This window comes from Carassius auratus, chromosome 31 (genome assembly GCF_003368295.1).
Source record: "Carassius auratus strain Wakin chromosome 31, ASM336829v1, whole genome shotgun sequence".
In the NCBI taxonomy this organism is placed as follows: Eukaryota; Metazoa; Chordata; class Actinopteri; order Cypriniformes; family Cyprinidae; genus Carassius; species Carassius auratus.
In genome coordinates, this window is record NC_039273.1 from 19,514,489 (window position 1) to 19,656,005 (window position 141,517).

The window sequence follows — 141,517 nt, forward strand, 5'->3', positions numbered from 1 at the left end:
AAACAAGATAACCAACCAACCAACTTGTTCACACAACAGCTTTCAACATTAACACCAATAGAACAATTATTGACAATTTTAATTCAAAGAAGAGATTGTCAAATTTATTGTTCGTGATTGGAATGCAACGCTGGACATCACATGTAAACCCAGGAGATCAAGTTAAATACTTGCATTGACTTCCCCCCCCAGCCAGTGAAACCAGACTGAAATTCCTAAGGGGGAAGGGCTTTAAACCTTTGTCTTCACAGAAAAGTCCTTTGCCAGAGAATGGCAAAGAAACCCTTTTTATACATTATATATGGACCAGAATGAACTCAAAAAAGACTTATGAATGAATCATTCTATTGCTTAACTCCATATTCATTTACGTGTAACCCACACATTTGACTATCATGTTATAATCACTTATCGTGTATGTTTTCTTTAAATGACTATGGTATAGCTGAAGGGTACATAGTCGTGTTTGATATGTGTGTGATTGAATTTTCTTGCTTGATATTGCCCTGACAATCATTTATTTGTAAAATATATCATAATCATGTTATAGGAATCATGTCCAAAATTAGACCCTGTGAGGCAAGAACCACATGCTTGGTAAGATAAACAAATGATTTATGATACCCAAGACTCAAGAACATATCTGATTGGTCAAGGCAACATTTGAGGGGTGGCCAACAGGAAGTTTTAAATACTTTGGACACGATGTAATTTCGCTTTTAGTCATGCCTTGCTTTTAGTCTGCTTTTAGTTCTAGTCTAGCTGCTGCTATTAGCCATGTCGGCTTTTAGTTCTAGCATTGCTCGTGCTATCAGTCATGCCTGCTCTTAGCTTTTAGCTTGTAGCTTTGCTACCTAGCTTTAGCTTGTAGCATCTAGCCATGCGGTAGTCATCATTGTTCTTTGAGCGCGGTTCCAGCGTGCCTGCCTGCTGCTACTATGAGAAGGAACACAACCTAGTCTCGCCAAACTTTATTTCTTTTCTTTTCCGTTTGAGAGTTTCGTGTTCTGAGTTAAGTTTTGTAACGTCCATTCAACTTCAACCAGCGAACACGACTCTGCACTTTCAGCCAACGCCCAACAACCACGGGCTTCCCAAGACGTCACTTCAGAGACTGAACTTCCAGCCAATCAACGACCTCGGGATAGCCCTTTCACCGAGGCTCCTTCTTCACAGGAGATGCAAGTAACTTTACCTCCAGACTGTGACCTTTACTGGTGTATCTGATATAATTTTAACCTCATTGAGGAACTCAATGCGAGCGCTAATTACGTGATTGATGGTTGTTCATGTTTATGCAATTTAACGTATTGCTGTTAACTTGGGATTCCATATTTCCATTCTCTTAAACTCATCTTTCCCTAACTTTCGACCTTCCTGCAACTTGTGTGAATGTGTGTGTGCGTGCGTTTATGTGTTAGATTAGTTTATATGTCTTAGATTTATCTAATAAAGCCTTATTCATATTGAAAAGAGAAGTATCTTGTGTTTTGTGCTTACAAGTTAATGTCTTAAGCTGCCGATCTTGTTACTGTGCTAATTGATAGTGTTTTCACTATAGTTTGGATATTAGTATCCAGCGCAGATTTGATGTTAAACGGCTCGTTCACTGAACCACAGGCGCGTCTCCGTGAACAGCCGTGAAACAGTGATTCTGTTCAAATTCCCTTTAAAATCTTAAATGATTCCCTTTGAGCTAAATTGACCTGTTTCCCTTACACTGATGTACAGTACAGCCATATTCCATGGCTACAAAAAAAATAAATAAAAAATACCTCTGACCCTAGGTGTAAATAAAGTCTCTTTCCTTGGATTTGTCAGAAAGTAACATATTTGAAGAGTGTCTGTAGATAAGAAGGTATCTGTAAGAGTGTCAACATATGCAATCCTAGAACAGAGCTGCACTGAAAAGGTCTGAATTGAGGCCTAGACACACCACAAAATCTATTATCTGAAAATCCTTCTCTGTTTACTGACTTCTCTGTACAATTATCGTATTTCACCCTGCAGTCAGATGTATGGTATGCTTGACACTATTACTAAGGGAAACTGGTTAAATAGACAGAACGGCCTAGACCCTAGAGGGCATTTTTATAGGTGGCCTGTAATATAAGAGCAAATGGAGCCTTTGAGAAGAAGACAATGAGACTTGTTTATTCAGTAGAGTCTTTTCAGGAGGCCACATATGGTTGTAAAGCCGGAGGATGAGATGTAGGAGTGCTCTCATCACCTGCTGCAGAGTTACATTGTGGACAAACTCAGAGAAAATAATCAGAACATTTAAATGAATTATGTATGTGAGATACAGAATATAAGAAAGAAAGGGAGGAAAACCCAGGTAAAAAAGAAGTACACTTAAGATGCTTTAATATAGATGCACTTATAATATTTTTATTATACTATACTAAGTGCATAATTAATGTGTTATTTTGGAAAAATTATGTTAAGTGCTCTTTAATATATGCTTAAGATGAACTTTAAGATAATTCCTATATATTTTAACTAGTAGTGGGCCGTTATCTGCGTTAACATGCTGAGTTAACGTGAGACTCTTATCGGGCGATAAAAAAATATCACCGTTAATCTATTCTCAAAGTTGGGTTAGGAGTCTATACTAAGCAAGCTATGATGACTTTCACCTTGATATTTTAGTGCGGATGTAATACCTAGCCAAATCTGTAGGGGGTGGGAACGAGTCTTTAAACCTGTTTGTATGCCTACTATGAAATTACCACATCAAAGGTGACGTGCTAACATGGATGCAGCTAAGATGCCGCCGGGTTTGCTTCACAGGGTTTTTTTTTTAAAAGAAGCTTCCCAATGGAAACCTCGACAAGATTTACACCTGTTTCACACATACTGGGTCTGTGGTATGTGGTGCAGCTTTCAAACAGGACGAGTTTGCAGTCCGCAGCTCGGTACGTAAACGATTGCTGCAACTGCAGAAGCACCACTACTGGAACGCAACAGGAATCCGTTAACATGGGTGCGTAAAAAACAAGCACTTTGTGATGCATTTTGGAAACAGGAGATGAGCCCCTGGTCTAGTGCGTTACCTAGCTTGAGAAACCCCTTCTCAAAGACTTACTTTTAGTCAATATTTTATTTGGGTAGCATACATATTCTGAATGCCTTCGGCAGAATTCAAATGAGCCATTTTAATCTAGATTAATCTAGATTAATTCCAAGATTACAGTGAAATTAATCTAAATTTAAAAAAATTACTCAATGCCCACCACTAATTTTAATATATTTAGTTGTGTTAAAATGGAACAACTTAAAGTATCTTTATTGTAATTTAATTCCACTTTATTACATTAAAGTATACTTTTATTCTTTTTGAAGTAGTTAGAATATATTTTAATCTTTACTTTAATGTACTTCTAGTACATTTTCAATAGCATTTGAGCTCATTAGAAATGCATTACCAGAACACTCAGTACCACCGCTCCCTATGCAGAGTACGTAGTTTGCATAGGGCACCAACTCCCAAGGGGGCACCATCCCAGCTGCTCAAAAAAACGAACAACAAACCCTTTGCTTTATAACGTAATAACATATACGTATACGGAAATAAACATGTTAACATAAAAATATATACATAATTATAAAAAATGTGGTTTATGGTGAAGACAGTAGACAGGTGAAACACACGTGATGTGCCATTCCCGAATCTGCACCACACTGCACCTCAGGCAGATTCAGGTCGAGTCCTTAAGATGAGCACTCCCTCAGATGGAGTCAGGCTTTTACAGCTGATATTTTGTTGTGCCCAAAAAAGATGGTGGTTTATGTCTGTTTTGGACTTGTGTCATCTAAATCTTGCGTTCGGAGTGAGCAGGTTCAAGATGCTAACAATGAAGTCCATTCTGTCTCAGATCCAATCCGAGGATTGGTTTGTAACCATCGAGCTAAAGTATGCCTACTTTTACATCCACTTGGCCGATGGACTAATATTAGCTCAATCTCAGGATCAGGCACTGTCACATCGAGATTTAGATTCAGTACAGATTTAGTACCATCTGAGGAGCCTTGGGTTACGGACGAACCTACAAAAGAGTGTCTAAACCACCTTTTTAGGGGTGGACTTGGATTTGTGCACGATGCGGGACGTCTGTCTCCCACACGTGTACAGTTAATACAGGCTTGTCTAAGACAGTTCAAGACAGGGCGCCTAGTGCACGTAGGCTTATGTCTCATACTGTTGTGTGTGATGGCGGCAGCATCCCCTGTAGTTCAGTTGGGCCTGCTCAACATGCAACCGCTTCACAGAATTACAGTGAAAAGCAAGGGCTTTTTATGCTCTAAGCCCGTTGGTGAGACCCCAGCTCCTTCAGAAAGAAGTCCACCTGGAGATGTTGTGTTGTCGCCGTCCATCAAGTTCGTCCAGTCAGTGGTGTTTGGATGGAGGTGCACCGTGGTTGGCACATAAATCATTTTGAGATGCTAGCAGTCTTTCTGGCTCTCAACCAGTTTTTACTTCAACTGAGGGGTTGTCACGTGTTAGTCGGGATGGGCAACAAGCACTTCTTTGGGCTCAGACAAAGTTTCTGTCGATCAGGGCAGTCTATGTCCCAGGTCGCCTGAACTCAGTCTCATATGGTGGATCTCATATGGCAGAAGTTCGGCCGAGTGGAAGTGGATTCGTTTGCTTTGACCATGACTACGCACTGCCCGCTCTGGTTTTCCCTGTCTCCCCCATCGCCTGTAGGCCTAGATGCTTTGGCCCATGAATGACCCAGGACCAATTCTTATGCTTTTCACCCTGTCCGGTTGCTCCCAGTAATTCTGTTCAGAGTACAACCAGACAGAGTGGAGTGCTTGCTGCTGGTAGCCACGTGGTGGCCCACTCACATTTGGTTCTCGGACCTGGTCAGTCTGCTAGCTGGCCTTCCATGGGAGGTTCCCCTCAGACACGATCTGTTGACAAGCTCGGGGCATGATTTGGCATTCTCGACCAGAATTATGGAGGTTATGGGTGTGGCCCCTGAGTTGAGTACGCTAATATGTTCACGTGTCTTGACCAAGATCACTGAACCTATCAGAAGTTCTAGGGCTCCTTCCATGTGACACTTATATGCTCTCAAGTGGAAACTTTTTGCCTCTTGGTGAAGACAATGCTCTCTAGATCCAGTCTAGTGCCCCATTGGTTCAGTGCTGTACATCAGGCATTATGGTATAGTTACTATACTATACTATTCAGGGAACCAAGTTTACATACATAACAGAGATGTTAATAACGTGTTTTAATGTTGGTGATAATATAACCGCTGCTTCTGCCTTAATATTCTCTTAGAGTTGCATGTTCCCTTTCGAAAATGAACCATAATTGAAATTAAAAACATGGTTCTTGTAGCATGATAACTACAAATTAACCATGGCTTTGATACTTCAAATCACTTCAAATAATAATTTACAGTTAAGTAGTGAAATAATATTTTTGTGCTAATAAAAACAGCCATAAAATGCCATAAAATGCATTATATAAAGAAAATGAGGCAATAATTATTGTTTTTTTTAATAATAATCGTATGGTTTCATTGAATAACACTGTTAAAATACATAATGTTATACAGAATAAACAATTTATGTATATTACATAGCCTATTATTACAAATGCCTGCAAAGGGCGCCAAAGGCCTGATAATTGCTGTTGTAACAGGATGATCAAATCCTTGTTAAATATCGACCAAACATTTAATTAAAATAGCCACTTAATCATTAATTTTTTGCCACCTTTTTTTAATAATAATGCTAGCCTCTATAATTTCTTCAACAAAAACATGTGGACATTACAACTCTTACAAAAACTAATCATTGGTTTTATTGAAGGAAATTTTTTTTTTGTGTCATTTCTGAATGTTTGAGACTGCTATATTAGTAGTGGAACTGTATTAGTAAAATCATAGCCACACTATTACTTTTTAATAAAGGTATTTTTCAGCATTCTAAAATAGTAGATTAAAGAGTAAATTTTTTTTTTTTTTAAATGGATAAACCAAAATGATAGAACATTTCAAATGTAACCATTGTCATCTTCAAGTGGATTATCACTTTTCTTTAAGTACAACTTTGCATTTTATGAATCTGAGGGATTGTGGTCCAGACACTGTTGTCTTTGAAAACTGCATCACAAGGTCTGTGAAAGAAAAAATAATTAATCAGTGGTTTTTAGTGGTGTTTTCAATATTACATGAGTTGTATCTTGCATAGATTTGCAATAGAATTTATTTAGCCTGTTTACACCTGATCACTTCATATGTTTTCTATGGTGTATACAGTACAGGCCCTTTGAATCCTCATGAAGCTGGGTATGAGCATCCGTTTTTATCCTGCCACCATAAAATACTCTGTTACATTGAACATAAGTTTAAAAGAGGCCCAACATCTCTACAACATAACTGCTGAAACCAAAGTTAGCATGACACTCACAGACTTAATAGTTCCTTTATTAGGAAATATGTCAGCCAGCGTTGAACATGTGAGATTCACTGATATGTGAGTTTCACTCTCTTAATCTGATTTCAATTTGTTTTCTAGTGCAACAGCAGCTGATCTGAAAACAACCAAATTTAACTTAATATTTAATAATGAAATACTCATATATTTAACATTTACACAATTGTTAAATAACAAATTGTTGATTGAAAAAAACACACAATTGCTATAATGAAAAATTATTATTATACAATGTTTTTACAGTTGTTATACAGTATGACAGACAAAAGCCACTAGACTTTAAGCAACCAAATACCCAGTGTATATAGTTGCTGTAAGTATGTGTCAGTGTCATGTTACGTTAACATTCCACGTGTGAGCTAACATTCTCAAATGCACACCAGCACTATCCACTTTATGCACTTCAAGTAAGCTTGTTAGGGGTACAATTGTAATATAAATATACTATTTGAAAACTTTTAAGAGTAGTTATTTTTCACCTGGGAAAGGGAAATGAAATTAAGAAAAAATTAAATGTGTCGATCAAAACAGCTTGTGAATTGAGAAAAGGTGCAAGACACAGAAAAACAGAAACACTGAGATAAAGAAAGCAGAAGAAAGAAAGAGAGAGAGCGGGGGAAAAATGTGTTACAGAAAGAGAGTGATGTACTGTATGTGGGTCTGAAACATGTCACTCCACACTCCTCTTGTTCGGGGAAGCTCAGTACATCAGGATTTAACCCCAGGCCTCCCCCTTTTGTGGGCTGCTGTCAAATAGAGACAAATACGCAAACATGATATGAGCCCACTGGTACTGTCACCGCCTAACAAATAAGTCTTTCACCATGTTGACAGAGCACTTTTGAGATGTTCACATTTCCTGCAGAATAATACAGGGGTCTGGGGATACGACAAATTCTTTTGTATCTCAAAATCTTCTTTACTCTGCTAAATTAAATCTGCTCTGTTCCAATAAAAAACTGCAGTGCAAATACAGACAGTACAATGCCTATTTATTTATTTATTGGATTCCCCCCCCCCCCCTTATACAGCAGTGTTTTGGATTTTTATTTCTAAAGAACCACACTCAAAAGCAGATGCAGTCTAGCAGGATCCCCCCCCCCCCAAATGAACGTTTTCTATACCCTTACCCTAACCCAGTGGTTCTCAACCTTTTTTTCAGTGGGGCGCACTATGTCCAAGTTCAAGTTTCACGGGCCACATATCATTTACATTTGGCATCACCAGTGCAAACTTACCAGATATTAAGGTATCTAAATGCTTACAATTTGTCAGGGTTTGGCAAGGAGGAACTCAGGTGCAGAGAGGAAGTAACTAAACAAAGGATTTATTTGTACAAAAAGGGAAAAACAAAACCCACGAGGGGGAAAACACTGAATAGGGTAAAGACTAAATAACTAAACAGGTCTGGGCTGACCAGATAACAAGGACTCTAAACACTAACTACAAACAAACACTCACGGTAATACAAAGACTTCTCAAAGGGGGTTACAAGGATAAACTTCTCACAAGACTGACCAGTAGGAACACATATGTGGAACAATGAACCGACGAAAGACAGAGCACACTAGGAGATCTAAATAGGGGAACTAATTAAGACACGACAGGTGTGACAAGGCCATGTGCTTGTACACAAAACAAGGGTCTGTCATGATCCTGCCTCAAGACTAGGGAAAAATCAAGGACACGAGGGCAGAATCATGACACAATTAGGTTTATAATTATTATTAGAGAGTAATTCTACTTACCATTAATGGGACACCTGATGTTGTCAGGAGCAGACCAATTTGGTGAAAATTGACTCAAAAGGTGACCTAATACGCGTCATTGCAGAAAATGTGCATTCGCAAATGTATGTCGACCCAAATATGTAAAGCACTTTTGAACTTAATGATCTGAAGTTTTGTCCAGAGATGTTTCACCACATTTCTGCAAATGAGAATGACTGTTGCGCGGTATGGCTGTGTCCTCTGGCCTGAACTTCATCTTCGAGTGCGTGGCAGGACAAACCGGAAGTTGCAGCCAAGTCCTTGATTTTTTCCACAGGGAAAGTAAATGGCTCTCTGATGAAATATCCTGCAGATTTTATTCTCTCAAAATCAGAAAAACGAGAGATGAATTTTTCCTGTATTTAACTGCCAGTTTTAACAAATCATTCTCTCTGTTTTATGTCCAGTACACCCTCACATACGTCATTCAGAAGTGGAAAGTGAGTTAAATCATCATCTTTGAGTTGTGCAGTGTACAGCCCTAGCTTCATTTTGAAACTCTCAACACATCCCAACAGTCATCAACATGTCCCGTTGAAGTTGTAGGTTCAGCTTGTTTAGGTGAGCAACGTTTGTTTTCCACTCATTGTCTCTCAAGACTGGAAATCTTTCTCCCTCGCCAATGTCATTAAGAAAGTTTACTATCCCGGGGAGTACAGCCAGAAAGCGATGCAAGACTTTTCCATCTCACTTCACTGTGCAGAATGAGGTCTCCGTAAGCACTGTCCAGTTCGCCCAACAACGTAATAAAACGGCGATGCATTAGAGGTCACGCTCGAATGAAATTGACCACCTTGACCATGGTTTTCATAACCTCCACAAAGTATCCTTCAACTAACTTACTGCATTGTACTTGCTGGTGCACAATACAGTGAAATGCCAGGGGGGATTTTTTGCAATTCAGCTACGAGACTCTTGTGTTTTCCGGTCAATGAGGGCACACCGTCAGTAGTGATGGAGACAACTGAGGATTCTGGTAAGTTCATGTCTTTGCATGCTTCACTAAGTGTTCTATAAATGTCCTCGCCCCATGTTCGTTCATGTAGTGATTTCAATGCCAATAAATCTTCTGTAACCTCAAATGTCTCTGAATTCACACATCGCATCCAAATGCAAAGCTGAGCAACATCTTCGATATCTGTCGATTCATCCGCAGCCAAACTTTTTTTTTGTTGTTCTGTCAAATTCTCAGACATTTCAGAAATTCGAGTAGTAACTGTGTCATTGTTGAGCTGTAAACTTTTTATCCTGTGAATTATCTCGCTCTTGTTCCTGATTATCAAACAGACATCGTGATTCCAGAAAACAGTTCTTAACTAGCTCCCCATCACTGAATGGTATGCCGTGTTTGGCAAGTAGCCAGGACATTTTGAATACTGCAAATGTCACGTCCTGAGAGACTTTTAAGCTAACTCACAATGTATTCTGTTTTTTTTTTTTTCTAGTCTTGAATTATAATTTTTTATCTTGAAAGCTCTTTCCTGAGATCCAGGTGGATTTTTTGTGTCAAAAGTTGAATGGGTGGCATCGAAATGCCTAATGAGATTTTAAATTTTGCATACACCCTGTATTTTACCTTTATTAGTATTTTCCTCTCATCTTTTTTATCCTCTTATAACAAATTTGTCCATTTTGAATGATGAGTTTTAAATCTGCCAGAGAGCACGTTTGTAATTGTGTGCGTTAACTGTGTAATTGTCAGTTCATAGTTGCATCAGTGCTGCGCATATCTGAAACTAGTGCATGATCACCAAAATTATTTTATGATAAAAAATAAATATTGCTAATACTTTTATTTGTTTAATACATAAAAAATAAAAAGAATAAAATATGAATTGTAAAACTATAAGTTATTTTATTTTTTTTTCATGGTCAGCATCATGGGCCGCGTCTGCATTTGTGACAGGCCACGGGTTGAGAACCACTGTCCTAACCCTATCCCTAAACCTACCCCTCACACAAAACTACTACCATTTTTAGCAATAGAATTTTAAAAATAGATTTAAAAATTTATTAATTTTTTTTATATATATTAAATAAATCCATGCTGAATAAAAGCTGGGGGGAAAAATCATACTGACCCCAAATTATTTTTGAATTGAATTTTTTTTTCTGGGTGAAGCACATACAGACATGCAGGATTTTCCATTTTTTTTTCCACCTCCACACCAACCATAAGAATCCACTTAATCTTAATCTAATTTTCAAATGAGTGAGCAATACTTCACTGAATTCCTTCACTGTTGAAGCCCTGCCAAAACATCTAACGCTTGATTAACTTTTTTCCTTAATTCTCCATCATACCCCACAGCACAAATTCATTACTTATGTTCACAGTCTAAATACATCACTCCATCTCTGCTGTTAGATGGGGCTAGATTAGATTTGATTATAATAACCTTCCATGCCCCTCTGTTGGCGGCAATCTGCAGTCCATTGAGAGGGAAATCAAAGGCGCATGGTAGCCAGAGCCAAAAAAGTGCCAGATAGTGAGGAGAGGGAGGCCCCATACTTAATCTCATACACTGAGGGAAAGTGACCTGTATTCGGCTTTCCTCTGAACTTTCCATACATGTTCCCCTTTGGTTTGCCACAGGGATATTGTTGAGCATTGTGGCTTGACTTGAGAGCTCCATCACCACTCTGCTTCAAGTCATCGCAATCCACTCTAATCAATTCTGAAAAATGAACTGTGAGGCACCCGGCCTCCGTTTCCATTCAAATGCTCTGAGAGAGACAAGAAAAAAGATCAAACATCTGATCCTCTGAAATTACCACTGCTGTAACCACAATGAATGTACAGCTGTCTCTTTACCACACAATCATTTGAAGGACAGGCACTCTCAAGAGGCTCTTGAGCATGTGGGCAAAGTGGTTGTTTCATGACATATGACTTAAACCATGAAAACGCTGTTACTCATTGGAACAGCCCTAAATGTGATGAACTGAGACATGACATGTAAACTTAAGGGAAAATCATTAAAGGTCAAAAGCTTCTGGATCAAATGGCTGTGATTCTGATGCTTAATGTGTTAATGCAAATTAAATATTTTCTGCAGCAAGAATGATTTCTGTGCATTATGTTACAGTTATACATTTAACACACATCTCTCTGCAGAATCCTGACCCAGGGTAACCTAAAGAAATTTAACATGCAGTCAGGCAAAAGACACGTGTTATAGGTGAACTGAGATGCATTTAATGAAATTTAAGACCATGTTTTGATTGCAGTAGAACTGCACACACCACAACATATATTGACCGTGGCAAACTATTTAAAGTTTTACAGAGAAAATTGCTTCTAAGTTTTTGCTCAAATTGCTTGGAGGTCGTGATAGAGCTGGTCCCTCCAGCCGACATGAAGTCTGGCTTTTACAGCCCCTACTTCATAGTACCCAAGAAAGAGTTAGAGTTACAGCCAATCCTGGAATTGCATGCCTTGAACTGAGCTCTTCACAGACTTCCATTCAAGATGCTAACGCCGAAGCACATTTTTGAATGCATTCCTCCATTGGATTGGTTTGCAGCAATCGACCTGAAGGATGCGTACTTTCCTGTCTCCATTCTTCCTTGACACAGACCATTTTTTTGGTTTGCTTTCGAGGGGCAGGCATTTCAGTACAAGGTTCTCCCATTCGGGTTGGCCCTGTCTCCCTGTGTCTTTACGTGAGTCATGGAGGGAGCCCTGGCTCCTCTCAAGGGGCGAGGAGTCCATATCCTCAACTACTTCGACGACTGGCTGATTCTAGCTCACTCTCGAGCGCGGTTGTGCGAGCAGAGGGATCTGGTGCTCAGACACCTTTTCCCAGTTGACCTGAAGACAGAGAGCAGACTCTCCCCTGTGCAGAGGATATCTTTTCTCAAATAGACTCGGTCGCCATGTTCGTGCGGCTTACGAACAAGCGCGCGCAGTCACTGCTGAATTGAGCTCCTGGACAGGACACCGACTTCAGTGGCAAGTCAATTGCCTCAAGTTGCTTGCAGTATGCATTGCTCTGCACCGCTTCAGGGACGTTCTGGTCCGTACAGACAACACTGCGACCGTAGCGTACATCAATCGTCAGGGCGGTCTACACTCCCGCTGCATGTCGCAAATCGCTCGCTATCTCCTCTTGTACAGTCAGAAGTATCTGAGGTCGCTTGTGCCATTCACATTCCAGGCAGGCTCAATCGTGCAGCCGACAAGCTCTCACGACAGCAGTCTCGTCCCGGGGAGTGGAGACTCCACTCTCAGATGGTTCAGCTGATTTGGGAATGCTTCGGAGATGCTCAGGTAGACCTGTTTGCCTCTACAGAAAATTCCCACTGACAGCTGTTTTACTCCATGACCGAGGGCACCCTTGGCAAGGACGTAATGGCACACAGCTGGCCGCTGGGCCTGCACAAGTATGCGTTTCCCCCAGTGAGTCTTCTGGCACAGACATTGTGCAAGATCAGGGAGGATGAGGAGCAGGTCCTCATGGTTGCGCCTTTTTGGCCCAGCCGGACCTGGTTCCCCGAACTTCCTCATACTCCTCACGACAGCCCCTCCCTGGCCAATTCCTCTGAGGAAAGGCCTTCTTTCTCAGAGACAGGGAACCCTCTGGCACCCGCATCCCGATATTTGGAACCTACATGTGTGGGTTCTTGACATGTCATGGAATGTTTAAGTACCTTGCCACCTCAGGTGGTAGCTACCATCACTTCAGCTAGAGCTGTGTCCACCGGACATTCCTATGCTTTGAAGTGTAATCTCTTTATCACTTGATGTTCTTCACGTCGTGAGGACCCCTGGAAATGCCAGTTTGGGTCAGTGCTTTCCTTTCTTCAGGAAGGGTTGGAACAAAGGCTATTTCCTTCCACCCTGAAGGTCTATGTGGCTCACCATTACCCTGTTGAAGGTAATTCTCTTAGGAAGCATGATCCGATCATCAGGTTCCTGAGAGGGGCCAGGAGGCTCAATCTGCCTTGCCCTCAGCAAGTTCCCTCTTGGGACCTCACAGTGGTTCTGTTTGCACTGCAGAGGGCTCCCTTCGAACCCATGCTCTCAGTAGAGCTATAGTTTCTATCATTGAAAATTGCACTCCTGACGGCTTTGGCTTTGGTGAAGAGGGTCAGGGACCTACAGACATTTTCTGTTGATGAAGCATGCCTGGAATTCGGGCTGGCCAACTCTCAGGTAATCTTAAGACCCCGGCCTGGGTACGTGCCCAAAGGTCCCACCACATCTTTTAGGGATCAGGTGGTGAACTTGCAATAGCTGCCCCTGGAGGAGGCAGACCCAGCCCTGGCGCTGCTCTATCCAGTACATGCGCTCCGCACTTAGGTGGACAGAACTCAGTGCCTTAGGACCTCAGACCAGCTCTTTGTTTGTTACAGAGGCCAGCAGAAGGGAAAGGCTGTCTCCAAGCAGAGGTTATCCCACTGGATAGTGGATGCTATTGTCCTGGCTTATCATGCTCAAGATCTGCCATGCCCCCTAGGGGTGAGAGCTCACTCAACTAGGAATGTAGCTTCCTCCTGGGCGCTGGTGCATGGCGCCTCACTAACAGACATTTATAGAGCTGTGGGCTGTGCGACACCTAACACATTTGCAAGATTTTATAATCTCTGTGTAGAGCCTGTGTCCTCACGGGTACTCATCTCTTCAGGCCAGTAAGGACCTGCTCGGTGTCAATCCACTTGCTGTGCCATTCCATTCCATGGAGTGGATGCGTGCGCTATTCCCCTCAGGTGAGTTCCTCAGTTCAGAACCCTGGGTTCCTCCAGCACTGTTGATGTCAGGCACTTGCATGCATGCTCTTTCCGTCAGCCCTGTGTGGGCAATCCCACGTGTGTATTTCCACTGTAAGTCTCTTCGTAGCATGTGTCTTTCCCTTGGCAAGCACCTTGCCAGCTCTGTCGTTGAAATTTCCACCCTGCGGGTTGGTAACCTCAGAGTTCATGTGTATCTCCACCTTTTGGTTGATACCAGCCTTTGTAAGTCCTCCTACGAGCAGGCAGCCTGCTAACATACATCCAGTTGGAATATGCTACCCAGTGTATTCTGTGTTAGCTATAGGCCCTCACTCATGCTGGCCTCCCGACAGGGTGCTATCACTCACACGAGTCACTGGAAGACAGTCATGTGGCGTTTTGTAAGGGACCCCATTCATCAGTCTCTTTCTGACCTAATGTAAAACGTGACAGATTGAAAGGGAACGTCTCGGTTTATGTAACCCTCATTCCCTGAAGGAGGGAACGGAGAGATTACGTCTCCTTGCCACATTGCTTTTCTGCTGAATAGCCGGGTCTCTGGGCTCGGCTCCTCAGCAAAGACTTGAATGCGAGTTGCCCACGCTGCTCCTTATATATCCACCCTGTGGGGCGGAGCTCGCGATGCAAATTCCGCAGACAATTGTACTCTCTTTACCATTGGCTCGGGCGAGATCCCATTTGTATGTATCTTTCTGACGAAACGAAACCCTGATCGAGGGAATGGACACATCAAATCGGTGACTGATGAATTGGGATCTCACTTCGAGAGACTAATCTACTTTGTGTTTAAACATGATGCTCCACAACCTGAGCAGGCAGGGCACATCTTGTGCCTGATAAGCCAGGGTGATGGTATCCATAATCCAGTGGGTCATCCTCTGCTTAAAGATGGCCTTCCCCTTCTGCCAGTCTCCATAAAAGACAAAGAGCTGGTCTGAGGTCCTAAAGCTTTGTGTCCGGTCTACGTAGCACCTCATGGCTTGGACAGGACAGAGCAAAGCTAGAGCTGGGCCTCACAATTACCTGGGAGACAGTCGGCCCAAACTCTAGGCACGAATTGTCGACCAAAAATGCATACAGGTCCCCTACCCTCTTGATGGAGGCCAATGCAAGCAGGAGCAGAGTTTTCAATGAAAGAAACTTCAGCTTGACTAAGTGCAAAGGCTAAAATGGGCCGTGCTGTAATGTTTTAAGCACCAGAGACAGGTCCAAAGAAAGTATGGAGGGGTGCCAGGGAGGATTTAACCTTCTGGCCCCTCTGAGGAACCTGATGACCAGGTCATGCTTGCCTACCAACTTCCCTTCTATGGTGTCACAGTTTGCAGCAATTGTGGCAACCTGGACTTTGAGGGTGGAGGGAGATTGCCTTCACTCCACCTCTTTTCTGCAAAAAGGAAAGCATGACCACTTGACAAACAGGTTCCACTTCAAGGCATAAGCATGTCTCCTAGACGATGCTCTTGGCGAAGTGATGCTGTCCACTACCTCTTGGGTTATGTCACTAAGAACCTCCACATCCCACCCAGCGACAAGACATGAAGTTTCCAGAGGTCTGGATGCGGGTGCCACAGGGTGCTCCATCTCTGAGTCAGTAGATCCTTCCTCAGAGGAATCCGCAAAGGAGGGGCTGTTGCAAGGACCACTAGTTCAAGAAACCAGGTCCTAGTGGATGCAAGGGGGCTGTGTCGCCCAAGAAGCTGGTCTGGGACACAGGGGTATTAAGGAACTGAACTTGTCGGCATCCCTTATATTGACCTGGACCACAAATGTGGACATTGCATGACCCAGAGAACTCGCGGTCGCTCGGAGTGTGCGGTGAGTAGTGGTTCAGAGCTCTTTCAGAACTTCCGGATCATAACCACCCTCATGCAGGTCCTTCAGTGCCTTAGTCTGATGAACCTGCAGTAACGGCGTAGCATGTAAGGTGGAGGTAGCTTCTCCACAAACAACATGGGGCACTAAGAACCAGAGCGATTCTCCCCGAGAAACCAAACATCCAGCCTCGAGCGGTCAACGGCTCTACCTCCAATGCAATCCGAGACGTGTATGTTGTGTTCTTTAAAGTTCCATCTGGAAGGAAAGATACCATGGCGCCAAACCTCCTCATGAAAGAAGAAAGTGTAGTGTTTACAACTGTTACAACGAGTGCTTATCAGGATCAATTAAACCCTGGATTTTCAAAAGTATGTGAAATATTTCATGTGTCCAATAAGTTCTTGGCACAGAATCTTTAAAATGTGTCCAAGAGGTTTACACACCAGTCTGTTATTGTGGCAACATTTCCACGCATCAAAACGCGATGATTAACAAAACGAAATATGATTGGTTGCTTGACATGTCGGTCAAACAGCCTCATGGGCAGGCTTTGGCCAATAAAAGCTGCACTCTAAAAAACACTGGGTTAAAAACATTGTTATTAACCTAAGGGCTGGGTAAATATAGGACAGAAACCATCTTGGGGTTAATTTTACCCAGTAAATTAGATTGTTTATTTAACCCAGCATAATGGATTGATTTAACCCAGACAAAGTTTATTCATTTTTACTATATTACTATCTTATTTTTTACTTCATACATTAAATAATGTTTATAGATTAACGTAAATCCTCTAAACTTTTCTAAAATAATCCACACAACCACTGGTTTGCATGTTAACTTCCTTTATTTTCCTTTAATTATCATTTACATCATTTTTTAAAATCATTTTTAAGAGGCTATACATATTGCCCATATTTAAAATCATTTAACAAACAGTTAAACTAAAAATTAAACGTTAAACAGAAGTAATTAACGTGTTATTAACCAATCTCTGTTGTTCTGTTTCCACCATAACTGCGGTTTGTCGTGCTGGTTCTTGAGCCCTAGCTGGAGTCGTGTTCGGTGGTGAACTGCTCATGCTTGAGCCCCCCCTTCTGTATCTTTATTAAAATCTTTTATTTTATGCAAAGCATCAGGCTTTTCCACCACTCGAAAAGACCACGACACTCGTTAAAGGTGATTCATACCGTGCGCCTGTATGTTGCTCTGCATAAAATTGAATGATATTGAGCAAGGATTGATGATTGATGATTTTATAGATAAAATAAAATGTACACAAACCTGTATTTTACCGACGAATTCGTCAATTCGATGGCGCTAAGAACTACTCTCTCCAGAAGAGAATTAAATCCCAGCAATAAATAACTTAACCACTGGGTTAAGTCTGACCCAGGATCTGAGTAATACACAAACTACCCAAACATTGTGTTGTTACATTTGTCCCAGGAGCTGTAAAACTACCCAAACACTGAAAAAATACCCCCAAAAATTACCCAAAAGGATCAACCCAGCATTTGGGTTAAAAAAAATAACCATAGATTTCTTAGAGTGTGGCATAGATTCCAGACCTTCAGTTTGAAGTTCTGGCTATGCGAGACTAGCCCTTGCTTGGCAGCTGCCAGGACAAACACTAGATTGCTACATTTTTAAAAATACATCTTTACAAAGACACACCCGTATAAGCTCTTTCAGAGAAATTTATCTTTTAGGGAAATGCTCTTTTAGTGCTGAAGTGCACAGGGAATGGCCACTTGCAGCACAACAGGGGGTAGTACAGCCTGAACCCAGCTCCGAAGCCTCTTTATGCTCACTCTGTGATCAGCTGTAGCTGGATGCAATAATTGCATGCCAATGTGCATTGGCTCGTATAGTTTACACTCGAAGTAGCTTGGTCTCTCGAAGCGAGATCTCAGTTCGTCTGAAAGGAAACTATAATTTCTTATACATCTTATATGTTGATTGTTTTCAAAAATAAGTATAACCAACCACAGTCATACCTCTAAAGTGTCACGGTGCAGGGTGCCGTCTCAGCTTCCCCTGTGATCTGTGTATGATTCTGAGTCCTCTGTCTAGTACGCACCCTGACATAAAGATTATAATGCATTATACCACATGATCAACAACAACGTTTACCGCAAAAGTTATAAAATATTATTGGTGTCTTAATTTGTCGACATTGCAAAATGTAAAAAATCTGAACCACAAGATTAAGGATTTATGATGTGATAATTATCATTCTACATGTTTTATCAGCATCTTATGGCTGTACATTATATATTGACAAAATTAGTCAAACGTGTAAAATAGAGGTTGCTTGTGCAGCTAATATGTTGTTGATAATTTATATAAAATGTTATTGATTGAATGAAACCTCAGATGCTCTGAAACTGATATGCACATTAAACATAGACACTTAATTTAACAGTAGTTTAACATTTTTCAGAACACAATCACATACAGCATAATTTCGTGAATTTTTTAATCTCACATATCCACGTAAGTCTGATTTGCATAAGGTTGTGTATATAGTATATGATACCTAATATATGTTAAACATTATAACTTCTGTGGGGAAAATGCTGTTTTTAATTTTTTCCATTCTTATATCTTCCATTCTCATATCTTAAATCTCTAAAGAACAGTTTTCTGTCCTGTTCTGGTAAGAAAAAGATGGTGGATCAAATAACAGCTATAGCAAAGATTGATGCTACCCTAATAACTACATTCCTCAATGACAAATTCAATTAATTTATCTCTCATGTTCATTTGTTAGGTCCAAAGTTCAAATCTACTGGGAAAGTGGTCCCATCAGCTCTGAGTTTGAGATAGAAAGAAGTCTAGAATATCTTATGGTTCAGTTAATGTATTGCTTTCCCTGCACTTCATCACATCTGTTTGTGTGTGTGTGTGTGTGTGTGTGTGTATATATATATATATATATATATATATATTTGTGACATTTCAAGAGTTTTTGTAATTTTCCCTTTCTGATTTTAGAACCTGTAAATCAAAGAAAACGGATTGTACAAATGATGAAGATTAAACAAGGTTATTTTTCCTAGCACAATATTCAATAAGTTTACCTCATTCATCTGTTATCATGAGCTGTAATTAATAACTCTTTGCTAATGGGGTCTTAGTCAGACCCATTCATAACTGTCTGCTTTACTCAGCAGCCCTTGCAGCACTCTGTATCTATAAAAAGCCCTTGACTCCAGGTCATGTAAACCCTATTGATCTTCACACCCATACTGGCTTACGTATTCTATGGCATAACCTGTCCATCCCTCATCAGAAAGGAACCTGATAAAGCATAGTATTTACTGAAACAACATCCCTTCCTGCTGCTCTGGGTCCAATTGCACGTGTCAAAGATGATTCTGGACCACACTGCCATTCACGTAACCAAAAACACTTTTCCTAATAGCGCTGCAGAACAAACCCACTCTGTGTTGGTTTCAGTCAAACTGACCTGTCAGTTACAGCCAAACACATCTGGCTGTATGTATGTATTTGTGTCAGGTATAATATGGGTTTACAGCCTGCGAATGTCTCTCAACAGTTACAATGTTTGAAGTTTTCCTCAAGGTTCCTACCATGGCATTCCTCCCTTTGGTGAAGTTCCAAAATTGGGTAAATATTTGGCCAAGGAGACGAAGGCCACTGGGAACACACAAAAAGAGGCTGGGTGCTGATATAAAGGCAGCTTAGCTGTTAGTGTGCTGTATTTAGTCCTGACCTCTATTCTCTCCGTTGTCATCTACTACATAGTCTTCAGGCAGCAAGGATCTGGAGGGGTCCATTTCAGATAAAACCTGTGGGTGCTTTCTTATTTTTGACAGTCATAGGCATGGAAAAAAATGTTAATCAAGGATGGTTTATCTACTTTGCAAAACAAAAGGATGAACTAAAAAAAACTTAAGCAGGCCAGGTAATTTTTCTTCTCCTCTTTTAGTAGTGTGGATCATAGTATTCAGTTGTTAAAAAATACCATAAAATAAATTATAATAGTTTAGTGTTAAATGAATAAATACATTTAGTCATATTTCCTTGATCTCACCATGACTGGTTTCCAACACACAAAAGCACTATAAATGTGTCTCAATCCTTAGAGGATCGGGCCAAAAGTTTCCATTTACACCTAATTCACAACTATTTGGTTGATCCAAGCCAATGCTATAACTGAGATTCAGTATAGCACATTTGATATATATATATATATATATATATATATATATATATATATATATATATATATATATATATATATATATATATATATACATATATATACAAAAAAATTGAAAACAAAATGAAAACAGAAAATATAAAATATAAAAAAGACGTAAAATGTAAAATATGAACAAAAACCATAATAGTATATCAATTATTTTAGTATAATTTATATACTATTATGGCTTTTGTTCATATTGTTAATATAAAAAATTCTGGTAAAACAAAGGCTTTAGAATATTTTATTTAGTAAAATAAACAAATATGTTTTTATAGACCCAAGACATTAAAACCTGAGACTTTGTATCGCATTTGTAATTTTCCAATACAATGAAAAGTCAAAAAGTCAGAAAGTCATGTTACCAACCATGATAGAATTCACAGCATTGTAAATCACTGAGAAGAGTCACAAGAGTTTTGAGAATCTTAATTTGTACTGTTGGCTAACCAGTTTGTGCAAGCTGGGTTTTACCATGACAGCTAATTCATATATAAAGTGAGGGAGGGATATTATTCTAATAAAATTTAATGCTGTTGAAACATCAGCCAAGTGGTTGCAGTTTGTAGTTTGGATGATGTTACTCTGCCTTTATGCTTTCCTCTGGTGTGCAATATTCAATTGAAGTCAAGCAATGATTTTATGGTACATGGAACAAAATAGCACAGAAATCCATGTTGAAGATATTTTGATATGCACACCTGTTTTTTGGCATTAAATCTCCTGTGGCTTCAAGATGGAATGTTAGTTTTAGAGCATTTGTGGATCACTGCTTCTGCTACCCTCTCAATCAGTAGTTTCACAAGAGAGCCCAAATCCCTTTTAATATTTGCTGCCAAATAGCTACATTCTGATAGGAGCCACATTAGGGAGAAGGAAGGGTCAAAGGTCTAATTTCCCTCCATTCATTTATAGTTTGATTATGTGCTTAGGTGGATACTTAAATGTGTGTGCATACATTTTTATTAATTGACCTGGCTTTGTTTTACAGAGCCATAAAGAGAGTCCTGTCTGCTGACTGCATGAACATAATAAATACTACACGTTTGTGTAATGATTGCTTACAAGAAAGCTGAGGCAAATATATATATATATATATATATATATATATATATATATATATATATATATATATATATATATATATATATTTGCTTGAACTAATGTTTTAAATTAAATAAATGTCTATGTAGGTCATTGTTTTAAAATCTGAGCGATAGTGGCAAAAGTTTCTTTGTGAAACTTGCATGGATCTCCTCTTTCGGGTCTTTGGTTAGAAAACTATTTGGTTCAAGGATAAACAAATAAAAAAAAGTAAAAGGAAGATTTGTTCCACTCTATATTCTTAATCCTAATATCGTATGAAGCTTGTGTAATCAAAAATAAACAAATATTCAGCTATTGTGTTTGGGATAAATCATGATTACAACCAGGGATAATAGAGCATCTTCTAAGGAATTAAGCCAGTGCCTTAGTGCAGATGGCCTTGATTCCCCTCTGTTTAGAAAACCACAGACCGATAATAGCAAACAAGTCCAGGCCTCTATAAACAAGGTCGTAATGAAGATTCAGATCTCCTGCCTTTCAGACTAATGTGAGGGAGATAAACAAGGTGAAAATTGTGTGCTTCACTCTGTGGCACTGTGTACTGGAAAGAGCAGTGTGTCTCAAACCTGAGGAAGGGATGTGGAGGCTTAAATACTCTCCTGTCCTTCTCCCCCACTGACCAGACGACCATTGCCACATCTCTGAGGAGATAAGAATCAGCAAACATATGAGCTCAGACTCTATCAGTGAGATCATAAAGCACTTGCTCACCATTATATCCAGAGTCTGGCTGCGTCCTCCCCTGACTAGTTCAAAGACGCTTGGATGGAGAAAAGACACTTCACATAATGCACTTGAGGAGCATTTGCTTGTGGTGCATACCAGCAATACACCTTTGAACTATGGTTTTGGTCCACCGTCTGTGCGCTGACCTACAGAAAATTGTTTAATTGCAGCACTGTTGACCCTGCAATGACCCACTTCCTTCTCAGATACAAAAAAATCACAATTAGAAGAGCTACAACCTTGGAATTATCTGGGGAGGCTTTTGGAGAATAATTAAACCTCAAGCACTGTGGAGTGGTTCAGATGTTTTCAATGAAAAGATGAATAAGACTGGCACCATTAACTATGTTTTAGTCGAAAGCTTGATTTATTTATCTCATGAATATCCCAGCTTAGTAAAGATGTAATTTCAAGTTCATGCAGTGTTGTTTTTTTATTTTATTTATTAATAAATACATGAAGACAAGCTGAGGAATAGCTAAAGTTATATTTAGTTATTTGGGAAAGGGAAATACGGTCCAGCACCCTCTTTTTGATCTTGTGATTTAACAAATGAAAACCATTTATGATAGAGACTTGGTAAACAGAGAGTAAATTTTACCACCTGAAAGAGGTTATCTTTGGTATGGACTTTTCTAAAAACAACATCTCACCGACACTCCATCTGAGATGGGAGCACTTGGATAAGAAGAGGCTTAAAGACAAAAGAAAAGCAAATAAATGTGAAGTACAGATATCCCATACCTGTTTTGACCTGTATTGTGGATTGCTGGACATGTTCCAGATTGAATTAAAGACTAGTTGGGTCGCTAAGCTTCTGCCTGGGGTCCCAGAATCCATCTGAGGGAGCTGACCAGGGTAAAGCAACACAGAGGTCAAGCTACACTCTAAGTAATTTTATGGCTATTTGGGGAAAATCAAACTCTACAGCTGTCCTTCAGAGCAGTGTATGTTCCTTTGGACAGCCATGGGAAAAGCAGGCTGGCGGATAATCTGAACCATGCTTTGACAAATCTCAAGATCTACAGTATATATATATATATATATATATATATATATATATATATATATATATATATATATATATATATATATATATATATATATATATATATGTTGCAATTTCCAGTTTCCTTTAAGCAGTACCAAAAATAAAACAGATACTTATCATCTAAAAGCTTTCACTGCAGAAGAAGCATAGCAAATAAAAAATACTATGCATACTTATGCAACAGTTCCGGTCCTTGAATTGTATCACACCCCATTAGTCTGTCAGTTCTAGACTATGTGTGGCAACAAGTTACTGTCTTTATAAGTGAGTCAATGAATAATTCACACAACCATTTAATTCAGAAACCATTTAATTGACTCATTGAATGTTTGCTATGGCATTCACATTTTATTGAGTTGTGATGTGTCTGGTAGGGTGTGAAAAGAAATGTGCTGTGCCAAAGCAATGCCACAGATCCCACAAGGCTGTGTGACACATCTATAACTTTAACGTTTCCAGTGGCATCATAGACCAATAATGTTTGTCACACAATAACCCCTCTTTTAATCAGTAAAAGCACAAACCACGATAAAGGTAATGTCTCACCACCACCAACATAAATGTCAAAGAGAATTGATTAAGGCCGCAAATTAAACTGAGAAAAAGAAAAGAAGCCCACTATAGGACCCCTTAATCTACCTAGCAAATACTTCTAAGAACAATTGCAAAGTCCATAGCTAAGAAGATACTGTTAGAGTGTACCGCTAAAGCGTTGTGTACACTATTATGTCAATGGATACCTCTATCCTGGACCTTAAATATGGTGAGGGACCCTGAGAATTTTCATTAGGTCTGACAGATAGATAAACAGTGCTTTTATTTAAAATCTAGTGGTGTTCAGTGAATAATGCCTTTAATCTAAGATACTGTATGCTAAGGTAATCTCTTGTTTACGGTGGTGTACCTTTCTCTCTTTTGCCGAGGAGGTGCAGAGACTTCAGGAATTTCCATTTAATCTGACCACCTCTTCCTGTTTAGAGTGACAGTGTTCCACTCTTGCATTCTGTGGTGAATGATATTGATGGATATGATCTCTTTCTCTCTTTCTTGTGCTGCCTTACCATCCTCTTCATTCAACCCATTTCCTTTCCCTCAAATTCCTTTCATTCTTTTGGCCAATTTTCTGCTGTTATCTTATAATCATATTAAAAAGTCAGGCACCAGTCCTGGTCTGTGGGAACAAAACTATTCTCAAACTAAAATATCACAACCTGGCCTGTTATAGTGGCCGTGCTGCTTTACTAGTGCCAGACTAAAATACAGCAGCCTATATGTGACTTAACGATTTGAATGAAGCAATATAACCAGATTTTTAGTCATTGTGTCCTTCTGTTTTTACTGTAAATGAGAACCTTCCAGAGACTATTTTGGAATTTTAAAAGTCATGAGTGAAGAAATTACTGGCGCTTCATTGAAACCACTATACACTCCACCCATGACCTCAAAAAAGTCTCTATTTTAGGTGCATATTGGGTGAATATGTTGAAAGTGGCCACATCTGTATGAATTCAGATAAAGCCATGAGCACATGGTCATTCCTAATGCTGGTGTTAGAATGGCCAGAGGGCTCCTAAAACAGAGGTGAGGGATCAAAAACGGAAATTATGGCAACAATACCACCCAGCTCCTTCATTTTCTCATGCACTCCCACTGGGTGCAATGCAGCTAAACAGAGACACAGCACAATTGAGAATTCCTGCCTCATTGTCCTTGGCAATCTTTTCACTTCAGAAACCCTTCAGTTGAACACATAAACATGGGGAAAAGTCAGAGATCAAAGTTTCTGATATGATGGCTTGACCATAAGGTACTGAGTTTATACTTGATCTGAAATTAGACTTTTTTTTGTCAAGGATAATACAATAAAGTTACAAGACTTATTTCCAATGTGGTCCTTGAATGGTGTGATTTGATGGTTTTAAACTTTTCAATACCCGGGACCCCAAAATATGAGGATCCCCTTGCAAGGAACCTCTTTCTTAAAGATGTAAAATCTGCTATAGATCTGTCAATAATACTGTGTGAGAAAAACAGTATGTGTGATGAAATAAATTATTTGCAAAAAGCAACATTAAATATTCCACTTTTATGTTGTCATTGTACTAAACCCAAAATAAATTATTACAATTATATCTGGAAAATATTTACTTTGTAGTGAGTTAATGGCATATAATTCTCTACCAAATATGATTTAATAACGTTAGACGTGTAAACCCAAAGAGAAACATTTTCAACTCAGTTCAATGTGTTTACATAACACTTTTCACATTAAATATTGTTCCTAAACAGCTGTAGAGATAATTCTGCCTAACAAATCTCCATTATAAAAGCTAAAGGTGACAGTGGCAAGGTGAAACTCCCTAGAAGGATACAGCACAAGGAAATATTATTCTTGACAGTAAATTGCAAGTAATAAGATATTATACCCCCCCCCCAAAAAAAAAAAAAACTATATGCAGATTTGTTTTTATTTTTTACTGTTGAAAACTATAGCTGTAAATAGAAAAAGTGATTTGTCTGATGTTTTAACCCATGTTTTTACAAAACTTTTTATTGAAGTTTTCATTGAACCAAGTTTTATTCCCTGGACGACAAGTATAAACCCATACCTCAGATTTTTATTTGACTCACATGGAGTCCTTTGCTTTTAACTTTATCTGGATGAAACCTAACAGTTATAATAGTCCCAGAAGGTTCCCATTAGTCTATATTCCAGCGGGATGATTTAAGTATATAGGTGATGAGAGAAGCCTGCATGGGTTGCGTCTGGCTGTGGAAACCGCAAGAACATGATTAATCCAGACAGAGATTTATAGATGGTAAAACCACGGTCCTCGTCTGGACATCTTCCCTCACACATTCCTCCATTCTGTGACTCCCGACACATGTGTCTTTTCTCAGAAGCACAAAAAAGTGCTGCTTTAATTATTTTTTACCTCTGAAAAATTTGTGGTCTTTCAGAGTGGAGGCGGACAGAGACATAGTCTCATGCACCACAGTAGTGTGATTGAACACAAAAGCATGTGTACCGTTTTCACAGAACAGTTTTGAGGACTTTCTTTTTAAGTTTATAAGATTCAATTGCAACTGACACTTTAGCTAAATGCTCACTGTTCAACAGCTTTCAGGAGATGAAAAAAAATCTCCTCTGACCTGGTCTGATAGTAAAATAACACTTAACACTCTTCTTGCCAAAAAGAGTAGATCAGTAGTTTTGAGAACCTCGAAGATTTGAATAACACAATTTTAGATTTTTATTTCATGAATGCTGTGAAAAGTGTATGTTTTGTATCTATAAATGATCCAAAATAATATGTTAAGAAAAGTGAAGTGATGTGTAGAGTATGGTGTCCCATACTCAGAATTGCACACGGTGAATAGTGAACACACACACACACACACACACACACACCGTGGAGCAGTGGGCAGAACCTTTTTGCCGCAGTGCCGCAGTGCCTGGGGAGCAGTTGGGGGTACAATTCTGCTGGTACTGAGACTTCAATTCTGACTCTCCAACCATTAGGGCATGACTGCCCCCAAAAGAAAAAACGAAAGATTTCATTAGAATACCTTCTTGTTTCAGAATCTTTTATTTCTTGCCAGTTATGAGCAGAAATGAGAAGGATCATTACACATTACATTGTATAAGTGCACTTGTAGTTCATACTGTTTTTGCTGGAATTCCACTTTCTTGAAGCGTGGGAAAAGATATCATTATAATCGCTATCAGTGTTGTTGTTGTTGACTGTGCCTTTGTACTAAACACTCTGCTGTATTTATGGCCATCTGACATCCTCTGAGTGGTGGAAGCTAAACACACTGTCAAGTACAGGAACCTTGTGTGCACACCATGTCATAGCTGTCACCTTTGATGAATAACAGTCTTACAGTGAGGTCACATCATTGGTTTGCTATAAGAAATTCAAATCATTGTGTCTCTTGTACACACAGCAACAATGGACTCATACTGTAGACTTATGGGACACAAAGATGGTTCTGTTGATAGGAGCCAAACTGGCTCCAGTCAGGAAATGTACATTCATCAGTTATCTTTGATTGCTGCCCCAACATTCATCAGTTATCTTTGATTGCTGCCCCAAAACAAACAATGTGTCTCCAAACACATTTGTTCGAGTGACAACACATATTCACAGACATAAGAACTGTTTTGTATGCATTACGATACTGACATTTAGCCTGCCCTATAGACAGAACAGGGGAGGGTAGTATAAAAATCATAGATAGACATTTATTTTTTAAATTAATGTCCATTCACTTTTTGACTCTCACATCCTAAACACATTCAGTCTATAGCAGCTGTGAAATAAACCAATAACTAAAAAAAAAAAAAAACTATTAACTACAGCAAACCTAAAAAGGGCGCTTGAGACAAAAAATTGGTATATTGTTCCACCTAGTGGACACTTCTTGGTCATACAGCGCACTATTGACCTGTGGACACTCTTGATACATTAATTAAATTTTTACTAGTTTTGTCACATTACAGTGTTTTTATTTCTATTTTTTTTTTATGGATATTAATTTAAATTAAATTAAAATATATTTCAAAACAAGTATTTTTCTTCTGAAAGTCATGAACAGTTTCACTACATTGCCAGTCCCAAGACACATCTGACTATAAGTTTCATGGAAGTTAACCACTGGAAGTTACATTACATCTTAATGTGCGGGGATGCTAGGTTTGAATAATATGCTATTTTTTTATCATGACAAAAATTTATTGTACAATATTATATATAATTATTCAATAAAATATATATATATTTATAAAAAAAAAAAAGAAGCTTTGTGTGTAAAATAAATAAATGCACTATACAGCTACTTGAAAACATCTCTCTGGTATTTTTCGTTGATGATAAATTTTGCTCCAACCTGCGATGGGCACATACTGGTCTGAACATGTTGTTTCAGCTCTCATGTGAGTGAGATGATTATGTAACAGACATGACTGATGACTGTTTGTTTACAAATTCACTGTGCTAAAATTGTGAAACACCCAGTCATGGGAAGATGAGGGGCTTCCAGGAGGGGGGAGGTCTGACGTACCTTTCCCTGATCTCTCTTCTAGAACCATACAGACAGATGATGATGGCAGGTGGCCATCAGGACAAACAGGTGAGGGACAATAGAAGCTAAAACAGTTTTTGTGTTGCAAAATTAACCCCTTGCTCAATTGACCTAAAAATCCTTCTGAATTTCTCACATACTGTACCTTACAACAACTGATTCAAATGCTCTTAGGAAACAATAAAATGGTAGTGTAAAATTGACCTGCCATGTTGTTGTGCAGTCAGGGAAGTTCTGGATGTTTACATGCCAACAGCTGTCACATGGGTGTTGTTTGACTGTGTGACTATGTGAATCACCTACACATTTCTCCCACAGACGGAGAGCTTGGAAAGGGAGGGGGTTGGTGTTGCTAAGTTTGGCATGTGACTTCTTCTTTAGTGGGTTGTGTTGGAGGGCTGCAAGTTTCTCCGAATCAAGCCGCACAAACAAGTGGTGGGAGCAATCCTATCCAAGCCTCCTCACGGATCAAGTGTCACAGACAGTCAGCCGACAGCCAGCTGGTATATAAACCCTGAGTGCGTCCTTCCCCAACAGATCAAATTAACCTCACTAAAGGCAGAAGCAACCAGAAAAGCTCAAGCTCAACCAAAAGGCAAAGCGGTCAAGGTTATAAGGACTCTACCTCAAACGACAGCAATGGACATCCAAAGGGGACAAATAGTCCGGGCTCCGAGTCCCATGGAGAGTCTGGAGAAGCAGCTGAGCTGCCCCATCTGCCTGGACATGTTCACAAAGCCGGTTGTCATTCTACCATGCCAGCACAATCTGTGCCGTGGCTGCGCCAGTGACCTCTATGACTCCAAAAACCCATATCACTTCTCTGGAGGCATCTTCCGATGCCCTACCTGCCGATTTGAGGTGGTGCTGGACCGCCATGGTGTCTACGGTCTGCAGAGGAACCTTCTGGTGGAGAACATCATCGACATCTACAAGCAACAGTTGGAGAAAGGAGGTAATGCCCTTGAACCCCCTTTGAAATCTAAAGAAACAAAAGAGTCTGTGTGTGAGGTACACGAAGATGAAAAAATTAACATCTACTGCATAACCTGCCAGACACCCACTTGCTCCATGTGCAAAGTATTCGGTCAGCACAAGGACTGTGAAGTTTCCACTCTAAAAGGTGTTTATGAAGCCAAGAAGTCTGAACTCAAAAATTCAATCGACCTGCTAGGCACAAGCAACAGCTGCTTACAGGCAATGTTAACGCAATTGGAGGAAACCTGCAAAACAGTTGAAGAAAACAGCCAAACACAGAAGCAGAAGTTGGGGGAGAAGTTAGATCTACTCTATGCCATCCTAGAAGACCGCAAGACCCAACTGCTAGAGCAGATTACTCAAGAACAGGATGAGAAGGTGGCTCTGGTGCGATCACTAATCCAGCAGTACAATGAACAGTTGCAGACCAGCATCAAGCTGATGGACAAAGCCTCCCAGACTATGGACAACAGCAATACGGCTGAGTTCCTCATCGCTGCCAAGAAGCTGATCACAGAAGCCAAAGATGCATCAAAGAACTCCCATCTACAGAGGCCAGAGCCCGGCTTTGAGAGTATGGACCACTTCACGCTCTTCACAGAAGACGCAGAGGCTATGCTTGCAAAAATGGACTTTGGAGTCCCTGGAGGTAATGATAATGATGAGGAAGAAGAAGAAGAAGAAGAAGAGGAAGAGGAAGAATAAGCAATGATAGACTTTTGAAAAAGGACTTGGTAGGGAAAAAGGGACAACAGTTGATAAAAAAACCTTCATGGTTCATGACAAGGACAATATTCTATCTGCTTTTGATAACTGTGAGACAAGGGAAGTGCAATCTTAAAGCAGTTTTAGTACAAATTGTACAAATTGCACCATTTGTAATGTCTTTTCCACTTGACTTTTGTACTTTTTTATCAATATTAATATGTTTTTTCATATTTTTGTAGAACATAGAAGTTTATGTTTTGTTTGCTAAATTTAAGCTAGATTTATAAGCTGTAGAATACACCTCTGCTAACTAACTTTAGAGTGTCATGTGAGAGACAAATGTTTGAATACTTGAAATATTAAATAATGCACTTGACTGTATTGTAATGTTCATTTTCATTGGATAATTCAGTGAAAATAAAGGACTTACAAAAAAAAAAAAACATTGCCACTTATTTAAATTACACTATTCATTTTTTTTAATTGCACAAACCTTCAGATGACCTTAAAGTTCTTGGCATTTTACCGCTTTCAACTGGGTTGCTATATCTGCATTCTCTCCAATCTATCCTTGTGGGGTGTTGCGCTACACAGTTGAAGTGAGTGGCTTTTTTAGCATGGTGAGAATGACAGAAGCCACAGAACTCCAGGAATAGACTCACAGTGAGCTGCAGGCCTCATGTTTCCAACCCTGACAATTACAGCTGCTTACAGGCGTGTTTGACAAAGTTATGGGACAGAGGTTAACAACGAATCTGATATCAGCTATAGACATAGTTGCTATGGCCCTAAAACAAACCCTAACGCTTGTCACTGGATTTAAATAACAATCCTGTACTTCAAGTAATCGAGTGCAATTGTACGTCTAAAGATTTAAAAAAAAATGTATATAGATTGAGCATAGAGACTGAACAATTTCTTATTTTTAAAAACTGTATTTTATACCAGTAACGCTGGTCCTGTAAAGTGTGTATATTATACATTCTATTTATTTAAATAAAACCACTGACACTGAGACAAAGGCTTGAGAGATAAAAGGCTAATGTTTAATGTTTACTGTAATGGCACCTTTAGTCATGTCAAACCCTGTTAGCAAAACTATCAAGCATTAAGATGTTCAATGTAACGATATTCCCTTTGTAATCATCGGGAAGAAGGAGGCGGGAACCGGCGCAAAATTAAAAAGCATTTTAATAATCAAAAATAAATAGTACAAAACGGCGCGTCAGCCCCTCACGGCGACTGACGCGCACAAATAAAAAGCAAACATAAAATAATGTCCCAGGCCTGGTCCTCTCTCGTCCTTCACGGTCGTCGCTCCAGTTTTATATCCTTCCATCTCCTACGTGGGACTCGATACTGGCGGTGGGGCGCAGGTGTAGCTCATCTCCAATCGCTACACCTGGCCTCACTCCTCGTTCCCACGCCTCTCGGCCCCGCCCCACTCGCCACATTCAACTTTCACCCTTTTAGGCTTTTAGTGGACTGACTTGTCAGGTTTCTTCCCATGACTGCCCATGAACCCAGTGCCCTATGGGCAAGATCCAACATGCAATATGAAATCTGGGCATCCAGAGAATTGAACTTTACTTTAATTTTAATATTTCTGTCAACTTTCAAATTTACCTCACTTAATGTCCTTGATAAAATGTATAATTTTTACTCTGATTCATTTCCCCAAAGCATATTCGTTCCTTACTACAAAATAAAATCAGAAGAAAACAGACTGCAAGTGAGCAGGTTTGACAACTAGTGTTCTGGCACTTGCAAGTTGACTACAAAAAAAAAAAGACTAGGGTGTGTGACACTGTATCATCTGCGCTAATATCTTAAGTGCTGTTTTAAAGATGTGTGATCTAAGATTAAGGAGTAGCCAAACAAACAAACCAACAAACAAGATTAAGAAAAAAATATTAAAATGCATTCAGAATGCCCATTCAAGATAACAAGCAAAATGCCTCTGTATGTCTTTTTTTATTTAGGCCTGTGCATTCCAAACGAGATATATCACCCTCTGAAGGGGACTTCAGAGTGAAAACAATCATGGTTGCCTTACTGAAGGGTAGTTCCAAACCAACGTGCTCAAAACTGGCCACTTCAAAGGGCCCTTCGGAGTGAAGGATTTAAAAGGGTACAACTGATGGACACCTCAGGCTCCCATGGTCCTTTGCGCAGATTCTTTGAGTTATGATGGTGCCTCCGTGTGGGCACATGATGATGAAGGGCAAAGAAGGGCACTTCAAGAAACAGTTGTTTGCTTCCCTTCACCATTTCAAGCTCTCACTCCGAAGGATAGGGCATAGGGATAGTGAGCCCTTCTGAATGAAATGCAGTTTCATGTTTCATTCTCATTCCTGAATGAATCATTTTTTTTAATAAATCAATTTAATCTCAATGACTTGCTCATTATCAGTGACTTGCTGCCACCTACTAGCGGCTTTCATTTCACATTTCATGTAGGCTATCTTTTCATTTATTAAAGGGGTCACATGATGCAATTTCAAGTTTTCCTTTCTCATTGGAGTTTTATAAGCTGTTCGTGAATAGATAAGATCCCTAAAGTTGCAAAGACTAAAGCCTTAAACCCAGGGCCATCACTAGGATTTTGGGGCCCTGTGCACTGGTTTCCGTATGCCAGTTTTTAACAGTTTTTCACCCCTGGCTTTTAATTTAAGTAAATAAATTAATGCATAAAACAGGACAGAAACAAATACTGATAGATATTACGGAATTCACCACAAATACAACAAACTTAGTAATGCTTTTTGGTCACATATGAAAGAATTGATTTTGAGCTAGACTGCTGGAAAGTTACTGCTAATAAATTCTGTTATCATTACTCATCCTCATGTCATTCCAATCAACTTTCTTCTGTTGAACACAAAAGAAGATTTTTAAATGTTACCAAACCATTTTTGGTTACCCTTGATTTCTACTGTAGTTTTGTGTATTTCTCAAATTATATTCCACAGAAGAAAGAAATCCATACAGATTTGGAACTGGATAATTTTGAGTAAATGATGACAATGTACATTTTAGGGTGAATCTCCCTTTAAGAGCTTTATAATCTGTAAATAATAATAAACACCTAATTTATATAAGACACTGATATTTATCTTTAATCATGCCCTTATTAAATTAAAATTTTGCCTCCACTGAAATTCATTACAACTAAACATCTAAAAGAAAGATGTTGTTGCATCATGGTACCATGTTTATATGGTTTAAAAAATAATAATTAGTAATAATAAACTATAAAATTTGTATTAGAAAAGTAAATAAAATAAACATGGAGAAAAGTCTCGGTTACGTATGGTAACCCTCGTTCCCTGCAAAATGGGATATCGCTTCTATAGACCAATCCACTTTGAGTGTAAATTAAACGAGCCAATGCACATTGGCATGCAGTTATTGCATCCATCTGCCGCTGATCACTGCATGAGTATAAGAAGGCAGCAGTACAATGCATACCAGGTTTTCGCTGAGGAGCCGAGCTTGAGACCCAGCAGCTCAGCCGCGGTACAGCCACCGTGGTGACGGGACGTGGCATCTCTGTTCCCTCCTTTAGGGAACGAGGGTTACTATACGTAACCGAGACGTTCCCTTTCAGTTGGTCACTCTCGATGCCACATCTTGACTGATGCAAAAAGGGATCCCTACCAAAGCGCCATGGGTGCTGCCCCTTCCAGTGCCCTGTGCGAGCCGCCTGTGCCCCTATTAGGTGTAGGCCGGGGCTTGGAACAAGTAGTTCCTTTCACCATTGTCAAAGCACTACCTTACTGTGTGAGATTGGATAACACTGGGAAAACGTACCTGTTCTGCTTGGAACAGGGATGCTGCGGAAGCCCCATCCTTCCTAAAGGAGGTCTTGGGAGCAAATACACATATAGCATCTGTTTAGGTGTATGTGGGGAAATTTGAGGTGATTAAAACCCTCTTGGGAAGGCAGAAGTCTTCCAGGGAAACACGGGCTCTAAGGCTATACCGTGGATTATACACATACGAGTAGCGATTAGGTGTCAATATGGAACCCAGCCTTATATGGTTCTCACGGATTCATCATGAAAGGGGGGGTGAAATGCTCGTTTTCACTCAATATCCTGTTAATCTTGAGTACCTATAGAGTAGTACTGCATCCTTCATAACTCCAAAAAGTCTTTAGTTTTATTATATTCATAAGATAAAGATAGTCTGTACCGATTTTTCTCAGAAAAACACGACCGGCTGGAGGCGTGACGTGTGGGCGGAGCTAAAGAATAAAAACCGCCAGTAGGCTTTTGCGTTGAGAGCGTTTGGAAGCTGTGAGTGACATTACCGTGTGGACAAAACCAACCAAAACAAACCATGGCTAACAGTCAGATTCAGCGTATATTTATGATCCAGAATCAGATCCAGAGGCTGAAATTTAATAAGAGCAGCATCAGCAACGACGTCTCTATGTGGTATGTACTGAAACTGTATATATTTGCTTAGCGGTTTTGGAAAATGACTAAGTTCCACTTTGTCGTCTTTTTTTTTTTTTTTTTTTTTTAAGCTGTACATGTGGAAAGTGCAGTTTGATGACAACATCGCATGTTGTTTACTTGATGTGCTTACGCGCCGATAGCTAAGTTAACAACACAGAGATATTTGAAGCAGTTTTAGTCACCGCATGCAGTTCCAACACACGATCGTGACCCTTTTTCATTGGGACTGCATTATCCTTAAGAAATAAATGATGTGCAAATCCGGTGTCAAACTGGGCCTTGTTTGTAAAATAAGCATCTTAGAAATGCAGGGGAACAAACACAAACACTTGCACAACTCCGTTGATGCTCTGTAAAAATAAACTCCATCCACTGGTCCCTTAATGCTGTTTCTCTTTTGGTAATCTGTGCAGGGTTGTCTTGCCCTGGCAACCAAAAACACACTCCTTTTGTGACATTTCGCGACGCTCTCGCTCTGATCAGTGAATATCTGTTGTGCTCTCAGTGCTCTGCTATACAGGAGCGCACGCTCTTCCGGCAGAATTGAAATTCCGTTCCATCTAACGTCACACAGAGCCATACTCGAAATTCCGAAACTTGTGACAAACCGGAAGGAGTATTTTTGGAACAGAAATACTCCTTCAAATGTACAACTTAATTTTTGAAACGTTGTCCTTGTTTAGCATGGGAATCCAACTCTTTAACAGTGTAAAAAACTCAGTATGCATGAAATAGCATTTCACCCCCACTTGAAGGCCTGGCGCCGGACGTTCCGCCGCGTCCAGCTGCCTAGGGTGATGGAGGATCTTAACAGGGTCTACAGTGCGGACACTCTGGAGCAGTTTAAGCAAGCCGACACTAACCAGGGCCTCTCAGTGCCACTACCTGTTTCAGGTGAGAACACAGGAGGATACCGGCTCTACACGAAAGCTATAGAACCTAGTGAACGTGTTAGGGGTCGCCCAGCCCGCAGCTCTACAAATATCTGTCAGCGATGCATCATGAGCCAACGCCCAGGAGGATGCAACACTTCTAGTTGAATGAGTTCGCAACCTGAACGGGCAGGGCACACCCTGAGCCTAATAAGTCAGGGTTATGGTATCCACAATCCAGTAACAGACAAAGAATTGGTCTGAGGTCCTGAAGCTTTGTGTCCGGTCTACGTAGCATCTCAATGCTCGGACAGGACAAAGCAAAGCCAGGGCTGGGTCTGCCTCCTCCAGGGGCAGCGCTTGCAGGTTCACCACTTGGTCTTTGAAGGGTGTAGTGGGAACCTTGGGCACCTTCCCTCTAAGGAACCTGAAGATGAGGTCATGCTTACCCAAAGACTTCCCATTCATGGGGTCATGGTATGCAGCAATAGCAGCAACCTGGACTTTGAGAGTGGAGGGAGACAGCCTTCCCTCCAGCCCTTGCTGCAGAAAGGAAAGCATGACCACAATCGGGCATTTTCGGGGGTCTTCTCAGAGAGAAGAACACCACTCGATGAACAGGTTCCCCTTCAAGGCGTAAGCGTGTCTCGTAGACGGTGCTCTTGCCGAAGTGATGGTGTTCACTACCTCTTGGGGTAGGTCATCTAGAACCTCCGCGTCCCGCTGTGTGCCAGTGTGTCCGTTCCGAGAGTTCCCTCGCTCAGGGAGTAGAACACTGGCAGTGACCAGTCTCTGGAGAAGCAAACAGGTCTACCTGAGTGGCTCCGAACCATCTCCAAATCAGCTAGACCATCAAGGGATGGAGTCGCCATTTATCTTGAGAGCACTGCTCGAGACAGCTCCTCAGCTGTACGGTTGAGCAGGCTCGGAATGTGAATGGTACGAAGTGACCTCAGAACCTTCTGACTCCAGTGAAACTTGGAGACTCGGCCATAAAGCTAGTGCTGGAGTGGTCTCAAAGAGTAGCGCTTGTTGTTTGTCATTTCTCTGATCACAAATGCAGATATGGTTTTATGGTTATGCGGCGTGATGAAATGCAATGCATAAAAAGACAGTATATGTCATTATGATCTGTAATTATGTCCCTATGCCGCAAATACCTCGTTTGTAACTGGTTTTATTGCTTTTGTCTCATCGTGACGGTGTTCTGATGATTTGTGCTTCCCTGTCAGATTTTACTACCTCCCATTAAAACAGATGGTAGCATAATTCAGAAGCAAAAGCCTTTATTAAACCTTCCCCAATGCTAAACCTACCCTTACTGCAGGATAAATCCAGTGTTGGTAGCATACTGTAATCAGATAGATAGCATTATTTGTGAGAACACCGGGACATGGCATCACAGTATGGTAAGGGGCGTTACATTTTTGTCACACGCTTTAGGTATTTGGCAAATCACGATGCACTGGATAGCTGGCCAATTAGAGCACACCTCACTTTTCAGAATGATGAGCTTTGTAAAAATCGACGCCTTTCAGAAAGGCGGAGCAGAGAGGAGAAACAATAATGTACAGTATGTGGAAAATAATGTTTTTTTAACCTTAAACAGCATAAACACGTCATTACACCAAATGCACAAATAATGTTATTTTTAGCAACAACATATGACCCCTTTAAACAATCTGTGTAAATTAATCTAAATGCTACTTCAGATGCAGATTCCAAGTGGCTCTTAAACAATATGGAAGAGTTAAAACTGAACACAATCTTGTAGCTTAAACTGCGTATAGACAATATAAAGTAGCTCTTTTTATATTTTGAATTTACTTGTAATTTTTCTTGTAGAAAACACTTTTCTAATCATGTGCATGATTTAGCAAATCGAGCGAACACAATAGTAAATCAAGGGAACGCAATGTGCAGGGATCCGTACTTTTCATACTTAAAGCTGCAGTAGGTAACTTTTGTAAAAATATATTTTTTACATATTTGTTAAACCTGTCATTATGTCCTGACAGTAGAATATGAGACAGATAATCTTTGAAAAAATCAAGCTCCTCTGGCTCCTCCCAGTGGTCCTATTGCCATTTGCAGAAATACATCGCTCCCATTAAAGGGGGGGGGGTGAAATGCTATTTCATGCATACTGAGTTTTTTACACTGTTAAAGAGTTGGATTCCCATGCTAAACATGGAAAAAAGTTTCAAAAATTAAGTTGTACGTTTGAAGGAGTATTTCTGTCCCAAAAATACTCCTTCCGGTTTGTCACAAGTTTTGGAAAGTTTTTTTCGAGTATGGCTCTGTGTGAGGTTAGATTGAGCGGAATTCTCTTATATGGGTCCTAAGGGCACGTCTGCTGGAAGAGCGTGCGCTCCCGTATAGCAGAGCACTGAGAGCACAACAGACGTTCACTGATCAGAGCGAGAGCGTAGTGAAATGTCACAAAAGGAGTGTGTTTTTGGTTGCCAGGGCAAGACAACCCTGCACAGATTACCAAAAGAGAAACAGCATTAAGGGACCAGTGGATGGAGTTTATTTTTACAGAGCATCAACGGAGTTGTGCAAGTGTTTGTTCCCCTGCATTTTGAAGATGCTTGTTTTACAAACAATGCCCAGTTTGACGACGGATTTGCACATCGTTTATTTCTTAAGGATAATGCAGTCCCAATGAAAAAGGGAACCGCATGCCGTGAGTAAAACTGCTTCAAATATCTCTGTGTTGTTAACTTAGCTATCGGCGCATAAGCACATCAAGTAAACAACATGCGATGTTGTCATCAAACTGCATTTTCAACATGTACAGTCTAAAAAAAAAAAAAAAAAAAAGACAACAAAGTGGAACTTAGTCATTTTCCAAAACCGCTAAGCAAATATATACAGTTTCAGTACATACCACATAAAGACGTTGTTGCTGATGCTGCTCTCGTTAAATCTCAGCCTCTGGATCTGATTCTGGATCATAAATATACGGCTGAATCTGACTGTTAGCCATGGTTTGTTTTGGTTGGTTTTGTCCACACGGTAATGTCACTCACAGCTTCCAAACGCTCTCAACGCAAAAGCCTACTGGTGGTTGTTATTCTTTAGCTCCGCCAACACGTCACTCCTCCAGCCGGTCGTGTTTTTCCGGGAAAAATCGGTACAGACTATCTTTCTCTTATGAATATAATAAAACTAAAGACTTTTTGGAGTTATGAAGGATGCAGTACTACTCTATAGGTACTCAAGATTAACAGGACATTGAGTGAAAACGAGCATTTCACCCCCCCTTTAAGAAACAACCAATCAGAGCTGCAGTCCGTAACTTTGTTTTTGTTCAAAATGTAGATAAATTTATATAATAAGCGAGTACACCATGAATCCATTTTCCAAACCGTTTTTAGCTTGTCCTGAATCACTAGGGTGCACCTATAATAAGTGTTTATATTCGGACTATTTTAGATTGCTTCGTGGGTACTGCGGTGGAGTAACCCAGTACCTTTGTGATTCTTCATAGACATAAACAGAGAGAAGTAGTTCCGGCTACGATGTTCTTCCGCAAGACGCAAGCAGTTCTGTTTATTAACCGCTAGAGCGTCAAAAGTTACCGACTGCAGCTTTAAGTAAAATAATTATCACATACTTTAGAACTTTCACTCATGTAATATTTTAAACAAAAGAAAACAAACTAGTGATTTTAACTTCTACCAAAGTCATTTTCTTGTAAGATATCTATACTTTTACTTAAGTATGGCTTTAAAGTACTTTATCCACTACTGGTCAAAATAACAGCTGTTTGCAGGGTTGACCTCTTGATTTAAAACTTTCCAAGTATGTTAGCCTGAGTTGCTGTGAATAGTGTTGTTCACGTCTGTCATGTATATTTATCTGTTTAGTTTGAGGCTCAGCTGTCATGTTTCTAACACACTGGAGGCCACTGGCACGAGATGAAGTGTGTGCATGTGCAGGTCAAAACCTTCTTCTAGAAACAAATTATTTAAAGGTGTTCTTCCATGATTTTCCATAAAACAAATGATTCATGTACACAACTTGCACATTAATAATCATAATTTTAAGTACAATAACATTATACAAATATTAGAAGTGTAACAAACAAACAACCAAGTTTGATACTGACCTAACCAAAATAGACTATATATATATATATATATATATATATATATATATATATATATATATATATATATATATATATATATATATATATATATATATATATAGTTATATATTTATTTGAAGACGTATGATAATCAGTCAACTAAAGGTGCTGTTTAACAAAATTCAGGCCTTGAGAAGGTTTGGATCATTATCCTAAGAGTAATTCAATGTTGGAACCTTTTCTAACCTGGACATGCGACAGGGGTCCTTCTTGCCCATGTACGGTGGCACAAAAATAGAAATATTCATAATAATCTTGGCTAAAGAGTACAGTATCATGTTAGACACAAATGCTTGCACTCTGTCCCTGATTACATTTAAAACGTTTTAGATATTGTATTTTATTTAATAATGTATTTTATTTTTGATTCATTAATAATAATTAGCATGGAAGCTCAAATGTAACATTTTGGGTTTACCATATTTTATGCTAAATGTATATTTTAAACTTTTGTTTTGGCTGAACTATACACAATACAAATGGTCAATATCCACAATACATATTGTTAATTTTTTTCCTGCAATATATTGTGACATGATATTGTATATTTTTTTTCACTCCTAATAGAGATATCTTATTTTCCATAAGTAAATTTACTTCAAACTCAAAATAATATTGTTTAAACAACACCTTGGTTACAGCATGAAATAATTTTGCCCACACTAGGTGCTTTCTTTCTGGCTCTGGTTACAGCTAACCCCTTAATCTGTCTGTTTCATTCTTCCCTATTTAACCATATTTACTTTTAAGAAACTCATACTTTACAGCTCAACATACTCAACAAGTGTGTGCAAAGATCCATTTGGTACATTAGAAAAGTCACTGAAAGATCAGCAATGCTTCTTTAAATAAAAACAGGACTTCCCCTAGCCAGCACCTAAGGCCAGAGCAATACATGGGGGCTAATTTTAGAGTAATGAATCAGCTTGCCCATATTCTAGCCCCAGTGCACTAAAGGGCACCCTCTCATCCAACCTCCTAACCTACAACATGAGTAAAACAGTATTTTTTTTAATTATTTGTGCCTGAACCACAGCTCTGGAGATGGACTTTTCTGATAACAGAAACACCAATGCAGGTGTTTTGTTTATCTACTAAACACAAGGATAGTAACTGCTGCGTCACTTTGAAAACAACAAAAGGTATGAAACCTTACTGAGGTATTGCAGGGTGCACATCGAAGACTGCACTATGATGTGTAAAACTATCCCACATTCATTTTTAGCCACCACAGACATTGCCTATAGATGGGCGTACAGTAAATAGAATCTTTCACACTGTCATCTTGCCATATGCCTCATAGGCACTGTAGAGTCCACCAACATTACTTACTAAAGTCACATAAATGTAAAACTAGTTATTATAAAACACAAAAGTTCCAGGAATATTAAAAGCGTAGGGAAAACAAGCTACTATTGATTTTGATTTTGGATTTCAAATGGTTGAACATGGCAATACAAATTATCTTAATTTTTTCTAAATTTAAGCATGAGGATGAGTGTCACACTAAATGTCATCACGTCTGCCATTAAGCTTTATTATACATGTAATTAATACCCATGCATTATATTCCATGCGTTTATACACTTTTGAAAAATCTACTCCAGGCAAACTCTGTTCCTTGCTCTGCTTCCACTCCACACTACACAGCTTGATCTGTTCCACAGAAACTAATTGTTGTACACATAAAGGTATAGTTTAACCACACATTTTTTATATTTTATTTTATGTTATGTTGTTCTGAAATTATTTAGTTAAACACAAATTAAGATATTTTTAATGAAACCTGAGATTTTTGTTCCTCCAACTGAAAGTCCATAACACAAATTCTTCGATGCTTCACAAAGTTCATAAAAAGATCATAAAAGAAAATCATATAAATCAAGCACACTGTAAAACTGAACAGTTAAATTAATCAAATGAAATTAGTTAATTGCACTCAAATAATAATGAAAGTTCATTGGACTTAATTTAAATAAGTTCTGTAAACTCAAAATTGTTGTAGTAAGGTGAACTTAAAATTATTGCGTTTTCAAGTTCCCAGCATGCTTTGCATCAGAAATTAAGTGTTATTTTGTGTGTTTTTACTATGTTTTAGATTAACATAGAGGGACATAAGTTAGTACTTAAGTTAGTACTTAAATGTTGTGTTATCAGAACTTACAAATGTTTCTATTATGTTGTTTTTGTAGTGTTACCGTTGTGGTGAAGAGTAGAGCCTTTGGTTAGGTGTAGGATGGACAACAAAAGACTATATATGAGGGTATTTCCCACATTATGAGTTACAAATACAGAAAATTTGAGTGAAGTACTCTCTAATTATAAGTTGAGAAATATTTATAAGATAACTGAGATAATTTAAGGCAACTGGAAATGTAATTTTTAATGTAATGTAATTTTTAAACTTATGTGTTCTGTGAACTTATTAGGGTTTACAGTGATATGGTAACAGACTCTTAAAAATATATATTTTATTGAACTAAAAATATTAAGTTAATTTGACTTAAAATTTTAGATGTAATCTGTTTAAAAAAATAAAATAAAAAATTGAGTTAAGTGAACTTGTCGGGTTTTACAGTTTAAACTCTTCTGAAGAGACACAATCACTTAATGTAATGGACAGATTTTATTTAGGCTTTTATTCCCAAATGTCTATTAATTGATGCACATGCATGGAGCAAATCAAATATAGTAAACAGAAGATCGAAGGTGACGGCTTGATGTGCAAGAACCAATGAAGTTTACTTACAATACAACTTATAGAAGAATATTATGTCATACCTCTATCTCCTCTAATAAGAATGCCTACTGACAACAAAGAAAAAAAATCATACTATATACACAGAAAGCAACAGCAATAGTCCCAGTGCTGCTGGACTATCTGTTATATAAAACATAAAAACATATATATATATAGATATATAAATAATTAAATAAATAAATATAATTTTTTTTTTTTTACTACATTAACATTGAACAGAAGTCACATAGTAAAACAGGCTAATGTTCAACCAACTGTTTACTGTTCAATAAAATACGTTTTAAAAAAAGGATCAATACGACAAAAACAAAGAATAAAATACAAATACTAATAATCTCTCCTCAGATACCAGATTTTAATGCATTCATTATTCTGTTTATTTCAAGCAAGGAAAGGGTGGAGCTTTTCCTCCTCCACAATTCATTTGAAAAACTAGACATGTGATTATGATTGCCATACCTCTGACTATCCTCACATTATCTGCCTCATCCCGAGAGACTTGGGAAGAGCAGTTACTTGTCTGCAAGCAAGGTAAACAAAATCTTCATTATCATTTAAGAAACTTTTTCTGTAAGCATAAAGCCTGCTTTTGTTTTAATGTTTTAATAAGTAAATTATTTCAATTATATTATATCAATTATTCTTACTGCATTAAAGTTATGAATGTGAAGAGTGCATGCATGCTATCACACTGCAATTTTCTATTGATCGCAGCAGGTATCTGTCAGACTCTGATTCATTTCCTGGGTTCAGTTACTCATAGCACTGACTGAAATTATTACATGATCACATCATGAATGTTGTTTCTATGAGGAACCATGACAATCAGTGCACTATTAGAATGAGAGCAGTACCACATTTACACACAGCAGTGGTCTCATTGATATTTAAAGAAAATCATTCAGCATGTTATTTATGTATTCATGAATGATATTGCCGTTATTGTGCTCTAATTTATTTTAATAAGTTAATACTTATTTCCAAAACTTCATTTGAATTAGTGATACAGGTGATTACAGAATAAAAATATTTTGTAGACATGTTGAGAGTAGTTAAATGTATTTTTATCTAAAGGAACAGCTGAGACTGGACTGAAAACAGTCAAACTCAACGAATGAACTTTTGATTATGATTATGACTCCAGTGATTCATACTGTATATGATCATATTGCATATTCTGGTAGCTCATAATGGAAACCTGTTATGAATGATAAGACTCGCATTATCCATAGACTTCTTATATATGTCATGTTTACTGTTTATTTTGTTTAAAAAAAGATCAACTAACCTCTGAATATGGACAATAAGTTGGACCTGTCCAGACTAACAGAAGAGGAGGCCAAACATGTGTGGGAGGTCATTCAAAGAGATTTTGACCTCAGGAAGAAGGAAGAGGAGAGGCTCAGGTAAGGACTTTAAATTACATGATTAATCTATGTTACCATAGAAACAAATCGGACATGATTTAACACTGGTTCATTGGTTAATATATGTCATTGGAGCCAGCCAGCACTGACTCCAAAATATACAAATGGTTTAGTGAACTGAGAGGTACAATTGCATTATTTCTTCTATATTTATCTATATATTATACTCTGTCTTTAGTAAACGCTAGCGGAGCAAGGTTATGAGAAAGGCCACAATGCGTGAAAGGCTGCTGTTGTAAAGACATCATGATGATCATGGTACAGTCACAAGGCCTGATCACACCATTCTCCACTGGCTGGGAAAACATGATGCCCCAGAGCTCTATTCTTTTTGGACAAGGAGGTCTCTGTGTGGCTATTGAATTGTTATTTGGAATATGTTCGTTTCTATCTGTTGGGAAGGACAGTTTTTATATGTCTTCAGTTCAAGTTGAATTATTGATCATGCTCTTTTACAACACCCATTATGTGTTGTAATGCAAATTTAATGCATTATGGTGAATATACTGGAAAATTTACTTTGTGTGACTTACTAAGGTTTTGAAAACATTGCATTCACAAACGGACTCTTTGAGTCTTGATATAAAAATCAGAGAGGCACTGATATTAAAATCCTGGCAGAGTTGATAATCATATAAATTATGTTTTATTTTACGGATTATATTAAATAATTCTGTAAAGTTTTGTTTAAATAAATCAAACATGGAAAACCAAAAACTAAAATTAGTCATTTTAAATATCACCAGTGAATTCAGGCATCATAAGGTTATAATGTACATCATCTAACATTCCTAATCACCTTGCACCTTTCTAAAGATGATATTTAACATGGTTTGTAAATTATAAGTGTTATTAAGGATTAACGTAAATGAACACAAATGAAGGCAGAGGTAATTTAAATGTTAAAACAGAAGCAATATCCACGGTTAATCATATACCCTTCAGTACAGATAAATTAAAACATCTCTAATATTGGGTGTCAAGATATGGTACAGATATACTGTGTGTCCATAATAGGGAATGGTATCAGTTTATTAGTTTAGGGCTAAGCCAAGCCTGCCTTCAGAAAGTAACCACAAAGCTTTTTCAGTGACTTAATCATGTATGTAATTTGTTTTTCTGTTTGTTTGTATTACACCACAGTGAGATTAAATCTAAGATCGAGAGGGAAGAAACAAAGAGGGAACTCCTGGGGTCTCAGACAAACCTGACTGACTCTCACTGTATCCGCTGCCTGCAGCCCTTTAAGTTCCTGGTGAACAGCAAACGGCAGTGTATGGACTGTAAACTCTACACCTGCAAGACCTGCAGCCGCTACAACAAGAAGGAGCACGGCTGGGTATGCGACCCCTGCCGCATGTCCAGGTTAGAAAAGGTTCCAACATTGGATTACAAATGTAATGGAAACATTTTACAGCTTATTCTCTTAGGTAAACTATAAAGTTATGTATATAATTAATCCCTGATATTAAGTCTTCGCACAAAATCTTTTTCTATATGCAGGGTCCTGAAAATTGGAACCTTGGGGTGGTACCATGACAATATACACTCTCGCTTCAAGCGTTTTGGCAGCGCAAAAGTGATGAGGTCACTGTACAAGAGATTAAATGAAGAGGGTGAGTGCTATTAAAAGCTTCCCGATAACCTTTATTGTGTCGAAATGAGCTGCCACATCATCACCCTGTTTCAGTATCCCCAGTCATTTTAAGTGGTTAAGCAAGCAAGTGAGTGCTAAGAAGAGATAATGTACAGTCAGCCGGTCATTAATGCAAAATAAACCCTGGCATGATGATTAGCCTTGGATTAGAGGGGTCTTATATCACCCTGCAATCATGACCGCCTAGCTGTACATTATCCATGACATATTACTAACTTGTATTTCAATTGAACTTATTTGATAATTTTAGCACCTGCTAAATTAATGTAAATATATTATCTTTAAGCTTCTGCTAATATAAAACTATGGCAGTAATTACAGCATAATACAAAAAAATATATATTTTAATTTTAAAATAATTTCACCTTCAACACATTTCAACAAACATTCCTCTCATTAGTAAATATGTAAATATATATAGTAAATATGTAAAGCCTGTATACACTGCCTTTCAGATGAAGAACAGCAAGAGACAGCAATGGTGCAACGCATGTGTTATCGTTAGATGCCTGTGTGTATTTAGTTACCAAGTGGATTTGTTTATCACTCAGTTGAATTTAAAGAACTCTGTCTATTGGCTGTGTCCCAAGTGCTTAGGCCATAACTGGGTCACATGCTGTGTCTGGGGCACTGACTTGCTGATGTTGTTTATAGACTTGCATGACAGGACATGTTAAAGAGAAAAATGAGAAACCTTGGTTGAATGCACAAATGGAGGTGTAGATTTTCCACCCCAAGGATAAAGCTGACAACTGTAAAACTGTTAATGTTCTATGTTTACCATTTTGTAGGTTCAATATATTTGCTATTATTAGTTTTGCTGTGGTATTATGTGCAACAACTAATTACTCAATTATTTGTTCAAAATGCCTGATAAATGAGTTAAATACTCTCATTTGCACAAGACTGAAGTCATTGTCCGTTGTTTCTTTAGGGCACCGTGATGATGACACACAGAGCATGACTGATGTGCGCAGTGAGTACACAAATACATTCATGCTGTGAAGGAAACAACAGGAGCATAGCTGGTGCTGTCACAGAGCAAAGCTTAAGAGCACTTGGCCAAGCCTTATTTACATTTATCAGTACTGAAACTATGCATTCTCTTTTGAATAATATATAATTTATGCTTTATTCTTAGATGTATATAATGGTCATGATGAACATTTGGATGCATCTGAAGCTCAACATTATAAGCAGGTAGACTCAATTTTATAATGCTTTTGAATTTATTTTTCAATATGCATTTCAAGGGCTTTGTTTAGGCTTTCCCCTTGGTGAATTAACTTAATGGCTTATTATTTTAAAAAAATATAACTGGTAAATCATAACTAATAATGAGATAAAAAGTCAAAATAAAATCAAATTATGAAATACAGTGTACTACGTCATGATTATGAAATAAAAAGTCAAAATTATGACATACTAAATCATTATGACTTAAAGTTGGAAATTATGAGATAAAGCCATAACTATGATTTAAAAATTACGATTTACCAAAATAAACAGAAATGAGCTATATTGACTTAGCCTACAGGTGTTTTCCCCCCTCTCCATAAATCTACAGTTTAAAGCAAATTATCTGTGCAAGGGATTTCTGCCACAACAATTAGACAAACACTGCAATTGAATTATTAAAGATACAAAAGTTACATTCAAAATCCACTTGGCTGAAGTGGCTCATTGAAAGGCATGGTACTTATGTTGCAGTTAAATGCTATACATCATATCATAAATCACTGTGAATAAGTTTAAAATTGTCTATAAGCAGAGTGGTAATATTTTAAAGTGTGCAATTATGATAAAAGAGCTCTCTTAAACCAGTATTTTGTAAGTCTTTGTCACTCATGTTTTATATAAGCTAAATTGTCCTGACTTCTTCACAGAAACGAAAGACCAAGCGTCTTCTCTCTGTCCACCCCATGGATCTTGACATGGAGGACTATACCACTCATTCTCGCAGACAGTCTATCCAGGTATTGAGAAAGCTGATATTGTTAAACATCCACTCTGTGGAACAGGGCACTCAGGCATCATAGACACTTTCAATCTTCTCCAGAACATGCACGAAGACAGAGGTCAGCGGAATGATGTAGAATACAACTCTGAGATGTACCATCACCATCATCATCGCATGAACCGGAGGAAAAGTCTCGATAGGTTCTCACGCCCAGGTGAAGCAAACATATTCTGTCTGTATTCTGTCATTTTTCTCTTCTTTCTTTCTTTCTTTCTTTCTTTCTTTCTTTCTTTCTTTCTTTCTTTCTTTCTTTCTTTCTGTTTCTTCCTCACATCTTTTTCAAATGTTACACATTCACACAAACATTTACTGATCTCATTTCAAAGGCTTCATGTAAAACTGGGATTTAAGATTTCAGTCCAAACAAAGTCCAAACACACACACACAGACACACACACACACACACACACACACACACACTATATATATATATATATATATATATATATGTGAAAACCAGAACAGTCTGGAAACTCAGCAGGGGATCTTTGATTGATTTTCATCCTTAAATGCCATTAAACTGATAGCTAATTTGTCCCCTTGATTTCTGTTTTAGATGATGGCATGTACTCTGAAAACAGAATGGTACGCGCTCGCTCGCTCTCTAAAATCAACTCCTCTTTGGCTCCACGCCAGATTTATCTGGATACTTCAGAGGAGGAAGATATGTTACGATACCCTGTCTACCAGCTGCCCCCAAGACGCCGCAGTCGAGCATCATCTCAAGAAAACGTTCATCAGAGTGCACCACCGGTATCAGAGATCAAGGGACTTTCTTCACATTGGAAATTGAATAATACATAAAAGTGCAAAATATTTTGTTTGTTGAGCTACCATTGAAGAAATGCTCTGTTCACAGTTAGAGGAGATATTTAAGGATAGGGAGGTTTCTGAATTTAAACAAGGCCACTCCTTGACTGGTACTGATATGACTTGATTCTTTGGCTCATGTGGATGTGCAAGATTTTAAACATACTCTGTCAATCAAAAGTTTGGGGGTCAGTAAGATTATTTTTTAAAGAAATTAAGATTTTCATTCAGCATGGAATAAAGTAACAGTAAAGACTTAGAAACTGAATAATTTATGCTGCTCTTTTGAACTTTCTATTCATTGAATAATTTAGAAATAAAAATGCATCAAATATTCTACAGTAGTATTAAGCAATGCAACCATTTATAACCTGCTGTGTAATAAAAAAAATGTTAATTAGCACCACATCAGCATATTAAAATCATTTCTGGAGAATCATGTGACACTGAAGACTGTTTTGCCAACACAGAAATAAACTACATTTTGTATTATATTTAAAAAAGAGATAAACACATGTTTTAAATGTCACAATATTACTGTACATAATATTACAAATAAATGTATCCTTGGTGAGCATAAGAAACTCACTTTTAAAAATCTTACCGATTCCAGAAACAGTAATGCATCTTTTAAAAGTACAGTTGTTTTTTAATTGCACCTTTTAATAAATAATTATGGGTTAGATTAGTTTTAGTCACCTCATGTTTTGACTGTTATTATAGTATGATTGATTATGATGAATGATTTCCACTTTTTTGACTTAGACAAATGTCTGACCTTGTGTTAAATTCATCATTTGACCACTCTGCAATTGTGCTTTTTTCTGTTTCTGTGAGGTAGATCAATAACCTGAATAAGAGAATGTCTGCCATTGAGAGTCTCTTAAATCGACTGGAAGAGAAAATGACTTTGCCTCATGATCAGGTATGAGTAAAGTCTCTAAGTAGAACATAGCAGATATGCTCTTCACACTGAAAAAGTTTCATGTAGGTCCATCTCATGAATTTAATATTAAGTACTTATTGTGTATGTCTGTAGCCTGTCCAGCCCACAGCAGGGCAGATGGAGGAGGAGAAGCTGAGGAGAAAACTAGATGAGCTGATGAGTGACAAGGCACTGTCCTCTGACGAGGATGAGCCGAGAATACCTCCTCATTCCAAAGGGCCCGCTGTGAGGGGGGACCACGCACCAATGGCCCCTATATCCCAAGAACCTTTGAGCTCCTCCAGTGATGAAATGCCCACTGAAGCACAAAAGGTGAGGACTCGGATAACACAAACATCCACAGATGCTGTCTTTGTCCAAGGTAAGGTTTTCCTGATAAAATATATTTTATGCAGATTCAGGTATCACATTATCAGGCTACCAGTGGAATACAAGTGGGTTTTAAAAGTCACACAACTTATTACAAGCTTGCCATATTGTCGCTAAAATATTTTTTTTTTTAGAATACCAGAGCACAAATACTTTATTAATAATTGTAAAAAGCTTAATTTTATCAATAGCATCTTTATAAGCATAGGTAAAGAAACAGCGGAAAGAAGTTTGTAGTCCCCCTGGGCTATTTTCATAACTAATCAGTGTCTTATCTAAAGACCATGAAGCATTAGCAACACTTATGCCTCGTTTAGCTATAACCTTAGCAACACTAATACCTGACTACAGTCATTTTTAGGATTTTAATGCTGATGAGGCTTCTCTCCTCTCGGTTAATTGCTTTCAGAGATCCACCGCGGCGGCCCTATGCGACATCACAACTGAGATTCTAAGAACAATTAATGCCACTGAAAGCGCTATGAACGAGTTGGCCCCCTCAAATCCTAATGACAGACCTCAGTTAGCGGTCACAGATCTTAAGCAGGCTGATGATGCTTTCAGGGAACTTGAGGAAAATGTAAGCTGATCCCACTAATAGATACTTTTATATTTGTTTGAAGGAGCGAGTTTACACACTTGGAATGTCATTGGCATAACCAAGCGAGTTTATATCACTAAAGTATATAAGCTATTTGTTCAGAACTCTGTATTTTCTTTTACCTTTTTTACTGCAGGTGTACATGAGTGCAGGGACATCCTTCGAAATGGCAAAAAAGTTGCACATGATTGAGCAGAATGCTAAGAATCAATACAGCGGCCCGTTAACTGATTCAGAGCTCTCTGAACTGGAGGACCAGGTTGCTTTGGCAGCTGCTAAGGTTCAGAGCACAGAGAGTGAGGTGAGCTTCTATCTATCTATCTATTTTTAAAAAAGTGACATGACATTCACCCAAGTATGGTGACCCATATTCAGAATTCGTGCTCTGCATTTAACCCATCCGAAGTGCACACACACAGAGCAGTGAACACACACACACACACACTGTGAACACACACCCGGAGCAGTGGGCAGCCATTTATGCTGCAGCGCCCGGAGAGCAGTTGGGGGTTCGATGCCTTGCTCATGGTATTGAAGGTGGAGAGGGAACTGTACATGCACTCCCCCCACCCACAATTCCTGCCGGCCCGAGACTCAAACTCACAACCCTTCGATTGGGAGTCCGACTCTCTAACCATTAGGCCACGACTTCCCTTACTGTACTTCCCTCTATTGTATGTATCTGTCTATCTGTCTATCTGTCTGTATGTGTTTATTTTATATTTATTCATTTATTTATCAGGTCTCAGACATTGAGAGCAAGATTTCTGCTCTAAGTGCTAAAGGATTATCATTTGATCAAGCCAAGAAAAAGGTGATCTAAACAAACAGCCTTAGTAAAATAAAATGTATTGACTCATGTTTCTTGCAGATTTGAACTAATTATGCGTTTTTGGTCATATTTTCTTTCAGGCACTGAGTATACAACAAAAAAGGAAGTTTTCCCAAGACAGAGTACACTTTTAAGTGTATCCAGGACATTACGTTTACTTCTTCAGCATTGTCTTACATATTCCTTATATCAAGATATCTGTGCCTATATTACTTGACAATGTGCTTTATCGTATGTTCAAGATTTTTGACACAGATCTTGACTTAGCACCAGTAAACTTTTGTCAAGGTACTTTTGACTTTTGTACCTTGGCAACTTAGAGATTTTAATAATAAAGTTGGTATGTCAATTTTTTTTTCTTCAGTGCATAGATAGTATTTTTGGAGATACACTAAAGATGTCACTTTATTAAGCAATACATTTCAAATTATTTAATATCTAACACTTACCCATCTCTGGTAGTGATGAGAAGTTCAGATCATTTTACCGACTCGGACCTTTGAGTCTCATTCAGTAAAATGAACAAATCTTTTTTTTTTTTGCGTCATTTAAATTAATTTTATCAAATATAATTAAAATGTTACGTGTTACTTCCCTGATGTCTACTAGTACTTATGCAACCGTTGATCTACAAACAATACAAAACTATAATGCAATACAGAAAAGATTAATTCATTGATTAGCTCACCTCACCTTATCTGACCTCTTATCTTATCTAAGCCAATGCAGTCTGAGCCGGAAAGAGGACTGATTAGTTCATCTCATGGGTCTTTCAGGTTTGAGTCATTCCTTTATCATGTGATAGACCCATCAGCGTTATACTAATGCATTGTCTAATACAAAGAGAATTGTCATTATTATTATCACCATCATTATTATAAGTATTATTTTCTCTTACAGTTACTGCATTTCCTGTCTCAAACTGTAGCTTTTTACTTCTAACAGTTTATAAATGCATGATTTTCTGTCATGATTATTATTTTTTATACCCTTAATGTTGAAACAAAGGTAATAAAGAGTTGGTTATTATGATTAAGTCTCTTTCCGGCTCAGACTGCACAGGTTAAAGCTTATGGGTCTGTCACATGATGGATAAATGACTCGAAAAACCTGATGACTCGATAGATGAACTAATCAATTATTTTTGGACCCAGTTTTAATAAAAGCTCAAAGAAGATTCAATGCATGGTTGCAGAGAGACTTGACCTTGAGAGTCAGAATACTGCTTGCTAATGCTTCCATACACGCACTCTCTCTGTATGTGGACAACAAAATCTCTAATTCAGTTTCATGTTTAATTTTGTTTGGAAAAACAATATCCATTATGTTAAGAAGTCTGTATTAATGAACACATGATTATGGTGGGTTGAATTTCCTTGATTTATTTTGCTAGAATCCCTTACAATTTATCTAAATTTCATAAACAGGCATTACTTGCATGGTCATTAATTTTTAAGCACAATTTCTCCCCTCACCAGTACTTCATTTGGAACAATCAAGACATTTTATAACAGAAAATAATAACTGGTTTTAGAATTATTTTGGTTGTTTCCCAGTTATTTAACTCGGAAGGTCTTATTTAAAGTTACAAAGAATTCTTAAGTAAATGTAATTTTCCAGTAACTCGCTAAGAATTCTCCATTGTCATGGGCGCTATTCCTAAAGGAGCCATTATGCTTTTATGCTTTTAACTTACCATGTATATATTGGACTCTGTTAGATCATCGAGCACTATTTCTAGACTCATTTGAAATCCCAGTAGGAAAATGAAGCTTTTTTGTCACATCCTTCATCATGTAACTATAAGATTAGATCTCTTTTTCAAAAAGAGCTTGAAACAACTTTATATCTGGTGTCTTATTTGAGGTATGTGACTGATCATATTGATTGGAAAAAAAGTATGGACTCTGTCTTTGGAATACATAATAACAAGGTTAGAGAAATCTCATTCAAACTGTTAGTTTACAACTGCTAAAGTGTAAAGGTTTAAGTCAGACATAGATACAAACTGTTCTATTTGTGGATCTTTTGGGATTGTCCTCACACAACTATTTTGGATTGAATTCTCTAATTTTATCCATCGCAGTGTGCTCCAGGGTTTCTCTTTGCTTTTTAAGAATGTGCTGTTTGGCTTCTTTAATATTCAAAAAGACAAAATTAACGAATGTTTTATTTTTAACCTATTATGACTTCTTGGAAAATGTCATATTCACCGCAGTAAATTCACTCATCAAAATCCTTTATATATATATATATATATATGTATATATATATATTTTTTTTTTTTTTTTTAAGAGGCTCAACAGTATATCCAAACTATTTAATCTTCCAAAAATCTTAAGGCTGTTTTTAATTTATTTTGTTATAGCTTTCATTTAATATTATTTATTTTATGTTTACATACGTTTGTAAATGGTGCTTTGCATGTGATGCCACTTCTTTATATGCAATATTGACATTCTCTGTACTTTATCTTTGGTACCTTTAATAAAATAAATAAAAAGAGCTAATAAATTTTCTTTCCAGCTCAGACTGCATTGGTTACGCTTATGGGTTTGTCACGTGATAAAGGAACAACTCGAAAACCCGAATCATGAGATGAACTAAACAATTCTCTTTCCGGCTCAGACATTGATTGAAACAGGTGAACTACTAATTCCATTACAAAACCTATACAATTTTGTGCATGCGCGACTGAACGAATCAGAAAGTATCCTGGAAGTGCACTAAATTAGGCCTACTAAAGTTGTCTGAACGTGATGGATCATCCCATGAGGTTGTCAGGTGAGAGGTTATCACGTGGATCGTTTTACTTACGCCTAAATTATTATTCATTAATTGTATTAATAGTTAGATTGGGCTGGCTTTCACAAAAGGGAGTTTTATTACAAAAAAAAATATTTCATTCTCCTTGTGGTCAATTGTCTAGGATTGTGCTGCCCTCTAGACTGCAGTATGTATAAAAAGACTAACGCGTTTAATCTTATACACATGAACCTTGCCATTGTAGTTGCATTTATTTAATTATCTCTGTAATTCAATTTATTATAGGCCTAGTTAGAATTTTGAAAATACATTATTTGAAATAATAAAGTATTAAAACATAGGAAATAAGATAATGACATTGATATATTTGAGGTTAAAAAATAACACATACAAGTCAGATATATAAACGGTTTATATAAAGTTTTAGGGGCTGTTTTTACAACGACCATGAAAATTATGACATGAAACGATGCACCAGTAGCACATCAACTTTAATTGTCTAATAAAGCCTCTTGGTGGAGCTAATGCACTAGCCCAGACCACTCTTTGATATGTCCTTCAATCTATTCAAAAAGGAACAAGGTTCAGACACAGACAGACAGACAGACAGACAGATGAAATGACCCATGAATCATATTTATGAACTTGCCCTAATATGCTAGAAGACGGAAATAATTACAATTCAAACGTCAGGTAACGCCCACAAGTGCCGCCCACTTTTCGCGCAGAGTCCCGCACATTGGGCTGCTGTATATTCTCATCCGAGAGCCGCTCATCTTCATACTGGTTCGATTTGACCTAGAAACAAATGCAGCTTTGGACAGATGGCTTTATTCCTCATTTGGTTTGTACCGAACTAACGTAGAAAGAAATGTTAAGGGATGACTCGGGAATGCCTATCGTAGCCTACTCATGGCGTATCAGCAAACTGTCATCTTCCAATCTTCCATCCTATCCGTGATGTTTTGACATATCGATGTGTGGTTTGAATGTGCAACAGGCTCCCGCCATATATTCATGCGGTTTATGGAGACGACGGGGCATCAAAGGGAGGATGTGTCCTAGTGCTCTACACATATTTGCTTGTAGTCGTTACAAATATAACCATTTATTAACGTTGCTCATGACACACTGAATGGTGCTCTTTGATCTATACACAACTGGACAGCACTTGAATTTGGCGAAGTCATTTTTTTGTAGAAGTTTGTGTCAGATTATAAGGGAATTTAAAATGGCAACGCAAGTAACGGGGAGGAAAAGAATTTCCAACCGGGAGAAACTATCGGCGGAGGATGATACTCTCAGTCAAATAGCTCGAGAGGTAAGACAACCAACATTTCACGTGCTCCTATAGACTCTTATCATACTGCACAAAATGTCGCCCTTTTACTCCAAATACTGTAGTATTTAAAGTCTTAAAGGGAATCTCCAATGATCTTACTGAATAATTAAAGGGTTTTGGCGGTTGTGCTGTCCTCACTCACCGTTTCCATGCAGTAGGGATAAATGAACATGAAAATGGTGACGCTCGTGTCCTTTAAAATGTGAATGGGAAATATTGTACCTCCTCTCCTCCCAATTACTAAGCGCTAATGAATGACAAAAACACAGTTTGAATTGTTGCTAGCATGAATGAAAGACTTCAGCTAGGTTAGGCTTAATTGTTGTGGTAAACAAACATTTGCTTCTATACAAAAAGCGTTAGTGCAGTTGAGCAACGGCATCCTTATGTTTGGATAACTGCACAGCGGCGTGACGTCACTAAGCAAGGATCAAACGAAAAAGCTAAGAGAACGTCCCAGACTGCTGACGTCAGAACCTGCTCTGATGCGGCACATCACACCCAGTAAATGGCCCGAAAAGCCTCAGGGATGTATCTTCGGTTTTCAGTTCTTAATGAAAAACAGACACAGATAGCTAGGTTTCTTTTTGAAAGTATAGTGCAGGGCTTTAGTCATTCTTGCTATTTTTATTTATACTAATCTATTATTATTAAACAATTAACTGATATTGTAATTGAAGTCATCTTATTGCTTATGTTCCAAAAGATGTTCCATATTAAGGGTAAAAGGTTTGTGTTTAGTTCTTTGCAACAATATTCAGGTTTTCAGGTTCACTTAAAGACCTCTGTGACCTTTTGGATAAGCTGACCACATATGGAAAGAATTTCCTTACTGAAGAATCCCCACATGGGCATTTTTTTTTTTTTACCAACAGACTTATTTTTTTCTGTTTGACCGTGACCTTATCTTGATGATTGGTGCCCTTAATAGGTAAACTCTTTGGGTGTGGTGTGGAAATGTATCTTGGACATTTCGTTTCCAGCTCTAGCAAAGGGATGGAAAAGTAATGATGCTTTGCATGATTTGCCCTCTAGTCCTTGTGTTCTTGTAAAACTCTGTACCCACCCACTATTAAACTCACCACCCCTCTTACAGGATGAATCAGTCCCTGAAGAGTAGAATAAACTCTACATCCTCTAATGTTTTTCCTTTCTTTTTGTTCTGCATTCTCACAGATACTTCACAATCAGACATAATGCCAAAGTCAGAGAGAAATTGAGTGAAAGTCAAAGTAATAGTTTAACCAAAAATAAACTTTTTGTCATTATTTTCTTATCTTTGTGTCATTCCAAAGTCATATAACAGTTATTCTTCTATTTTTAAACAGAAGGCAAGCTTTTGGAATATACAGGTGCTGGTCATATAATTAGAATATCATAAAAAAGTTGATTTATTTCACTAATTCCATTCAAAAAGTGAAACGTGTATATTGTATTCATTCATTACACACAGACTGATATATTTCAAATGTTTATTTCTTTTAATGTTGATGATTATAACTGACAACTAATGAAAATCCCAAATTCTGTATCTCTGAAAATTTGAATATTACTTAAGACCAACACAAAGAAAGGATTTTTAGAAATCTTGGCCAACTGAAAAGTATGAACATGAAAAGTATGAGCATGTACAGCACTCAATACTTAGTTGGGGCTCCTTTTGCCTGAATTACTGCACCAATGTGGCATGGCATGGAGTTGAACAGTCTGTGACACTGCTCAGGTGTTATGAGAGCACAGGTTGCTCTGATAGTGGCCTTCAGCTCTTCTGCATTGTTGGGTCTGGCATATCGCATCTTCCTCTTCACAATACCCCATAGATTTTCTATGGGGTTAAGGTCAGGTGAGTTTGCTGGCCAATTAAGAACAGGAATATCATGGTCCTTAAACCAGGTACTGGTATTTCCAAAGGAAATGCAAAATTTACTTTAATCAGAGAACATAACTTTGGACCACTCAACAGCAGTCCAGTCCTTTTTGAAGCGAGATGCTTCTGACGCTGTCTGTTGTTCAAGTGTAGCTTGACACAAGGAATGCAACAGATGAAACCCATGTCTTGCATATGTGTAGTGGTTCTTGAAGCACTGACTCCAGCTGCAGTCCACTCTTTGTGAGTCTCCCCCACATTTTTGAAAGGGTTTTGTTTGACAATTATCTCCAGGGTGCGGTTATCCCTATTGCTTTTTCTACTACATCTTTTCCTTCCCTTCGCCTCTCTATTAATGTGCTTGGACACAGGGCTCTGTGAACAGCCAGACTCTTATAACTGTAATTAACTTTTGTGTCTTGCCCTCCTTGTGCTAGGTGTCAATGGTCATCTTTTTTTTCATTGTAATGAAAGCTAAACAAGCTCCAAAAAAGTACCATAAAAGTCATATGATGCTGTCCATACAATGTGTGAACTATTATCCAAGAACAGGCAGACAGTTCTCATTCATCGAAAATCATTATTCCATCTGTCCTGCCTGTTTGATTCGTGAACAACTGAATCATTTATGCACTTTGATTCAAGCTTTCTGGCACAAAAATGATTTAAGAATGCTCTGAAGGCTGATCATTTCAGTGATTTACCTGATCCAGTTTGCAAAACCTGAATGGTTCACAGAAATCCAAATGTTTATTTCACTATGATCTGTGCTGCATAACCCACCTGCCTAGGCTTATGATGCTTTCGGGACATGCAGCCCTGGACTCAATGATCCAGTTGCAACAGCACACTTGAGACTGAGATTATCATGGGTTTGCATTTGAATTTTGACACTTAAAAGCACCTGTCTACAGTCATTATATTGATGACAAAAAGTATGTCATTCAAAATGTATTCTTTTGTGTTACATTTCTACAGATTTGGAAATAATGTTTGGGTGAACTAATCTTTTAAACATATGCCTAAACTTTGTATTTGGAAAAAGCCTAGCCACATAGCAACCCATTAGACAGCTCTCTCAGGCATGAATTAGGTGTGCAGTGTGAAATGGAGTCATTAAGATGCTGGGCCAGTGAGACAGCTTTAGCACTTGCATGTTTGATCTGTAATGAATACTGTATTATCAACACCTCTGTTGGCTGAGCTGGTTTTATACACCGTGCATTAGAGAACAGCCATGCCAAGGAAAAGCATTACAGAACAATCATTCTCTATAAGAACTTGACCACCTTTCTTTCCTCTGTTTGTTTGCAGCAGTAGTGGAGTTTTAATGTAGTCAGAATTAAGTTTTAGTTTTTGCCTTGACAATTATTGGAAGTCTTCCCATAGTCTTTTCCATGCATTTTATAATTGAGTTCATGTTTTTTTATTTATTTAGCTTAAACACTGTTATAATGTGCTCATAGACTTTTGGGCTTTTGCAGCATGTGTCTCAGCTGTTCACTCTTTGTTTTAATGTGCAGTGGTGGTTTGGTCTGTTCATCACATTACAGTCAGTAAAATGGTACAAACTAGCATGGGGAGGTTGGTTGACTCTGAGGTCCTTTACTGGGACCAGGGGAGAGGGGTCTACCCATATTTGGGCACTGTAAATTTGAGCAAATTATGCCTGGAGCTATTGCTACAGCCAGTGCTGAATCAAAACAAGAACAATGTGCATGCATTTTCAAATTGTAACATTATCATAATAAGTTTAGTATGTGCAGGATGATGATGCATTAGCCAATGTGCTATTAAGGGAAAAATTAAAACATTTGTTAAATCAGAACAAAGAACATTGCGTAAAAATATTCAGAGAGGCCATTTCACTTCACTGTGTTTTAGTTGCACAGAAGCACAAATCACATCTCATGATCCAAATTTAACATCTACTTCAGTCACAACATGTGGATTCCATTGGAACTTTGGACTTCGTTCACATTCGTCTCTTTTTCCACTTACTGCCCCTGTATTTTCCGACTCCTGAGACACGAAGCAGAAAGCCTTTAAGGGTGTAAACGTCTATATTTCAAATGGTGCTCTTGATATGGTTTTGCAGACCTGCCATGGCTCATGTGCCTGTGAGACCATGGAACGTCCAATTGGATATTTTAAGGATCTCTAGCAGAAGCACTGATGCAGGCTCAAGCAAACTTTTGACAGACAGCTGATGCAACATTACATCAGCAATGTGTGGATTTGGAGGTAGACCGCAAAGGTTTAGGATCACATTCGGGAACTTGTGAATATTATTGAGTTATTGTTGCAGAAAAGTTGGGTTTGTGGAGGAAAAGGTGTGTTTTTTTGGCTCATTGGGGGGAGGGAATTAGCTGACCTAGTAGAAAAAGTGTATTTAGCCCTTGCTCCACTGCAGCAACAGACTGGCCAGCCATCACCCACTGACCTGCATCCTTTAAGCCTCTCCACAACATCCTGTGTTAATCGCCCCTCTAGGAACCTCACTACTGTTCATCATTTTAGCTGCTTTCATTGGGACTCCACAGCCATCTGAAATGTATTCCCTTTCAGGGGTACTGATGTCAGTTTAACAGAGAAAGAACTCCAGCATGAAGTGCCAGGAATGCAGAGGCAGTTTTAGTCATGCAGGGTCATACAGTATATCAGTCTATTCTGCTCTCTGTGGTGCAGTGGGAGGCAAAGTCGATGTTTTAGGACATTGAATGCTGCCAGATTGGGTTGTTTTGAATTTGATTGTGCGGGTAAAAATCTATTTGGGTGGATGGACAAAATTTGGGCTGGTTTGGGATCAGTTTAGTGTTTTTCAGACATCTAAATTGTATAGACTAATTGGCTAACAAACAAAACTCAAGTGTGCATGTACTGCATCCAGTCAGTATTCATGACGTTACCTAACATACAGTACACACACAACCACTGCAGATTTGGCTGATGCTGATGTTGCCTGCCACACTTCAGTCAGCCATGATGATGCATGAGTTGATGGGTTTTTAGGACGAAAGGGGATCAGATTTCTAATGTATAACTGTATATTCAAGTGATCACAATGCCAAAGTGGCCTAAATATAAGTTAAATCGTAAATCAGAGCACAGTTGAATAATTTAATCAAAATCTAATCTGAATTTGGGATTGTGCCAAGATCTGTGTTATGTTCTGCAATATGTACTTCATGAAATACTTCCTTTAGTTCTGTCTGAAGTTGAAGTGCAACACAAAGGAAAACGTATTACTGTTGTTGTTAATTTTTTATGGTTGGATTATCATACAGTATGTATCAATGAATTACACATGAATTACCTGATTATTACTGTGCTTATTCTGATCTCTTATATTGGGCACTTTTTGCATTTAAACTTTCTGACTGCTGACATTGAAAAAGATCCACGTTTTTTTTTTTTTTAAGGGTATCGTTAAATTTCTTGATTGTCATTTTGACATAGTCCCTGAATGCATATTTTAGTCATATTTTATAATTCTCTTTAATGTATTTGCCCTGATTATTATTATTATTATTTTTTTTGTGAAATGTATACTTTTTGTATTATTTTGTCATCATCATTAAGTTAAAAATGGTCCTTATCAACGCCTTGATTGACATGGCAGTAACATTCTATCACATTCTTTTGACAGTTAACTTTTTTCCTATCTGGCAACACTGAGGCCATTGTGAGCGTGTGTGTGTGTGGAGTGGGGGTTGTTGCAGTAAGCCTGCAATTAAGTAGACTGAGGTGAGGAGCAGGCAGGAAGTGATGCGTTATGGGCAGATTAGTCTGGAGGTACTCTCCATGACGTCTAATCTTATGCACTGTCACCTGGAAAACAAAAACAACTCGTTCCCTATAACTGTGTATTACATTTACTCAGAATTACTGTCAAAGCAGTTTATATAACCACATCGTTTAAGGATAGTTTATTTGCTAACTGTGTTATTTTATTGTCTGATTTACCAACATAATTATGCAAATCATGTACTGCCACAAATAAAATGACAACTTTAGAGCTGAACGCAAATTGGTCAGTGCAATTTCCCATTTTGCAGGCCAGTTCGGAGTGCTTAGTTGCAGAGGAACTTGACAACTGGGATCCAGGCACCTTAGTAAGCTCTTTAAAATGCTAAAAGTGTACACAATTAATGCATTTCTAGATGACACACATACTCATCTCCAACAATAATCAGTAGTAAATTTAAACAAACGTTCATTTTATAAATGTGAAAATATTTACTGGCTGTTTTCCACAAGCAATAATCGTGTTAATGACATGACACTTATTTTTACTGTTCATTTATTCAAAAATGTGTTTAATACAATTTAAATTTGAATTCAGTTTTTCTGTGATGAGCTTGTCTTTAATTTATAATAATAAAGAATATATAAATTCTGCACTGCATTGAAGAAAAATAAATGTGTTGAAAGAATAACTATTTGAAAAGAAAACCGTATAAGGAAGTTTGCCAAATTAATCTTTATTATCATCTCTTATAAACACATTTTAACGCAACTTGTTTATTATTAATTTTATTATTATATATTATTAATTTATTGTTAATTTTCTGTCCTGTTGACTCTCTCCATTTTCAGTCCATGCTAACGCACACACACATTTGTGATCTGGGTGTAGTGTAAGTCAGCATACTTGATATTCAAATGAACCTCTCCGCAAGACTGTGGAGGAGGAGGAACTTATTGTTTCTTATTGTTTGTTCCATCAGTCCCTATGCAAAGTTAATTTGGCATTCTTGCTCCGAGCCACATATGTTAAATATGCTTGTGAGGTGCAGGCTTGTTTGCTTTGGAGCCTAATGCTAGATGTGCTCATGGTCTCCAAAGACATCAAGAGTGTAAGTTAAAATGGCCTGAACAACAACTGCCTACTTCATTTCTGCCATGTGGACTTCATATCAAAGTGACTCAGTGTTGCCGTGCTAGGAGTTCTCTACAAATAGATTAAGGGTGTATCAAGGCTTTGTGATTTTGTTACTGGATTGCCTAATAGAAAAAGTGCGAGTTAAAGTTAATTCACATGGGGTTGCCATTCATGAGTTTGATCTCAGATATTCATTAGTTCCACTGTGGCAATTTGAATCAATTATACATCTCTTCCTTCTTGGACCTTTGTGAAAGGTTGGAAGAGATTTGCAAATGCAAACATATGCACAAACAATTAAAGTCTGAAAACATTACATTCTAAAGTCTTTTCTCTTCTTAACTACAAGCACTTGATTAATGATTATTCTTTAATATATGAATATTAAATTCGTCCTAATACTGTTTATGTGGCTTGTTGGATTATGACAGACATCTTGCTTCACATAGCAAAATATGATAAGCACCAATGTGTCTGTTGTAGAACCTCAGCTCCAAAAACAATTTACAAGGTAAAATAAGTTTTAGTTACATAACTGTTTGATGGGGCAGCTGTGGCCTAATGGTTAGAGAGCTGGACTAGTTACCAGAAGGTCGCTGGTTCGATTCTTGGTGCTGGCAGGAGTTGTACAGGTGGGGGGGGGGGAGTGAACGAACAATGCTCTCTTCCTCCCTCAATACTCTTGGCTGAAGTGCCCTAGTTGCTCCCTGGGCTCTGGATCTATAGCTTCCCAATGCTCTGGGTGTGTGTCCACTTCTCACTGCTTTGTGGGTGCACTTGGATGGGTTAAATGTAGAGCACCAATTCTGAGTATGGGCTACCGTCATGGCTGTAGCCAACTATGAGGTCACTGAGGTCTGGAACTCGGTAAAACATTTTCATGTTTGAAAATAAAATTTGTTCTCTGATTGACTCATTTGCTGCTAAACTCCACATATGAATGTCTGCATGTATAATTCAGAATGTTTATTGTCCGTGGTATGAAAATAATCGCTGCCAGACGCTGCCGAAGTGAACGAGTCTTCAGACTGTTGTGAGCGAGAACGCAAGATGCAGCCTCTGTTTTGCCAGATCCAGCTATTATATGCATTTGACTTGTTTTTCCACAAAATTTTACACTTTAGAAAGTTAATAAACTAGTAAGTTGCGGTTTAGGGTCAGCAATAACTTTATCTTTTCTAATTTCCAAAATATTTGGAATAATATTGGTTTATTTTATTTATTTAAAGGTTTTTGTTTATTTTAATATCAACATCTTGCAACATTGCATCGCTGGCATTAATTTGGCAGTTATCCAAAAAGGCAAAATAGCAGCATTTATTTTGTGATATGCTTATTTACACTAAGTGCTAATATATATAGATTCTACTTATATTCTACTTATATGTTAAAATAGCATGATTTTCTGCTATTTATACTACTTTCTGCAAATAGTGGCAAGTATTTGCACCTCAGTATTGTAGTACATTATATTAGAGTATGCAATAATAACTCGTTGAGCCTAATTTAATGGATGCCACCTTATTGTGACAATAAAGCCCTCCCTACACCAACCCTACACTAACTTTTTGCTTATTTACTTAATTTTCGTTGAAAATACTGTAAATTATTTTCTGATGTGATTTTAAATTTGAAAAGGGAGGAAATTCTTTGGCAAAAGGTAGATTCAAACCTGGGTCGATCACGTCACAGTATGTATAACACATGCTTTACCATCTGCGCCACTGGAGTTGACTGACAGGTATTGTCTTTTGTAATCTTGACTATCTGAAAATAACACGGGAAATATGTATGGTTGCATGAATAAAAATTATATAATTATATAATAAATATAGTATTAAAGGTTCAGGTTGTAGGACCTGCCACGAGAGGGCGCACTACCAAAACAATAACAATCGCGTGGTTTGAGTTTCTACATCAGTAAAGTCGGTAACAAAGGGTAACTAACGTCATTGACAGGCGACTGCAATGCCCCGTGTCACTGTTTAGAATAGGAATTTTCTCATGATTTACAAGTAGTTGAAAACAGAGCTATTGTTAGTAATCAGCTGGACAAAATATAACACTAGCCTAGTGGTTTTTGGATATTTTACTACAAAAAATCTTACAAATTGTACCATTAACAAACTTTGATTGACTTTCGCTTTCTCTTTTGTATTTGTGCCATATAAATATAGCGGTTATCAAAGAATATTTCGGCCCATTTGGGGAAAAAAGTGTCAGGTTACAATTTTCATTTAGAATCAAAATAACTGTAAAATGTCTTGGTTCATTGAGGGAGTCAGTTGTAAACTCATTAATGGTTCTGAATGATTCACTTACTGTGCGAGTTTATTTAGTTAAAAATAATTAGTTATTAAGAATCACTTGACCTTGAATTATAGACAAAAGCGCGCTGCATTTCTCACTTTACACATTGTAATAAACTTATGTATAAATAAATGATCCTTTACTGTAACTGCATGTGGATGCACACACACACACAGTAAAAATTCCCAAACAGAAATTTCCTATACAGAAATATATTGAAGAGTAATTTTGTGGAAGATTATTAACAACTGTCTTATATTTCAATATATTTGAGGTTTTATTTATTCCTTTGGTAGTAAAGTTGAATTTTCAGCAGACATCATCATCTTTTTTCAGCATTATTAGATTTTTTTAAACTGATTTTCTTTGTATTAATGTCTTTACTTCCATGTCCTTGTTGAAAAAAAATCTTCTTTAATACCCCGAACTTTTGAATTGTAGTGTTTGCACTATAGCACTGAACTGTCCCTTTGCTCTTATGTGAGTTCGCAGAGTTGATCTTTTTCCTGGCACAGAAAGAATCTAGTTCCTTTTGGTTCCATAGGGAGGCCTGTGGGGTCCTGACACAGCTGAGGAGGAAAGCAACATCTGTCAGATTCTGCCACACTCTTTCTTGATCTAGGACAGGCACTCTGTTTTCTCCTCACAGAACCTCAAATCCCTCTAATAGCAGTGACTTATAGTCTGTTTTTACGCAATGTTTAACGAAACCAGAAACTAAACATTAAAGCTCAAAATATAGCTTCCCCAGTGAGGGAATCGGGCCAATAAAGAAAACAAAGATTGATTGCACTTGATTGACTGCTTTCTTTTTTCTTTTTAGTAGAGTATGTCTGAGAGCAGATTTAGTGCATTAGAAATCACTTATGTGAGACAGCTGCGACAATCAGTGAAGCCAAAGCCTTTCATAATTAAAAAAGCTGACTATTGCAATAGCAGTAATAATGTTTTTTTCTCTGCCGTTTAGTTTTCCACTAACACACAAAACCAACAAAAAGCACTGGTCTAAAGTGGAGAATGTACACAAGTCTGGGATGACCGATAAGGCACCAGTTTATCACATACACATGTGTCTCATGCTGAATTACTGATCAAAGGGTTTTGACCTGTGGAGTCCACTGGCATGTGGATGTGTTTAGACTGACCATTCTTTATTGGTGCAGTATTTCAGCAGACATTCTGGAAACTTTTGGGTTTATATTTCTCAAGCTGTGGTTGGGATCTCTTGTCTTTTCTAATTGACTGGCTGGGTTATTCATTTTCTGTTAATTTTCTTTTACAAAATATTCCCATAATAATCATGGTGTCACCTGGAATATTAACATGATTTTAGTATACTAAAAGCAAAGATTTCCTGTTGTCTTTATCAACATTCCCATCATTTGTTTGTTACTATGGACATGAATTTAATCATCATTGCTGTACATATTTGAGTATGTTATATATTTAAGTTTCTTTGTTTAAACAGTTCTTTGTCGGTTGTTGTCTGTACACACTAGATATGTTTGGGTCATTTTATGTTTATTTAAACATTAAAGGGTCACGATCGTGTGTTGGAACCGCAGGGGGTGAGTAAAACTGCTTCAAATATCTCTGTGTTGTTAACTTAGCTATCGGCGCGTAAGCACATCAAGTAAACAACATGCGATGTTGGCATCAAACTGCACTTTCCACATGTAACGTTACAGCTTAAAAAAAAAAAATAGACGACATAAAGTGGAACTTAGTCATTTTCCAAAATGCTAAGCAAATATATACAGTTTCAGTACATACCACATAGAGACGTCCTGCTGTAGTCATTGCTGATGCTGCTCTTGTTAAATTTCAGCCTCTGGATCTGGTTCTGGATCATAAATATACGCTGAATCTGACTGTTAGCCATGGTTTGTTTTGGATGTTTTTTTCCTCACGGTATTGTCACAGCTTCCAAACGCTCTCAACGCAAAAGCTTACTCATGCTCGTGATTCTTTAGCTCCGCCCACACGTCACGCTTCCAGCGGATCGTGTTTTTCCGGGAAAAATCTGTACAGACTAGAGACTATCTTTCTCGGTAACACTTTACAATAACAGTACATGAATCATCAAATACTAATACCTGAATTAATAATTACTTGACTATGAACTAATGATGAGTTAAGACATGTATTAATCAAGAGCTAATGAAGAACTAACTTAACTATGACATGAGTCATATGAAATACTGCATGAATAACACTACCTTAATTACATGTTAGTTCCTGCATAATAGTTAATGTATTAATTAACACTTTGAGATAAACTACAGTAAACCACACGTTCTAGAAGCAAGATGTATGAAAATGACACAATTTATAAATTTGCCACCAGCTCTGTCACAAACATCAGTGAAAGACAGTGGATTTATTGCAATATTTGCGTTTAACCTAACTCATCCAACGCACAATGATGCATTCATAATTAAAAACGACTTTATCATTCGGTTTTGAGTGATTCCACTGCTGTCCTACAATAACATTAAGCAGACGCAATTTTCCAAATTGAAATCAGTTAGCATAGAGATGCTGATTATCACTTTTGTTACGTTATGGTTTGGCTTACTGTCTTTATATCAGACGTTTGTCTGGCTCTTCTTTTGGGCCACTATCGCTACTTCAAATGATCAACTTTGCTCTTACCGTTCAGTTCCTTCTCCATCCAAATGCAGCCACAGGTCCTCTTCTCTTCAACTTATTTACAAACCACAGAAAAGGACCAAATACCTGACTTAGATAAGTTGAATATGTATAGAACATGTGTAATTGATAACTTTTTAAAGATGTGCCCCACAAAGACAAATCGTGACATAATGATACATCAACAAGTCATGAATTAATGTTACTTTATGAGTAATAAATGATGAGTTAGTAATAATGTGCCCCCCCAAGTAAAGTCATGACATAATGATACATCAACAAGTCATGAATTAATGTTACTTTATGAGTAATAAATGATGAGTTAGTAATAATGTGCCCCCCCAAGTAAAGTCATGACATAATGATACATCAACAAGTCATGAATTAATGTTACTTTATAAGTAATTAATCATGAGTTAGTAATAATGTGCCCCCCCAAGTAAAGTCATGACATAATGATACATCAACAAGTCATGAATTAATGTTACTTTATGAGTAATAAATGATGAGTTAGTAATAATGTGCCCCCCCAAGTAAAGTCATGACATAATGATACATCAACAAGTCATGAATTAATGTTACTTTATAAGTAATTAATCATGAGTTAGTAATAATGTGCCCCCCCAAGTAAAGTCATGACATAATGATACATCAACAAGTCATGAATTAATGTTACTTTATAAGTAATTAATGAGGAGTTAGTAATAACGTGAAATAATCTTATGTTGCACCAAAATATCCAAGATGATAATGATGCATAATGACCAGCACTTAAAAAAATAAAAAAATAAAAGCACAGAAATGAAAAGGGTAAAACACACCTTTTATTTAACAAAGCTTTTAAATAGTGCACCTTAAATCAAGAGGCATAAGTTGTGTATTACTTGTATGTTACTTTACAAAAAACTCAACATAAAATTTGAAGAGGTTACATACCAATGTTAAAATAAAATCAGGATTTAAAATTGTGTTTGAAGAAATGTTCACTAACCAACAGTAACATTATAAACTTTTTTTTTTTTTGATGTTTTGCATTAACATACATTTTTTTAACAATATTAAAGGGATGCCACACCCAAAAATAAAAATTGTCATTTACTCGCACTCAAGTAGTTCCAAACCTGTAGGAGTTTCTTTCCCCTTCTGTACACAAAGGAAACTATTTGGAAGAATGTTTGCAACCAAGCAGATCTCGTCCCCCATTTACGATCATAGTTTTATTTTCCTACTACGGCAGTAAGTGTTGCCCAAGATCTGCTTGGTTGCAAACATTCTTCCAAATAGTTTCCTTTGTGTACAGAAGGGGAAAGAAACTCCTACAGGTTTGGAACTACTTGAGTGCGAGTAAATGACATTTTTCATTTTTGGGTGAACTATCCCTTTAGGCAACAATATATACCTCACTTCTTTGAGATGTCAAGAATGGCACTGCTCTCTTTCAATTTTTTTATCATGTCTACATTAGGCTGAGCAAGGCACCGTGCAAGACAGCTACCAGCAAATTTTTGGATGCTTTCTCCCTTTTTAAAGGTTGCTCTCATAGCTTTGTACTCCTCAGGATTTGCAATTGCCAACTCAGCAATGGGTGCTTGCATCACAATCGTATTTCTGTCAACATTCATTTTGTTGTAGGCTTCAGCTTTACTTAAACCACCATTTACCAGTTGTAACACTTTGTGGTAGCGTTTGATGGAGTCTTCAGGGGTTCTTACTAGGAAGAAGAAAGAAGAATGTTTTAAGAGTTTGATACAACATGAAGGTGAGTAAATTATATTAATAATGATAATTATTTTGGTTTGTGCTATTGCTTTAAGAAAAGACAAAAAAGAACAAAATGTGGTTATGATAAACTTAACTCTCTTGTAAAACAGGTTGGATCGCTTTCTGTTAAGATCATTTGTGTGTGCTTTATTAAACAGAGTTATTAAAATGAGGATAAACAATGATCACCTTATAGCAGATTACCTTTAAGGTACACAATGTGGCACTTTTTTTGTAAAAAAAAAAAAAAAAATGTACCTACTGTATTAAATCAGCAACTACATCATGAATCCATCTTCCAAACTATGTTTTTTGTCTTATCACTACGGTACATTTATCACTAAAGTTGAGTACTTGTGTTCTGACTACTATAGACAGAGCAGGATGCCAACCTCTGTGGAGGAGCCCAGTACCTGCATGACTCGTCACTGACAAACACAGAACTATCTCTGGTTACAATGTTATTCTACGAGATGCATGCAGTTTTATGAACTGCTAGAGCACCAAAAGTGACATGGTGTACCTTTAAATACCCATAGAGATCACGTTCAGTCCATATTGCCATCATGCTTGCCTACAAGGCCTTACATGGTTCAGCACCAAAATACCTGTCTGAACTTTTAACGGTCTACACCCCTAGACGAAATCTCCACTCTTCTGATTCAGGTTTTTTTTTTACTCTTTACGTTCTGTGAGTGATCAGGCTGTTTCTTCTGTGGCTCAAAAACTAATTCTCTTCCCACTGAGATCAGTCATGTGGACTCTTGGTGTTTTTAAATCTTCACTTAAAACTTATTTTTTCAGGCTGGCATACAAGTGAATATTCCGTTTGTTTGTTATTAAATACTTTCTCTTAAATTTGTTTTGCTGTTTCTATTTTGTTAAAAGATATTAAAAGATAAAAAAGATATTATTTGTTTGTCTTTAGATGCAACCTTTAAAAGGTGCAATATAAAGTTTAACACTTTCTCCAAAAAGCAGATGCGATGAGATATTCTCTGGTTATTCACTTAAAACCTTGACAATTTTCACTTCTGGATGAACTTTACCTTTTAATACTTTTGATAGAATAAACATACCTCTCCTAAAATCAAACTTCAGTTTCTTGGATTTCTTCTTGTTTTTTCGCTTTTTATCCTTTTTCTTCCTCTTTGCTCTTGGTTCAGATTCTGATGAATCTGAAGATTCTGAGGAGTCTGAAGATTCATCACTGGACTCATTCTCCTGTGATGCAGCAGTAGTGGATGAAGATGCAGTCAGTGCCTGTCTAGGCGAGATAACTGCTTCATGCCTCAGAAGGGCTATGACAAAGAACAAATAAAAAAGGTGTAGAACAAAACCACAGGTAAAGAATACATTTTTTTTTAAACCACAGTTAATTTAGAAAGAGATTTTTAATGTCTCAAATGCAAAAAAAGAGGGATGACCTTATCAATAACCTTTAGCAACCAGTCTTTGATAGGGCATTTGTTACTCTAATATCACACTGATTACAGTTTGGCATTGGGGAATAGGGGCTTTCGCACTAGAAGAACCTTTTATAGTTCCTATGACTATTGGCAGGAGTACCCACTTTTTGGCGTGTTCGCACTGCAGGAACGTGGAATGACCCTACTTAAGTGTAGGGTCTAACCCAGCACAACAGGAACTACCAGTGACATAAGTGTAAGCTGATTGGCTGAACTAACTACAAACATGAAAAACAGTGATAGATGGACTTCTCAACCTTGGCTTCAGGATAAAATCCAACGCAAGTTTGAGGTGACCGAGTGAAACATGATTATCTATTTCTGCTCAGCTAGCAACACTGGACATCAAACACACGGTAAACACATACTTTTTCATATACTGACTACTTTATTTGTATATGAGTTCTATCTAATAACATATTAGACAGGACTGTTAAACTGATAGTAAACTAATGAAGAGAATGGGAGTGCCATGTGCTCAGGCTCTGGCTTTCATAGTGCTGTCAAGTGTCACAACAATTACGGCTTGGGTCACTTTGGAGCGCAACTAAGAATACAACTAAGCAAAATGGCCCTTGGGCAGTGGTTCTCAAACCTGTCCTGGATTACCTCCAGCCCTGTACAATTTATATGTCTCTCTCGTCTATCATACCTGATTCAACTCATCAGCTCAAAGTGGAGTCTGCAAGACCTGAAGTGGATGTGTCACATATAGGGAGAGATACAAAATGTGCGGTGCTAGGGGTACTCCATGGAGAGGTTCGAGAACCACTGCCCTAGACTAGAGGAACATTTAGTTCTAAATAGTGAACATAGTCTGATGAATTCTAGTCCTCCCTGGTGGCTAGCTCCTAAAACCAAATTCCTATAACTACCAAGTGCAAAAGGGGCTAATATCACCCTAAGGGTCCACAGATTTTCCTGTCTGAAAGCATTTCTAATTAAACACTGCAACATACTGACTGGCAGAATTGTTTTTAAAGCAAGTTCATGACCCTATTACGTACCATCCTCCAATCTTGATCTGAGAAAGTTTTTGTCATCGGTCAGAGAGTCAACTTTTTCCTGAAGATGAAGAATCTTCTGCTTTTGTATCTCGATTGTCTGTTTTGCTTTGTCAAGAGAAATCTGTAAAGTGGGTGCACCTAATAAAAGAGAAATAAAAAATTAGGCCAAATTCAAGATACATAATTTACATTACACATTAACAGACACATTTATGTGAACCAAGTGAAAAAGTATATATCTAAATGAGAAATTTAAATTCATCAATTATAATTTTTTCCCCTGTAATGTTCACATTTTTAAAATCGCATGTCAATGTAGAAAAGGCTAAAAACAAACCTCCAGTTTCACTGGTTTGCTGTACTGCAGGCTGAAGTCCTAAAATGAAAAAAATAAAATAAAAAATAAACACCAACTTAAAATGCAGCATTTGACCAAACAGGCAGTTTAAAGGGGTCATATGATGCGATTAAAATGTTCCTTTCTTTTTGGAGTGTTACAAGCTCTTGGTTAGTTTCAAAGACTAAAGTCTCAAATATGAAATTATATTCTTTATAAAAGTTAGGTCAATTACTCCTACCTAAAACGGCTCGTTCTTACATGCCCCCACATGTTTGTGTCACAATGGGAAGATTTGCATACTGCCACCAAAACGTTCATGCAAAAAAAGGCAGAACTTTATTCTCTGTTGCAGCTGCTGTCATGTCTTGGAGATGTGCGTTTTGTTGTGAAAGCGAAACTACTTCGTTTGGTCTTCAAAAAATGGACACAACTAGAAATCATTGGTTAAGTTGTATTTCAACTCTGTTCCAAAACAGTCCAACCCAAATATTCAGATGTGTGCTGTGCATATTGTGGAGGACAAAGAACGTTTCCTGTGAGATTAGCCTACTATGCTGTTGTCTGGTTCTATAAAGTGTGGCAATTACAACTTTGCAAGGACAGTCTGCATGTACGTTTACATATTTAAAGACTGTGCCACTGATGATTCAAACGTGACTTTTGAGCAGTGAAGAGTAGAGCTGGTTTGTTGTTTCTCTGATCACTAAGGCAGACAAGGTTTTGTTTTTACGCAGCGCGATACGCAACATGCAAAAATACAGTAAAAGTCATTATAATCAGTAATTATGTCCCCACTGCATGCATGCCTGCCCTTGCAAGGGGTTTATTGTTTTTGTGTTGTCGTGCAGGGACATGGTATCACTGTATGGTGAGGGGCATAACAATTCCATCACACGCTTGAGGTATTCAGCCAATCACATCACACTGAATAGCTGGCCAATCAGAGCACACCTCACTTTTCAGGCCAATGAGCTTTTTAAAAAAAAAAAAAAAAAAAAAAAAAGACTTGTTTCAGAAAGGCGGGGCATATAGGAGCAACAATAATGTACATTGTGGAAAATAATGTTTTTAACCTTAAACTGCATAAACGCATTGCATTACACCAAATACACAAAATGATGTTCTTTTTAGCAACATCATATGACCCCTTTAAACGGTTTTAACTGTGGCATAAAACAAACATTTCGATCATTCTCAGGAATACTTGAATGGACGCTATGAGATAAAAAAATAAAAAATAAATAGATGGGTTTTATGTAGTGTATAACATTATAGGTAGTTGGATGGGTAAACTTCAGTGAGCAAGCCAATTACATTTTTATGAAAGCCACATTATTATTTTGTATTTTGCATAAACATAAATGTATTTTTAAAAGCCCTTAAATTTTACTTTGTCTTTATGAAATTGACATGGGTATTTACACATTCACGTATATTTTTTCATGCTAATATTTGTAATGGAAAATAGCTACACATACCACAGTTATTAGGGTAAATCTACTTGTTATTTTAGTTTTACAAAAAAACAGAAACATTTAGAAAATGTGCAAACACTTTATGCATACGTGGAGTATACTTTTTATACCAAAATACTGTTTGATATATCTGTTTGAATTAACTTCCCACTTCACACATGTACAGTATCAGCAATTGTATTGAATTACTTGCCTTCTGATGAGTTTGATGTATTTTCAGTCTGAACATTCTTGCGTGCAGATACAACTATGGGAGAAGCAAGCATAGTTCAGCATTAAAAAAAAAAAAAAAAAAAAAAAAACACCTGAAAACAGGGTTGCCAACTCAAACATTTGGCTTTATCTCACATTATTAGGCTAGCCAACTAAATCTCAAAACCGAAGACAACAACAAAAAAAATCTACTGGTAGGATTTTTTCCACCAGCATTTGACATTTTTAAACAAGTGGTTCATTCATAAATCTGCAAGATCTTATTTTTTGATCATCATTCTTAATCCGGTCTGGATGTACTCTGACAACAGTGCCATTTTCTCAATTTTTGTTCAAAATTGTTATTTTTTAATGAAACTTGCATTCAGTGTTGATAGAGAATGCACCATTCAGTAGTAGGCCTATCTGTGCTGACTTTTCAATCCCTGTTATGGGCAAAGATTTTATTAAGCTCCTATTTGAAGCTTTTTGAAATGTGTGAAGGCCACTACGAATTAGAAATAGAAACTGTAGACAGACGAGGTTTATGCCGTTTATAGCGTAAATTCTATTTGCCACACTGTGCAGAATTTTGCCGCACCTTGCATAATTCAACCAGTAAAATACGTTATTCAATTAGTAAATAACATCAGATGTAATATCAGGTAGTTATCTAAATAGCAGGAAACATTAATAAAGTTTCTTTAAAAGTGCATCTAGTAAGTTACAACAAAGTATATTTGAAATTAACAGCATTAGGTTTAAATACATAAAAAAGAAAGGCATTGTTTCACAAACATGGCTTAGATTAAGCCATTAGGCCTCATTTAAATCAGGATTTTTAACTACCTTTTATAAACGTGCCTTAGAAATAAAAACATTACTGGTAAGAGAAACAATTGCCCTGAAATATTTAAGATATGTCAGTGCAAGATGTTTTCATTTAAAACAGGTCACACATGCATTTTAGACTGGGTTTAGGCTCAAAACCTTGTCTGTGAAACCGGGACAATGAGTTAAGTTACCAAAATCTCACTCCACCCAGGCAGCCCAAGTTTGCAAGCCTTACAAAAATAACGTTACACCAAACAAAAGACTCTGTTACAAGTAACGTTACTTACCATATTCATCTGAGCTGTATTTGTTGGTAACTTTCCTCCCACAGCGCGTTGCTTTTCTTTTCTCATCCATCTTGCTCACATGATCTGCTGGTTGGCGCGAAGCGGTGGTTAATGGCTCGATTAGCGCCACCCCATCGTCCTCGTCGATTAGGGACATGGTTTGGATTGTAATTACTGTAATTCCCCCTCTAAACCCTACGTGAAGTTCTGGTGCGTCTTGGATATCTTTACAGTTATCCCAGTTTGTATATACTTCCAAAGACGGTGCAATACCATCAAGTTTTACCTGGGTTAAAATTTTTATTATGTTTAAGCCCCCCTGCATGATTGAAGCAGGTTCTGATATTGCACCGGAAATGGGCGGGGCAATCTCTGGTGTTTTTCGTGCCACCTGACCCGAGATTAATTTATTATTAGCGCCAAGTGTGGTTCTTCCTGGTTAGGAGCACGCTCATGGACGTGAATGAAGTCAAGTGTGTTTTGGTAAAGAATAACAGCAATGTTGCATTCAAAATTTTTACTTTTTTCGATTCAGAAGCCCACAACTAACAGGAAACTCAAACTCATTAAATGGCTACAAAGCAAAAAGTTACTAGCAAGGAGAGTAAAGTGCTCAAGATGTGGCCATAATATGAGAATGAAGAGAGCTACATCTCGAAATCTCGACGGTTTTCATTGGTGAGTTTAACCGATTTGTTGTTCACATATTGCTGAAATAATTTCTAGGGATGTTATAGGTTAACAAAGAGGAAACAATATTTTCTCTAAATAAACAACTTAACATTAACGTTATTCTATCAAGCTACGTAGTTAGAATGGTGTAAAGGCTTGAGATTGATCTGGGGAGATATATATATATATATATATATATATATATCTCGAACAAGCCTATCAACAGACTCGCGCATTAAGTTACTTATTGACATGAGGTTGTTGTGCTGCATGGTAACGAAAGCATATTGGTTTAATTAGGGGTGTGACGACGAGACAGCCAATGTGAAACTGTCGAAATAGACCTTGCTGAATCGTTGTTATACAGGGATACGATTGCGTGGGTGTTTGAATCTAGATCGCCAATCGCCATCTTTAAGTGATTTAAAGCAGCACTATTTAACTTTTATGCGCTCTAACGGTTAACAAACAGAACTCCACGTGTCCCGCGGAAGAACATTCTAACCGGAGCAACTTCTCTAAGTTTGTCTATGGTGGTCCACGCAGGTATGTGTTAATGTTACTCCGCAGCGGTGACGACCGAACAGGCTACAATAGTCCAAACATTAAGTGTACCGTAGTGATTTGGGATGAGACAAAACGTTGTTTGGAAGATGAATATAAGTGGCCAGATAAAATAAAAATACTAAAGTAAATTAAGACTAAATAATTTTTATGCTCCATTTACACCATTCAGGCTTAATATTAAATTAATAATTGTTAAAAAGTAAAAGTGAAAGTAGTAAGCTTTGCACTTGAAACAAAGACCGCATTAAAGAAAAGACTGCACAAAAGCTTCTTCCTGCTTTGGCAATGGGCTTTACTTCTGCAGAAGTAGTAAACGCATTGGCTTTTCATTTCTGGGGAATTTTTTATCTTTTTACCACTATTTATTCATTCTTAGTCCAGGTAAAATACTGTTGTCTGCATAACCATGTTTTGACATTTATCACCATCACAGGATGTGCAGACATAAAAGTCATCGAGGCAAGAAAACCAGCCGATCAGTGCGAGTCGGGTCTCTCTTCGAGAGATCAAAACTCAGCTTGTCATCTTGGCTAATATTCATTTACAGGTGAGTCTGTTGTCGGACAGCAGAGATGGAATAGTAAAATGTTGCAATGTTCCAAGTTTGATTGTTTTAATTTCAACAACTCTGCTTTTCCCATTCTGAGTCAGCATTGTGTACTTCACAGGTTTGCTCAGGGATTGCGGATTAGACAAATTGATATGATGCAAGATGGCATTGCAAAAAGTTCCAGAACCCTCTCTAAGATGGCTCGTATCATGAGGAAAGTTTGCCACTGTGCTATAAAACGATACAGACGAAGACATGGACAAATGATTGGAAGTGCTCGAGAATTTGCTGTTCTTGATGAAAGTAACTTCCGTCATAAACGAAAGGTAAATTTAGAACCTGTTATGCAAATTCACACTGCAGTTGCCCACCACTGTTGTCGTTTGAACGCTTCTATATAATATATATGAATTCTGCTAATAAGAACAGTGTAAAACACACTGATGATTAATGAGCTGCTGGATTCATGAATATTAATCAGGTTGTGTGCATTCTTTCAAACTGATTAGCTGAAATCAAATCAGTGACCATAATAGGTGAGCGCCAGCCAATGAGATTGTCGTTTGCACATTTAGTTCCGCTCAATAATGGAAAACCTGTCAGTTCTTTAAAGCAGGAAAAATCCAAAGGAACTCCGTTATTTTAACAGTAAAATAAACACAAAATATCATTTACATGTAATGTGTCAATTCTTCATGTGTACATATGACTTTCGTGCTCTCTGCTTTGTGATGATGACTCGTGCGCCTTTACACTAAAGTTTACGGTACATCAAATACAGGTGTGCTGTGCATCCATTGAGATGACTTGAAAATAGAACCGATCCTGAAACTCTGAAGTGCTCCATCTGAGTGTTCGGCAAGTGAAAATATATTTGTGATAAACCTATACTTGGCCTTCAACTTACTCACTGGCGAGTAAAATCTGAGAGTTTATTAGCCTATTGGCTAATATTATATATCATTTAGTCGCCCAGAGTGAAGATCAGTGGGTGATTTACTCACAATGTAGAGAGTTGTTCAAATGAAAAGCCCCCAATGTTTATGATGGATGGATGGGGATAGATGTACTTTCTTCATCTTCATACTTCTTGGTCTGCCATTTATAAAGCTCCTGCAGATTTTCCTTTAATTTCTCACCTTTTTGTATGTTTAAACATGTTAAATGAACATAATTACATAATATTGTAGTATTTCTCTTTTTAATTAAATATTTAACTTTTTACAGTATGGACGAGGGAGAGCATCAACAACATGGAGGCGAAAAAAATGGGTCTTTGGCATGCTAGGTGTGAGGGATAAATGCAGACACCCAATCTTGCGGCTTGTGAAAAGAAGATCAAGACCTCACCTAATCCCCATAGTTGTAAAACATGTGCGTCCAGGCACTACCATTATTTCAGATGAGTGGAGAGCCTACCGGGGGGCTTTGGCCAATATGGGCTACAAACATTTTACAGTGAACCATTCCCAGTGGTTTGTAGACCCACACAGTGGAGCTCATTCACAACACCTTGAAAGAGCTTGGTTGACATACAAAACAAGTGTATGGAGACTAAGGGGGAACAGGACAGAGAAAATGCTAAAAGAGCACCTCTCTCTCATAGAGTGGACTCATTGGCTTGGTGAAAAAAATAAACGGGGGCCACTTGGGCGCCTAATAAAAGATATTCACCATCAATTTCCTGTTTAGAGGACAACACACTGAACTTTTGATTGTGTTTTATGTAATATTTAAGTAAAATACAAGTTAACTTGTCCTCTTGATTTAAGGTGCACTGATATTTAAAAGCTTTGTTTAATAAAATGTGTATTTTACCTTTTTAATTTCTGTGCTTTAAGTGCTGGGTAATATTTATCTTGAAATAATCATCTTGAATATACTGTTGCAAAATAAGAGTCACCTTTGTAGATGTTAATTGAGATTATTTAGATAATGACTTCACATTACGTAATCATTAACAACTCATAAACTAACATTAATTCATGACTTGTTGATGTATCATTATGTCATGACTTTACTTGGGGGGGCACATTATTACTAACTCATGATTAATTACTTATAAAGTAACATTAATTCATGACTTGTTGATGTATCATTATGTCATGACTTTACTTGGGGGGGCACATTATTACTAACTCATGATTAATTACTTATAAAGTAACATTAATTCATGACTTGTTGATGTATCATTATGTCATGACTTTACTTGGGGGGGCACATTATTACTAACTCATCATTTATTACTCATAAAGTAACATTAATTCATGACTTGTTGATGTATCATTATGTCATGACTTTACTTGGGGGGCACATTATTACTAACTCATCATTTATTACTCATAAAGTAACATTAATTCATGACTTGTTGATGTATCATTATGTCACGATTTGTCTTTGTGGGGCACATCTTTAAAAAGTTATCAATTACACATGTTCTATACATATTCAACTTATCTAAGTCAGGTATTTGGTCCTTTTCTGTGGTTTGTAAATAAGTTGAAGAGAAGAGGACCTGTGGCTGCATTTGGATGGAGAAGGAACTGAACGGTAAGAGCAAAGTTGATCATTTGAAGTAGCGATAGTGGCCCAAAAGAAGAGCCAGACAAACGTCTGATATAAAGACAGTAAGCCAAACCATAACGTAACAAAAGTGATAATCAGCATCTCTATGCTAACTGATTTCAATTTGGAAAATTGCGTCTGCTTAATGTTATTGTAGGACAGCAGTGGAATCACTCAAAACCGAATGATAAAGTCGTTTTTAATTATGAATGCATCATTGTGCGTTGGATGAGTTAGGTTAAACGCAAATATTGCAATAAATCCACTGTCTTTCACTGATGTTTGTGACAGAGCTGGTGGCAAATTTATAAATTGTGTCATTTTCATACATCTTGCTTCTAGAACGTGTGGTTTACTGTAGTTTATCTCAAAGTGTTAATTAATACATTAACTATTATGCAGGAACTAACATGTAATTAAGGTAGTGTTATTCATGCAGTATTTCATATGACTCATGTCATAGTTAAGTTAGTTCTTCATTAGCTCTTGATTAATACATGTCTTAACTCATCATTAGTTCATAGTCAAGTAATTATTAATTCAGGTATTAGTATTTGATGATTCATGTACTGTTATTGTAAAGTGTTACCTCTTTCTCTTATGAATATAATAAAACTAAAGACTTTTTGGAGTTATGAAGGATGCAGTACTACTCTTTAGGTACTCAAGATTAGGATATTGAGTGAAAACGAGCATTTCACCACCCCCCGAAATTACATGTTGTTAGCATGTTTTTAACATTATTAGCAAGATAACAGCATGTTGTTAGCATGATTAACATGTTACTAGCATGTTGCTATCATGATTATCAAGTGACAAGCATGTTGCTAGAATGACAGGCAAGTGACCAGCATGTCGTTAGCATGATTAACAAGTGACTAACATGTTGTTAGAATGATTAGCAAGTGACTAGCATGATTAACTAGTAAATAACATGTCGTTAGCATGTTGTTAGCATTATTAACAAGATAATAGCATGTTGTTAGCATTATTAACATGTTACTAGCATGTTGCTATCATGATTATCAAGTGACAAGCATGTTGCTAGAATGACAGGCAAGTGACCAGCATGTCGTTAGCATGATTAACAAGTGACTAACATGTTGTTAGAATGATTAACAAGTTACTAGCATGCCGCTAGCATGATTAGCAAGTGACTAGCATGTCATTAGCAGGTAACCATGATTAGCATGTTAGCAAGTGACTAACATGTTGCTAACATTATTAGCAAATGACTAGTATGTGTTATAAACTGAGGTAGTGCTAAACGTAAAATAAGGTAGAAGAGGAGGATCGGGAACAAATGAGGAGTTTACTGAAGATGAAGGGGAACACAGACAATATACAAGATTATGTTAAGCATTTACACATATAGGTTAGAACATCTAAAAATACAAACGATCACGGACGAGGGAGAACTAAACAGGACGGGTATTTAAACAAACAGGAGGTGATGAGGGAACTGGAAACAGGTGGGAAGAATCAATCACTTAACAAAAACAAGAACAGGAAGACCAAAAAAGGAAACAAAGTTCATAAACGCGACTGTCCGCCCCCTCCCGGAACGGTGAGTCCTCGCACTGCAAGAGGAATACCAGCGGAGGTAGGGTGGAGGTTCTGGAGGCGGGCGAGGAGCAGGCCAAGAGCAGGTGATGAGGGAGCATGGAAGTAGGGACCAGGGCGGAGTGGATGGAGGGTGGAGCCAGAGAGGAGCCCGGAGCAGGAGGAGCCAGATGGTCCACCATGGTGAAGGAGGGGTCGACGACACCAGGGGGCCGACAGGCGGAGACTGCACCAGTGGGTGAGGAGCCCAAGATGGAGCAGCACAGCCGCAGAGCCAGGGTGACGTCGAGGATCTGGAGGGCCTAGGTGGAGCAGAAGGCTCAGGCGACCAAGGCGGAGGTGGGGTTCTGGCAGACCGCTGTGGAGGCGGAGCGACCGAGGATGGAGGTGGAACCGGAGGGAAGGAGGAGCCTGACAGAGCTGGAGGGATGGAGTGACGAGGTGGAACCAGAGGAGAGGAGTCCCGAGGCGGCGGATGGTTGACGACTGACCAAGGTGGAGCCGGAGGGACGAGGGAGCCCGGTGGAGCAGGTGGGATGCCAGGCCACGGTGGAGACGAGGGAGCTAAGAGCCAAGGCGGACCCGCTGGGTCGAAGGACCGAGGAAGAGTCCAGGGCTCGGAGGCTTGAGGCGGAGACAGGGCTTTAATGCGCCAAGGCAGAGCTGGAGACTGGCAGTCCAGCGGCGAACCATCGCGCCCCGATGGCGCAGACTGGGGGTGAGCTGCGGGACTGACTGGCACCAGCAGGGATGACGAGGAACTGGCTGGTCTAGGAGGAGTAGAGACAGGAAGGATGGGAGGAAGGACAGGAGGATCAGGGCTGGACGGAACCAGCGGAAGTGGAGCAGAGGGACCGGCAGGTCCAGGAGGAGGTGGGAGAGGGAGGCCGGGAGGGAACACAGGAGACACAGAAGATTCAGGGCTGGGCGGAACCAGCGGAGACACAGGAAACTCAGGGCTGGGCGGAACCTTCGGAGACACAGAAGATTCAGAGCTGGGCGGAACCAGTGGAGAAACAGAAACCTCAGGGCTGGGCGGAACCAGTGGAGAAACAGAAAACTCAGGGCTGGGCGGAACCAGCGGAGAAACAAAAAACTCAGGGCTGGGCGGATCCAGTGGAGAAACAGAAAATTCATGGCTGGGCGGAACAAGCGGAGAAACAGAAAATTCAGGGCTGGGCGGAACCAGCGGAGAAACCGAAAACTCAGGGCTGGGGGGAACCAGCGGAGAAACAGAAAACTCAGGGCTGGGCGGAACCAGCAGAGAAACAGAAAATTCATGAATGGACTGAACCAGCGGAAATACAGAAAATTCATAGCTGGATGGAACCAGCGGAGAAACCGAAAACTCAGGGCTGGGGGGAACCAGCGGATAAACAGAAAATTCAGGGCTGGGCGGAACCAGCGGAGAAACCGAAAACTCAGGGCTGGGGGGAACCAGCGGATAAACAGAAAATTCAGGGCTGGGCGGAACCAGCGGAGAAACCGAAAACTCAGGGCTGGGGGGAACCAGCAGAGAAACAGAAAATTCATGGCTGGACGGAACCAGCGGGGAAACAGGAAAATTAGGGATTACCTCCATAGACCAGTCCATCAGATCCAGAACTTGCTCCATATGACCTTCAGAGACTGCATACAGCTCACCCTCAGTCGCAGGAGTGTGGGCAGGGCTTTCCTCCACGCCCTCAATCTCCACGAGGACTTCCACGATGCACGGTGTTGCCGGCTCACACACCTGGTCAGTCGCGCTCTCGAGATCCTGTTCCCTGTCAGTGGATGGCTCGGGCTCTGCGGCTGCTGTGGGCTCTGGCTCCGTGCGGCGTGCTGGTGGCTGGCTGGTCTCTGGGTCGGGAGTGGGGCTGGAGATATCGTCTTCGGCTGTGCTGACGGTCCATGAAGATCCGTTTTTTCTCCAGCACCCACTCCACAAAAGCGGCTAAATCCTCTCCGGGACCGTTTGCTGGTAGGCGTGCCTTACTCTTACTAGGCCGGTATAGTAAAAGTTAGAGAGCGAGCGGTCGGGGAAGTGAGTAAGGCACGCCAGATCTAAAAAGTCCCTGGTGTGGTCCTCCAGCGAACGGTCAAGTTGCTCCAGGCATAGGAGACGGACTGCTGGGATGGCCATTCCGGGAGAGGAGAAAAAATATATAAAAAACCAAAAAGAAAGAAAAACGCCGCTAAATGAATTACACTTTTGTGGGTCTGTGATTCTGTTATAAACTAAATGTAAAATAAGGTACAAGAGGAGGATTGGGAACAAATGAGGAGTTTACTGAAGATGAAGGGGAACACAGACAATATACAAGATTACGTTAAGCATTTACACATATAGGTTGAAAATCTAAACATACAAACGATCACGGACGAGGGAGAACTAAACAGGACGGGTATTTAAACAAACAGGAGGTGATGAGGGAACTGGAAACAGGTGGGAAGAATCAATCACTTAACAAAAACAAGAACAGGAAGACCAAAAAAGGAAACAAAGTTCATAAACGTGACAGTATGTTGCTAGCATGACTAGCAAGTGACTAGCATGCCATTAGCATTATTAGCAAGTGTCAAGCATGTTGCTAGCATTAGTAGCATGTGACTAGCTCTTGTTATCATTATTAACGAATGACTAGGGCTGGGCGATATGGCTTAAAAAAAAATCTCAGATTTTTTCACACCAAACCCGATTTTCGATTTTAATAGATTTTTTTTTCTATTTAAAAACAAACTACAACCGACAAAGCAATTGCTCAAAACAAATGTACTCTTTATTTTGTTCTGATTTTCACTTATGCAGTTTAATCTAAATTTCCCCTTTGTGCATAAATGTAACAGGAAACGAGCCTCAAAACATGCTTGTAAACGAGATGGCAGGCACAGCCATTGTAAACAGTGAAAATGTAGCTTATCAGTTTTCTAATAACTTCAAACTTACAGTGACACAATGCACCTTCAAAATAAAGTAAAATATATATATAAAAAAAAAAAATTGTGTGTCCCTCTTTGATAAAACACTTTTGGTTAAATAAATGTACCAAAAATGACAAAATTAGATTTATTACAAAAATACATATTTGTCACAGTGGTATTCATAAAGTGCTAACAAAACTTTAAACTCGTTAGCGTTAGCATTACAGAAAGGTCTGATTTACGCACTGTTACAACAGTCATTGTTTGTTTTCTTTTTTTTTTCTTTTTACATTGACATTTGAGTTCATGATTTTAATGTTGTTGTTTTTTGTGGCACACTAAAGACTAATGACAGACTGTTGATCTTTGAATAATCTCATCTAGTCACCCTAACGTTTTGCTCTCTCCGCCATAGTCACTCTTTATTATTAAGCGTGAGTTTTCGTTCTGTTATTCGTGTGTGTGCGCCGCGCTCGTTCTTGTTGTGTGTGTGTGACTGACAGACAGCCTCCTCGCATGAGAGATGTCGCAGATCTCACAGACAAACTTCTTAATAATACCGCAAATTAGAAATGTTTGGTAAGATAAAATGTGCACGATAACATTATTAAGCAAATCTTTTCGCCATCGTCACTCTTTATTATTTAGCGGGAGTTTTCGTTCTGTTATTCGTGTGTGTGCACCACGCTCGTTCTTGTTGTGTGTGTGTGTTTGTGTGTGACTGACAGACAGCCTCCGCAGCGCGGATGACAGATTTTGCAGATCTCACAGACAAATGACTTAATATGATCGCACATTAGAAATGTTTGGTGAGATAAAATGTGCACGATAACATTATTAAGGAAAAATACATAGTACATAAATTGTTTTCCTCCAGTATCGAAAGCAGAACCGGTAGCGTCAGATCTTACTGATACTACGGTCTTTCAGAATTTAGCCAGTTTGATACGGGGTTTCGGTACCCATCCCTACTGTTTAAGATGCTGGAATAAATTTGTTGTGCTGCTACCTTTTGTAGCAACGGCTTTTAAACACACTTTGCAATGTGGCGTTATTTGTTCTGTGTCTGACACTAAAATAGCAAACCAATTCCAAACAACGGATGAAACGGTGCCTTTCTTTGGAACGAGCTCTGCGCTGTTAACTGTCATGTTGTCTGTGTGTGGCTGTAAGCGGGGGGAGGGCGAGCCCACTCTGAACTACGGTAGCCTAAGGGGAGAGCCGGTGGTGAAAGTTAAAGAGAGAACCGATTTTCATTAAAAACAAATCGCCCTTAACGTCAAATTCGAGTTAACATCGATAAAATCGATTTATCGCCCAGCCCTACGAATGACTAGCATGTTGTTAGAGTGACATTTTGCAAGGGTGATTAGCATGTGACTAGCATGTCTGCTAGCATGACAATCAAGTGACTAGCATGCCATTAGCATGATTAGCAAGTGTGAAGGATGTTGCTATCGTGTTGCTAACATTAGTAGCAAGTGACTAGCTCGTTGTTATCATTATTAACGAATGACTAGCATGTTGTTAGAATGACTAACATTTTGCAAGGGTGATTGGCATGTGACTAGCATGTCTGCTAGCATGACAACCAAGTGACTAGCATGTTGTTAGCATGATTAGCAAAGTAACTAGCATGTCGTTAACATTATTAACAAGTGACTAGCATGTTGTTAGCATTATTAGTGATTGACTAGCATGTTGTAAATGTGACTAGCATGTTGGTAGCATGATTAACAAGTGACAAAACATTTTGCTAGTATGATTAGCAAGTTACTAGCATTTCTCTAGCCTTAGCAGGTTACTAGTATGTTGTTAGCATGCTCAAAACCAGCTAAGACCAGCCTGGCCTGTGTCGAAAACCACTTTAAAAACAGCTTGGGAGACCAGTCAAAGCAGTCAGTCAGTTAGACAGCTTAAATACACCATATGTCTTATTGAATGAAAGTTTTCACCACCTCAATGAAAATCTATGGGATTTTAGGTGGTTTTTTTTTGATAGTCTGGTTTATGAAAAATGTAAGCCAGATCAGTTAGAAAAAATAGCAACCCAAGTCAGACCAGTCTGAAGGTCTTACCCGAGTTTTTTTTGGTTGTAGCTTTAAAAGTCTAGGAGGAGATACATTTAAAAATTTAGTATCAGAAGAACATGAAGAAGAAGAAGTTTAAATCAGATTTTAGTAAGTTGTCTTTCTCAAGCCAACTTAATTATTAGACAAAGCTGTTAAACAAAGAAAGTAAATGGCATATGAAAGTAAAATAGCATTTGCTATTATTAATAATAAAAATGCTATAATAAGACTATAATACTTAATCATCTACCATCAGAAGTCAGTGAATAGGCATTTATATAATTTAAACAATTTAATTTGAATATCTAATAATGTGAAATGTGCATTTGTAGACTGCATAAAAATTTGCACAATGGTTGGTTTGTGCAAATTGGATGCAGACAGGATAGTTCAGCTGCCACTGGACATGCACAATCACACTTTAAATAGTTGATTTCAAAGTAAGCTGTGCTATATACAGTTGGCTTCTACAGTATGTTGTATTCATGTCATATTCACTCAGTTTTTAAAATTAGCATTACCTTGTCTTTATACAAAAGCTCTCACACCTTGGCATAAAACTGTGTGAAAATTAGTTTGCTCACCACTCACCAGCCTATATATACTGTATATATATATATATATATATATATATATATATATATATATATATTAGTGCTGTCAAAATTAGCGCGTTAACGCATTCGATTAATTTGAAATATTTAACGCGTTAAAAAAAAATAACGCAATTAACGCGGTTGCAGTTTTTTTTTTTTTTTTCCAGTTGTGGCATATGTGTGTTCAACGTGCAAAGAAATATGGATAAGACCAAGGAAGGACTTTTAGACAGAAAGTTTCAGTATAAAACTCTGCCGGTGTGGTGAGAAGAGACCTTTCTGTAACGCTAACGTTAATAAGCTTAAACGAAAATAACGAAATAATTGTGTAGTGGAGTATTTTTTGTACACAGTGCCGCGAACTGTCAATTACTCCTGTACGCGTGCATCACTGTCCTCCTCAGCTGCAGCAACTTGCGCTCTCTCTCTTCATCAAGCTTTAAAACAAAAAGGGGACAAAAAGATCATATTGTCTTTGTGCATAGGCTATAGATTAATTAGATAAATGAATATCTAAATTTGTGCCTTGCCGTCTACGCTATTTTTTTAGAACTTAGAAAAAAGATGCTGCAGCCAATGAACAGCCGGCGGGGGCTGAAGGACGACTCAACCTCCGCAGACAGTTTTTAATGTTTATCAGACAATAAATACTCAAGATTTTGCTTTAGTATAACTCACAACGAGTTTCACACACCTTCTCCGGCCACGTTGAGTTGTTGACACTTAACAGTGGGAAAAGCCACACATGCGCTATTCACTTGTATAACTTAAGGGTGAATGGGTAATGTAGTTTCTGCTCTGGGTGGGATGAATTAGGAAGCTTGCCTTGTGAAGGGCGCTCTGAAAATCGGCAGTGCAGGTAAAAGATTAAAACCTCTATTAAAACAGATGTCCAAATGAGCGTACCGGTACGCTAAAAGCACGTTCTGGGCGCACGGAGAGTTGGCGGTACGTTCAAGAGCTATATTTGGAAGTGGCGGTACTGAGTACTGGTGCATACCAGCCCACTTAAAGCACTGGCAATGATTATACTTTGGAATTTTTTTGCAGTCCACTTAGAATTCAACATGGAAATCATTTTTGTTTTTTATTGGCATTGATTGTTTTGAAATTCAAATGGTACTTACATGCCTGTGTTTTTATTTCTGTAATAAATATGGCTTTCAAGCCAACAGTTAATTTGGAGGATATTGATGGTTTATTGCAGGTATGTTGTTTACATGAGAAAATCTGTGTTACAAGTTAAATAAAAATTCCAATAAACAATCATATTTTGAATTTAAATAGTTTCTTTGTCTTGAGTTTACATTAATTATTTACATTTTACATTTACATATCCAAAAAGTTTCAGTCTTTTAATTGCGATTAATCGCGATTAATTTAAAAAAATTGTGCGATTAATTAGTTAATTTTTTTTAATCGATTGACAGCACTAATATATATATATATATATATATATATATATATATATATATATATATATATATAGTGAAGGGCTGAAGGAGCACATGACACGAGGATCAAGGTGAGTTCCAACGTGAGGGGAAAATAGCCAACGTGAGGGGTTTCCAGTGCTTGGTGCTCGGCCTTCTCTCCAATTCTCTCTCTCTTGGTGAGCAATGCTGTGTGGGTCTGTGTAGTCTGTGTCTGTCGAGGGCTGGCGGTCACATGCTGCTTAATTAAATTAAATTTATTACTTAACCCCTTAACTGTCACTCATATTTTTGAACATTGACTTTGTAGTGCACGATCCAAACTTAAATTTGTATTATTTATGAATGAAAACATTTTGTAACATGATATTGATGTACCATTTACATGGTAATGCAATGACTGATTTTAAAATGAGTTTTAAAGGATGAATTTTGAGAGTTTAAGTTTTCAGTTGATATATAATATCTCATGATTTCTAAAATGTGATAGAGAAAAAGGCAACAAAGACGTCTTGTTTTTTTAACAAAGGTCAAAATTCCTGTTATAATGTAGATTTTTGAGGGTGCACTCTTGTCATAAATTAATCTATTAATCAGGAACACATCGGGGACTAACTGACTGACCAGGTGTTGCAGCTCCGACTTTTGGGCGGCCGAGAGGTGGGGGTCCATGTCAACAGCCACGGGAGATAGATGAGTGAGGGCCGCAAGCTGGGGTCCGATCCTGACCCAGCGCTTCTGGAGATTCACAAGGTATATTTGGTCTTCTCTCCGTCTTCCGGGCTGCCGGACTCGGTAGGTGACAGGGCCAATCCTTTCCGTGACGCTGTAGGGACCTTGCCAGCTGGCCAAGAATTTTCAGGCAGTGGTGGGGACTAGGACTATGATGTGGTCTCCTGACTGACACTCCCGTGGCTGGGCCGTCCTGTTTTAATGCCGTTGCTGGGCCTGTTGGGCCTTGGCAAGGTGCTCCCGGATGATGGGCATGACCCTGTCGATCCTCTCCCACATCTCCCGGACATGTTCTATTGTAGAGTGTTGGATGGCTGGCTGATGTTCCCAGGCTTCTCTGGCAATGTCAAACAGGCTGCGGGGCTATTGGCCGAAAAGGAGCTCAAAGGGGGTAAAGCCGGTGGAAGTCTGGGGTACCTCCCGGATGCCGAACAGGACATAGGGCGACATCTTGTCCCAGTCGTGCTTGTCCTCAGCAGCCACTCGACACAGCATTTCTTTGAGCATTCGGTTGAAGTACTCGACCAGGCCGTCCATTTGTGGGTGATACACGGTGGTGCGGAGCGGTTTAATTTGGAGGAGCTTGCAGAGGTCAGCCATCACCCGGGAAAAGAAGGGGGTGCCTTGGGCAGTCAGTATCTGGGATGGTAGGCCGACCCGACTACTCCGCAGGAAGAGCTCCTGGGCGATGGCTTTTACAGTGGCCTTACGGAGGGGGATGGCCTCAGGGTAGGGCTAAATTATGAAAGACCGTAGTATCAGTAAGATCTGACGGTACGAGGCTGTCTGTCAGTCACTCACACACACACACATTTTTCAAATGCAGGTGCGCGGTATGCACGCTCATAATGTAAGCGACGCGGTCGCGACGCGCACGCGGTCCGACAAGCTCGTTTTTTTCCAGGCGCGTCCTCACCGCATCGAGTTAAAAACATCTCAACTTTTCAGAATGCCGCAAGCGCACCGCAGGTCATGTAACTTCCTCACCTTTTCCGTAACAACGTTGAAGCTCAACCAAGATGAAGGAACAGCTGATAGCTGTATGTGGATTTTTTTAATTAATTTAGTAGCAGTGCTACTGCAAGCAGTTTTTAGTGCTGCAAATCCATTTATCCATTGCTGAAATTTCCGCGTCTTCATGGAGAGAGCAGGTCATGGTTGCTTAGCAACGGCAGACTCCTCAAGAGCGCAAGTGCCCGAAGGCGGGCCTAGCGTTTTCCACGCGTTTTTAGACGTGATATGCAAACGGCCCCGTACAGTACAAAAACTCCTGCTTGATACAAAGAATGACGATGGCGGAGACAGCAAAACATTCCAAAGTGTGGTTATACTTCACTAGAGTGGATGCAATGGCTGTCATAAGATGATTGTTGCATGTAAGGGCAGAAACACAAGCAATCTGTCAAAGCGTCTTTCAAAATTGCATTATGTGCAGAAAGAGAAATGCAAAGTTTTCGACTGCCTAACACAACACAAAGTACCGGTAAGAATACCATTAAAGTACAGGACCGTTAAGCAGTAACGGTAAGAGTAGTAATACCATTAAAACCTTAACGATACCCATCCCTATACATGCCTGACAGAAGCGTTTGACTTTTGCCTCCAGACCCTGCCAGTGGAAGTGGTCACGTATGCGCTGGATGGTGTTCTGGGTCCCCAGGTGGCCGGCCATGGGATGGGCATGTGCCAGCTCTATCACCGCTTCTGTCTTGGTCCGCGGGACTACCAGCAAGGTCTTTTCCTCCCCCCTTCGCTGCGCGACACAATAAAGCAGGCCGTTTTTCACCATGAAGTGAGGCGTCGGATGAGGTGCCGGTTGGAGCTCCTTCCCATCAGCGATCCTCACTTGGGCTCAGCAGTTCTTTAGGCGGTCATCCTCGTGCTGTTCCCTGGCGAAGGCCCCAGCCCCAGTTACATGCTGGAAGAGGTCAAAGTAGAGGTTAAGGTAATGGTGGGATGACTCACCCTCTCTGGGGCTGTCCGAGGCCAGCAGCACGGGGCGCCATCGGGGTTCCTTTGCCATCTGACGCTGTGGGCGGTTCCCGGCAGGTATGACAGGCTGACTAGTGGAAGCGAGTAGGTGGTCAAATACCGGCCAATCCCTGGCGAAGACGACCGGAACTGGCAGATCCCTGACTTCTACCAGCCAGGTGGCGCGGTGATAGTGAGGTTCCGTGTGTAGGGCACAGCCTGCCAGCCAAGCCCCTCCAGGGGAGTGGGGAGCTCATCCTGCTCTGGGTGCCCTCCGGCGTGCGTCGCTCCTGGACCACCCTTTGGGGAAAGGGCAGCGCTCGCTCCCCAGCCTCCCGGTGTTGGGTGGCCTCCGCCAGCTTGATGGCTTCCAGCAGCTCATCGACATTGGTGGGGTTCTGCATATCGGCCGCCTGCCAGAGAGGGCGGAGAAGGGCCCGCAAGAGGCGGTCCACTACTACGCACTCTACTACCAGGTGTATGGTGGGACCCCCGGGCAGTAGTCAGTGTTGGGCGAGGTGTGAGAGGTCAGTAACTTGCACACGGGCCGGCCACTATGGGTAGTAGGACCAGTCATAATAGAGTTGGGTGGCGCTAATGGGCGACAGTCCAACCCGCCCCAAGATTCTCCACCAGTGTGACGGGGTAAAGAAGCACACGACACGAGGATCAAGGTGAGTTCCCAAAGGGTGGATTTTATTGACCAACGTGAGGGGAAAATAGCCAACGTGAGGGGTTTCCGGTGCTTGGTGCTTGGCCTTCTCTCCCTTTCTCTCTCTCTCTCGGTGCACAGTGCTGCGTGGGTCCGTGTAGTCCGTGTATGTCGAGGGCTGGAGGTCACATGCTACTTTCTGGAGGAGAACAACAGAGAAACATTAGCTGAAGCTTTTGGAGACAACTCTCACCTCTCCGTTTGTTGGTGCAGCTTATAAAGCCCAGTCTTGATGGGCTGCAGGTGTGACCGCTCAGCCCATAACAAGCAGGTGCAGGTGTGCCTGCTCCGTTTCCAGGGCGACGCTGATGAGAGCTCGGGACACACACACACACACACACACATTTCAAATTTAAATGTTTATTTCACATTGGATTGAACAGGCCTTAATTGAAAACAACCCACATCAGAGGACTTCAGTATTAATATTACTATATTATTATTATATACTATATAGTATTGTTGTATGGATTTTTTTGATGACTGTGTTGTACATTGTAATTAACTTATTTATTTATTTATTTATTTTATGGCGTAACATAATATACAGGTAAAATTTGTAGCTTAACTATGTTTCTCTGTCATTTCTGTTTTCCATTGTTCTGGTAGTCTGTGATAGTCAACAGCTTGTGGGAGTTGCTCTGCTGGGCAGTGTGAACACTTCAGCTCTCTGCTTGCTGTTGACAGGCCATTGGATGTGGTTGGCAGGATCTACAGCAGAGACTTGTCTGAAGCCCCTTATTCAATGAGCTGTGACTTGTACAGACAAAAGAACCAGAGCAGCTTTCTAAAAGTGTCTGTGTCACTTGGCAAGCTTGTTATTCTGACCAGTGTGTCAGACACTTAGCCAAAATTCATACATAATATTACACATTCTGTCTCTATGGATGTGCAGAGACAATACAGACATAGTTGCCATAGCTTTTAACTTTGTAAACCTGTAAAAAAAAGTACTTGTAGTACACAGATTATTCAAATGTTATTTATAGATTTTTGTTAGTTTTCTGTTTTCTGCTCAATTATATATATATATATATATATATATATATATATATATATATATATATATATATATATATATATATATATATATATATATATATAGGGGTGGGGGGGAAATCGATACAGCATATTTTCTGCGGCAATACTGTATAGATACATGGACGCCAAGTATCTTTTTAGTATGCTATTTGGTAGAATAATAAAATCTATTTTTGACAATCCACTAGATGTAGGTTTTGAATTTTTTTCTGGTGAGATCAGCTGGGTCAGCTTCAGCATGCAGTAAGTTAGTAAAATAAAAGATGACGGCATTGCTGAAAGTAATCAGGAAAGCCCCCTCTGCGTTTAAATCGAATGTATGGACTTGGCTGAATTTTCGGATATGTAAACAAGTAGGGGATGTAAGTAGGAATGCACCACATTTTTGGCATCCAAAAATTATCATAGATAGAAACGGCCGAAATGCAAGCATAAAAAGATAGGCTACATATAATAATAATACTATAATTCAATATAATTCAAGTTGCACTGTAATATCAAAATATATCACAGAATACCACAGTATATTTAAAATTGCAATAATATTGTATCATGCCACAAGTATCCTCCTGCACACCTCCTGCACCTGAACAAACAAATACAAAATTGAAAACAGAAAAAGATGTAAAAGGGCTCACTTCAGCAGCCACACGCGTTGTTCAGTGTGCACATGGCATATGCAGAGAAATGGGTCTCAAAGCGCTTCAACACTGAAATGTGCCTCTTCTTGATCTTGTACTGACAAATACATACAAAATTATTTCAAAATAGCCGTCTTGGAGAGTCATGTCTTAAGTGGATAAAACTGTCTGTTATGTGAAAGTAAACAGTGAAAGTAAACAGTGTATATAATAATGTGTTTTTTGAACATTAAAGCATGTCAACATATTCTGTTACACCAAATACACAAAATAATGAGCTTTACAAAAGCATCATATGACCCCTTTAAAGTGACCGTGCCTAGTTTACTATCTGCTGATGGTGTCCTTAATGTTAATCCAAGACAATTAAAGAAAGAAAATCACTCACTGCTCTTGACTGAATTAACGCAAAATATTTGCACGTTAAAGCTGCAGTAGGGAACTTTTGATGCTCTAGCGGTTAATAAACAGAACTGCTTGCGTCTTGCGAAAGAACATTGTAGCCGGAGCTACTTCTCTCTGTTTATGTCTATGAAGAATCACAAAGGTACTGGGTTACTCCACCACAGTACCCCCGAAGCAATATAAAATAGTCCGAATATAAACACTTATTATAGGTGTACCCTAGTGATTCAGGACAAGCTAAAAACACGGTTTGGAAAACGGATTCATGGTGTACTCGCTTATTATATAAATTTTTCTACATTTTGAACACAAACAAAGTTACGGACCGGACCTTTAATTGGATGTTTCTTACCGGGAGCGTATGGCTTTCTGCAAATGGCAATAGGACCACTGGGAGGAGCCAGAGGAGCTTGATTTTTTCACAGATTATCTCTCATATTCTACTGTCAGGTCATAACGACAGGTTTAACAAATATGTAAAAAATATATTTTTACAAAAGTTACCTACTGCAGCTTTAAAACAGTTTTTTTTTAATTATTATTATGAAAGCCCATTGCTCACTGGCTCTGAATACAAATCATGGGTCACAGGAGAGGATGCTCCGGATCAAATTATTTAGGCTAAGCATTAGCAATCACAAACCACTGTCCACTGTGATTTTTATGCAAGTTGAGGGGGGAAACAGTGCAGTGAATTAATTAATATCTTTTAAACAAAGCCCAATTTTAAACTGTCATTTCAGACAAAGAACAAAGGGACCAACATTGAAAGAAAATATAATAGGCACACATTAAATTCAGTTCAATTACAATCAAACACCATAGAAGCAATGAAAACAAGCCTATGTTGTGTTTAATTTCATTGTAATATTAGAAAAACTGCAACATTTGATTATAAGGAATTGATTTAGTTTTGCTCAAACAAAAAGAATCACAGCTGTAGAAAAATCATAGTGAGTTTAAGAACCTTAACATTTTTCATTTTTATGATGATAGATTTTAAGTTTTGACAGTGTTGTGGGCCAGTTGGGTTAGTGAGCAGCCATTTTTTTTCTTTTATGGTTTGGGATTCACGTGTTGACCGGAAATGGCAGCTTGGAGGCAGTGAATGAGCTATTCCTTTCTGACACTGTTTGTGTGTGTGTGTGTGTGTGTATGCTTAACTGGTGACCTTAGTTCACTATCGTGGTTGTGTTTACACATTACTATATTCAAATCTATAAAAAAACTGTTTTTATGGTTAGATAATTAAACTTTGTCTGGACCGTTATGTTTTTTTTCTTATAGTTAAAAATGTTCTTAATAGGGAGAATAATCATTTTTTAATGGCTCTTAATCTTCTATGTTGCTTCTGATCAGTCCTCATTTCCATGGGCCTTCCACCCCCTCACAACTGGCATTCATCTGCAGTTGAAGTCAGTGATGAGATTTAAACTACAGTATAATTGTTTAATCAATGAAAGACTGTGAATAGCTTAATTTGATTTCATTCCAAGAACTCTCTTCAACTTAAATTTTTAGCTTTTGCTTTGCATAGAGCTCTAGCAGAAAAGGTTTCTCTCTGTCATACTCTGTAGCCTTTCTTACTCACACTGCTAAATAGTCCTGACTTTCATATGTACTGAATAGAAAAAGTGCATTTTGTACATTTTATTTAATTTAATTATTTTTCTTTTTTTATGTATTAACTAAAAATGTTCTCTATTTGAATGTTCTGACTCTGAATCTCTCTCTATATGTCTTTCTATCAGGCAGAGGCAAGACTGGCAGCTAAACGGGCAGCCCGGGCAGAAGCCAGAGAAATCCGAATGAAGGAATTGGAGAGGCAACAGAAGGAGGTCAGGAGATAATCTGTTTTTCAGACTGTTACAGTTCTACTGTTCTACTGTTCTATCCTTTTCTTAGAAGACAGGAAATAGCTTGTAAGTTTCTACATAAGATTATTTCACACTGGCATAACATGTAGTTCACTCTTATTTAAGCAATATCATACAAGCAGGAGTGCAATTAATAAATACTAAATAGTTTGTGTCATTCAATAATACAAAACAATTGTTACTGAATAATACTCAATATCTTGTGACTTGGGCTGTGTTGATATTCAGAGCAACAGCACTATTGCTTGTGTGATATTACTTAAATAAACACTTACCTTATAATGTTCCAGTATAACAGCTCAAGAAACAAGAAGTTAATACTGAGTAACGTACATTTTAAGAACAATATTGCCAGTTTTGTCTCTTTTTACTCTGCCGTTGAAAAAACTCCCAAATTAAGCCAAAGCAGACTCAACCGTTGAATGTCTCATTCAGCACATACTTGCAACAATTAGTTGAGTTTCATTCCTGAAAGTATAAGTGTTTCTGAACGAGTCAGATTAGTGAATGATTCAATCACTCACTCAACATGAATGAGAACCGCTGACCTAAAAAGATGCATTAAATTTCTTTAATTTTCATAAACCACCTCAGGATTAAAGTACAATACCACTCTCACAATTGAACTGGAGCATGAACATAGTTATTCATGATTTAAAACTTTTAACCATCTAAACCAGTCTTGAAGTGCATGATTTGTGTGAAGCAGAGAAAAGAGTGTATCAATCTTCCTGTCTTTTATATTAAGATTTTGTGTGTGTGTGCGCACACTGGTATTTAGCTTAGTAAATAGCTTCTCTGTAATACTAAACTGTAAAAATGTGATATGTATGTAATGCTGAGTACCGCTTATAAGATCAGGGAATATGATACATTTTTACATACATTGGATTTATATACTTTGTTTAGTAATTATGCCATTGTGTAACTTCTTTGGTTTTTTACGTTTCATATTTTAGATTGGCTGCTTTGATAATACTTGTAATGGAATAGTGAAAGTATTAGGGGTTGTCATTTATAATGTGCACTGCTATTGATGCACTGCTTATGTTCGGGGTTAGTAAGACTTTTTTAATTGAAAGAAGTCTCTTTTGCTCACCAAGAGTTGGTTCTGTAAATGGTACAGGTTATACAAAGAAAAATATATTTTAAATGTTACATTTATATATTTTTTATATCTATTCTGATTTATTTACAAATCACCTTTATAATCTTCTTCAAGCTCTTCTTATCTTTCTCTTCCTGTCTCACTTTCTTTCTCTTCATCCTGGTCTCCCTGCTGTTTAATTAGATATATCAAGTGCAAAAGGTAAGATCTGTCCCTCCATACTCTTAATTTCTTTCTAGCTTTCCTCAAAAAATACAAGCTGCAGTATTTTGCACTATTTTACATATATGCAATTTTTTAAACATCAGTTCACAAAAATATAACCAAACCTTGAACAAAAAACAGGACCAGTCCCACATTCACACCATCTTTTCTTTCGCACCTGTTTTTAATATCTTCCTATTCTTTCATCATACTTTCATAACCTTCCTCATTTGATCCTCTTGCTCTGCTCCTCTCTGCACCAGAAATACTATGGGCTGGACAGCAAATGGGGCCATATTGAACAGTGGATGGTATGACCTGACATTATACCACACTGCCGCATGTAGTAAACCACCAAAGATAGAATTCAGATTAGAAAATTCACTGGTCCCGAATGCAGTTAATCATTCCCTAACTATCACAATGTCCTTCGGAGAATGAAATGTGATTGGTTGATGTTGCATGTCTCTTAGGCCGTCTGTGTCTGATCCTCATTTCACAGGCTTTAATGGAGCAGTCGGGGGCAGGAGGCCAATCTGACATGTTAGGGCTTAGCAGAGGTGGTCATAACACACAGCAGGATTATGGGGTGGTCGCGTGACCCACATTTTAAAGTACTCAACCCTCCCCTCCCACCCCTCCAGACACCCTGTCTGAACCCTGTAATAAACCATGATATGACAGACAGCATAATCTCTCAGTGCATGCTTTGTTCAGCTTTTGCAATGTTTGAAAATCACGTGAACTTTTGACCTAAAACTTCCTAATTTCTCTCCTCTTTTCCTGCTCTGCTTTTCAGGAGGACAGTGAGCGGTATTCCCGCCACTCTCGGAGACATGCCTCGGTCTGTATCTCTCCCTCTGCTTTTCATCCTTCTATTTTATTCACTTGTTATTTTATGTTATCCTCTTGATTTCTACTCTCCCATGTGTTCTAAAATTATTATTATTTTATAAAAAAAAAATTTGCCCCCAGTCATTGCTTTTCTATCTCTTCAGTCCCTTTCCCTTCCAGTTTTTCCTCATTCTGTCCTCTTCTCCTTTCTTCTCTTCCTACAGATGTGTTCAGTTTTGTAGTGTGCTGTTCAGACCTCATATTTAGACTCACCTTGATTATGTCAACAAAAAAAAAAAATAGACTTACAGAATGATTTTCACACACGGTTACAATATACTTATGAACCAACATTTTTGGATTTACCTCTACCTCACTGTTGTTTTAGATTTCTTTCTTTCTTTCTTTCTTTCTTTCTTTCTTTAAGATAGGAAGAACATTTTCTACTCATCTTAATATAATGATATCAAGACTTATTTCCTTTTAAACATCCCTAATATTAAATGATTATCAGTATCTGTGATCTCTTCATGTAGTGTTGAAAACCTACCATTGTGGACAACAGAACAAGCTTGTTTATCTTAAGCATTTTCACAAATGAGGACATCTCTAAAACAAGGTTTTCTTTGTCTTCCAGTCTCAGATATCAGATGATGAAGAGCGGATGTCTGTTGGCAGTCGGGGCAGTTTGAGGGTACGTATAAGTGTGATGTCATTTGGATGATACTTTTATATTTTATGCCCAGTGGTTACCACTCAGAAAGATGGGTGGTTGTTAAGTAATTCAAATAATGGAAAAGAAAAAAACCTGTGTTTGTAATTTTATATTTAAATATTTTATATTTTATAATGTAACATTAGTTTCAGTATAAGAGCGACTTTCACTTAGTTTTAATGATCTAACAATTAAATGAAAATGCTTAATAGACAAATATTTCTGGTATAAATCATGCACAGAAAATTATAGTAAGCAAACTTCAGTGAAATCCAAAGAGAAACAATGTGGTTATGTAGTATAATAGCATGTTTGGGTTTGCTTTTATTCTTTCATTTTCCATCAGTTTATTTTTACATTTGTAACTTGTCAAGCGTGTGATCAAAGTGTTTCTTTGCTCAAAACATTGATGTTATGTAGACTTTTTAAATTCCAATTTGATTATTTGAAACAAATGTGTTTAATCAATTTGTATTAATGATGGAACTGATTAATGAATCAAGATTCTGTGTATCTGCATTTTGCACAAAGAGCACTGTCACTTCTTCTTCCATCTTCAATTATTTCAAACTATTTCTTGCTGAATCACACTTGTGCGACAATCTGTCACCTCAGCTATTTTCATGTTTTTTTGTTTTTTTTACTCTCATTCTCACATTGACCTTTTGTCGTCCTCTACTTACCATAGGGCAACCACACAGATCTCTGTAGCAGCAGCAGCAGTCTGCCTACAGCCAGACTACAAAATGGAATCGATTATTTCTTCCTTTAGAATTAGATCTGTTCTTCCTTGTTTTATTTTGTAACCCTTTCTTCATTTTGACTCCTCCTCCTTCCATGGGAACATTTCCTTTCAAACAAATGTCAGCAGAAGACAACAGTAGGGTTTTGGATGTAAAACTCCTATTCAAAATCCTATTCAAAATTCTTTCTCTTTCCAGCTAAATAAATTATATACTAACACAAATAAATAAATAATTTTAATTACTGTATATTCTTAAGTACTACATTACCCACGATTGCACTGTGAAATCCACCAATCAGGGAAGTCTTTGTTACTGAAACTAGAACTAAACGGATCTCAGGGTGCAGCCACTTTAGCAACATTTCTGTGAAATTCTGTAGACAAAACAGGGCAAATTCTCAAATACAGCTGTAAAATTTGTGAAACAATGGTAAATGTGGCCTCAAATAAATAGAACTAATAAATAATTTGAATTAGTGAATCTCGAATCATAGCATGTTTTAAAGGGGGGGTGAAATGCTCGTTTTCACTCAATATCATGTTAATCTTGAGTACCTATAGAGTAGTACTGCATCCTTCATAACTCCAAAAAGTATTTAGTTTTATTATATTCATAAGAGAAAGATAGTCTGTACCGATTTTTCCCGGAAAAACACGAGCGCCTGGAGGCGTGACATGTGGGCGGAGCTAAAGAATCACGAGCGCCAGTTGCGTTGAGAGCGTTTAGAAGCTGTGACAGCTGTGAAGGCTGAAACTGAACGAGAGCAGCAGCAGCAAGGACTCGCCCCGAGCGGGGCTCGAACCCGGGTCTCCGATGGGAGGCGGACGCACTAACAAGGAGGCAGAGATATTTGAAGCAGTTTTACTCACCGCCTGTGGTTCCAACACACAATCGTGACCCTTTTTCGTTGGGATTGCATCATCCTTAAGAAATAAACTATATGCAAATCCGTCGTCAAACTGGGCTTTATTTGTAAAACCAAAACCAAAAACACACTCCTTTTGTGAAATTTCGCGACGCTCTCGCTCTGATCAGTGATTGTCTGTGCACAGCCTCTCTCTGCTCTGCTATACGGGAGCGCGCGCTCTTCCGGCAAACGTGCCCTAAGGACCCATATAAGGAAATTCCGCTCCATCTAACGTCACACAGAGCCATACTCGAAAAAAACTTTCCGAAACTTGTGACAAACCGGAAGGAGTATTTTTGGAACAGAAATACTCCTTCAAACGTACAACTTAATTTTTGAAACTTTGTCGATGTTTAGCATGGGAATCCAACTCTTTAACAGTGTAAAAAACTCAGTATGCATGAAATAGCATTTCACCCCCCCTTTAAATTGTCAAATGTGTCTAGATGATATACTATTTCTGGTGAATTTTTGAATTGTATTATTTTCAATTAATGTAGCTAAATGCTAATACTTTCAGGAAAATGCTAATTTTACAGATTTTTTTTTTTTAATGCAGAATGATTTGATTCTCAATAGTTTATAGGATGTAAGTACACAGTAAACCGTTTAAAAATTTCAATCAAATATTGTATGGTTGTGATTCATCCGGAAGCTGATTTATTGCTAAAATGGAAAATGGAATGAATGGTAAAAAATACAAGGCAGCTGCAAAAGTGAGCTTGTCATTATTGTATTCTATACCAACTTGTTTTAAAATGTTGTGCTTTGACTGGTGTGAATCCCATCAGTCAAAGCACAACATTTCTATATAATAAGTTTTTATAGACTACTGAATTTTAACCCTTAAACCAAATAAATCAGGTTGTTGTAAATTAAAATATATTTATATATTTAGGAGAGAGATTATTTGTTTTACTTGAATGTTTAGTACTGAAATGCAATGTTATGAGCATATATATTCCTTTCTCCTCTTTCTGTTTGTTTTAGCCCTCTACGCTTTTGAGTGAAACCCCCCGTTCAAGAAGTCACAGGGTTTGTTTCCAGTTGTCATCTGCATGCAAACTTACATGCAGATTGTTTGTTCAAATGTTTCATTTTGGTGAATACATGACACATATATGAATGATCATTAATATATCATTCATCCAAAAATGTAAATTCTGTTGTCATTGAAACCATATGCCATTCTTTTTTGTGTGTGTGGATCAAAAAATGAGATCTCTAGCAGAGTATTCAAGCTGTTCTCTTCTATAAAATTAAAGTGAATGAAGAACACAGCTTTCCCTTTCCCCATTCTTTCCATTTTGAATGTGCTTTTGTGGTGTACTTCAACAGTATAATTAAACAAATAAAAGAAATAAAAGGCCACTTTCATGACTTTTGTTTAACACAATTGAGTACACTTTTATAAAAGGTGCACTTGCAACATGAAAGTTGCCCTTATTACAATTTTACATGTTTTAATAATATATTTTTTCATGCTCTAAAGTACACTTATGCTATAAAGTACACTAACATATTAAAGCAAATTAATTAGAATTCTAACTGTAGTATGATATTCAGTGTTACATTTAAAGTTAAAATATTTAAAATTCTAAATGACAGCTTATAATTAATTTACTTAAATGCAATTACTAAGAAAACATTCTTCAAAATGACTTTCACTGTAGAAAACAGCTGCTCGGACATTCTGCTAGATGTCTCCATTTCTAGCTTTATGTTTGGAACACCTTTAGAGCTAATTGATAACTGACTTTTCAATCTTATTTAGGCACATATAATGTCTGTGTTCAATCCCTCATGCGACCGGCATGCAGTTTAGTAACCTGGTACACAGAATTTGTTTGGTTACACATGTGTTGTCAAGTCTCTGGCTCCCAAAGCCTCTTACTCAGCCATCTAATGCAGCAGTCAGTTCTTTGTTTAGTCATTCCATAAGTGCGCCAAGTACATCAGCGTGCATTAAGGTTGATGGCTAATGTGTTCTGTAAGCATGCAAAGAAGCTTTCTTAGCACTCCCTGGATATGTTTGAAGTACATCCTCCCTGATTGTTAGCTGCCCTGCTAGATAACATTTCATGGTGCTGAACCATTTTGGCTACATATAGAGGTCATTTAACGGTCTTTATGTTTATTGTGTTATGTCTGAGAGATATTGAGTGTGTGAGGTGAATGTAGTATGGTGAGGTGTTCTGTTCTGTCTGCAGGGGTCACTGCATGAAGAGAGCTCATACTCTTGCACTAGGCGTTTCAGTGGCTGCAGCTCTAGAGGCGTAAGGCGTGATCTTACCTATCTTTCTGACCGCGGCATGACCTGACACCCAATGCCAGTCTGGGCTTGTTGAGCGTCTTGCATGGTTCTGTTTTCAGACCACAGGCTTTACTAGGTGTTGATTGTTCATGTCATGAGGTTTCTCTGAGGAAAGTTTGGGAGCCTCCACTTTACTGTTTTTCCCTAGTAATGAGAGTGGGACTGGTGTTGTATGCACTGTATCTAAAGCATGGTTAATCATCTTGGATTAAATGTATTTTTGTTTTTTGTGTGGTCAAAGTATGGTACTTCACACAGAAACCCACTAATGAAGTGTGTATGTCGATGTGTGTTTTGATCTACAGAACGACATGACTTTACACTACTGTTCAAAAGATTTTTAGTTGAAAGGAACTATTTGGTTTTCAGCAATGATGGATTACATTGATCAAAAGTGACAGTAAAGACATTGATAAGGCTGAAGAAGTTTTCTGTAAAAAATTATTATTATTATTATTATTATTATTTCTTTATATTTATTTTTGAAACTTCTGTTTTATCATCAAAATCCTGAAAAAAGTATTTCCACAAAAAGTATTAAGCAGCCCAAGTGTTTTCAACATTGATAATTATGATGGAATGTTACTTTAGCACCAAATCAATGTGTTACAATTTCCGAAGGATCATGCTGTTGAAAATTCAACTGGGCCATCAAAGGAATAAATTACATTTTACAATATATTCAATTGTAATAATATTTTAGAATATTTCTGTTTTTGTTCAAGCCTTGGTGAGCCTCACCAAGGGAATTCATTCAAAAACATAAAAAAATCTTTCGAATGGTAGTGTATACAGCGTTATTTCAACAACTTCTTTATACCTGTCAGTTCCAGTATGTTTTATTTATGCTCTCTTCCTTCTAACATCTACTCGTCATTCTGTTTTTCTCAATACCTGCATTCTTGTCAGCCTTCAGACTACAATGGCTTTCTGGGTTCCAGTTCCAGGGCCTCATCTAGGGCTAGTTCAGCCCGTGCCAGTCCAGTGGTGAGCTTCCCTTTTCTATACCTGACCAAGGTTTAGTTCTGCATTTTAAAGGTCACATCTGCCATCTTTGTAGCAAAAACTAACCTGTACTCTTGCTCCTCTGCATATCCTGTTCCTCATCTTTAGCATAATGTGGAATTAGCATGATTCTTGTTTGTGTCGTGCTCCCTCTAGTGGATAAAACACGGAAGATATCTCTAAATGTCCCAATATGGTTTTAAATCCTTAGTATTTCTCATTTAATTTAGATAAATAGAGAAAGAAACTGGGTGGTTTGTCAATGTAACTTCTACTGAACACATTTTTTTTTTTTTTTCACACAGGTGGAGGAAAGGTCAGATTTCCTGGAAAAGGTCAGTAGGATTACTTTTAAGATGTTGAATAAATACACATCACAGTAGATAATACCGCAACAAAGTGATCCACCAAACCAAGTAAATATTTAAACTACATTCTCAGGGGTCCCGAACAGCCTCCACCCTCTCTGCTGCAACTCTGGCATCTCTGGGGGGAGGTTTATCACGAAGAGGAAGCTGTGATACATCGATTTCAGCTGACACTGAGGCCTCCATACGGGAAATGAAGGTCATTTTGAAGGTGTATTCATAATACTCTATTATAATGGCCATGATATGAATGTCATTTCTTCATTTTTGTTGGTCTGCTCTCAGGACTCCCTTGTGGAGGTGGAGGAGAAGTACCGTAAGGCAATGGTGTCCAATGCTCAGCTGGACAATGAGAAAACAAACCTAATGTATCAGGTGGACACATTGAGAGACACTCTGATGGAGCTGGAGGAACTTCTGTGTGAGACACGCAGAGAGTGTGAAGAGAAAACCAGAGTAAGGCCCGTCAAGTGGTGAAATCAGTTAAAAAAAGGAAAATCCTATCGAATAATTGACCCTTTTACAGATACATAACTCTTTTATTTTTCTTAAATACAAAACATGAAACTGATATAGTCATCATCCAAAATGTAGAGAATATTTTTTTTTTTTTAATTCATTATTAACAAGAAGGATAAATCAAATATCAAGAAATTAAATAATTTTGTTGATAAAATACTCCAAATACTCCACTCTCATTGTGTTAATTTGACTCGGTTTATGCATTCTAGGGTTAAGACTAATCAAAATAAAATTTTATGTTATGGTATAAAAAAAAGGATTCATAAACAGTTAAGGGGGGTTAAACTAAATATGTAAATGGTGGATGGTACACAAAGATATCAGCTATCAATATACACATAGAAGTAATCTGAGCAACACACAAGGAAAGGTAGATTGTTCATATACTAGAAATAAACATGATCATTATGAAGTCAGAGTATGTCCTTTAATTCCAAGAAATCATAGAATGACAACTGCTCAAATAACTGTGGAAGTGTGTACAAATGATGAGGAATTCAAACAGAAATCTTTAGTGTTATTAAATTCATCATTTACGGATATTTTTTTTTCATTCTAATGTTTGTTAGGACTTCGAGCGAGAGCATCATGCCCACAGTGTCCTGAAGTTCCAGTTTGAGGAGATGAAGGAAACACTGAGGCAGAGTGAAGAGTCGGTGACGGTGAGAATCTCCAGTAAATGACAGACTACTCAAAGCTCTTCTGACTCTTTGTCTTCCTGATTCTGTGTTATTCTGTTGTCTTCTCTCACATGTTCCTCTTAATTCTCTTTGACCTTTCCATCTGTTTTCCTCTGCTTGCCCTCATGGCTGGAGCTTAGGTAACCCAACAGTCTCGTGGGAAGCAGCCGGACTATATTAGAGAGATCGCAGACTTGCAAGAAACATTGGAATGGAAAGATAAAAAGATCTGGGTACAATTTCCTTCCATGGCCATTTTCCATTAATCTTATCACAACTATTCTTTCTTTTGTACTTAAAAAATGTGTATTCCCTAAATACCTTTTAGCTTGTGTAACTTACTAACCTAATAACTTCTTAAATCACTGAATGCTTGATACTGTGTCACATGATCCTTGTAGTATTTCCAAACCTTATGTGTTTCCTTTACTCCTTTTTTCTTCTCTTCCTTGATTGTTTTGCGGGCTGCCACATTAGGCCTTAGAGAGGCAGAAGGAATATTCAGACATTATCCATGATGAACGCGAGGCACTCAGGGACGAGGTTTACCGGCTTAGGGATTCTCTAAAGGTAGAGATATAGAAGGAGTACTGGCAATCACAGTAAATATATAGAAGTCATTGTATTAGCATCTTTATTTTGACTTCAAATGATCATAATAAGTAATGGAATAAAAGGGAGATTGACACCAGATTGTATTATTTCATAGAAACATGGCGTTGTGCTGGGATCTGAGGTGACAGCCAATGGGGAGGTAGCAGACAGGACGATTGATGGGCATGCTGATGTGGAAACAGCCTCAAGATTGAATCAAGACTATCAAATGAGTGGAGACAGCGTGTTAGGTAAGACAAACGGTTGCTAGAACTTTGTCACTCATAATCTAAGCATTTTAAACAAATCAGCTATTAGTGCTAATTTATATGCAACTTAATTTTAGTCAAATGATGACTATGTAGCAATTTTACTAAATTACAGTTTTTATGGTATTTTGTTGCTGCACATTTGCATTTTTATTTAATTGTAGAAACCATTAAAAATTGAAAAGTGAAAGCAAGAAAGAAAAAATTGTGTTGAATTAAATAAAATAAAAAATTCTGACACTAAATAATAAAAAAATTCTGCAAACTAACTACAATGAAATAAAAATGTCCACATTAATTTTATAGTCAGTTTTGGATACAGGATATTTTAAATCTTGAATCAATCTGCACTGGACATGATAATGCCACTAGATTGCAATACAACTCGACTGTCCTGAAAAAAAACTTAAACTTAAACTTAAATCTTAAAATTATACCAGTTTAATTATACCAATATTAAATGAAAATAAAATAAATAAATAAAACACATATATAGAAACCTCTGAAAAACTCCTGAAAACCTCTAATATTTACAATGACTGAATACAAATAGGAATACAAATGCAAATTAGAAGAAGATCTAAGATGTGTCCAATGCTCTTTGTAAATATTAAACTGGCTATTGTTTTTGATTAAATGTTGCTTGCTTCATTCCATTCTCAATATACCCAGAAATGTAAATTTTTAGTTATCAGCAACAACTCTCTCTCCACTGATCAGCCTTTAATTCATTCAAGATCAGCTGTGCAATATGCTTAACAAAATCAATCCAATTATTATCAGTGTCATTCTGTTTTCGCTCTTTGATTCCAATCAAGTGGTGTTTTCCATCTGGCGTTTCATCTTATTGTCAGTAATGTTGCAGACAGAGCTTCAGAACTGCACATCAAGCACAGAGTCAGGATACTCATTACTATTATGAGACTGCACAGTTCAAGATGGTGGAGCGAAAGACTTGTACATCTGAGAATAAAGTCAGCACATTTAGTACACAAACGTTAGCAAACTTTTAAAAATGGTAAATAAGTACATTTCTAGCTAACACAAGGTCCAACAACCGTAAATGAATCAGAAATGGCAGTTCTCAGTTAAAGGTCAATGTATGTGGAGGAGGATTCCAACTCTTAATACAAGTCAACTAACTGCTGATTTAACACCCCACAGATAAAGTACACATATTAATATGTAGAACCTTTAACTGCTGTTAAAACCAAACCAAACAGGCCAGAGGAAGAAAGATACATTGATTCAAGTGCAGAAACTATAATCATTTAAAATTTAGAATCCGATAATATCTGTCAATTACAGTAAATGAACCACAGACTGGTTAAGCAGAGAAAAATAACTGCATAGAAATCAATGCTGGCATTAAAACCCTCTAAAGATCTATGTTTGAACCCACAAAGTCTAATGAAGGGGATATTTTTAATACCACAGGAGACACTGATGCACAATCCAGGAGCCAGCAAGAGACAGAGGCTGAGCCGGAGTTACAGTTTGCGAAGGACATATATAGCATGCCAGTAGAGCACAAGGGCACAGCATTCCTTCTCGATAGTTGTGAGGAAGCTCTTGCATTGGATGCTGCTCTTTTAGTGGCGGATGATGTTAATATGCATATCAGTGAACAGATAAAAGAAACAATAGTCACTGTGAGTGGACTGAGTGTAGAAAATGAAACACAGACATTCTTTAAGATCAAGCTTAAGAAGAAGAGGATCTTTAGCTGCTTTGTGTCAAAATTTTTCACAGACTCATTTTGATTTGCTGATATTTATGTTTGGATTTTTTTTTTTTCTCAAGAATCTGATTTTACGATGTAATGTTGCATATTGTACTTTCAATTTTTAGTGCAAATGAGTCCAATCAAGACTTGTTTTGGACATGCCAAAGCTGTTCATCTCTTTCAATATTCTGTAATTAAAAAGCTTTATAAAAAAAAGGAGACATGATGTAAGCAATGCTATATATGTAAAAATCCAAATGTATATACAATTAAATGCATTGTACTTTGAAAGAATATGTACTTTTGATGTTTACCAATGTTGGAATTGTCATCATACTTGTAATCACCACAAATAAAATGCAAATATCAAAAATGTTTCAATATACATACAAATTTAATATATTTTTTTTAGTGCCTACATTGTCTCATTGTATGATATATTACCCTTTTTTTATGACATTCGTGTGTTTTAAAAAACAATTATTTATAACTTTCAGAGATCAGAATGAGGAAATTGGTGGAAGAGAGAGAGAGTTTACTCGACCAGGTGAGTTTTGTCATCTCTTGCTTTTCAAGTGATTCGTTGTTCTACATATGATTTTATATATATATATATATATATATATATATATATATATATATATATATATATATATATATACACACACACATGTTATATTGTGGGGAACATCTCATGAAACATAATGACTTTGTTAGCATGACTAAACTGCAGTGAATGTGCAGGTACGGAAGTATAAAACCATTGAAGAGCAGAAACAAAAGAATAGGACAGAAGAAGCAGGAAGCACAGATGAGGATGAGCTACAGAATGGTCTGGACCCTCATATTCTAGATCTACAGAGTAAGATATGCCTTTAAATTTCAGTAGGCCGAAATTTAGGCTGGTTTGATGTAGGATGGTTTGTTTTCATGAAAATTCTTTGTTTTTTTTCTTCAGGAGATGCTAACAGGCACATCAGTGACCTAAAATTCAAGCTGGTCAAGTCCGAGCAAGAAGTCACAGTACTTGAACAAAATGTAAGTCACTGATAAAATGAACACAAGACTTTATATCTGAAGGCACAAATTGTGCTCTTACATGCAATTTCATCATCAGTATTTAATAATGTTCTCCTTTAAAGTTTAATCTCCCTTTATGCACTGTTTATTTTGTTCGTATTGTGGTACAACCAGTTCCACAGGAGATGATCTGACATTATTTCATGCATAACCTGTTATCTCTGTCATGTGGCAGATCATTCGGCTGGAGGGTCAGGTGAGCCGCTATAAAACGTCTGCTGAGGCTGCAGAGAGAGTCGAAGATGAACTGAAAGTGGAGAAACGCAAGCTGCAGAGAGAGGTAGACTAAATCATAAAAAAACCCACTAATATTCCAAACAACTCAGCAGCAACTTTTTTTGTTGAAACATTCTTATACTAGTTGTGAAAATTAAATAGATCTGAATAAGTATATTTGGTGCCATGACAAATAAAACTGAGTAGACCCAGTAAGTTAAAAGAATAGTTCACACAAAAATGAACGTTTGCTGAAAATGTACTCACCCTCAGGCCATCCAAGATGTAGATAAGTTTCTTTTTTTATTGGCACAGATTAGGAGAAATTGAGCATTACATCACTTGCTCATCAGTTCCTCTACAGGGAATGGGTGCCGTCAGAAAGAGAATTAAAACATCTGATAAAAATAAAAATAATCCACACGACTTCAGTCTATCAGTTAAGTCGATGGATATTTTTCTTACAAAAACCCATTGCTTTTCTTCAGAAGTCGTCCATTAACCCACGTGAGTCGTATGGATTACTTTTAAGATGGATGCATGCACTTTTTAGATCTTTTTCAAGCTCATTACAAAGCAGTAGTACTTAATATAACTCCAATTGTGTTCATTTGAAAGAAGAAAGGCATATACACCTAAGACCTAAGATTGCTCAATGGTGAGTAAACTGTGGGAGAATTTTTGGGTGAACTGATGGCACCCATTCACTACAGAAGATCCATTGGTGAGCAAGCGATATAATAAATATACTAATAAAATTAGTCAAAAAGTAATTTATTTATTAATGGAAAATTTTTTAAATAAATAAATAACAGATGCAGATGTTCGACAAAATAAACTGTAAACTGATTTTTGGTCAATTAGTTGGGTATGCCCAAACAAATGCTTAAGTGATATTCAGATATTTTACATTTATTTTCCTGCCATTTACAATTTTAGAGTGTGATGTAACAAGTGCTGTATTTATTCTTTAGCTGAGGTCTGCACTTGACCGTATCGATGAGCTGGAAGCAAGCAACAGCCACCTTACGAAGAGACTAGAGAAGATGAAGGCCAATCGGAGTGCCCTTTTGGCACAGCAGTGACGCCCATCTGTGCCCACTCTGAAGTCAGGGGCATGATTCCCATCTAGCACCAATGATCCGCCACCCGTTTCAAACTAAAACAACTATCAATATCATATCAAATAAGCCCAATCATTATCATCCTAATTGAAAGTAAATAGCCTATGGCTGACAGGCATGTACATCAAACTTCATTTGTCTTCTAGTGGGAGTCCAAGAGGCGGACATATCAACAACTCGTACTGAGGCTCATCAAAGTGACTTTTTGTTTGGATTAGCAGAATTCAGGCCTTCAATGAGCTCTCAAAATGTTTTGACTGGTTACGGATCTCTTAAGTCTACAAACCAACTCAGCACAGGAAGAGCACAGTTATGGCAGCATGTTCCTTTATGGTAGCATGTTGGTTATGTAATCCAGTGGTGAGGGACATTAAATAATCTTAGCAGACCGTGCACTTTATCCATTCCAGTACTCAAATTTTGTGTTATGTGGAAACTGTAACTTACGGTGCCCGTAAGGTGACTTGTTCGGTTTACTTAGTTTTGTCGTGGCCACAACATAATAACTCGTGGGAACTTGATAATATGTCACGGCCACAAGATATTAATTTGTGGGAATGTCATATTAACTCGTGGGAATGTCATATTATGTCATGGCCATGAGATCATGTTGTCGAGGTAAGGACATCCTTATGTCGTGGCCTCGAGATGCTATGTTGAGGGAACAACATCCATTTCTCGTGTCCAAGACTTCTTATGTTGAGGGAACGACATGTTTTTCTCGTGGCCACGAGTTTAATGGGTAAACAAACCAGCATGACCATAGCAACCCGGGATTTTCAGAGATGGATTCATTGATATTTTATTTTGAATTAAGAAATGATTATATTATTTATACATATGAAATTTATGCATTTACATTATGACATTTTATGTTAATGTCGAGCATTTACAGTACGGTATTATTTACAAAAATATTCAGAATGGTAAGCAAAGAGATCGAAATTGAAGCAAAAAAAAGAATATAAACGACTTATTATCACGTTCCCACAAGTTATTATTTTGTGGCCACGACAAAACTAAGTAAACCGAACAAGTCACCTTACCGCCACCGTAGTAGCTTATCTGCACACAGATTTGCAAAAAGAGGAAATGGAGTTTATGTAGCTGAATGTATGCTCTTATACAGAGAAAGTGTGTGTTCGTGCAATTTTTGTGCAGGCGGGGAGTGTTGTTTATACTCTCAACAGTTTATAAGATTATTGGAGAATTGCTATAATGTCCATTTTATTTCACACCAAATCTCTGTGTGTAAGTGTGTGTGTTGGTCTGTACTTAAATAAGGTGGACTAGCACTTCATAATGTTAGTCATTTGTTTGTACGCTAATTTTGTGTAAAAAAAGGGGAACTTTAAATAAATAAATAATGATGCAATAACAATGCTGTTATAACTTTATGGAGTATATCTGGGGATAAGCCAGGCTTCAAATGATTTGAATCATTATCCTGTTTCAAATGTTCTCAGTGGATGTATTCAAAGTATACTTTGTTGCTTTATGAAAGCACTCAATATATTTTTCTTGAGGTTGAAGTGGGCCAAATGATAATACTTTTCTTTTGTTTAATATGCAGGTTTTAGAACACACTTTCTTTGTTTAAAAATACAGAAGCCTCGTTGTAATATGATTAGTAGAATTAGACGGACAGAAAACACAGCTGATCATCAATACTGATTCATGTCCAGTTTAAACTTAGATCATGGTGCAACTTTATCATCTGAGGGCTAAATGGACATATGAGATGTCACCAGCATTTAAAGATATAATCTATAATCTGAGTCTTGCTTTTGAAAGCATGCTGAGCCAAGACAATAAATGGGAGTACAGCTCTTTTATTTATTATTATATATTTTTAAGCTGGTCATTGTAGCACTTTCAGTAATGGTCTGCCATTTACATTAAGTCTAACATTAAATCTCATCGGATTTGGGTTTTATAGAAATGAACATGGCTTTTTTTAAGAAAAAAAGGGGTATTGTTTTGCAATAATGCTTTCAAGTGTAAATTGACCATTGCATTTACACAAAAACTGCCCAATGTACATCATTATGAAAACAGCTATAATAACGATCGACATGATGCTGTATCTGCTGGGTAATGGGTTGTGGTAAGATTATTCTTTTTTGCTGATTGTGCGTTTCACTTGCATTCCTCCCCTGGGTTGTGCTACCATTGGAGACACCTTGTCTGCACACTCAGTGAACATGAACTTGCCATCTCTAAAGAAATGATATGCTGAACTATTACATTATTCACCGGTATTACAGCTCTTCTGTATGACAAGCAAGAAATAAACTCATGCAATAACACTTACTTTTAAAGGTTTTTATTTATGTATTTCATTCTTTTATTAAATATTTTGAAATGTTTTATTAATGTCTTAAGAGAAAGCAAACAATAATTGATAAATGGACCATGCTTCCTTTTAACAATAAAAACAAGTTTGAACAGAAGAGGGCAGCACTGATCACTGAAGTCAGTTCTGCATTCAGGCACTATAAAATCTCTCAGTAATATGCATAGTTGGCACCCTTTGGGCAATTAGATTTCTTCTTATTTATTGCCTCTATAGCCAAAACACTTCTTTAATATATTACCTTTGTGTTATCCCTCCTAAACAAATCTGTTAAATATTCTATGCAAAATCAAAAAGAGGAACAGAAAGAGAGTGATAACCCTAAAAAAAAAAAAAAAAAAAAAAAAGTCTTTTAGACATGCTGGCCCTCAGAAACAGACAGCTGATCACTGGCCCCTGGAGATTTTGCTTATCTTCCATAAAACCAGCCTATCTCTGGCAGCTCGGAGCTCTTTCCTTTGAAAACTGCATAGCAGGCCTGTCCTTTTTGGTGTGATACCACTTCAGACTGTACTGAATATGACAGGGATTCAAGTCAGATGACTAATGCAGAATGTTGAGTGATACATCATTCTTGCATGATAATTATGTTAGGCCTGTGCAGGATGAAATGTTACATGCACACTAACACACACACACACACACACAATGCGTTTCATTAATAACACCTTTACAATACATGGTGTTGTAACTGTAGTAGTTAACTGTAGTAGTTTGTGTGTGTGCATGTTTTTGTGACATCAGGATACAACTTTGTATAATGACATATATTTACATTTACATTTATTCATTTAGCAGACGCTTTAATCCAAAGCGACTTACAGATGAAGACAGTGGAAGCAATCAAAAACAACAAAAAGAGTAATGATATATAAGTGCTATAATAAGTCTCAGTTAGGTTAACATAGTACACGTAGCATGGGATTTTAAATAATATAATAAATAAAAAGAAAACAGAGAATAAAAAAACGAATAGAGCAAGCTAGTTAGAGGTCTTTACACACACACACACACACACATACAATTGCATAATAAATGAAAAGAAAATAGAATACAAAAAGATTGGAAAGGTAGTTAGATTTTTTTAAAGAATAGAATTAGAATAGTGAGTGTTAAAGTTAGAGGGTCAAATAAAGATATATGACACAGGTAGTATAATGAGAGGGTGACTTATGAAGACCTAACCCATGTCCCCATTTTTCAAAACACTTAAACCATAAAGAATGAGTTTTTTTGAGAAAGTAAAAATGCACAAAGTTTCCTGTGAGGGTTATGGTTAGGTGTAGGGTTGGTGTAAGGCCATAGAATATACAGTTTGTACAGTATAAAAACAATTACACCTATTACACCTTGTTCGCTTTCTCTGACTGACTTATGAGATCTGCAGATAACATCAATGAAGTGCTGGTGGTGCTTAGATTAAATAAAAGACTAGAGATGTAGCTACAAAGTCCATTTGCTGTTGGTTCAAATAGGGCCTCATCAGTTGATTCGTTGTGACCGGTTTGTCTTGGGTCATTTGAGTAGTTCCTGTTTATAAGGTCGCTTTTTTCTGTATTTGTAATTATAAATGAGTCCATTAACAATGCTCTACCAGGATGCGCTTTCTTTCTGCCATGACAATGTATGATCATATGATTAAAGCTTGATTAATTGTTTTAATCAACTGACAGCCCTAAAGTAAAGATAATCTGCTAATATTATTCTAATTATATTTAGAATCTGAAAATAGAACTTCATTGGTAAACAAAATGAACAGCCAAAGGCATAACAGTATTAACTTGTAGGTGTGATTATATTTTCACATTATGATGTTCTTTCAGAAAAGGGAAACAAATAAAACAAAACTGTATTGGTCATTTTACGGACATTTCTGTTAACCCTAAAACACAATGCAGATACAACAGATAAACAGAAAAAAACATCTAACCAGTACCAGGCTGAATGATTAGTTTATTATTTAAATAGTGCAAATTCTCTCAAGATGATCTAGCTAAACATGCAAAATACGATCCATACAAAAAAGCTTTGCTCAGCACTGACAGGAGCTAAAGTACAATAAGTCGATATGCTGGTGCTGAAGGCTGCAGGCTAGTGAAACCTGAAACTTGTTTAAGGCCTGATTTCGAACCACAAATTTTAAATTACAAGTAATTAAAGGTACAGGTTGTAGGGCCTGCCACAATCGGGTGGTTTTATGATGCTACGAAGGAGCGTGGAATGATGGGATTTGTTGTCTTCTACCCAACTGCTGATGGCGATCAGTCAGATGGAAAGATTAATCATGGATTTAACGGATGCAAAGACACGATCAGACTATGGATCAGACACGTCCTCGCGTGAGTCTAGAGACATGATGCCCGGCGTTTGGCGTGTATGCCCCATAATACTAATCTTGTTGATCGTTATAATAGCATACGCTTTCTGTAAAGACACAAATCAAAACAACTCACCTTTCGAGTAAAACACAAGTGAGATCGGCATCTCTTTCTAGTTGAAGTTTGTCGCGAAGCTCTCTCCATCAAGAAAATGCAACACCTATATTGATCCTCGCTCTTTCTCTCCTCTTATCCCAAACTCTTCTTTGGTCATTTGGTTGGCCCGCAAGTGTCAGGGATCTGGGAAGGAGGACCCAATTGCAGTGAGATAACAAGGTTTTATTGACAAGACAGACTGATACAAGAGGTAGTAAAGCACAACAGATACCACAACAGGAACACAATAAACAGAACAGCTAGGGAAGGCCACTGGGAAGGCTTCAGGAAACAACTGGCAGAATACTCGAGCAACAGAGGGGGCAGCAAGACCAGGCTGATAGAGAAGGCCACAAAAGGCACCATAGAGCAGAGCTCAGAAACTTGTTGACCACTGACTCTGGAGACAGACCAGATGCCAGACTAGAACCATCGCAGGACACATGGGGACAGGTCAGGAAATCAAACACAAGACTAGACAGGACAAAGCTCCACAAAAACACAAGTTAAATCCAAGACAAAGAATATAAACCAATGAACTAATAAAAGTAAAGTAACAAAATAAGATATTACCAGCTTAACCAACTTAAGAGAATGATCAAACAAAACCAAGAATCAAGACTAGAAAACAAAATAAATATTACAAATGAAAGCAAAGGGCAAGAACAAACAAATTAGTAAAACAAGGAGCAAGACAAGAACATAGAATCACAAGGACTAGACAAAACAAGGGCACAAGACCAACCAGACAGGGGGGGTGAGAATGACAACAGACCAGCAAACACAAAAGGGTAAGGTACACTATAAATAGGGAGGAAAATACATGAGAGACAGGTGAGCACAATTAGACCAACTAGGGTAACAAGAGGGTGTGGTAAAGAGGAAACAAGGAGGAGGGGCTAAAGGAGCACATGGCTGAGAAAATAACTAATATGACCATGTGCTGACACTAGACACAGGAAACAAACATAAAACAAAGTCACAGTGCAAAACCCTGACAGTAAGCTTACATTTAAGGGAGCTGTCCTTGTCGACAGAACCAGCGGCAGACGGTAAGCAGTAATTATGTTCCATAAATAAGTAACACAGTCCACCATAAAACATGCAAGAAAAAGTAAACAAGGAACTGATTGAAGCAAGCTAGTGGTTTGCTGGACACTAGACACTACTTCCGCATTTGTCCACGATACTGTTGTCATGTGGTTTCTACGTCAGTAAAGGCGGAAACAAAGGGTAACTAACGTCATTGACAGGTGACTACAATGCCCCGTATCACTTTTTATAAAGGGAATTTTCTCATAATTTACAAGTACTTGAAAACATTAGAGATATTGTTAGTAATCAGCTGGACAAAATATATAGCACTAGCCTAGTGGTTTTTGGATATCTTACAAATTGTACCTTTAATGTTTGGGATTAAACTGTGATCAATAAATATAGTATTTGAATGACATCTAATGATTCTTGTTCTAAATATGCCTGACAATATATTTATTATTTTACATTTTTTTGGTAAACAATGACATTTTAGTGAACATCATCTGTAAATTATGGTAAAAATGTACGACAGTCATTCTTGCCCAGAAAAAAATCTAAATAATAATAATTGTCTTTGACCCACCTGAAATAATACACACACACACACATTTGTTTTTGTGAAAAGTGGGGACATCCCATATGTGTAATGCTTTTTATACTGTACTATATATTCTATCACCCTACACCAACCCTAAACCTAACCCTAACCCTCACAGGAAACTTTCTGCATTTTTACTTTCTCAAAAAAACTAATTCTGTATGGTTTATAAGCATTTTGAAAAATGGGGACATGGATTATGTGCTCATAAGTCACCCTCTCCTTGTAATACCTGTGTCATACCCATGTCATTGTACAGTGTTTTGTCCTGATCTGTCACAAAAACACGCCCACACAAACGCGCGCACACGCGTGCGCACACACACACAAACACACACACACAAACCAGTCAGAGAAACATTTGCTTTATTACATTTACATTGGCATGTATTTAAACATTCTTTGGGACTCTGATAATTTTGTGCTAAAGAAATAATTCATGATTGTATAGTAAAAAATCAATGTCTAACATATCACAAGTTTTGTGTTTATGCCAGTACTTCTTCCCACAAACATATAGTATTTCCCCTCAAATACTTGTTTTCAGACTTATTTTCAGTCTGAAACCAGATTGTCAAGTTAAGTCACAATGGTTTGGGGCCAGATGCATAAACTGCTCAGACTAGTCTTATAAAGATAATAATAAAAAATTTTCTTCAAGACAATTTGACAATCCAATTTGAATCAGAAAAGTAAGACTGATTACCTCTTGGCTAACTGCTAGTTGGTCAAACTAGTTCTTAAGACACAGTCTTAACATAGTGGCTATATGCAATTGGCCCATGGTTTCACAGACAGGGCTTAGACTAAGCCAGGATTTAGGACACAGTGCAATTTGGACATTTAAGTGAACTTTATAAACAAGAAACATTACTGGTGGTGTGCATCTTGAAACAAAACAAGGGCACTGACATATTTTAAGATCAATCAGTGCAAATATTTTTTCAGTTGAAACAGGTCAAATTTACATTATAGTCTAGGACAAGGCTTAAGCCTTTTCTCTGAAACTGTGGGAACATCTTTTAGTTTACCTTTGACACATACCAAGGAACCTGTCTGTTTGGCATCCTGTTTCTCCGAAAAGAAAAATAAAATGCAATGCATGTGCTAAGTAGTTTAATAAACAGCCTCCTGAATGTATGAGCAAATATCCTGATACCGAGCAAAGAGAATCTCCCCTACATTTGAATTACACTTTTAAAAAAATGGTTCTAAACAGTACCAGAGAAGGGTTCTTGGCTTGTAACAATAGAAGAACCCATTTTAGTGCTAAATATAGCCCTTTTTAGAGGGTTCCATAAAGAACCATGCTTTGAAAGTGCTATATATAACCTTAATGGTGTTATAAATAACCTTTTTAATGATAGTTTATTTTAATTAATGTTTTACCCCACTATCTGCCTGTCTTATAATATCTTATAGCGTCTATTAGGGTTTTCATAAAAAACAACAACAATAACAGCAAGTTGTGTCAATTAAGTACTTAAATTTTATTCAATGGCATGTAAAATTGTAGCAAAATTGACAGTGCTGTAAAAACAGTTATTAGCAGAATACATTCATTGACAAATGACACTGAACATAAATTAATACTTAAAGAAGTAAAACAAAAAGACAAATAGAAAACAGAACAACGAATACCAGTTCCAGTGAAATACTGTATTTTCACAATCCTCTATTATGTCATCATGTGTATTTTGGTTTGATTGAGAGGTAGTTTTTCTCTGCAGATGACGAGATCGTAGGATGTGACATTATCTGAAATGCACAATTGTGCACAATTGTCTCCTTCCATTTGTTTATGTAAAACCAATTATGATTATAAATAAAGGTGATTGATTATGAAGGACAAAAGCAGTATGTAAGCACTCCACAATGTTATGTTAATGCATAAACCCAAGTAATAATAATAATAATAATAATAATAATAATAATAATAATAATAAAACAATATAGACCATAAATTGAATATAATTACTTAGTGGAGATAGAGAAAGAAGTATCCTTAACTGAACAGAGCTGGTTGCACATGCATGTTCTCTTAAAATACAAAGAGAAAAAGACAAGATTGGTAGGAAATTAGTTACAGTTTGAAAGTTAATAATCTGTTATGCTGAACATTTATTTAATAGTTAGGGGAAAATAAGATTTGTAACATTATATTATATCCATGCATTACAGTAGGTCACACTATTGATCTGTCTCCATGTTAATCAAGCATTAAAATAAAAGATGGAATAATTCACCAATCTTGATTAAACTACAGTTTATATGACTCTTTGTATCTTATTTTTAAAAGCAAAGATAAAAAAAAACAAAAAACTAAAAAACAGCTATACTGTGATTAATAATATAGTAATTATTATTAAAGGGGTCATCAGCTGCCCATTTTCCAAGTTGATATGATTCTTTAGGGTCTTAGTGAAAAGTCTGTATCATAGTTTGGTTAAAATTTCTGAATAGTAGTGTAAAAAACTGTTATTTACCCTGTTAAAAACAGGACCCGGTTCCCCGATAAGGCTCACTCTTAGCGTGCTAAGAAGACTCGAAAGATACATCTTACCAAAGTTGTTTATGTTCCAAAGTGTGTTCCCCAAAGTGTCCCTTAGGAAGCTTCTTAACATGCTGCCTCTAACTGTACGTCCGATGTTACATTGCCGCTGTCCCGAGTAAGGGTACTGAATTAGTTGGCATCGATTGCCAGGAATCGATTTTTCACTTCACGCGAAGGTGCATTACAGCGTTAAGAAAGACAACACGTTCTATGCAAATGAAACATTCCTCAAATTATTACAGTAACATTTATTTTAACATAGTTTAAGTTTATCAGTAGAATATAGAATATATAAATTAAATTATCAAATGGTCAGTAATATATTCACACGATATGTTGTGACGGTTAGATGAACCGGGTATCCCTCGCTAATCATCCACCCTCCTTATCCCATTGTGCCACTTGTGCCACTTCTTGACATGGGTTTAATAACTTCTAAAAAATATTTAATACACTTTTATATTAATGGTAAGATACTTTACAATCAGAATTGATTGGCAAGCAGCTGCAGTTACTTCTGTTTAATGCGGTATTGATTGCCATTGGTTAATGTTTACAATAAAAATCAACCTATGAACAAAGAGACAGAGTTAGATACAGAATATGGTCGGGAAGCAACGTGACTATGAAAATTGTAGAGTCACCAAGACCATTTCAGGTGACTACCTCTTGAAGCTCATCAAGAGAATGCCAAGAGTGTGCAAAGCAGTAATCAAAGCAAAAGGTGGCTACTTTGAAGAACCTAGAATATGACATATTTTCATTTGTGTCACACTTTCTTGTTATGTATATAATTCCACATATAATTCCACATGTGTTAATTCATAGTTTTGATGCCTTCAGTGTGAATCTACAATTTTCATAGTCATGAAAATAAAGAAAACTCTTTGAATGAGAAGGTGTGTCCAAACTTTTGGTATGTACTGTATATACTGTATATATGTATATATATATACTTACATACAGACAACATTTTTTTTTAGTTGGTGTTCTGTCCATACAATATAAGTCAATGGTAACCAAAACTCTTTAGTGTGCTCTCATGATCTGCTTTTAAAGGTCCCGTTTTTCATGCTTTTTGAAGCTTTGATTGTGTTTACAGTGTGCAATATAACATGTGTTCACGTTTCACGTGTAAAAAAACACTGTATTTTTCACACAAGTCACCTATCTGTATACGGCTGTTTTCACTGTCATAAAAACGGGCTGATGACTTCCTTGTTCTATGAAGTCCCTCCTTCAGAAATACGTAACGAGTTCTGATTGGGGCAGCGGTTCCTGTGTTGTGATTCGACAGCAGCTTAGAGCAGGCTGACCTCATGGTAACGCGATTGGGCTAGTTTTGAGAAGCAAGTGGGCAGGATTTGTTTTGAAATCCTGGCAATGCTGATCTGAATGCACTTGCTGGAGATGTACTTATAATCACAGCGCATCTCGTTTTTACTGACGAGATACGCATTTGATTTTTTTGCACAGCCCTAACATCTAGTTAACAAAGCTAAACAGTGTTGCCTTTGTGTAATAAGTTACAGAAACTGTTTAAACAACTTAAATAATAAAATACACTTACCGGTTGTGGTCCATAAACAACGCTTTCTCCAGACAAAGAGGGAACTGCTCCATCTCTCAAGAATAATCTTTGTGCGAATCTGGCATTAAACTGATTGAGACTGAGGAAGTTGTCCTCAGCAAAATATGCTGCACATAGTTTTACACGTGGATTATAATTTTCGGGAACCGAGTTAAACATAAATTGTAACCATTAATCTCCAAGTACAGCCTCACTGGGAAGCCCAAACAAAGATGACTGGACTCCGAGATGAAAATAACAGTGTTTAAACGACATGGCGACAAACACAAACGCAGCTCTTCCTGTTCTCCATCGTAGCGCAACAAGACCACGCCCCCTTTTTATGTATTCATGTGGGCGGAGTCTTGTCAAAAAACAGTTTTAGTGATGTCATTACTGCAGGAACTAGAGGGATGTAGTCCAAACGGGTCGTTTTTTGTAGGCGAATTCTGTTAAATAAAATATCTCGTTTGGCATTGAACTTTGAGCTTTAGAATTTTACAGATATTATTTATACTCAAACAACAACATTACACACTAACTAAGTGTACTAAGTTTATAACATGTGATTACGAAGAACGGTACCTTTAAATTTTATAATTTTTCTAATGCAAGATAAACATACACAGATGAACTGGGTAACATTTGTGCTACATTTCATTTGGGATACATGGTGAGACAGACACCATTAACAATGACTCAATCTTAACTGTCAGTCCATTGTTGATGCTACAGTATATGAACACAAGGAAAATGGTGAATGCAATAAGCCGAATCTGATGTCTTGATATTTTCTCAGAACCCACTGCACCAGATAGGGTAGTAGAATCTACTGTGTATTTATCAAAGGCAGAGTATGTTCACAGTTTAATAGTGGGTGTGTTTCTTTTTCTGTTTTCTTTTCTCTGTCTTTACATTCTTTGGCGTGGAACTTTTCACTGCTTGTTCTTACTAAGTAAAAGTTAATCAGCCTGAAGGGCCAAGTTCATCATCCTTCATTCATAAGGTTTTATGTGTGTGTGTGTGTGTGTGTGTGTGTGTGTATGTATGTATGTATATATATATATATATATATATATATATATATATATATATATATATATATATATATAAACATATAATATAATGTAACCAGAAAAAGGGCCTCTGGAAACTTCAAAAACAGCACAACATTTTTTTTTTTGTCTGATTCCAATAAGTTATACAGGTGCATCTCAACAAATTAAAAATGTATTGGAAAAGTTCATTTATTTCAGTAATTTAACTCAAATTGTGAAACTTGTGTATTAAATAAATTCAGTGCACACAGACTGAAGTAGTTTAAGTCTTTGGTTCTTTTAATTGTGATGATTTTGGCTCATATTTAACTCCCATATTAAATATTAACTCACATATCTCAACAAATTAGAATATGGTGACATGCCAATCAGCTTACGAACTAAAGTAAACACCTGCAAAGGTTTCCTGAGACTTCAAAATGGTTTCTCAGTTTGGTTCACTAGTCTACACAATCATGGGGAAGACTGCTGATCTGACAGTTGTCCAGAAGACAATCATCGACACCCTTCACAAGGAGGGTAAGCCACAAATGTTCATTGCCAAAAAAGCTGGCTGTTCACAGAGTGCATGTTGACAGAAAGTTGAGTGGAATGAAGAAAAGATGCAAAACCAACCGAGAGGACCGCAGCCTTATGGGGACTGTCAAGCAAAATCGATTCAAGAATTTGAGTGAACTTCACAAGGAATGGACTGAGGCTGGGGTCAAGGCCTCAAGAGCCACCACACACTGTCAAGGAATTTAGCTACAGAATACAGTCGTATTCCTTTTTTGTTAAGCCACTACTAAACCACAGACAACATCAGAGGCGTCTTATCTGGGCTATGGAGAAGAAGAACTGGACTGTTGCCAAAGTCCTCTTTTCAGATGAGAGCAAGTTTTGTACTTTATTTGGAAACCAAGATGCTAGAGTCTGGACGAAGGGTGGAAAAGCTCATAGCACAAGTTTTTTGAAGTCCAGTGTTAAGTTTCAATGGTCTGTGATGATTTTGGTTGCAATGCATCTGCTTGTGTTGTCCATTGTGTTTATTTGAAAAAAAAAAGAGAAACAAGAGACCAAAAAATGCAGATGAGCTGAAGGCCACTGTCAAAAAAAAACAGGGCTTCCATACCACCTCAGCAGTGCCACAAACTGACCATGCCATGCCAAAATGAGACAGTAATTAAAGCAAAATGAGCCCATACCAAGTATTTACATATACAGTAAATGAACATACTTTCCAGAAGGCCAACAATTCAATTTAAAAATGTTTTTATTTTTTATTGGTTTTATGAAGTATTCTAATTTGTTGAGAAATGTGAGCCAAAATCATCACAATTAAAAGAACCAAAGACTTAAACTACTTCAGTCTGTGTGCATTGAATTTATTTAATACACAATATTCACAATTAGAGTTGAATTACTGAAATAAATAAACTTTTCCACAACATTCTAATTTACTGAGAAGCACCTATATATAACATTTATTTTGTCTGATTCCTGATTTATCTGATTTATTTTGAAACATTCCTTCTCCACGGTAGAGTATCATTTTTCTCTTGGAAGAAGTTTCCTGCTCAGGAATGCTATGGGCCTCTCCTTGCCCATATCGCCTTGGGCCAGGACTGCTCCAATTCCAACAGCTGAAGCATCTACCTGGACAACAAACATCTTGGTGAAGTCAGGACTTATAAGGACTGGGTCAGAACACATCTGCCTCTTAAGGGTGTTGAAGGTCATTTCACATTCCTCAGTCTAAACAACTGGGTTCTTCACGTTCTTACAGAGCAAGTTGGTCAAGGGAACAGCAGTGGTAGAAAAGTTGGGGATAAACCGTCGATGCCACCCCACCAGTCCTAAGAAGAATCTGACTTCCTTCTTTGTCTTTGGTCCTGGGCTACATCGCACTGCTTCTACATTGTCCACTTGAGGCTTTAGCTCTCCTTTTCCCAGGTGGTACCCAAGGTAGTTGGTCTCTGACTTTGCCCACTCACACTTTGCCACATTCAGTGACAGGCCAGCCTCCTGGATCTTGCTCAGGTTTTCTCTGAGGTGTAGAAGATGGTCCTCGCAAGTTGCACTGTAGATAACCACGTCATCCAAATATGCAGCCGACCATTCTTCACAGCCTCTGAGGACCTAGTCCATTAGTCGCTGGAATGTTGCAGGTGCTACATGCAGCCCGAATGGTAGGACGGTGAACTGGTATAGTCCCAGCGGGGTCCGGAACGCCGTGTAGGGTCGGGATGCCTCCTCAAGGGGGACTTGCCAGTAACCTTTACATAAGTCCAAAGTTGTAATGTACCTGGCTTGGCCGATACACACTAGGAGGTCATCGATGCACGGCATTGGATATGCATCAAACCTCGATTGAGCATTCAGCTTCCGAAAGTCAATGCAGATGCGCAAGGTATCATCCTTCTTTGGGACGATAACAATTGGGCTACTCCACTCACTCTTAGAGGGCTCAATAACTCCCAACTGCAGCATCGTCCCAATCTCTGCTTTCAGAGGTGCCACCAGCCTCTCAGGAACACGATACGGTCTCTGTCGTGAAGGGTTCTGATCGAGCAGATGGATCTGATGTTGTACCAAGCTGGTCCGCCCAGGCCTCTGGCGGAACAACGAGGGATATCGACCCAGAAGGTGGTGCAGTTCAGCCTGTTTATCTTCTCCCAGGTGACGGAATTCAACCTCTGCTGGCTGTGCTGACTCTCTCACTTTCGGCTCTGGCTGGTCTTCATCCTGATCATCCTCCACCTCACGAATCAGCAGTGATGTTTCGGTCTTCCTGGGTGGTTCTTTCCACTTCTTCAGGAGGTTGATATGATACGTTTGTACCATCTTGCCCTTGTCAGGGTGATGAATTTCATAAATCACTGGTCCCATCTTTCGAACAACACTGTACGGGCCTTGCCACTTCATTAGTAGTTTGTTCGCTGATGTTGGGAGCATTAACAAAACCTTTTGTCCAGGTTGCAGCTCTCGGGATCTAGCATTCTGGTCATACCACGTCTTCTGTGCTTTTTGTGCCTGTCGGAGGTTTTCTCTGGCTTTCTCCCTGTAGCTTTCTAGGCGGTCTCTCATCTCAAGGACGTACTGGACAATGCCCTTCTCAGACTTCTTTACGTCTCCTGATGAAGTGGCCTCCCATCTTTTCCATAGAAGATCCAGCGGCCCTTGAACCTGCCAGAGCCGTGGTTACTTTCATCTAATTTGAAAACCCATTTGTTCAAAGTAAAGGTGCTTCTGCTGAATCTTCATGACCCATCAGATCTAACAGGACAGTTGCTCACAAATCCAATCTTTCATGCCAGTCTGTGACTATGAAAAAGCATGCCTGTGACCGGATTTTAAAACTGTTGGGAAAACAGTGTGTTCCTTATACACTCTTTCTTCACAGAACTGTGTGATAAGCGGAATCTGATGTCTTGATATTTTCTCAGAACCCACTGCATCAGATAGGGCAGTAGTATCTACTGTGTATTCATCAAAGGCAGAGTCTATTCATAGTTGAACAATGCGTGTGTTTCTTTTGCTGTTTTTCAGTTTTCTTTTCTCTCAGTCTTTACATTCTTTGGCATGGAACTATTCACTACTTGTTCTCACTAAGTAAAAGATAATCAGCCTGAAGGCCCATTTTTATCATCCTTCTTTCATAAGGTTTTCTGTGTATATATATATATATTGTCTGATTCCAGTAAGTTATATTGCCAGCACGGATCACAATAAAAGAATGAGATAATTTACCTGTGGAGAGTTTGTTAAAGGGGTCATATGACATTGCTAAAAAGAGCATTATGTTGTGTATTTGGTGTAATGCAATGTGTTTATGCAGTTTAAGATAAAAATATATATATATTATTTTCCACATAATATACATTATTGTTGCTACTCTGTGCCCTGCCTTTCTGAAGCGCACTGATTTTTAGAAAGCTCATCGTTCTGAAAAGTGAGTTGTATGCTGATTGGCCAGCTATCCAGTGCATTGTGATTGGCCAAATGCCTCAATCATGTGATGGAAATGTTACGCCCCTTACTATACTGTGATGTTGTGTCCTGGTCAGAAAACCAGTGTGACAAAGACAGAAACAATAAAACCCATTATAAATGAGGCATTTGTTGCATCGAAAACAGCACCAACAACAAGCGTTACTCTACACTGCTCAAAACTCACATTTGAACCATCAGTGGTAAATTCTTTAAATATGAAAATGTGCTTACAGACTGTGAGTCAGAAGCACCAGACTGTCCTTGCAAAGTTGGAATTGCCCAACTTTATAGAAACAGACACGGGCATTGTAGGAACTTTCTCAGGAAACAGTCTGTGTCCTCAATTAAATGTGCTGTACACTCTGAATATTTGGGTTGAACTGTTTCAGAACAGTGTTGTAAATAAAAACCACTGATTTCTAGTTGTGTCCACTTTTGAAAGGCCAAACAAAGTAGTTTTACTTTCACAATGAAACACACAGCATCTCCATAAGATGGCGGCAGCGGCAACAGCAAGAATAAAAGGTATGCCTTCTTTCTTTGTGAAGGACACTTCTCAAACCAACAAATCCAAACTTTCATGCCAAGCTGTGACTATGAAAAAGCAAGTCTGTGACCTGATTTTAAAACTGTCAGAACAACGGTGTGTTCCTGATACACTCGTTCTTAACAGCACTGTTCACTGTGTGATAAGTGGAATCTGATGTCTTGATATTTTCTCAGAACCCACTGCATCAGATAAGGTAGTAGAATCTTACTGTGTATTCATCAAAGGCAGAGTCTATTCACAGTTTAACAGTGGGTGTATTTCTTTCTATGTTTTTTTTTCCCCTTTTCTTTACACTCTTTGGCGTGGAACTATTCTCTGCGTGTTCTTACTAAGTAAAAGTTAATCATCCTGAAGTGACAATTTTATCATCCTTCATTCATAAGGTTTTCTCTCTCTTTCTCTCTCTCTGTGTATATATATACCTTGGAAACATGCACTGTGTGGGTTTTTCATGTGTTGCTATGTTGAGTACATATCAAAAGTGGTGCATGGGTGGCCAAATGTCTAACCATCATCCAGAAGCGTGTCGTCCTCAGTTCAATGATGCCAGAAGGGAGCAAGAATGTTGTGCATTGTTCACAGCAGCTGCAGGTCCACAGTGTGACAAATCACCAGCAGCTACAACAGTGGTGATCAGGGCAGTGTGTCACAGCACACAGTTCACCACAGCCTTCTGCATATGGGCCTGCATAGCCGATGACCCAGCCGGCTCCCAATGCTAACAGCACACCATTGGCAAAAATGCATGACATTGCCCAAGATCATCAAGATTGGACCGTGGATGACTGGATGAAAGTAGCCTGGTCTGATGGATCAAGATTCCTGGTACATCATGTCCATTAACGGGCATGGATATGCTTATTGCCAACACAGGCTATGGCACCTGGATGCACTATTGAGTGAACACAGGTCTCTGCCGGTGATGTTATGCTGTGGGCAAAGTTTTCTTGCAACACTAGGTCCCACTATCCCAATAGCACAATCCCTGACAGCTTTCAGGTATCTAAACATCACTGCAGACCAAGTGCACCCTTTCATGGCTAGTAGGATAATCCACCATGCCACACTGACAGTATCATCAAGGAGTGGTTAGAGGAACATGACGGTGTATTTGGTGAATGAACCCAGTCATATATAGCTTCACTGCGATCTTCACTGTAGTTTTTGAAAAGTGATTTCTATTAAATAAAATATATCCTTTTACAGCGTGTCAATAATGCAAAATGACAATAGCAAACACTCAATCTTACATAAAGGGAGTTCATAATTGAATTCAGTGATGTCATCATCCAGCTCAGTTCAGTTTAAATCATCGGTGACAGAATGGAGAAAAAACCTTGGGAGAAACCAGGCTCAGTCGGTGGGCCAGTTCTCCTCTGGTCAAACAAAGCCAGTGGCTCAATTCAAGGCTACAACAAAGTCACATTGTGCAGAGGACTGGTTCCTGTGGCATTGTCCTAGTGGCCATCTAGGAGACAAGTTCTTCAATTCTTCTGTCTATGGGGCTTATCTAGTTGTCCTGGTCTCAGCTGACATTTAGGGCTGTCGAGGTCATCTCTAGGTGCTGATCCACCATCTGGGCTGGATTCGTACTTGATCCGGGTAACGCATGACTTAAATTTATAACAACGTTTTCAGGAGGTTCTCAGAGGGCAGGCTTCAAGTATAACTCATTTGAAGTAATGGTGCTTCATATAACATTATCCAGAGAAACAAATGTTAATGATAAATCCCCAGTTATGTTTGTACTGGCTACTGTATACAGGTCAACAGGGCACCATACAGACTTTATTAAAGAGTTTGGTGATTTTACATCTGAGTTAGTTCTGGCTGCAGATAAAGCTTTTTAATTGTTGGTGATTTTAATATCCATGTTGATAATGAAAAAGATGCATTGGGATCACCATTTATAGACATTCTAATCTCTATTGGGATTAGACAACATGTTTCAGGACCTACTCATTGTCGAAATCATACTCTAGATTTAATACTGTCACATGGAATTGATGTTGATAGTGTTGAAATTATGCAGCCAAGTGATGATATCTCAGATCATTATTTAGTTTTGTGCAAACTTCATATAGCTAAAATTGTAAATTCTACTTCTTGTTACAAGTATGGGAGAACCATCAATTCTACCACAAAAGACTGCTTTTTAAGTTATCTTCCTGATTTATCCAAATTCCTTAGCATATCCAAAACCTCAGAACAACTTGATGATGTAACAGAAACTATCTTATCTAGCACTTTAAATACAGTTGCTCCCTTACGCTTAAGGAAGGTTAAGGAAAACAGTTTGACACCATGGTATAATGAGCATACTCGCACCCTAAAGAAAGCAGCCCGAAAAATGGAGCGCAGCTGGAGGAAAAAAAAAAAACTAGAGGTGTTTCATATTGCTTGGCGGGAAAGTAACCTATACTACAGAAAAGCATTAACAACTGCTAGATTCGATTACTTTTCTTCTCTTTTAGAAGAAAACAAACATAACCCCAGGTATTTATTCAATACAGTGGCTAAATTAACGAAAAATAAAGCCTCAACAAGTGTTGACATTTCCCAACACCACAGCAGTAATGACTTTATGAAATACTTTACTTCTAAAATCGATACTATTAGAGATACAATTGCAACCATTCAGTCGTCAGCTACATTATCGCATCAGACAGTGCACTATAGACCCCCTGAGGAACAGTTCATTTCATTCTCTACTATAGGAGAGGAATAATTGTATAAACGTGTTAAATCATCTAAACCAACAACATGTATGTTAAACCCTATACCATCTAAGCTCCTAAAAGAGGTGCTTCCAAAAGTCATAGATCCCCTTCTGACTATTTTTTATTTCTCATTGTCATTAGGATATGTACCCACAACCTTCAAACTTGCTGTTATTAAGCCTCTCATCAAAAAACCACAACTTGACCCCAAAGAACTAGTTAATTATAGACCAATCTCGAATCTCCCTTTTCTGTCCAAGATACTAGAAAAGGTGGTTTCCTCACAATTATATACCTTCTTAGAGAAAAATGGTATATGTGAGGATTTCCATTCAGGATTTAGACCGTATCATAGTACTGAGACTGCTCTCCTTAGAGTTACAAATGATCTGCTGGAAAAAAAAAAACTGGATGACAAGTTATTTCTTACTGCTAAATTTAAAAAAAAAAAACAGAGGTGTTAATTATAGGACCTAAAAACTCTGCTTGTAATAACCTAGAAACACTGTCTAAGACTTGATGGCCGCTCTGTCAATTCTTCGTCATCAGTTAGGAACCTAGGTGTGCTATTTGATCACAATCTTTCCTTAGAAAGCCACGTTTCTAGCATTTGTAAAACTGCATTTTTCCATCTCAAAAATATATTTAAATTACGGCCTATGCTCTCAACGTCAAATGCAGAAATGCTAATCCATGCATTTATGACCTCAAGGTTAGATTATTGTAATGCTTTATTGGGTGGTTGTTTTTCACACTTAGTAAACAAACTACAGCTAGTCCAAAATGCAGCAGCAAGAGTTCTTACTAGAACCAGGAAGTATGACCATCCCTTACGAAAAATAACCATGGTTTTATTATAGTAAAACTGTAGTAACCCATGGTTTTTTGGCATGTTGACTGCCATTTGTATAACCACAGATTTACTACAAATACCATGGTTATACTATGGTTAATTTAGCAAAACCATGGTTAATTTGTGGTTACCATGGATTAACTATAGTAACCATGGTTTTTTGGTTTTATTTGTATTAAAACCATGGTTAATTTTCGTAAGGGATATTAGCACGGTCCTGTCAACACTGCACTGGCTCCCTATCAAACATTGTATAGATTTTAAAATATTGCTTATTACTTGTAAAGCCCTGAATGGTTTAGCACCTCAGTATTTGAATGAGCTCCTTTTACATTATAATCCTCTACATCCGCTACATTCTCAAAACTCAAAGCAATTTGATAATACCTAGAATATTAAAATCAACTTCGGGCGGCAGATCCTTTTCCTATTTGGCGCCTAAACTCTGGAATAACCTACCTAACATTGTTCGGGAGGCAGACACACTCTTGCAGTTTAAATATAAATTAAAGACCCATCTCTTTAACCTGGCTTACACATAACATACTAATATGCTTTTAATATCCAAATCCATTAAAGGATTTTTAGGCTGCATTAATTAGGTAAACCGGAACCAGAAACACTTCCCATAACACCCTGTACTCGCTACATCATTAGAAGAATGGCATCTACGCTAATATTACAAACCTGACAGAAAGGCTAATTATGCAGCTCATTATGTGGGTCTTTGTCTTCTCAGGTGTAAATCACAATGATATTCATGATAGTTGACACCTGCTCCCATATGACTTTTACCAACAAAAAGTGTCTTAGAAAATTTAAATCAATATATTTTTTTCTGTAAGTGAGTAAACAAGATGATTTTGACATAATTTAGAAAGAAAATTTTTAGGCTACAAGCTCCAGTTCTCAAATGTCCCGGGAACCAATGTTCTGTATGTGTTTTTGGCCTTATTCAAGTGATTTAAAATTTTAAGTTCCCTGTCAAGGGAACTTCGAACTGCGTCCTCTGAAGGGACACTATGGGGAACACCTCGTCGTGACCCGTGTCTGAAGCATACTTCGAAAAACGGCAACGTGTTGGCCGGCGACAGCCTCTGACGTCGCTACCGGCGCAACTATAAATACGCGCCCGTAGGACCCATCACTTATCTTCTTTATCTTCATTGACTGTTTTGTACATCTGAGAAATGACCAAAACGGTAAGAGCGATCTATTATTGTTATCATGGCATCCACTAGCAAGGCGTTTAAACAGTGTGTGCATCCGTGTCAGCGTTATTTGACACCTGATGACACACACTCTCTTTGCGTCTCTCGTTTGGGGCGAAGAGCACGCGTGCGTTGTCCTTGAGGGGGCAATCTGCGTGCACTGTGAGCGTTTTTCTTTGTCTTGTTTGTCTCTCTTTTAGAGGAAAGAGGGACAGCCATCTGTATCCCGTGGCTCAAGACCCGCCGTTGCAGAGGCAAGGAGAATGAGCTTGTTGGGATCACAGGTGGATCTCGCTGAGGAGTGTAGAGAGGGACTTTTCCTTTCACACTCTCCGGCGGCAAACAAGAATGAACTTCAGGAGGAAGATGTGTTGTCATTAACCCATTCTGATACTGAAGTTAGTGCTCTGTTGGGTTCTACCCAGAAAGAGCAGGAGATGTCTGAGAGTGGCGAAAAAGCTGAGGCTTAGGCTTCTCATTTGTCCTGCTCTGCGTATGGGGAGCTGTTAGAGATTATGGATCGCGCCATGGCAATATTAGACTTGCCATGGAAGCGTGCCAGAAATGTAATGTCGCGAGGTCGCCTCGATGAGCGTTATTTGTCTTACCATAGCCCTCCAGCCCAGGTGAGCCTTCCATTCTTGTCTGACTCACATGCAGAAGTCAAAAAGGAATGGAAGAGGCCGTTTTCCTCTCACATCCATCAGTTTCAGCATACGAGTTATGCTGATATCGATGGCATGCATGAGAATGGCTATGAGATGCTGGCTAGCTATCTCTCAGTGGGGGAAACATTATCTCTAAAATCTCCCTCTTTGCCATCTAAGCCCTTCCAGGATACATCCCGCTTAAATGGTAAATCATACGCAGCAGCAGGTCAGGCGGTGGCTTCGTTGCACACGATGGCAGTGTTTCAGGCTTACCAGGCTGACCTGCTGAGGGCCCTGGATACAGGCGAGGCCTTGCAGCTGCCTTTAAATCCTTAATCCCACGAAGGTCCAGGTCCGAGCCCGAACAACAAAGGGGTCCTGGCCCATCTCGATCTGAGGATCGAAGACGGGCACAGAAGGCTAGTGTCGTGGCTCGCGCTACTCCCCCGCCTAAGGGCCAAAAGGGGGCGCCCCGTAAAGCGGGACTCCAGTACAGGAGGCTGGGTGAGTATGTAACCCTTTCTGCTTATGGGTGTTATGTTGCTGGTTGTTATATGTCCATTTGCCGTAGCCGACTAGTGAGGTTCGTAGGGGGCAAGTGACAGCCCTTCAAGAACTACACCCAGATCCAAAGTTGGGGCTCTGGAACAAGTCGCAGGTCTCATCCTTCATGCACCACAGACGCCACTCGGACTGGCCAGAATGGGGCAACCAACAATAGCCTTATCCCCTCTTTCGGGACTCTCTCCAGAATTCCGAAAAATATGGTTATTTTTCTTATGAAAACGCATGGTTTAGCTAGAAAGGGACTTTGTTCATGCCCCGGAGTCATGTGAGGGATGTTTTATTATTGGTGTGTGCACTTTATTTCACATCTTCTGAACTATTAACAACAAACACCCACTTACAACCCTTTGAAAGGCTTGGAGGGGCCAGGACAATAATATAACTCCGATTGGATTCGTCTGAAAGAAGAAATTCACATACACCTAGGATGCTTAGAGTGTGAGTAAAACTTTTCATTTTTGGGTGAACTAATCCTTTAAGTGGCATTGTTAGGCACAACACTGTCAATGTGACAAAGTCTTATTTTGACAACCAATCTGTCACCACTTTTTCCCCACTGTCACAATTTTTTTAAATACTGTATTTTTTTATGAATTAGCTGTAATGCATTAGTTTATATTGCTTCTATAAACAAGAACATTTATATAGGAACTGCATGCTGAAATGACTAAATCGGAAAAGCTAAGTTGAATGGAAATGACTTACTCTGATGTTAATCTATCATAAGCTAATACTGCTTGTTTTGGGTGTGCTTTTAAGCTCTCTGGTCTCTACGTCACACCGCCTGTGATGTTTTGCCATTACATTAGACTGATTTCACATTTGATTCAGAGCGTGGGCACACAGGGGAATTCCCAAAGCATTTTCGAAGCAGCGTCTCATTCCCTCGGGGAAACAGGGAAACATTCCCCTTCAGGAACTCGAGCTGCGTCAAAATGTATGCACATGCCACCATACTGACAAATGCCTGTCTAGAGTGAAGTCAAGTCAAGTCAAGTCAAGTCACATTTATTTATATAGCGCTTTAAATAAAATACATTGCGTCAAAGCAACTGAATTTAGGAAAACAGTGTCTCAATAATGCAAAATGATAGTTAAAGGCAGTTCATCATTGAATTCAGTGATGTCATCTCTGTTCAGTTAAATAGTGTCTGTGCATTTATTTCTAATCAAGTCAACGATATCGCTGTAGATGAAGTGACCCCAACTAAGCAAGCCAGAGGTGACAGCGGCAAGGAACCGAAACTCCATCGGTGACAGAATGGAGAAAAAAACCTTGGGAGAAACCAGGCTCAGTTGGGGGGCCAGTTCTCCTCTGACCAGACGAAACGAGTAGTTCAGTTCCAGGCTGCAGCAAAGTCAGATTGTGCAGAAGAATCATCTAGTCAAGTCATGGCGAGCACCGCTAAGACAGAAGCAGCTGAAAGTCTGGAGCAGTACCATACTTCTCCTGGCCTCAAACACAATGAAAGAAGCATATACCAATGGGTTTAACCCCCAGTGAATGACCACCCAAAGGGATATGGTAAACAACAATTGCCACCACAAACACTCTAAAGTTGGAGGGGGTCAAATTTGCGAAGAATCGTTCCTGCAGGAACTCTAGAAGTGATCCAACTGGGCAGTTAACTGGAAGCAGCTTCCAAATATGCTCCACCACCTAGATTTCTTCAACATGTCTAAGGCTTGTAAGCCACTCTGCATGACCATGATCATGCAAAGTGGTTTGACCCTCAGGGAAAACCCTTTGGTCCTAAGCCACCATTGCAAGGGTATCATGTACAGCAGGCCAAAAGGTATAACGTTGGATGCAGCTGCTGTCAGACCCAACCGTTTCTGGAACTGCTTCACAGTGAGTGACTGGTCTTCTCTCACTCTCTTGAATGCCGTGAGGATCGACTCGATCCATGCAGTAGACAGACGTGCCTGCATCATGGTCAAATCACACATTATGCCCAGATAAGTGGCCCTCTATACTGGTGAAAGCACACTTTTCTTTGTTTTTAGTTTTACCCCCAACTCTTCTTATGTAAGCAAGAATGATATCAACTGCTACCTGCTCCTATCCAGGACCACCAGAGCATAGCATGACCCGAACTAAATCTTGTAGCCTCTTTCTACAGTGTGCAGGACCCAATGAGAAACAGATCGCAGATACACTTTCTGCTTAGAAGCCTTCGGGCCGGGAGCACCACACTATTCCAGATATACTGGGGGAGTATGAGAAGCGATGCTCCCCAAATGAGGAGCTGGAACATGGCATAGCAGCCCCTGAGACCTGTGTCCAGCATTGGAAAATATCTGGGCCTTAGAGGTGGTGCTGCAATGGGAGCTAATAACCCCCAGGCATCTATCCCACCTTAGACAATGCCCTAAAAGCCTACTCACTCCACCTGTCAAATAGAATTTTAATTTAAAGGGCAGATGAGCTGGAATGAAAAATGGTTAAATCTATGCTCTCAACACCTCTGTGTGGAGACAAGGAAAACTCAAGAATTCCTGACATACCAACGCAATATTTTTTTTACATACCAAGAGAGCACTGTACTTAGAGAGTGAGGGAGGAGAACAGGTGAGGCCCATCTCCGATCCCTTTGCTGAATAATAATATATATTATATATATCACTCACTAATTCCCCTGACATTATTTGCTGCAGACCCGTGATGCGAGCGACTCGATTCTATAATGCATAAGACTATCTTCCCACAAGAAAAAATGAAAGTGGGAGCAGAGCTAAACATCCAAGGTAATGCACACTTGTACACTTAGGGACATTTAATGAATGAACACAGCCAGCCCTCTCAAGAGCTGACTGTGCATGCTCCGCTAAAAAACAAACCACATATAAATTGCATGCATCCCCACCCTAATTATAGTGAGGGCAGGAAGAAGAAGACTAACATAAGCATCAAGCTACATAACACACTTTCTGAGATTAATACACATTTTTATTCAAAACTCACAAAACACAGTGTCAGAAACATGCTAATTATAGCCTTTTATCCAGCTAATCGCTGCACCTACATTTCTTGAGGAAAATCCTTTGTTGTTGTGACAATCCCCCAAATCTCAGACTATTGTAATCATTTGTTTAAGAGAATCTTCATGTGTAGAAATGTTTCTCTGGGTTTTCTGAGACAGAATGGGGAAGTGCAATGTAATTTTATCATCTGAAGTGACATGACAGGTTATGAGTGCGTAATTTGAACGGTAGGTGAGTAGCAAAAGAGCTTCCTCTGAGTCATGACAGTGATCGCGGAAGAGAAACATCATGTAAATCATTGGAAAATGCAATGTGCAATTTGTGTGCAAATTGGGTGAAATTATCAAGAACATACAGTATGAGCTGATGCTCTCTGATTTTTGGGGTATATTCATAAAAATAAAGGATTTTTACACAGCGATAAGTTGTATAAAAGGTGATAATTAACGTTTCAGACACTCGATGGTGTTATTAATCTCAGAAATTGTGTAGTTTGATGCTATTGTTCACTTCATTATGCTTTAATGTACAAATTCCTTGTATGTTTAAACATACCTGGCAATAAAGCTCATTTTGATTCTGATGTATAGTCAGGAGCCACGGGTATTGATTTGGTCTTGTATGATTTGTTTTTTTTGACACTCAAAAACCGGCAGCCATAGACATGCATTACTGTTCTCCTGAAGAAAAGAGGTCAACTACATCTTAGATGGCCTGAGGGTGAGTAAATTAACAGCAACATTTATTATTATTATTTTTTTTTAAGATTACAATTGATTAGACCTGTTAGAACCATTCAGTTTTACACAACAAATAATGTATTGGGTAGACTGTGGGTGGTTTGGATTTACCAATTTACAAAGGTGTGAGGTGCGTTTTTTTTATTTTATATTTTTTTACAATAATTACTTATTTTAAAAGTGGAACTACTTTATAGGTACAGGCAGTGTTGGGCAAGCTACTTGGAAAATATAGTGAGCTAAGCTACCAGTTACTCTACAGTAAACGAAGCTTCACTACACTGAAGCTACCCCCCTGGGAAATGTAGCAAGTTTAGCTACATCAACAGTAGCTTGCTACATCTAAGCTACTTTTAAAATTACTTTTTTATGTTGAACACGTTTTATTACAAGTCAATGCTATCTCAGTGCTCAAAACTGTCAGTCAAACAGATAGGCAGGTTTAGTTTAATTGTTTTTGTGTTCCTTAACAATTTGGCAACAAAAACAATCAAAATACATGTAATTAACATTGTGCGCACAAGTAAATGTATGCACCTGTTGCATGGGCATGCTTAATATACTGTAGGCCTTTGCAGAACAAAATGCAAGACCTCCAAACAGTACCAAAAAGAGATTACTGTACGAGATTATTACACGTAGAATATGGCCAGGCTGGACCCTGATAATTTTTACAAGCAGCATCTGAAAATATATTTTCTCTCTGTTATCTCGGTCAGTGTAATGTACTTGTCGAGGTACGGCCACGGCGACTCACTCCTCGGGATTAACTGTTCTACGACCTCATCCTATGCCATCATTTCATCAAATAATTTTTTGCATGACTGGCCAAGGAGTGGTACCATCCGGAGCAGAAGGTGGTGGTAATGCATAATAAAGATGGTTGGTTGCTATCCACCGTAAACACGAACAAGATGAAGTGGCGCCGTCGCATCACTACTGATCCAGGATCAGCAATATTAGCAGTTGTATTTCCCGATTTGAGTTTGAGCTTCAGAAATGCTTGCGAAAATGTATCTTGTGGGGAAGCTACCGCACTACTTGGTAAAAAAAAGAGCTTCGCCAACTGAAAAGCTATTTGATTCAGAAACCAGCGAAGCTACGACCAAGCTACTGAGAAATGTAGTTAAACTAGTAGCTTCGCTGCTGGTAGCGATGCTACTGCTCAACACTGGATACAGGACATATGTGGGTGGAGTTTTTCTGTCTAGTGAACAGTGCTTAAGTTGTGCCTCAACCCATCCTTTCCATGCTGAAAGCAGAAATAACCAGATTAATTTAATAGCAAAAGTGCAAGATGCATGAAACATGGAAAAGTAGTCAAGGTTTGATTTAAATTATTTGGATTTAAAAAAAGCGGTTGACTGGGGGAAGCTATTGGGGAAGAGACTCCTCTTTGTCAAATCAATTCATATTAAACAGTGTTTCCCAACACATATTATATATGCATATAAGGTAGAAGACATATCTCACACAAGGATCAGAATAACATGAATATTAGTCAATAGAAATGTATTTTACAAAGGTCTGATGCAGATTTTTTGATAAACCATTTTTAAACCGGGACATTATTTTACATCAATGAAAGGTGGTGTACAGATGTAACAGTGTTAAAGAAGATGTTCTGTCCTGATCTGGAAGCGCTCTTCATCAACTGCAAGCCATTCTATTTGCCGCGGGAGTTTCAATCGTTCGTTCCCATGAGAGTTTACATTCCTCCGCAAGCGCACGTGATCTCAGCTTTATAGAAACTCACTGATCAGATCACAGAGACAGAACAAAAACACTCTGACTTTGTATTAATCATTCTTGGGGACTTTAATAAAGCCAATCTCTCCCGTGAACTGTCAATATACAGACAGCATGTTACATGTCCCACCAAAGATATTGGATCACTGTTACACCACAAAGGAGGATGCATATCACTCTGTTCCACAAGCAGCTTTGGGGAACTCTGATCACTGTTTTGTTCATCTTATACCAACCTACAGGCAGAAACTGAAATCAGCTAAACCTGTATTAAGGACTGTAAATGTCATGACTTAGGTCTGAGTTGCTGTGTTTTTGTCCTGTTGTCTGTGTGCCAAGTCTCTGAACACATGGGTTTTGTTTTGGCAGCTCATGTGTTCTGCTGTCAGTGTTGTTCTTCTCCCTCCCACTCGTTATCCTTAATATACTCTGTGTTCTGTCACACCTGTAGCCACTCTTTCCTCATTAGCTCTCCTCTATTTTAGTTACTCTTGTGCTCTGTCTTTTGTCAGACAGTTGTATGTCATTTAATGCTTCGCTGGTGACTGTCTTGTCTTGTTTGCCTAGTCCTGCCATGTTATGTTGTCTTGGCACCAAGTGTTTTTGATTTTTGTTTTTGTCTGGAACTGTTCCCTCTCATCCTGTCAGACTTGACTGGTTCTGCTTCCGGCCCTGGCATCTCTTTTCTGTTGGGACCCCCCAAAACTCAACTCCAGCTCCTCTCATTCGGGGAGTTGGTGGGCCTTCGACGCTGTGTCCCAATGATGCCCAGATCGGTGTGACTTTGAAATTGTGTCCCCAATGATGCTCTGGTTGATGTGACTTTGACGCTGTCTCACGGAAGACACTAGGACCGGTCCCTGCTGAGAGGTTTCTTTTTGGCCCTATGCTCTTGGAGTGATCATTGATTTGTTTTCCCTGTTTGCCAAGTGAGGGTGTAATAAACTTTTTGTTACCTGTAATTGAATCCTGTGTATTCCTGACAGTAAAAAGATGCACTACTGAAGCAGAGCAGGATAAACAAGCTTGTTTTGACCTCACTGACTGGAGTGTTTTGAAGCTGCTGCATCTTATATCAGTTTCTGTAAAGATATGTGCATTCCTACCAGGACTCATCTAACTTACAAAAACGATAAACCACGGTTCACTGCAAAAATCAGACAGCTCTGTCAGGCCAAAGAAGATGCTTACAGGAAGGGAGACAATGTCTTGTATAAACAGGGCAAATACACACTGGAAAAGGAGTGGCAAAGAGGAATTATTCTGAAAAACTAAGGACTATGTACACTTCCAGCAACTCAGCATCAGTGTGGAAAGCCCTGAAGGAAATCAGCAACTACTGCTGCATTGAAACACGGCTTACAAGACACTATCCCCCAACACTGTGGAGAAGCAACAAATGGCAGACTAATGGCAAGTTTACACCGCAGGAACTTTACCCAGGAACTAGGGACTTTGGCCTGGTACTAAATAAAGTTCCTGTTAAAAAAAAAATGCCCCTCAGAAAGTCCCTGCTGGCGAGGTAGAACTTTTTTAAAGTTCTGGAACTTTCGGGAGCGGGACTTGGGCGCTAAACATGCTGATTGGTTGAGTTAACGCAGCATTGGTTGGGTTCAACCACCATTATTCGGCTCATTTTCAAAATATTACTGTTATTGTGTTATGAAATGTAATTTTAAAAGTATTTCAGGCGAGAATACTTTTCCACCGCAGGAACATTACCCAGGAACTAGGGACTTTGGCCTGGTACTCGGTGTGTTTCCACCGCAGGAACCAGGAACTAAATAAAGTTCCGGGTAAAAAAAATGCCCCTCAGAAAGTCCCTGCTGGCGAGGTGGTACTTTTTCAAAGTTCCAGAACTTTCGGGGGCGGGACTTGGGTGCTAAACATTCTAATTGGTTGAATCCAAGCAGCATTGGTTGAATTCAATTTATTCGGATCAACATTTTCTAAATATTACTTATTGTGTCATGAAATTTAATTTTAAAAGTATTTCAGGCGAGAATGTAGTTGTTTAAAACTCAGCTCTGTGTTTTATTTATAAAGACAGCGCCTAATTAAAAATGTGTTTCGCTGATCTCGGAGACGGTGAGCTCCACGCGATCAGCGGGAGCTCAGTGCTTATGTATCTCTCACCTCGGCTAGACCTTCTGATATGTGCCGCTGGCTCTGATGTCTCTTTAGTGGTTGTAATAATAAAATCTCCATATTCATCCGGAAGAAGGAGGCAGGAACCGGCGCACAATCAAATTAAACTTTAATACAAAAATAAACGGACGACTGGTGCGCACAAATAAAAAGCAAAACACAACTAAAAGCCCAGGCCTGGTCCTCTCTCATCCTTCAATGTCGTCACTCCAGTTTTATATCCTTCCATCTCCTCTGTGGGACTCGAAACCAGTAGTGGGTCGCACGTGTCGTTCATTTCCCAATCACTCTACAGGCCTCGCTCGTTCCCACATCTCTCGGCCCCGCCCCACTCGTCACAGTGGTTAAACATAAAATATAATTAGTTTTGGGTAAATCTAACAGGTTATCATTGGTCTGTATTCAATTTATCTAAATGTTAAAATGAAAATAAAAAAGGCAAATTTATATAATATTTAGTTTCATTGTAATGGCTGTATTATAACACATATCCCTGAACTAAGTACATTTCTGCAGCTGTTATTATGCTTGAATGAAAACGAAAGGAGGCAGTGGTATTTGATATCCTATTTTGTTTAATTGTAACTATACAGAGAGGAAAATTGCAGTAGCCATGGTCAGCTGACTGAAGTTATCAAGTACACTGCTGTTTGTAGATTTACCAGATTTGCATCATCGCGGACATCACACTCCATTTCTTGTATGAGAAATGCTTGCAGACCTACGTCACCAGTCTATTTGCCTAATCTTCCCGGTACTTTACACCATGGTGGAAACACAGAAAGCAACAGGTCTGGGGGGAAAAATGTTCCTGGGACAAAAAGTTCCTGGTACAAATGTTCCGGGTAATTTCAGTGGAAACGTGGCTGAATGAGTTTTACTGCAGGTTTGAAAAAACATCCCACACCCACCCTGAACACCTCTCCACATGACCATTCACACCATTCACATCTCCTGCAACTCCCCTCTCCCCCACACCTGCAATTGATCACTGAAGATCACTGAAAACAAGGTGCGCCAGGTCTTCTGGAAGCAGAAAAGGGAAAAAACAACCAGGTCCAGTTGGTGTTACACAAGCCTGTCTGAAAACCTGTGCTGAAAAGCTGGCCCCATCTTCACACAGATCTTCAACAGACCACTTGGGCTGTGCGAAGTCCCTTCATGCTTCAAACGCTCCACCATCATCCCCATCCCAAAGAAATCCACAATTATAGGACTAAATGACTACAGGTCTGTGGCTCGAACATCTGTGGTCATGAAGTAATTTGAAAAAAACTGGTGCTGGACCATCTGAAGGACATTACTGGACCCTTGTCTTCAGTTTGCCTAGAGATCAAACAGGTCTGTGGACGATGCAATAAACATGGGGCTGCATTATGTTCCGCACTATCTAGACCGACCAGGGACTTATGTGAGGATCCTGTTTGTGGACTTCAGCTCAACCTTTAACACGATCATTCCAAACCTCCTCCTGCCAAAACTAACTGAGCTCTCTGTCTCCACCTCCGTCTGTCAGTGGATCACCATCTTCCTGACAGACAGGCTGCAGCTAGTGAGGCTGGGAAAACTCACATCCAGCACTCGTACGATCAGTGCTGGAGTTCCTTTGGGTTGTCCTGTCTCCCCACTGCTCTTCTCCCTGTACTCCAACGGCTGCACATCTAAAGACCTCTCTGTTAAGCTTCTGAAGTTTGCAAATGACACCACACTCTTTGGCCTTATTCAGGACGGCGACAAGTCTGCTTACAAACTGGAGGTTAAGAGCTGGCTGCCTGGTTAAGTCTTAACACATTTATCTAACACACACACTTAGTCTACACTTTACACTTTCAATTTGCATACAAAACATTATATTGTAATGTACCTGCACATACGATTGTAAATGTATATATTGTTCTTCCTTATTTACTTGTTCTTTTTTTTAATCTGTTTTTTTTTTTTTTCTGTCATTGTCATTTTGTTGCACTGCGGAAGCTTCTGTCATGACAAACAAATTCCTTGTATGTGTAAACATACCTAACAATAAAGATCATTCTGATTCTGATTCTGAAAAAAAAAACACCCTTTAAAAAGAAAAGCAAGGCAAAATAATAATAATAATAATAATAATACAAAAAAAAGTAATTATGAGCAATTTGACTCATATGTCTTTTCAGAGGTAAATGTAACGTTATGCTACATTTTACATTAAGTCTGTGGTTGAAACAGATTGAGCCATTACACGAGACACAATACATTTCAATGAGTTGTACTTCTTCTTTGATGTATGACTATATTTCTTCCTCTGAGAAACCCCTGAAATGTTAAAAGGGTCCATTTCACTGATGTGAAATGTCTTTTGTGTCTTTTGTGCACACGCGGATAAACTAACATGTTAGCTGTATGGAGGCTAGTCCTGGATTAATAATATTGATTAATTGCTTTTAATCAATATGGATTCTTAATCTGAAAGTCAATCTTTTCGCATATGTTGTTTCGATTATGCTGTTTTCTGTTGATACGTCAACTTCACTAAGCATTATTTGTAACATCCAATTATTGCAATGAGCCAATTCTGAAAATAGAAACATGAAATGAACACATTTTCTTTTTATTGATTTTTTCGCAGTATAGTGGATCATATTCTTGTTTCGACTGAGGGTCAGTCGTGGCCTAATCATTAGAGTCGGACTTCAGTTTTGATTATGTGGTCTCACATCTTATGTCAATAAAATATTACTGAGATATTTGAATGTTGTGTATTTTGCTTGGTTTAAGGTTTAAAACATTTAAATAGACATCAAAAAATAAAAAGAATGATATTAGCGTTGGCAAGCTCTGATTTCAGAGACACACACATAGACAGCTACAACTAATTTCATTAGTGCTCATTGCATCACAATTTATGAGATACAGTTTTCAACTTGATGTAGTTCTAAAGCCGTATTCATAAAAAATAAAAATAAAAACTTGTAAATGCATGCATGATTGAATAAAAGTAAAAAAATATATATATTCATGCTGTCCATTTAATGGCAGTGACTCCTGAAAAAAAAGGAACATGTCATTTCAATTGTTCTGAATATACAGTATCAGAGTGTTACCATTCAGTAGTCATATGCCTACTTATTGTGATAGGTAAATTCAATGGTGTCATATAGAGTTTGACAAATAATACAAATGCTACTTTACACCTTTAAAAAAATGTTTTAAAGAGATGTACAGTACCAAGAGTATACAGTAAAATTTCGCCC

At 38.3% G+C, this 141,517-nt stretch overlaps 4 protein-coding genes and 1 pseudogene across 13 annotated transcripts; 4 read left to right on the top strand and 1 right to left on the bottom strand.

Annotated features, from left to right (window-relative positions):
• Positions 1–28,407: 28,407 nt before the first annotated feature.
• Positions 28,408–29,891, top strand: LOC113050747 (E3 ubiquitin-protein ligase TRIM63 pseudogene; annotated as a pseudogene).
• A 12,497-nt stretch (positions 29,892–42,388) lies between these two features.
• On the top strand, positions 42,389–52,813 carry LOC113050748 (melanophilin). 2 transcript variants are annotated; one of them, XM_026214019.1, is made up of 15 exons: positions 42,389–42,460; positions 43,208–43,335; positions 44,500–44,721; positions 44,860–44,972; positions 45,948–45,989; positions 46,155–46,213; positions 46,900–46,989; positions 47,073–47,187; positions 47,590–47,786; positions 48,685–48,768; positions 48,883–49,101; positions 49,568–49,738; positions 49,896–50,060; positions 50,502–50,573; positions 50,672–52,813. In XM_026214019.1, exons 2-15 carry the CDS (start codon positions 43,226–43,228, stop codon positions 50,723–50,725), a joined length of 1,713 nt encoding a protein of 570 aa, XP_026069804.1. In that variant the 5' UTR covers positions 42,389–42,460; positions 43,208–43,225; the 3' UTR covers positions 50,726–52,813. The 2 variants fall into 2 exon arrangements, with proteins under 2 accessions (XP_026069804.1, XP_026069805.1); XM_026214020.1 differs by lacking the exon at positions 49,568–49,738.
• Positions 52,814–53,986: 1,173 nt separating this feature from the next.
• LOC113050749 (leucine-rich repeat flightless-interacting protein 2-like) lies at positions 53,987–109,234 on the top strand. Of its 7 annotated transcripts, none has more exons than XM_026214021.1 (21): positions 53,987–54,678; positions 93,954–94,040; positions 95,371–95,388; positions 95,655–95,702; positions 96,191–96,235; positions 96,863–96,919; positions 99,584–99,628; positions 100,804–100,869; positions 101,817–101,894; positions 102,218–102,247; positions 102,354–102,479; positions 102,566–102,736; positions 103,372–103,464; positions 103,623–103,715; positions 103,960–104,052; positions 104,192–104,327; positions 106,569–106,618; positions 106,816–106,933; positions 107,030–107,109; positions 107,327–107,431; positions 108,342–109,234. In XM_026214021.1, exons 1-21 carry the CDS (start codon positions 54,493–54,495, stop codon positions 108,450–108,452), a joined length of 1,836 nt encoding a protein of 611 aa, XP_026069806.1. In that variant the 5' UTR covers positions 53,987–54,492; the 3' UTR covers positions 108,453–109,234. The 7 variants fall into 7 exon arrangements, with proteins under 7 accessions (XP_026069806.1, XP_026069807.1, XP_026069808.1 ...); XM_026214022.1 differs by having other exon boundaries at positions 96,869–96,919; XM_026214023.1 differs by lacking the exon at positions 95,371–95,388.
• Positions 67,216–74,116, bottom strand: LOC113050751 (coiled-coil domain-containing protein 106-like). The gene is made up of 6 exons (XM_026214028.1): positions 73,779–74,116; positions 72,659–72,712; positions 70,988–71,026; positions 70,651–70,788; positions 69,254–69,475; positions 67,216–68,124 (listed from the first exon to the last, which is right to left on the bottom strand). The coding sequence occupies exons 1-6, from the start codon at positions 74,101–74,103 to the stop codon at positions 67,814–67,816; spliced, it is 1,089 nt and encodes a 362-aa protein (XP_026069813.1). The 5' UTR covers positions 74,104–74,116; the 3' UTR covers positions 67,216–67,813.
• LOC113050752 (uncharacterized) lies at positions 69,429–77,393 on the top strand. Of its 3 annotated transcripts, XR_003276810.1 has the most exons (6): positions 69,429–69,519; positions 69,771–69,999; positions 74,314–74,456; positions 75,451–75,564; positions 75,686–75,893; positions 76,795–77,393. XR_003276810.1 is itself a non-coding variant. In XM_026214029.1 (4 exons), the coding sequence occupies exons 1-4, from the start codon at positions 74,278–74,280 to the stop codon at positions 77,257–77,259; spliced, it is 966 nt and encodes a 321-aa protein (XP_026069814.1). In that variant the 5' UTR covers positions 74,252–74,277; the 3' UTR covers positions 77,260–77,393. The 3 variants fall into 3 exon arrangements, 1 of the variants encoding a protein (XP_026069814.1); XR_003276809.1 differs by having other exon boundaries at positions 69,494–69,999; XM_026214029.1 differs by lacking the exons at positions 69,429–69,519; positions 69,771–69,999 and having other exon boundaries at positions 74,252–74,456.
• Positions 109,235–141,517: the final 32,283 nt, after the last annotated feature.

What these genes read in the sequence shown, in the direction of transcription:
- LOC113050748 (XM_026214019.1), top strand. Translation starts at nt 43,226, where the DNA reads ATGGACAATAAGTTGGACCTGTCCAGACTAACAGAAGAGGAGGCCAAA. An exon ending in TGACTTTGCCTCATGATCAG is followed by an intron (nt 48,769 to 48,882) that starts GTATGAGTAAAG and finishes GTATGTCTGTAG; the next exon opens with CCTGTCCAGCCCACAGCAGG. An exon ending in TTGATCAAGCCAAGAAAAAG is followed by an intron (nt 50,574 to 50,671) that starts GTGATCTAAACA and finishes ATTTTCTTTCAG; the next exon opens with GCACTGAGTATACAACAAAA.
- LOC113050749 (XM_026214021.1), top strand. Translation starts at nt 54,493, where the DNA reads ATGGTGCTCTTTGATCTATACACAACTGGACAGCACTTGAATTTGGCG. An exon ending in GCCATATTGAACAGTGGATG is followed by an intron (nt 95,703 to 96,190) that starts GTATGACCTGAC and finishes TCTGCTTTTCAG; the next exon opens with GAGGACAGTGAGCGGTATTC. An exon ending in TCATATTCTAGATCTACAGA is followed by an intron (nt 106,934 to 107,029) that starts GTAAGATATGCC and finishes TTTTTTCTTCAG; the next exon opens with GAGATGCTAACAGGCACATC.
- LOC113050751 (XM_026214028.1), bottom strand. Translation starts at nt 74,103, where the DNA reads ATGCAGGGGGGCTTAAACATAATAAAAATTTTAACCCAGGTAAAACTT. An exon ending in TACATCAAACTCATCAGAAG is followed by an intron (nt 71,027 to 72,658) that starts GCAAGTAATTCA and finishes TTTTCATTTTAG; the next exon opens with GACTTCAGCCTGCAGTACAG. An exon ending in CAGATCAAGATTGGAGGATG is followed by an intron (nt 69,476 to 70,650) that starts GTACGTAATAGG and finishes TCTTTGTCATAG; the next exon opens with CCCTTCTGAGGCATGAAGCA.
- LOC113050752 (XM_026214029.1), top strand. Translation starts at nt 74,278, where the DNA reads ATGTTGCATTCAAAATTTTTACTTTTTTCGATTCAGAAGCCCACAACT. An exon ending in AATCTCGACGGTTTTCATTG is followed by an intron (nt 74,457 to 75,450) that starts GTGAGTTTAACC and finishes TCACCATCACAG; the next exon opens with GATGTGCAGACATAAAAGTC. An exon ending in ACTTCCGTCATAAACGAAAG is followed by an intron (nt 75,894 to 76,794) that starts GTAAATTTAGAA and finishes AACTTTTTACAG; the next exon opens with TATGGACGAGGGAGAGCATC.